This window comes from Sebastes umbrosus, chromosome 5, assembly GCF_015220745.1.
Source record: "Sebastes umbrosus isolate fSebUmb1 chromosome 5, fSebUmb1.pri, whole genome shotgun sequence".
Classification (NCBI taxonomy): Eukaryota; Metazoa; Chordata; class Actinopteri; order Perciformes; family Sebastidae; genus Sebastes; species Sebastes umbrosus.
The window spans coordinates 12,145,349-12,289,527 of record NC_051273.1 but is presented as its reverse complement, the minus strand read 5'-3'; the positions used below and the strand labels follow the sequence as shown (position 1 = coordinate 12,289,527).

General features: G+C 39.7%; 1 protein-coding gene across 1 annotated transcript; it reads right to left on the bottom strand.

Moving 5' to 3' along the window:
- Window positions 1–68,726: 68,726 nt before the first annotated feature.
- Window positions 68,727–129,822, bottom strand: LOC119488851 (BMP/retinoic acid-inducible neural-specific protein 3-like). The gene is made up of 9 exons (XM_037770806.1): window positions 129,105–129,822; window positions 110,147–110,510; window positions 93,374–93,564; window positions 90,540–90,730; window positions 81,972–82,077; window positions 81,504–81,740; window positions 77,628–77,850; window positions 71,364–71,706; window positions 68,727–70,033 (listed from the first exon to the last, which is right to left on the bottom strand). Exons 2-9 carry the CDS (start codon window positions 110,362–110,364, stop codon window positions 69,263–69,265), a joined length of 2,280 nt encoding a protein of 759 aa, XP_037626734.1. The 5' UTR covers window positions 110,365–110,510; window positions 129,105–129,822; the 3' UTR covers window positions 68,727–69,262.
- Between the last annotated feature and the right edge of the window lie 14,357 nt (window positions 129,823–144,179).

Here is a 144,179-nt window from a genome sequence, read left to right as displayed (position 1 = left end):
ATTTATTTATGCACAAATGTCCACTGTATATTCACTAGATATTCTCAGATCTACTAACTCTTCTGCAGTGTGTAGTGTGCGCATATGCTTGGAAAGTGGATCAAAAGAGCGAGAACGAGCGCGGTGTGTGAGTGAAGACAAGCAGGCAGAGGAACAGTCTGAACAGCGTAGCCACACGCAAGCGCGCATGGGATCCCGACCCGGTAGATTTATACAAATAAAAGTTACAAACAGTCCCTTTAACTTTACTAGGAGGAACTTCCATTTTGTGTTGATTTTGGCGGCCTCTGTGGACAAAAGCAGCAGTGTTTCCGAGAACCAGAGTCCCTTTAGAAAACCTCTCATTGTAATGCAGCAGGGTTTGAGAGTCTTCCCCAAGCGGTCCTGGTCCTGTTTCTGGTTCTTACGTTCCTCCCTTCCCTCCAGCGGGTCAGCAATATGGCCTGGCTCTCCAGCAGCGTGGTGTTGGTGTTGGCTCCCAGCGGGAATCTCGGAGCTCTCCACCTCCTGGGTCTGTCCACGGTGAGCTGGTCGCTGCCGGAGGCCCTGCTGGAGTCGGAGCTGATGGGGTTTCTGGTGAACCTGAATGATTCTGTCAGAATCGGACCCGGTGGCACAGATGACAGGCATTAATAATAACTAAATAGCCAGTTTCCTTGCTGATGGTCTTGTTTACTTATGTAGATCATACAGAGGCATCAGTATTAAATTGAGGCTGTTTCATAACCACTTAAAAGCTCCTTCTAGTATCTTTAAACAGTACATTTAGCTTCAAAATTGGCATTATTTGCCCTTGGAAGCCTATTTGGGGTACTGTATATTACCATTTTGAGGGGCTGCATATTTGTGCCTCCCAGAAACTGTTTCTCCTCAGCAGCGGCCTCTCCCCCCACGGCTCATTAGCAACTGTCTGCCGCTTTTAAAGGGGATGAGAGGAGCTGCTGTGATTGCTCATTAGTGATCGTGGGGAATTGTGCCGTGCTGTACATTGCTAAGTCAAACACTCAACCTTGCAGAAATCACTTTTCTACGGTGGGTTGGATTTTTTTTTCATGTGAAAATGTATCCTAAATTTTTTTTGCATACACCTACAGAGTTTCGGCTCAGTCTGCGCTTGTGGCTTCCAAATCGCTAAAACCAAATGACACTAAGAACACACACCATGTTTTGACACCATTTCACTTGGATTATGTCAAAAGCAGCACGATTTTGAGAGCAAAAATGTGCACACAACCCTGCATGTAGGTTAGGTAGATTAGGGACTGTGCAATGCATGCAGGTGAGAATATTTGTCACTGAAGTTTAGGAGTATTAGCCTCGTTGGTGACCTGTAAGGATCACACTGTGTTATGCTGAAGATGATAGAGTATTTGTCAAGTTAAATTACCTTTATAAATGAGGAATAATGTGTTTATGGTTAACAGATGAAAGTGAGCTTGCAGGCCACATTGACTATTCGCGTTTACTTTTCAATTTTCTATCAGTGTGGAACAGCTAAACAGACATATTTTATTGTGCTTAATCAAACATGTAAGAATATGTGGAACATTTATTGATTTCCCCAAATGTTGTCAGTACTGTAAATTGTTGAGTGGAATTTTATTTATTTTTTTCAATAACATTTTGATGATATACTTTGTCTGATATTTCGGTTTCATGAATAAATAAATATTGTCATGAATGTTTCCATGACTGATGTGACTCATCTTAAATAGCCTCTCTGCCTATCAGAAAATGAAATCCTGTCTTTTCCTCAAAGCACTTCAGGCATTTTTTGACTGTGCAAGCAAAGAGCCCAGACAATCTGACTCACAATTACAGCTATAGTAGGCCCCTACTATAAAATATGTACAGCGATGTATTATGCAAAAGAAGGAAACAGTCAGTAAATATTACTTGGTGTGTTACATACTGGTATGAAGCTTGATCTACGCATATAGCTTGTCCAATGTGGACAATGCAGCTTGAATACAATTTTGCTAGTTGTCATGCATCAGCTGGGTATAGACACCTGTTTTCGTTTGACCTCATGTCAGCCATTTCCACGCTGATTTTATGTCGTGACAGTTTCACTTTTGAGCCATTGTAACAGCAATATGCTTAGGCTATTATGTATGTGTTTTCTGTCTGATTAGACCTCCTGCACCATAGAGTGGTGCAGGAATGAGTCCTAAAACCCAGAAAGGAGTTCGCATTTTAGCACTTCTGGTTCCCTTGTTTCAAAGTCAATGGGTTTCTTGGATGGGTTTTTAATTAGATGCCTGAAATAAGGTCTGTGGTTAACAAAAGCTTATCCCATTTGTGAATTTTGGGGCTTAAAAAAAGCGGTTGCTTACAAGTGGCTAAATGAGACTACTAAATGTCATCACGCCGACTAGTCCGTCTTTACAGCCACTTGGTGGCAACCGCTTTTTTCAAGACACATAAAAGCCTCAAAATTCTTGGTTGTGAATTGTCACCATATCCTACACACTGTACATTTAAGACCTGGATGTTACCTGTTTTTTAATGTAATATTTACCATGATATTACTCCATTATTGCCATTGTATTGCACCGCCATGTTTCTACAATAGCACAGAATGGACAAACCAAAGAGGGCCTTTTGAGTTTTTACGTTACCTGAAGGCCACCGTAGTTCACCAACATTCTTGTGAAACTGCGGTAACGTGAGCCACAGAGTGCAAAACCGTGCTACTGCCAACTGCCGTCTGACTTTTGTTGCTCGTAAATTAGTGTTATTATGGTAAGGATGGCCTCTGAGCGAGGTGAACGGTGTTACCACGGTTTTGCACTCTGCGACTCACGTATCCGCAGTCTTGGAAAGGGAGGAGTGAGCGGGAGCGCACTGAGTTGGGTGCAATCTGCAACCACACCAATAGATGTCGCCAAATCCTACAGACTGTACCTTTAAGACCCAGATATTATCTGATTTTTTTAATGTAATTTGTGCCATGATATCAATCCATTATTGCCCCGTTATTACCAAATTGGAATGTAAACCAGTACTAAATTTTTTTTTTTAGAAACTGCTAGGGTTATTCAGAGGTCTTCATTACTCAATGATCAGCCATACATCCAGAATTTATAGCCAAGATTTATTAGAACTTCTGCATCTATTAACACTCATTTTTGCTCCACTGCTCTGAAGCAGAAATTAAACATCACAGTCTGGTGCAAAACTGGCAGGACTTTAAATACAGCTTGCTACATCGGTTTCTGCGGTTCCGAGAACAAACATACATCAGCAACATTACTCTGGTGATTGCATCTGTAGAGGACCTCATGATATAAAAAGACTGAGAGAAGTTATTGTTTTTATTTGATAAACCATATTGAGCTGTTTATCCATGCGCCATAGTCTTTGAGGAGTAAAAACACATTTCTATCATAAATTACGGGAAGTCATATCGTGCTTCACCATGCACTGTGACAAAGTATACAGCAAGTATTATTTAAGCTCAGCATTTAAATAACACATGGTCGATAAAACAGCCAAATATACTGGGAAATAATCAAAATTGCATTGGTGGATTTTATAATTGCTTTTGAGAGGCGAGTTGGAGCCTACAGTGCCCATAGGCAGCAGCTCTGTTGCAGTTGTGTATCTCCACAATGCTCAAATGACCTTGGGATGCAATTCAATCTGCAATTCAATCTCTTCCTCTCGCTTTTGAGCTTCAATTAGACTTAAGGCACAAAGGCACAAAGTAAATGTGACTGGCTGGAGAAGAAAAAGAAGAATCCAATCTAACATGCAGGTCCCAGTGCTTCATGCACATCTGGCGTGGTTTTCTCTCTTGTCTTGGCTTTGCGCTCCGTCACTCACACCGAACTCAACCAGTTAATCAATGATATCTTATGATGCGATATGTTTCCCAGCGCGTAAATGATATGTGAGAACTTGCATTTTGAGGGACAGTTACTTCGATTCGCAGCACATCTTTGCTCTTGTGATGTAGTGTTTGCAGTAAAATAAGGAGTGATCTGGGTAGTGTTTGCTCTAACACCAAAGAAGATTATTTCTCTGAGTACCATGCCAGGTAACTTAATGAGATGCTCAGACCACAGAGAAGACCTCAGCATATGCCTGCGTGTCACTTCTGTTTAGGAAGGCAATATTTTCTGAATAGGGGGAAGGTTTCAACTTGAGTTCAATGCATCCTCAGTGCACACAGACATCTTTGCATAGAGTAAGAGCATTTCTGTATTGGGTTATATACATTATACCAGAGTGCACCATCCATGGCAGCCTGGTCTACTAACAATTACGTTCCCATACAATGCAACTGCATTGTCAGTAACCTTTCATAATATTTCCCAGATTGCGTTTGTTTTTGACGTATCAAAAATATGTTTCTAGTCATAGTCCAAAGAACAACTAATCACAATCCGCCGCTTTGTTACACCCCTTGGCATCACTTTATTTTTTGGCATCAAAACCACTATAGTTACCCTTGGCGTCACTTTAGGATTATGCAACAAAACCACTCTACTTCTATTACTGTAGGAATACATGTTTTGGCTTAAAACTACTACATTAGTGCAATGAAAATGACACTGAACATTGTGAACATGGGACATGTTGACAACAAACAGCTGATTGTAACGTGATGCACGGGTCACAAACTTCTGATGAAAACGTTTTTGTTTGTTGGACCCATCCACCTCCCTTCCTGCCCACCCGGTGTGTCTCTTTTCGCTCTTTAAACTACGTCACAACACTCCCGGCGCACTTTCTCCGAGCGTTTGCGGTCTTTGCGGATGGGTTTACATTATAGTTAATGGAACGCCCGGTGAGATTCATACTGGCACTCAAGGTTGTCTTGTGCGGCGGTACCGACGGCCGTGACAAAGCCACAGTATTTAACGCCCTGGGAAAGAGAACGGGCTGGATGTCCACATAAGGAAGAGGTTGAGGTGAATGGGTGAGTCAAACAAATAAGCCAAACCATGATGTTTTACTAAACATCACCAAGATCACTGAAAACGCAGTTGTATGAGGATATAATTGTGTAGGACACAGGGTTGCCCAAAGAAAATCTGCATAATAGCAAATGGCCTCACTAAGAGCAAGAACACTTAAACTGGATTTCCAAACACTTTCTAGTGAACTATCAAATGGTATTATAATCAAAATCATAATTATAGCAAACACCGCCACACACTACAATTTGATATAATTGTCCTCCAATAAATACTACCCTTATGAAACTTTTAATGTCCACTTTTACGCTGGTAATGGAAGGTGTCCCTGTTATTTTTGTCCTCCAGAACAAGGCCTGATGAGAAAAAAAGAATCATGGCCTCAGATTACCGTTGACTATAATCACTACCTCTCCCACACAGTCTCAAATCAAACAGGTTACAACAGAAGCAGTATTGTACTGTAGGATTGCTGCTATTGTACCGGGTTGCATCATATTGTATTGATATTGCTTTTGAAATCCTCACACCTCTCTACTTTAGTATGTCAAGAAAGGGATCTTCCAGTTTGTTGGTTCATCATCATCCTCATCATCTTAGAATACATATCTTGCACCACTTATATTGAATGTATGTGCAAATGTCAGTTTACAGCTGTTTGTCTGAGCCAAATAAAAACAAACCTTGGGAAGGCAGAGGTGTATGACGTGAATTTATGTTTGCTATTAATTTTGTCTCATAAGACAATAAAAAAAAACAATAAAAAGACACAGACATCCTAGTGTCCAATAAGATGTGTGCTGGATCAAATAAATCTCCAGCAGAGAGGGCACATTACACAGCATCCAAATCCTTCTAAAGGGAGCTAGTTGGTGTGCAGATATGTTTGTTTCATCTTATTCTAGACATTGCTGGGCTTTTTTTTCATAAAATATGTTTGACCAACATAGAGACATATATCTACAAGGATATGGGTTAGTCTGACCTCAGCATATTCAACTGAAAATTGCTATTCATGAGATAATAATGGAGCATTTCTCCTTTAATATTTATTTTCTGTTGTTTTTATTGTGAAGGATGTCCAGTTTTCTAAAGGATTTCAAAACCAATAATAGAGAATTGATCCTTAATTATCTCTTCATAAAAGTGAATATTGAACATATTCACTTGCAAAGGATTTTCAATATTTCAGTTGAAAAGAAAACTTGCTGCAATTACTGAAAGAAACATGACCTAACAGTACAGTGTCTGCTGGCTCCACTGAAACCCACAGAGAAAAACACATGATGCTTTAGGAAAACAACATGGAGCCTGTACAACTGCATTATATTGACTCAGCATAGGGATAATTCCTTTGACTGTAAATGCCCTCAAAAAGATAGATTTTTTTATTCTTTTTCAAAAAGATATTTCTCATATCAATATTGGGTTTGCAATCAGAAGGAGACAACTTTGCTTCAAATGAATTATTAAACAGAAAATACTGGGGCCAACATGGGAGGAAATTCAGCAAAGTTTCACTTCATGTAGTTTATTATTCTTAAAAAGGTGCAACATCATATATTATAAACACTGATTTATAAATCAATGTAATTGAGTCTATTTCATCTGAGTCTTTGTTACTGAGCTGCTGTTTCACATCAATGCCAATGTGCAGCAAAAAACAACAACATTGGACTACATTTCCCTTGAACAAGGTGTATTCTGGGACATATTCGCATCGTCTCCAGGGCACATGGTGTGAGGACAGTATTAGTGTGAACGTGCTGCACAGTGTGCATCTGTGCCCAGTCAGGAGTCCTTTTAACTACCCCCTACATGATGAAGATTAAGATGAGCGGGAAATGAACCTCATCTCTCTGTGTGATTAATGTCCACCAAGTGTAATTAAAGACTTTTAGTTAATTCCCCTGTCTCTGCTCCCAGGTAACCATTTTTAATCATTTCCTCCGGTTGGCACCCCTGTAATTGAATGTCTTCATTATATGGACTGCGGCAGCTGGAATTATATTTATAGTTGTGTGGAAGATGTTTTATTTAAATCTGCTTGCATTTGTGTTTTGAAATTCAACTGGAGTCTGGGTACACAATATAATTCAAGTGGTCCAGAGTTGTGAGGATACAACCCCCATTCCTTAATTTTTCGGCATCAAAGCCACTATAGATACTCTTGGCGTCACTTTAGGATTAAGCAAGCCACTATTGTTAGGTTTAGGAAAAAAATATATGTTTTAAACTACTACATTTGCACAGTGAATATGACACTGAACGTTGTGAACACAGGATACAAACAAACAGCTAATTGTAACTAGACGCACAGGACATGAACAGCGGTCTCCTGGATGAAAGCCCTGTGTTTGTTGGACCCATCCACCTCCCCTCGTGCCCACCCTGTGTCTCTTTCACTCTTTAAACTACGTCACCACACTCCCGGCACAAATGTTTACTGTCACCGCGGATGGGTTTAGATTATAGTTTATGGAATGGCATTTCATAGCGCCGGCTAAGGAGTAACGAACGAAAATGGCTGTGACAAAGCCTTGGTATTTATCGTCCTGGGAATGAGAATGGGCTGTGCGATTCCAGATATGAAGTTGTGAATATCACAACGGGTTGGCTAAATGGACTTTTCATGTACACCTGGTAACTTAGCAACCAAGGAAGGTTGACCAACCCCACCTATTCAGTGGAAAAAGGGGACTTCAAGGATGCAACTCTCTATTCTCTCAAAATAACGTTGTAGATGTACTACTTTATATCAACAAAAGAACAATATCATGTAACCCGTTTTCAATAGATGGCCGAGACCTATAGGTTCAGTCCCAGTGCCTGTATGTTTCAAAGAAACCTATTTAATTACAACGGATGTTTAGATGTTTACTCTCCACCAAGACTACCAATACACTGTGTAATCAGTGTACATTGTAGGGGAAGTGAAGTAGAGCAGGAGCAATCTATTAATTTTCATTGAGGACATGTAAACTCATATTGATGACTGTCGTCTCATGTCCACTTTTGGACATGTCAACACCCAGTAGTGGAAGAACTATATTGCTGCTGTAGTCTTATACCCATTACTGTAACAGTATAGTCTGTAGTTCAAATTTGCCACTGGAGAGTTCATTTGAAGCAGGTGCCAGCTGTTTGAATTCAGACTAAAAACGTATAATCCACTTAAGCTGCCAAAGTGTTGACATCCTAGCATGGTTGTGCCCTGCGTGTAAGGTCCACTTAGTATCAACAGAACAAAGACTGAAACATATTTCCTTTAAATCTTTGTCATTCCTTTGTCTTATTTCCCCAAGAGGCTCTCCTTTGTAGAGCTACATGTGTCATGTTTTATTATCAACACCTTTACTGTGCTATGTATAGAAAATAATCCTGTTGCGGCACCTTGCGCGTCAACACAGTTTACAACTTCCAAGTCGGATATGGATTGTTTTACTGCGCGACAAAAGGAACAGTAAACTTTACCAGTATTGACAGCATTTTCCAGTTCGACTTTTCTAACTGTATATTTTCGGGCCAGCGTTGTCTGAATGCATTTTCTCTGCAGACAGCTGTTATCAAGGGTTGTTATCGCCTCTTATTCTTCTTGCTGTTCAAAACAAACATGTTCGAGGGGAATAGGAGACAACATCATATTTGTGATAGGAAGCGTTGGGGTTGGAATTATCTCCCTAATTTTGACAAACAAAGCATTACCTGCCACTTAAAGAACCATAATACAAACCTTTTTATTATCCACAATTGCAGTTTGAAGACATTTCTTTATGCAACTGAATGTTTTTGTTGTAATACTTTGTCATTGATTACTTTCACTTTCACTGCATACAAAGTATCCTATGCATTTCCAGTTGGGCTCACTGGCTTGTTCTATACTGGACAATACCTTGCTCAGGCTTAGCCTCATCTCCTCCAATTGTTAATATGAATTTAATATTTCATGATTGAAACTTTATGGCCCTGCAGCGCTCTCATTAGGAGTAGTGTTCCCGAGCCCTGGTGAGAAGCAGAACGACCAATCGGCATTGGCTACTTTTTTTCTCCAACTGGGCAAATTACCACATGAAAAGTATTAGGTCCGACTTAATTACATTCAGCTCACAGCTGTAAGGCTGTTGCCGAGACATTTATGAAAGTAATGGCCGGGAGGTCTTTTTCTCTCAGACTTCAACCGCAATATTGTACAGGATATTTGCCATCGACTGTTTTCTATTGAACCATTTGATTGAAAGCTGCCTGCAGTTTCTCTGTGACAAATTTTCACTTTCTCTACATATCAAGCAGTTTTATTTATTTAAATTTCTCCAATTTATTTTCATTTTCTCTCAGAAAATCAATGCAATCACGCCATCATTTCCCCCCCCAGTTCAATATCACGGAATTCTGCTGTAATGACAAACACGTCTGCATCAAATCTCACCAGAAACGTGTTTATTATCACAGGCACAAACCATCTCATCTCTCAGCCTCGGAGTGATTTCTCCAGGATGACTAATTCCCTAGTTTATTTCACCTGTCAAACCACTGGCATTGCCATTATGTTGGATTAGTTTCACTCAACTTTCTGTTGTCGTCTGACAAAAAAGTAAATCTTCTGTAAGCTGTGCACGCAGGTCTCGGAGACAGTTGGCTAATTAAAGTGAAATGGGGCAGATAATAGCTTTTAAAAACATTTCAGCCATTTAATGAGCTTATTATTTACTATGAAAAGGAACGTGTCACCGCCGCCACCCCACCTCCACCGCCGGCGAGGGCTGCCACCCACTCTAATTCCTTCCCGCTGTGTTGAGACTTGGCATCCATAAATTTCAATGACTAAAAGAAATATTATCACAACTAATGAAATGATGCTTAGCCCACTCTAACACTCTGAGGTCCCCTCCGGGCAAATTGTCTCAAGTCGTTCTAGGAAGATGGTAATTAAAAGACAAACTACAGCTCGAGCGAAACGATCATTTGCAGAGCCGAGGTCCTTCGCTGAATGCAAATTTAATTTAAAACAAGTAAGTTATTACAGTTTTATGATGGTGTCAGGGTTTTGGTATGGCATTGATGTTTTGTTTTTTTTTCCATTAGGAGTTGGAAATGATGCTCCAGTGTCGGAGTTAAAAATGGGGTCACTCATGCATTGGCTTATTGGTTCTAAAGGCTCTCTGTGGCCGTTCTTTGCCGAAACACTCTTCATTTACATTCACGGGCTGAGAGCATGTCAATGATGTTGATTTAATGAATTATCACCATGCACTGCATTAGTCGAACAGTAAATTAACCCCTTTATTTTCTTCTCTTCTTAGGCTTGTTTTTTATTGATGCACATCAGGTAATCTCATCTATTTTCTGTTAGTGATCCTACCTGATCTGTGATGGGGACAGACAATCAACAATTTCCCACTGCAGCTCTGATGACCCAGACCCTTAAGCTTCCTTTTCCAATGACTAAAGTCAAACAGTTTACTGAGCACAGATAACGGGAGGAGAATACCGTATGTCCTCCCTAATGAGAAGGTTCAGGTCACTGTGAATGCAGCTAGCGAAACCTCAGAGAACAGGGCTGCTTGGAATTTTTTTTTTTTTTGGGTGATTTATGAACTGAAAAGTGCCAATTAGCACAGGACAAACCGGCAACATTATAGACGGCGGGAGCAGGGGTTGCAACAGTGAACTTGACCGTTGATGGCTCCATCGATCAAGAAAGGATTTTAGTCTTACAATGAATTATGCCGTCACCGCGTTTGCCACCAGAGCGTAGGAGAACTGGGTCAACCAGATGACGGAGTGTGCGTGTGTGTGTGTGTAGCACTGGGCCTCTTCAGAGACGGCTTTTGAAGCTTTTTGATAGGTCGACGCAGATCACTGTCATTGTTGTGTACCGTCGCCGTTTTGATCTCTGACTTCAAAATGACAAGAGAGCCGGAGAATCAAACATAATGCGCAATCAATCCGTCCCTGCCGTGACAGCTGGAAGAAAGCTGTATTTGAACAGAAACAAAGGGCTGTACACGGGATTTATATAAGCTGCTTCATCTGCACAGCGTTGCCTGAGAAAAAGAAGAAAATATAACGGAGGAATATATGTCTTCAGGAGCGCCAGGCAACAGATCCTGACCTTGTCACTTTGAGAGCAAGCAAGCAACCAAGCCTGGAGGTGTCACCCACTGACAGCCTTACAAAAGATTAAGATTCTTGCACTTTTTTTTTTTTTTTTTCTCTTCTAACACCCACCCTCCACCGGGCGACTTTCAGCTCCCTCCCAACCCCAAAACACCCACTCCTCCTCATTTGTATTTATCATCCGGTACTTATTTCATATTTTCACTGACAGATACAAAAAAATAATGTCTGCTTTGGAGCAATTAATGCTGGCATGTTGTTCCTCTTCTTTGCTATGCACGTTGTGTATGAATACCCAAAGGTCAGTGGAGGCATTTACGGGCCCGGTCCTCCATTACTCATTCTAAGTGTGTAGTTTGACACTTGTGTCCCTCGTGGGCCCCCCTGGGACTCATTTTTCTCTCCAAAGAGATGCATGGATGCAAACCCGCAGCGGGGCAGGACTTTTACAGCAACCCAAGTGCTTCCATTACAAGACGTCGGCGGTGTTTGCTTGTATGTGTATTGATGCAATTCGTCATGAAGAGTTGCTTCTTGTGAGGGCAGATGGCAGGCGGTGTTGATCAAGTTGGCGGCTAAGATGGGGGTGTGTGCCTCTCTCTATCTGGTTCACGAGCAGGTGGCCGCTGACACTTACATTTTGCGACAGATACAGAGCGCGCACTCGAACAAGGAAAATGCAAGCGGCAGTTAATTCAAAGATAAGGTTGGCAAACGTCTATATTTCTTTGTACTGTCAACACATGCTGTGAAAAGACCAAAGCCAACAATGTGTTAGTAGGTCTCTGAATACTTTCCGGCTTCCCTACCCTGTCTGTTGCTCTCAGCCCCAAAAGCAAATTGTGTTCCTACTGAAGACATTAATCTTTAAAAAACAGGTCATAAATAGTTTCATTTTTTAAAACAAGCTAATTAATTCTTAAAAGAGTTGGAGCTGCATGTGTAGCATATGTTAGTCAAACTTGCATCAATAGTACAATAAATATTTCATCCCAACTCATCATATTTTGCCGTTTTTGTGTAATATCTTGACGTAGAAGGTTCTGCGTGTGGTTAACTTTGTAAAACAGTGGCAGTTAGAAATAAAACATGACTTAAAATAAGTACACCTATAACGTAAGCTACAGACATAACGACATGTGACTCAGTGGCATATTATCATCTCAGTAAAAAATAACTCAACTTTTGGTTTCACACAGGACACGAACACTGGTCCCCTGAGTAAAAGTCATTTGTTTGTTTGTCCCATCCACGAACCGTCCTCAGCGGACTTCCCTGCTCCTAATACTTTATCCGTTGTGCTGCGTCTTATAATCGTGCAGATGGGTTTACATCAGAATTAGCTGACAGCCCGGTGCGTCTCTTAGGCTGCATTCACACGAGATTAGGCGATGCAGCCAAAGTTTTTCCATTCATTTTGAATGGGGCCAGTGCGTTTGGGCAGCGGCTCCCGTGGAAAAGTAGAAACATAATCAACTTTTGGAGAAACGCAACCCGACGTCACGCTGTGGTGGCCAATCAGCCATAAGGGAACAAAAGACATTAATTATCGCAGTTAATCCTCTGGACCTTCTCTCAATCCCCACAACGCCTGATATGGTGTGAATGCAGCCTTACAGATGCTAAAGGGTGCCCTGTGCGTTGGTATCAAGACGCCACGGCCACCAGAATTACACTTAAATTGCAATTCAGATACGTCAGATATGTTAGTGTCAAGCTTTTGGGACTTATTTTACCACTTTATGCGATTTGTACCAATTCCATCCTGTTTTAAGTGATTTTTATTTTATAATTTCCCTTCTCATTTTTGAACTAGTTCACATTTTTCCTGCTATGTTTTACGTTAAGATTACTGTCCCATGACTGTTGTGTGTATTCATAGAGTCCTGGAAGACAATCATTAGAAGGAGCTAATTGGTATCTTCCGAAAAGACAACATAAAAAAATAACAAAAAAAACAATTGTGAAAAAGAAAAATTAATAGTGAATCTTAAATTTTCATAGAAGCTTAATGCATGATAACACATGGTAATACATTAATTTTATCTGTGACATCTTCCCAAAGAATATCCTCATCCAACATGTTTCTATTTTAGAAGTAATTAATTTTATCCCAGAGAACACCCAAACTGAATAGAAAATCAAACATTTGGATGCAAACTTACATTAAAAATTAAACAAGGAAATAAGTCCCACATAGTAGATAATATATGTTGCGATTGGCTGCTTGGTATTCGTCAAAACGTGGGGTTGCTGTGAGCGCAACATGTTCTTTTCAGTGTTGGGTGTTAGAATCATGGCATGGTAATTCCTCTTCATTTGCACTGCATAAATTACATTTCCACTGTGACAGCAGAGCTTGCCGCACACAGCAGCCCATAGCCAGTCTTGCAATTAATTTAATATCTGAGAACGCAGTCCATTTGTTTGGCTGTGAGGGAATTGAAATCCTAATGAAAGGGCTCCTCTCGAAAATAAGTCTCTGATTTACGCCACAGTGTGTTTGTGTGTTCACGCTGGGTTTTCCAGTTGTAATGGGCTCACCTGACGGACCAGGTGATGGTAATTTGGGCGGAAGAAGTACAGCTCTAACAACACAACCGAAGAGATGTCTCTTTATCGCAATTAGGCGACAATGATGATAAACAACAGACATTCATCCACGGAGCTGTAATGATTAATGTTGCCAGGCGGAACAGCAACTATGCAAATAAGCTATTGTAAAGGGATTACATGAATCCATCATTCTATATGCCAGAAATCCTTACACTGCCAAAACAATGGATAACAAATCCATGAAGAGGCAGTAAAAGGACCAGAGGTAAAGATTGGCTTGTTTGTGACACTGCAGAAGTGGGATCAGGGATGTCATCCACACAGTAAAGCTGCTGAAATCAGAGCCGGAGGTGACAGATGAAAGGCAGTCCAAGTCAGTTCCATCGAAAAACAACTACCTCCCTGGATGCATTGCCTTGATTTAACACAATAACAATCTTTTTTTGTGTATGTGTTAGGGATCTACTTTAGTTAAAATCACCCAATTTAGACAGATGTATAAGGAGCTGTCAAGAGTAATCACCTGAAGCTGCATGTGAAACAGGTCCTTGTGGATGACACATTCAGTACGTAAATTGGAAGTGCCTTCCAAAAAGACTACTGATGAGCAATTGCACAAGCTTAATGGAAAGACTTGGATTTGTCTATACAAAACAATGTATTGTATGTACTGTATATCTGTCTGGAGGAGGGATCCATCTTGCTCATCCAAATCCAGTGTCTCAGGATCAGAGGGTGTATGCCATAATAAATCCTGAGGCAAATTTGTGATTCGTAATTTGGGGCTATTAAACTGAAATTGCCATTGACGTGGGTGCTAATAGAAACAGATTCACTCTATGTGGCGCAAATTGAGGCACTGAAGTGTCCGTGTTATTCACCTTGACCGAAAAAGGGTCAAGCTATCCCAAAGCTCTAGGACTTCATGAACGCACAGGAGAAAACTGGAGAAATATCATAGAGAATTGGAATTTTTTCTTTTTTTTTTCATCATGAGTGTAAGGTTTCATACACAGGCTAACTGTACACACAGGGTTGGTATGCGTGTTGCTGCCAGTTAATGTCTGCTTTGGCACTTACAAACATTAACCTTGCACAGCAGCTAGATTCTTGCGATATCACAAGATCAAAGGATCAAATGTCACACGAAATTCCATCTCGTCAGGCCTCAAGTAATGCGTTTGTTTCTGATTTACCAGACAACGGACCAATCGGCGTCCTGTGAGGAGCTCCTGGCAGCTACGGGTGTCGCTTAGGTGTGTGAGACCCCGTGAGACCATTGTATGAGACGACATGTAGAGGCTGTTCGTGGTAGTGTTTAGAAGGTTACCCACAAGTTGGGAAACTCTCGCGATATGGTTAAGGTTGGGCAGTCAGTGTGTGCCAGATTTCGCAATTTGCTGGTTACCTTTTAGACACAACCAATGTTCGTTCTAAACAACAATGGCGGCTTCCGAAGAAGTTAGCGTAGATGCTGCAATAGCATCAGATGTATCAGAACTGGAGAGTATCTGTTCATTGAAAGAGGAGCAAATTACGGCAACGAAGGCGACGTTTTCATCTGACCGGGTCAGGTTACTTGAACATAGCCTATTCTTTTCTAATAACTACATATTTAGCAGGGTCATTTGCATTGTATCACCTGGCCAACAGTGTATTATGTTGTCAGTTATCTGTGTTGTGTCATTGCTATCTGAGCATGGCCCCTACACTTTACTGTGGTGTTACTCAAGAGTCTCCGTTGGACCAAATGAAGTTGAGTCTCAGTTAGTTTAGTTTTGTTTACACGCTTTTCCTCTCTCCAGCTCTTGCTCTAAATCCCATCTCCAGCTTCAACTACCAAATAGTGTGAGTTATTGTGTCTGTCAGGTGGAACAGAAAGAGACAAAGCTCATCCTTGAACCAAAATTACTTTTTAAGTATTTTGCGCTGGCAAACACGGTGCATATTGTAATGTGCTACCCTGTGTCCTTCACTCATTGTCAGTGTGTTCAAACGATTTGGAAAATGGAACAAAAAACATGTAAAGAGAGTCTTGACTCATATACGTCAAGTCTCGCAATAATACATCAAGAGAAAATTCACTGCAAATTAATAATAACTTAAAACATCAGTTGTGTTGCATGAAGATGAATTAGTTCCTCGTTGTGGTGCAGCAGAAGTGTTTCGAGCACTTGATGTGGGCCGTTTGTCGCCTTTTGTTGTTTAAATAATCACTACATTAAGCTTCTGATTAAGATAAAAACAGTCAAACAAATGCTAGTGGGCCATCTGGGGTTCCTGTTGATTCCTGCCGGAGCCATTAGCCTCCCAGTCAGATCCATCTTCGGCCATCAAGGGACCAGCAGACACTTGCTGTCAGAGGCCACAGCAAAATGGATCCATTGTAATTGCATCCTGTGTGAAGTTAATGACTTTTTATGGCAAAGTGGCCATCATTGTTTCGTATTCTGACAGAGATATGTTAATGACCTTGACACGCACATATGCAAATTGGCGGGTGAGACAGCTGTCTTTATGGATGAGCTCGCCTTCCTTAAACGTCTGTGAAATTAGGGTGCGGTCTGAGTTTGTAGAGGTGAATTGCACCGTGCGGCTACTATGAACAATTCCATTATGTAATGTCAGTTCTGTGTTAGAGGGTGTAGTCCCATGCACTGTGATTAAATTCCACTTATTCCTCATGTTTGAGCACATCCATATCCATTTTATGTATTTGTGTTGACTGCCATCTGTTAATATCCAAATAAAAGTGGTGGATATGATACATTTGCTATCATTGGTCACCAATAAGACATAAAGTTCAGGATTCAGAGTATCATAATGATTTGTAAACTGCAAATTGCATCCCTTACAAGCACTAAATGTGCTATATGTATGTCCACATCAGTTATGTTGGATACATAGAAATAAGCTGTTCTGCATGGCAGCATTTCATAGCGATCAACATAGGAACGGGAAATTCATTAATTTCCTATAACCTAAAGTCACTAGGGAAACACGGCTGTTTTTCACAATCAAAGGCTGCCAATGCAATATGTGCTTCTATATTTCCCTATTAATGTATCTTTCATGAATTGTAAGTGTAGCTGGCGTGAGAGAAAAAGAGCTTAAATACAGCCTGTAGAACATTCTGCTTCTTTACAACACTTAACTAAAAGTTGTCAAAGCGATTATCATCAAAAGGTTTATTTAAAAAACTGCCGTTGCTTTAACAAGAGTTCATAAACTCTGGATTAATATTAATGAATTAAGTTATATTTTGGAGCAATGCTATATACATTTTACAAAGTAGTAAAAATAATTTGACATAATGCTTGTTGAAGTTTGTGGCATATAATCTCAAGCAGATCATATGACAGACTTTAAAAGGTCAAGGAGCAATGATGGTAGTGACATGATGTCAGAATACATCCTGAAAAGTATTCTGGTAATGGTTTCAAACCATAAACACCCTACTAAGTAGATTGCTAGATATATTGCCCAAACAAAATGTTTGTAGCAAGTAAGACAAAAAAAAGTAACCTTGTTTTAACCAGTGGGAGACCCCCATTTCTCAATAGTGAAGCCAATGCAGAATTGCTTTAAACTTGCCTTCTCCAAACTCTGATTTTATAAAAGTCTATGAAAAAATGACCCTATTTCTCACTTGATTTATTACCTCAGTAAACTTTGTAAACATGAGTTTATGGTCTCAATTGCTAGTTTCAAGTCTTCTTCAATACAACATGGTGTTTCTTTCAGTAAATTATGGTCCCATTTAGAGTCAAATAGACCATAAAGCAGGGTATGCTTTAGGGCGTGGCTACCTCGTGATTGACAGGTCGCCACAACGGTGTTGTCTGTTCTGAGAGTTGTTCGCATTTTCGTCTTACAGCTTCAACCCTTTCACAGTGTGTTTTCAGTTATGAAAGTTAATTGTATATTGATGTGTAGATGTGTTAAATCTGTATATATGGAAATATATACACGGCAACATACTTCAGAAAGTGAGGATGGCGGACCTACAGTTCTCCAGATGACTGAGTTATGACCCACAAGTACTGTGGCATGCATATGCATCTTTTGGTGCATATGCATACATGCTATACATGCATATAAAAACTGGAAAAGGGTGTTAGGTACACATATCTGTAAAGTTGTATATGATATTGCCTCCGGCCCCCCGCTCCCCAAAAGAAAAAGAAAAAAAGCTCCAGCCTCTCGTGTCACTTCTGGTTGCAGAAAGCCAAGATGGCAACAACCAAAAACCAAGATGGCGATGGCCTTAATGCTAAAATCAAGGCTTCAAAATGACAGTCCACAAACCAATGGTTGACGTCACAGTGATTACGTCTACTTCTACAGTCAATGATTTTAACTTAGTATAAATGCACCTGGTAGATCTTTCTGATCATCTCATCAAATCTGTTGTTATCATTAGACAAATACAATTAATATTCTAGCTTCTTTATGAAAATCTACAAGACAGTCTGTTATGTTTTGTGTTATTTTTCATGTGTTATCATCTGCAGTTTCGTTAATGTATTACAAATTTACAAAATATCCCTTCAGCGTAGCTACCGATCTTCTGTAATATGAACCCTGTCATGCCCATTTGACCACATGAGAGTTTTAAATTTGAAGTCATGATCAAACAAATTAGTAGATGTTAATTATTTTGTGGACGACTTAAAGCGATAATAATGACTTTTCTGACTTGCAACATGCAGACACATGCTAATGTTACAGAGAGGGTGAATATGTGATTTTGCCCATGACGAGGCGAGATTTTAGCATTTAAGTGGCGTTCCAGATTAGCTAGAGGTCGTCTTTGGAGGTGTCTGAGAAAATGTCATCAGTCATTAGGACACAGTCCATGAAACACAATGCTCCATTTCAGCTGGAGTGTTTCCTTCGGGGAATTACAGGGATCGTTCAAGTTGACTGGATCCAGCCGACAACAGTAAATTGTTCGCTCTGAGAAATGAATCGGCAGGGCCGGGGATGTTCTTTAGGCTTCAGACTGTGAGAGAAATGTCACAGTAACTCTGCATCCTCTGTTTTGGAGGGTGGAATTGGACAGCTTCACAGACATGAGACTCCGCTGAAGGCTTCGAGTTTCCAAACTCACAGTTAGTAGGTCGAAGTCATGGACTGTTTGCTAACAAAGAATTATGCAGCGAATGGAAGGCCAGATGCAAGCCTCGGAGACATTCAAGTTAAAACTGATCGTCTTTGAAGAAAAAATAGCCTGATGTTTAAGTCTTTAAAATAATCTCATTTTCATAGTCACCCTGGCCTTGACTCCCTGCTTGGCACAAATACATTTACTTCAGGAGCCCTCTGGACATTGAAAAGTTATGAAACCACATTTGGGAAGTTCTTTGAGAAGGACACAGGGTCCTTAATCTGAACACTACAGTACACTGAAGGCTATTATAATTTAAATTATAATACATTGTGGACTCCATCAAAGCAATATTTTGTAAATCTACAGTAGTCTAACCCCTTTTTTTCTTCTGTTTAATTAAATACACACTGACTTGGAAGACGTGTTTTCAATATGTCCTATTTCCCATCACTGCTTTTATTAAAGGGCATTTGGTTTTAGTTTTTGTAGTTGCACCTGATTGTTGGAACACTATTTTTCCTCCTGGTTAAAATGCATGCTTGCCCATTTTACCGATCTCCCGGGTCTGAGTGTTATATTAGTGCCATCTCTGCGCTTCCAGGTCCGGACCCTGCCAAGGTCACTTGGCCTGAGCTGCAGTTGACGGCTCCCAGTCAGCCAGGCCAGATGGTCCCCTCTGCACACATTACCTTCTGCCGATACCACTCTGAAGGTGAGGACATCACAAGTGACATTCAGAAAGCCAAGAATCCAGAATATCAGCTGTCAGCGGTAGCACACTGAACCAACTGTGACCAATAGAAAATGAAAAGGAAAGCTGCTATCCCTGGCTGCTAAGCTCCTAAAATGTCCATTGATGTCTGATTGATGCTTCCCTGAATGAGCATGTAGAGACATAATTATCACTTATGCCTGCTGTAAGTTAAAGGCTAATTGTGCTAATTTATGTTTTGCTGCTATAACAATAGATTTTAGTGGTCCAGCAAGTCATTTTCGGTCTGACGGTGCAAAGTTGTCTTCAATGAATTTAATCTTCATACTGTATTACATCTATGTTATATGTTCACCTTGTCTATGTTTTTAAGTCTTTACATTTTTGTCTGTGCTCTTCAATCGGAAATACCAAATATGCACATGATGGAACATTTTAGTGGAGCAGCTGTTTGTATTAAAAGGTTAACGTCAGTATTTTTCAACCTGAACCCTATTTTCCCCATGTTTTTTTGTGTCTATGTGACTAATGGGGACAACCATTTTTGAAATTGGTCCAGTATTGAGCGAAACCGTTGCAGCCAGCAGCCACGGAACGGGCTGCAATGTAATCGCTCAGGCCAATTCCTCACAGTCTTGTACGTTCACTAAAAATGCTTGTTTTTGCCACTGACAGGCTCAGTGTCTGACAACATTATGGAAAGGTTTTACTTCGCCTTTAGTTTCACCAAGGTCTGTTTGTTATTGCGTCTAACCATGTATCGCTCAAGGAGAAGTCACGTTCTGAAATCTTGTGATTTACTGGACGTACGTTGACGGTGCAGAATTGCCCAGAAGGATTACATTGCAGAAAAAAAATGTTGTCTCCATTAGTCACTCAGACACTTACCCTTTAAGTGTAACTTCCTACAGCTGGCATTAATGCATCACAGATATTGACATTTGGCTGAGTCACAAGCTCCTACCCGTGTGTTCAGCTAAGTCTTTGACAGAGATGCTAACATCCCTGCATCTGGGCTGCTATATATGATGCTATTCCAGCTTCAGATTTACAGTAACTGTAGCTGTGCACACTGACAGGTTAGGACTGAAATCATTATTCACTAAAGCCGTGTTTCCACTGCATGGTACGGCTTTGTTCGACTCGATTCACTTTTGGTACCTGGTCATTTTCTCTATGCCTCGTTTCCACTGCAGATAGTACCCCCTCAGTGTAGCTGGGATTTTCAACTGATCGCCGTATCGACGACGCGTGAAACTGCCATGACATCATCCTCAACAGGACAACCACACAGAGGAACATCTGCAATACGTCAATTGTACAGCGTAGGGTACGTAGTGTGTCCGGCGTAGTGTATGGTAGTGGTGGTGGAGTTATGCGAGCTGCCTTTTTTTTTTTTTTTTAAATCTGGGTTGAGTGAATTAAAAATGTTGGTCGCTATTGCTGGTTGTTAAATGGAAACACACAAATAACGATTCTAATTTGTAATGAACTGAAGTTGACTGCTTGGTGGAAACGTGCCATTAGAATTACTAAACAGGCTTTTTTTCATATAAAACATATTGGGAAATGTCATAGGAAATCTACTTTTGAGGACGTTTCACCAATCATTCAACTGTTCAAGTATCATATAACCAAAAAAAAAAAAAAAAGTCAAGCTGTCTATTTTTCTCAGGAGTTGGTGGAAACCAAAAACAGAGCTAAAAAGAGAGTGGATATTGGATTTACATGCATACATCAGAACGCCAGAAACATGGCTCCAAATGAATGCGAACACTTAGCTCTGTGTTAGCTGGATGTGACTGGATGTCAATTTGCAGCTGTTTGCTCACAAGTTTGCCATAACTTAAAAGGTTCTACTGTATGTCTTGCTTACAGCTTGTTGCTGTTGCCCCAAGTGGCCAAATCAGTTATTGCAGGTTTCAGACTTTTTCTATGTCAGCATTGTGATTCAATGTCACATTTTCCTAAATGTATGAAACCAAATTACCACACAGTAAATCTTGAGCAAGCTATATTGTTTGCATTGAAACACAACCCTGGTGTGCTGTAGCATGTTAATACAGCCAAGGTGAGCTTCATCGTTTACTGCGATTACAGCTGATTTTTAAAGCACTTTTTCTCTCATTTCTATTTTCATTTATATATTCTGCCTCGCACTTGTGATTCCCTGTTATGTTCACCACTCATCACGCTTTCACATTTGCAACATCGAGTAGGAGACATTAAACTCTACTGAGCAAAAATGTGCAGCAAATGCAGCAGCCTTAATTGAATCTGTGAAAAACAAGGACATGGTAATGGGGTGTATTAAAGAAATGCATCTAGAGGTGTCCTCTTTGGTCTCAGCTCATTATGTCTTGATCTCTGAAAGCTATATGCTGTCGCAGCCACCAGCTAACCCCGCAGTGCACCCCATTTAAATGACCACTCTCTATGTCTACTCTCGGTCTTTCTCTGCCGCTTTGGTCAAGAAAAGAAGAGATGGGATGTGCTTTTGAACGTCATATAATTACCACGGGATAATCAGCCCATTTAACATCCGTCTTTCCTTTTGTCCAGCCTGTACAAAGGCTTAAGGATGGCTAATTGGGTAAGGGGGCTTACCCAAATGGTGCAGACTTAAGAAGAAAAGTGGCTTTCAACATAGGGAGATATGAAAGGCTTACGTCCTATACTGAATAATTTTCTGATAACATTGAGACCACTCTTTTAGTTTTTGGAGAAAGGCTCCAGAAAGGAAAACCTGGCTGAGAGCAGCTTGCAGTCTCTGTGCCGCTTTGTGAGGAAAGACTGCCTGCAGCCCAAGATAAAATGACGGGAGGTGACAAATTCATAACGGCTTTGTGTTCCTACAATTCAGAGGGATTCTGGGGTTGGCCGGGAATAAGGTGACTCGGCTGACGGGGATTTCATCTGGCTGAACTTGCCACACACACTGCAGCGAGGAGACAATCCTCGACAAGATGCGTCTTTGAAAGTCAAACAGTGGTATTTATTTATTTTTTTTCCTTTTTTTTGCCCACTGACTCAACCAAAGATAAATCGTACAGCGTGGTGGATACATTTAAATATTAAAAAAACAAGAGGAGCATATAAAACACGACAAGCTCAAAATGTCAGTAGTAAGACCACTTAAAACACTTGTGGTTTCGAAGAAGACAAAAAAAAATAATGGAAAATTTTTTTGTCCACAGAAGTCAAACATTTTTTAATGATGCCAAGCCTACATATCGTCTTAGAACAGTTTGTATGATATTTTACAAAAAATGATCCCTAATTTTTCTACAAATGTCCAGCAACATGTGACGCATCTGTCAATTTCTGCTCGTTACATGCATACAGTCTTTTCAAAATAAACTTCCGTCTACACAGGAAACCACTCAGTTAGGTTTGGAGAAAGATCATGGTTTGGGTTAGAATAACTATGGAAGTGACATTGTTTAAGTACGGATGTTACGTGACAAATAAATCAGCATTGACTTTTGGTTTCCCCTCAGGGTATAAACACCAGCCTCCTGTGCAAAAGTCTGGTCATTTTTGACCAACCCATCCACCCTGACCTCGTCTCTAAGCAGCGTTTGTCGCTTTTTGTACTTCCTTGTTCATGATTACGTGAATAACATACAAGTTGATTTTGTGGATATTATACGATTTAGAGTGCATTAACTTTTAGTAGGAATAGCTAAGTATGAGGACAGCCTGGAAAAGCATGTAAATTTAACTCATCTGTCATGTTTTTGTTTTTTTCCACACAATTTGTAGGTTTAGATCAGGGGAGGAAATGGCTTTTGTTTACCATAGTTTACAGACATTTAAGATCTATACTATGCTTGGCCAACAACCCAAAATATATGAAATGACTGACCATGAATGTGAGCATGATAAACAAATCATTAGGGAATAAACCTAATAAACAAAAATGCCAGGCATAAACAAAAACACAATCTAAGAGGTCAAGTTTTAAGGGCTCTCTCAGCCTAGTGTCAAAACTCTTCCAATGTCTAAAGGCTGAACTTAAATACTACTTGGACTGAACCATTAGCATCAGCTACATGGGAGATTAAAGTTACAAAAGGCAAATGAAATTGGTCTTTCTACAGCAGCTTCATTTTATTACATCCATCACAGAGTTTACTAGCTAACTCTGCTAGTAATGCAGTCTAACCCATAATAAAAAAAAAATAAATAAAAAAACATTCATAAAAGCAATCAAAATTTTGCAAGTTACTTAGTAGAAATATGAGCATTTTTCAGTAGAGTGTTACTTAAATTAAAATAGGAAGATCAAATCAAACACTGATCAAAAAACTATAATATAATATGGTGTCCAAATGTAGTTGTAGTGCCGATTCTTCTCCACCACACAAAATAAACCCACATGAAATGAGGATGCATGCTTTTTGTCAAAAAAAAAAAAAGGAAAATTAAAATTAAAAATGTGTTTTTAACCACCTTTTAACACCGCTAGAATTACTTTGTAGAGGAATGGCAGCTCACCAGCTTGTGTTAAACTACAGTTTAGTCTACTTAATGAATTTAGAGTAGAGGAAGTGGCAACCTTCACTGTGGAAATGAGCTGCCCTCTCAACAAAGAACCTTTCACATTATTGATTTTTCTTTCCTTGTATGCGATATTGTAAGGCTTCATCCTTGACTACGTGAGGATCATGGACGCAGCCAGAAACTGCTTAGATGCTGAAATTGCCACGTTCACTTCTCAAACTCGCCAACATGCTTTCATATATACTGGCTGAATGGGAGCCTTATTAGTGTGTCCTCAGTTTCTTTAAAGCTCCTCTCCCATCAGTCACTGTACCTGCCAGCATCACTTTTGATGATACCAACAAAAAGAAACATTTCCATCTGCCAGCCAATTGTGCAGCTTCAAGGAATATGTGCTTTGAAGATTAAAAAAGGAGTAAGAGACAGAGAGAGAGAGAGAGAGAGAGAGAGTGAAAACACATTCTCCTACTCTCAGCCTGTGACGCCCCCCATCTCCCAACTCCTAGAACTCCCTTGCCCGGGCCACTCACACCCACATGCACATCAGACCGGTTTGTGCGGAAGCTAGGATAAGACCTGAGCATTTCTAAATGCACTTCATCATCAGTTATCATGTATAAGTGGGAGATGCTGTTGTGTACAGGTGCGAGTAAAAGCATTTCTACAGCCTGCACCTGTCCAGTGTGACGACAGGCAGAACCGGCCCGATGCATACGTGAACTAAGCGGCTGCTTAGGGCTTAGGTTAAAACAGCCTCTCTAATTCGACTGAAGGTATATATACAAATTCAGAGGTCTAATTAAATAGCATAAAAAAAGAAAACAGTATTGATTTATTGATTTATATTATTAGGAGCCCAAATCATATGGCCATTCAAGCAAACAAGTATGCCATGTCGTTGCCGATCAACTGTCACTTTTTCTGTTAACATACTGTTCTTGCTGTTTTTCTAGTCTGCCAAATATGACTTTTCTGTAAACTAATGACATCGTCAGTGGTGGAATGTAACTGAGTAGGCTACTCAAGTAGGCCTACTTTACTTAAGTACAATTTTGAGGTACTTGTACTTTACTTGATTGTTTACATTTTACGCTACTTTATACTTTGACTCTGCTACATTTAAGAGGGAAATATTGAATTGTTTTACTCCACTACTTAAACTGATGTCAAGTTGATGTGTGATCAGTGCATCTCTCTTTCTGGTCTATCTGTCTTGCAGCTGGACAGTGCATCCCTTGGTCTGTCTGTGTCTTCCAGTGCTATGTTCTGTGACTTTGTGCCCAACGAACATGAGAGTAAAATACAACTATTTATTACATTTGATAAACGCGAACAGGCAACGGTGTTTATAAACGGCAGCTTAAAAAAGATGACCGTTTTGCGGTTTATATGCACACGCACAAAATGAAACTCCAGCAGCAGCCTTTTGGGGGAGCCAGTTTGATAAAATGAATACTAGTATTGTATCGTATTATCTATACTTTACAGGTTTGTCAGAAGATGCTTGATCATCAACGAGTACAAGCACATACTTTGCACAATATTATTTATTTGTAATACATGTATGATCTTCACCATATGGTTGCCTTGTGCATCATATATTTTTGGTTGTGTCATATACTTTCTACATTTGGACATCTTACACGTGAAGAAGGCGAGATTCAGCCCTGCTCATTTCCAATGAGAACATAGCACTAAAATATGCATCACAAGTTAAATCAAACAAAAGGCCCTGAGAAGGACCATTCATAGGGTTAGGGGGTAATAAACAAATACTGTGGTCTATAGATAGTGTTGCTGCTAATAGGTCTCACTTTAGTCTTTACACTCTTGAACTAATATTTAAAATACAAAAGTTGGTTCGTTGCCATGTGAAGTGGCAACATATCACAATGAGGGGTGCCCCCAAACCAAATCCTGCTTAGAGCCGTCAAAAGGCTAAGAGTGGCCCTGAGGACAGGAGAAACTCTCCATGAAATTCCTCTTGGGACTGAAAGCACAGCAAGTACAGTACAATATGACTATAAATAGACTTCAGACAAGGGCTTCATCTGGGGTATGTGCCTGTGGTGAAAGTTGTACAAATAAATAGGTTTATGAAAAGAAAGTAAAATGTAATCTAATGTTATTGGTTTGAATTTACATACATTGGCTGATAAAACAAGTCCTATAATTAGACATTGCAATATGCTGACAAAATACAGTTTATTATTTTGATTAGAATCTATTATGCCTCGTTAATCATTGCCAAATGGGATTTAATTCAAATGTTTGTCTGTGAAACATGTTTTCATGGATTAACCTTTAATTGCTTCCATCTCGGAAGGGCTGCTCGCGATACTGTATGTGAGTTCATGTATGATTGCTAAATAATTATAATTCTTTAGATTTAGAATCAAGTCACTTTATCATATTGTTGGAAACAGACACATTAATTTTACCGGCAGCAGTTGAATCCCTGCAGGACTGAATTAGACTCGAAATTGGAGTTGATTTCATTATTTACAAATTACTCAAGAGTAACAGCGTGTTGTTTTGTTCTACTTGTCAGCCTATCAATTTCTCTTTTCTTATTTTGAGCTTGTACACATTGATTCATTCTTTCAACAGCAGTGGAGTGTCACGCTCAAAGACTAACTATGTGACTTCATTAGTTTCATTAAGTCATTAGGCCAATAATTTTTATCACTTAGGGTTTTTCTGACTGCTTGTTCGCACCGGTGACAGCTGTGGCCGAGGCATTATGTTTTCGGGTCGTCCATCCATCTGTACCATTCTCTAGTACGCACCTGGAGGGAATTTCTTCAAATTTGGTACAAACATCCTGAATTCAAGAATGAACTGATTATAATTTGGTGGTTAAAGGTCACTTTGACCTCACAAAATAGTTATTTTGCCATATGTCAATAATCCATATGTTGATTATGACAATTGCACACAAATGTCTAACAGGATAAAATGATGAAGTGATGACATTTTGGACAGACATGTATGTAAACTGCAACTTGACTGGTTAGCGGAACTATACAACCACGAGGCGGTAATTCTTTTATTCCCTTTTTCTTTCCCATCACTTCATCTGGAGGACAGATCTTTTATTTTCCCCCATTGTCACCGTGAGGTGTCCTTATGAAATCACAGGTCCATGCGGGGGTTCACACCAGACAGGTCACCTGTCTCCTCGGCCACCTGGAGGGAGGTGAGAAAACACAGCAGGCTGTCAATCAAACCTGTGAGCAGAGTGGAGGAGGGAGGAACCGGAGAGAAAAAAATAATTGAGTGTTTATGGGGGAGGGGTGCACCGTGACATTTCTGTGGGTATTGGTAAAAAAACAAAAAAAATGGCAGAAAGATTTGTGTTGATGCAGCGGTGGTCCTTAATCCTAGCTACCCACACATAAACACACTGTTAGTACATGTGTGGTTTACTTTAAATTCATATCCATGCATCAACCTTTTATAATAAACGTTCTGTAGAGGTTTTGTAGACATAACACACCCTGAGACAGCTGTATTGTTGATGCAGTCCTCACTATTAAAAAATAAATTACAGTATTGGTTGTTTGTTGAAATGCAAACATGACTTGGTAGTACTAAGTTATCTTTTTCAGAGGTGCAAGAAAGGTTTTTTACCTGGACTCTAGGGTATTGGGCTGGTGTGGTGCAGACACCCCATATATAGGGCGATAGATGTCTATAAGAGACGATGGGCAATGCAACAACTGTATAGAGTGGTGTAGGAATGAGTCTTAAAACCCGTAAATGAGTTTGCATTTTAGCACGTTTCCCTCGTCTGGAAGTCAATTGTTAATAGATTTTAATGTTTTGTTCTACAATATAAAATATGTAAGTGTCTTAAAAAGGCGATTGCTAACATTAGGTTAAATGAGACTACTAGACGTCATTACGCCGACTCATCCACCTTTACAGCATTGTTGTGTATACTCACACTCTATACTGCTTTTTTCTGGCAGTTGCATTCACACTTCAAAAATCATTAAAAGTGGTGTTCTTTGCGGAGATTATTTAACGGAACAAAGCTAAAAGTATCATTTGTCACAGAGTTTATTTTCTACAATAATACAAAACGAAATTGAAAAAATCCCATTGGCTTTTTGTCGAGGGAACCCGTGCGATTCTAACTTCCGGGTCTGCCTACAAAAATACGTCATCCCTTCAGCAATCTATAGGCAGGAAACCATGTTCTGGCAGGAGAAGTTTTGCATGTTGGGGTTGGTTACATTTGCTACGCACAAGAACATTTTTGTCCAATATGCACCTGGTAAGTAATCTCATCAGAATAACAATAGCACACAAGAGCTGAGTCTCTCTCAAGCTGAGTCTCTCTCAATTCCAAATTCCAGTCCACAAAACACAAAATGCCTTTTGGCAGCGGGGTGCTGGCAAGCAAGTAGAGTCCTGGACCCCGTTGAAAAGAACAGAGGCGGTACTACTGTCCAATGTGGTTCTCTCTGAGGCCTCGGGACAATCTGCTCTCAGAGGTGAAAGCAGTTCGACTCGTGCAATGATTGATGCCAGCCCCTGCCTACTATTCATCATTTTTTTTCCTCCTCCCAACTCAATCCCATTTACCACTCTGCCACAGGTGTGCCACAGGTGTGCGTCTGGTGTGAGCATGTTGAAAAAGGTCTTTGTGAACCAATCCATGCACCTGCTGCCTGATTCAAATGATATGTAGCCTAAAGAAGGTGACCAAAAAATGTGTCCTCACATCTTGAATATCACCAGGTGTCAGAGACATGGTCTGAAATATTTGCCAATCAGATGAGTGTTATCGCATTGGATTTAGTCATTCGAATTTGTGTTTCAATTGACTTAAGGCTGAAAAGTCCTTGTCTGAAGTAGATGTGAAAGGTGACATTGTGTTTTCATACCGACTGGTCTGCAAAAGAGTGCAGGACATTGTAGTGTTTTGTACAGACATTGCAAGCAACTCTTCATCTGTCTTAAGTTTGACCTCTCTAGGGATGTCACGAAAACTGATACTGCGGTACCAAGTCAATGCCAAAATTATGAAAATGTGACTACTTGTTTTTATACAGTACTGCAGGTACCATTGGTTTGAGACTAATGTTGTCGTCATAGAAAAAACATGTTTGTTTGTTTTTGGTGAGAAACTTGAATAAATACAGTTGTTTGAAGGACATGTTTTCACAGCAAAATGAAATAGATAATAGAGGGAATTCTAACACAAACAGTATACAAAAGGTAATAAATGAACGTATGTTGAAGTACATAGGATTTATTGTTTTACTTTTCTTTTTTATTGTAGTATGGTATTGGTATCGAGAGTTGTGGAATTTCACTGGTATTGATATCAACTACTACATTTCTGGTATCATGTCATCCCTAGTCCGCACCAGATAAACCATTCGGTCTGTGTTCACTTTAAGACTTCAAATGACCCGTGCTTACACTTTCCCAACCAGCCATTTGCCATTAGGTGTGAGGACTTGTTTGCTTGAAAATACCCTTTATTTGTCACCCTAACTAGCCTGAGATTTGTTCATACTTAATTGTGGCAGCTCAAGATTATAAGCTTAGTGGACTATTCATGTTTGCTCTGCTCCAACCACATACAGTATAGAAGCAAACTGAACTGCCATACCCACGTAACTAAAAAAAACAAACAAACATATATTTCAGTTTTCTAACAGCATTACCACACCCAGATATTTAACTGTAATCACGATGAGAACATGATGTGCATGCAAACATCTGCCTCTACACAAACTGCTCCCCTTTCTGTTGTGACTCTATGGAATACCAATACAAGTGATTTGTTGCTGGTGCTGTCAACCCTCTGCAATGTATTGATGTCAGAGCCAGCACACTGCATGTCAACACATTAACAGATTTTTTTTTTTTTGCACTCAACATGTGGGTCTGAGATGGGGAAAAAAGGAGAAATAAACACAAGGAAATGGAGCTTAATTAGAGCTTTCTCTGATAAGGGCTCGATATATATTGAGTATGCCGAGGTCTTCCAATAAATTCTGGGGTGTTCCAAATGGGAGAGCAGGAAACAGGAGCGCATCTGATAAAGTCAATCAAGTGCAATTAATCTCAGTTGTGGGTGAAGGTATGGGTTGGTTGTAAAGTGCCTCACACCCCTGGCATCATTACACACTTGGATGCCCGCTGCCTTTTAAGAGGTGTGCCGCGGTGGTCTATTTGTGCATCAGACCGTGCGGTGTACAAGCAAGGCCAGGGACATTACCCTCGCTGTGTGTCGCGACACTGTAGCCTCATCAAGGTAACCTGCAGAGAGGCAATCTGTGAATGGAGTTTATCAATGCTCTAATCCAAATGTCACTTCCTTTACATTACAGTCCTTTGGCTAAAGCTTTCATCCGAAACAACTCGCATGTTTACATATATATATATATATATATATAAGGAGCAAGCTGATGGAGCGAGACACTGAGCCTACACCACCAACCTTACAATTAAAGGAGACATATAATGCTAATTGCCAGGTTCATACTTTTATTTTAGGTTTCTACTAGAACATGTTAACATGCTTGAATGTTCAAAAAACACTATTTTTTTTTTTCTCATACTGTCTGTCTGAATATACCTGTATTCAACCTCTCTCTGTCTGAAATGCTCCATTTTAGTGCCTGTCTCTTTAAGGCCCCTCTCGAAAAAGCCCAGTCTGCTCTGATTGGTCAGCGTTTTTTGTCTTCCATCAAGTTCGCCACTGCCGACACCACCAAGTTCGCTGAATTCAACTGAATATTTATTATTTTGAATAAACGTACCACACAAAATCTAATTAGATTGGCCCTTTTTTGGTGTATGTGGTCTGTGAGTATTATTTGCATATTTCAAATGTACCATGTATCATATGAATGTACCATGTCCCCATTATGGGACAGCTTTATAAAGCTTCCTTTGCCTGGAATATGCTCCCTACCACCATTATGTAAAACATATCAAAATCACTGAAACAAAGACTGCTGAATCTCACATGTATGTTTTGTCTCTGTGTGTGTGTGTGTGTGTGTGTGTTTGGGACTTTTTCTTATTTTTTTCTAATTTCCATTTATTGATGTTTTCTTGTTGTTTTTGTTTTCTTCATAAAATCATAATAGTTAACCATTTATTTGTGGAATTAATTATCATATTTTCTGTTCTTATTTCCTATTCTGATGTTTGGTTTGTTCTGTCTTTTGTTTTTCATTAATACTTGGTGATTTAAAATTGCTGTCAACGCAGGAAGACTGGCAACCACTTTGTGAAAGCTAATGGGGCTCTGAATAGAGAATGAAGACTAAGGTGAAAAAGTGAAAATAGCCTACTCATTATGCAGATTTGCCCTTTTGCCCTTGTTATATTATGATGGATTATGATGCAGTAACATGTAAGCAGCCTTTTAAGATTGTAGTGGTTAAGATGGAATCATTTAAATGCTGTTTGGTATCTTAATATATGACTTTTTATACTTTTTTTTTTAACAGAATGTTTATTCACCGTTAAACATCTGGAATATACTCTCTCACTTTTTCAGGAAATGAAAAAAAAAAGGGAAACAAAGGAACTATTCACAGTTTGCCAAACAGACATTATAATACAAATATTAAATCATGGCATCATGTGCATCCATAGAGAGGAGTCTCAAAAAAGGGAGGGAGGCAAGAAATAACTTAAATAAATGAAACTATACCTTAGAATAGATGGAAGTCACTTTTGGCCCAATTCACAATTAAATCGGTACTGCTCCTTATCAATTTGGTAATCAAAAATAAGTAACTACAGGAGCCCATCTCTTTGAAAATATGTCTCTCTTAACATGGAGTTTTGCTGTATTTTTCCATTGTGTAAACTTTCATTAACTTGTCCAGCCATTGATGTATTATGGGTGGCAGTGGTTTGAGCCAGGTTTAAGCTACCTTTTTTTTTGCCACCATAGTAAAGGATATGCAGCAAATAGGCCTTTCTTTTTTCCATAGCGCCAACAAGGATCTAATATGATATATGCAAAACATCAATCTGAAAAGTACTGTATCCAGTATCTGTAGACCTTTTCAAACCTGGCAACTAAAACATTCTAAATGGCCCCCTTTGTATTTCCTTTTGCAATGTTTGTTAATGCAGTAGCTGACAGGAAGTAGTCTTGGACCAAAGCTGTTGAATGGCAATGAAAAGGTCTATAATGATAGTATCTATTGTACGGCAACATTCTGTTTCTAAAGTAAGTAAAGTAAGTTACATCCAAGAAAATGTTTTTTCCCACCCTCTAAATTTTCTTATAGCTATTTAATTTATTTATTTATTTTGAATAATTTACCATTATGTATTTTAATCTTTTTACTTTTACTCTTGCAAACTACATGTTTATGTTTACTGAACAAATGTTGTAATACTTTGTACAGGAACATGTTGATATGTGGATTGAAAAATACAATATTTCCCTCTGAAATGTAAATGAAATGTAATATTGTAAATGTTCAAGAAAAGTCATGTACAATACTTTTTTTTACCATTGTTCTGTTGTCATATCTTTGAAATTTCAGAACCTTTTGGCTTCCTAAGAGAGGTGGATTAAGTCTGACAAATTAGATTTGTGGGTTATTGTGCTCTGATCAATGGCTTTTACACATGAATTCCCTCCATTCTATTGTATTGTACAGTTTAATACACATGTGAGTTGGAGTCCTATTTTGTTCAGGATTATGTCAAGCATTCACGTGACACAACCAAACAATTTGTATATTTTCCTCTTAATGAATTCCCCAATGTTATTAGACGGCCCAGTGCTTTCGGCTTAGCAAACATCCAAAAAGTCATCATGGTACATTTATAGTTATTAGATTTTTGCATGGACGAGAGGAAAATCCTTCCCCTTTTCCGTAATGTAATGTATATTAATCTACTCATCCATAAAATCAGATCAAGGATTATGAGAAACGCTGAATCCAATGCTTTTCATGATACATTAACCTCGTGTGTACTTATCGCAAATGGTGTTTGTATCATCAGCACATGAAAACAAACAGAACCGCAGGGGATACAAAGAGTGGCAGAGATTAGACTTTCCTCTTTCTGTAATTTCAAGCCCCTCTTCTTCCTCCTCACTGTTTTAGACTTTATTTTGTAGTCACACAATGATTACACCAGAACATAACAACAGCAGGGACAACAATGGCCTATTACCGCTGATGGAAAAAGCCACTTTGACTTTCAGGATTTCACAATTGTCAAATCAGTCACCGGCAATGTTTTATTCCTTTTGAGGATATGCAATTACTCCGAAGGGCATCAGACTTGTATTCTTGTCAAATGGGACGCAACAGACAATATGAGCCCGTCCACGGGAGCAGCAGATAGGTTCAGGCCTCATGTTAACCGTCTGACACCTTTACAATTCTCTCGCCACTCTCATCGCTGACACTTCTTGCTCCTTGATCGTTTCTTGAGGGCGCCGTGTAGCTGCCATACGGGCGCTATCACCGATGACATGCGCCATATTTTTCCATGTCTTTACTAAGAAGCCCCGGGATTGCTCAGCGGACGGTCATCTTCACGACGCAATTTCACATTTTAAAACGCCCCACCCACCCTGCTCTGTTCCTCTGAGGGCCGAAATAGATCCACGGCCAGGAGGACAAGTGATATCAACTGTGACTTGCTACAAGGTGGACCGAACTAGATGGGGAATGAGCAAATGTTTGGGCAGGTCTCGGGGGGACTGCAGAGGTCCAGGAAGAAGAATGGATGGAGGGAGGGTTGAGGTGGGAAGGGAGGGTTGAGGTGGGAAGGAGGGTGATGGAGAACAAGAGGCCGGGAGCCCAGGGAGATGGAAGGGTGTGTGTAGTGGGTAGAGGGTTCACAATTCAGAGGAGGAATGTGAGAAGTGTGTGTGTGTGTTAGAGTGTGTTTGGGGCGGTCACCCTCAGCTTCCCTTCAGTTGTGGGAGGATGCGGGAGTGAGATGTGAATGTGGGAGATCACTGAAGACTTCTATTTTTTTTAAGAGAGCTGCGAAAAAGAAACTTGTTTGCCATTTATGTGTTAGCATAATGCAGGGGTCTGTAACCTTTACTATCAAAAGAGACATTTTAGGCAAAGAAAACCCCCAAAAATCTGTCTTGAAAAACATTTGAGCATTGTGATGAAGGTAACACAGTTTATAGTCTAAGTATATAGTATATAAGTCTAATGCAGTGAGGGCCAGAGAGCAAATGTACTACGGAGTATTAGGGCCACATTGAGGGAAAAGAAATCGGAGATTTCCAGAATAAAGTCATAACTTTATAAGAAAAAAAGAAAATAACACATAAAATGACTACTTTATAATATTCTGACTTTATTATCATAATATTACAACTTTTTTTCTCGTAAACTTCTGACTTTATTTTCATAATATTACGACTTTTTTCTCGAAATCTCAGATTTATTTATTTTTCCTCAATGTGGCCCTAATACTCCATCGTACCGTCGTACCATAGACCTATAACAATGATAAATAAAAATGAAAATGTAAACAAAAAACATTTATTCATTTCCATTTTTAAAAATCCACAGGGAGCCACTGGAGAGGAGCTAAAGAGCCGCATGTGGCTCCGGAGCCGCAGGTTGCAGACCCTGGCATAATGTATAGCATCTTAAAATCATGACAACCCTGCTGCACTGTAATACATTTTGCTAATAAAGGTTGTACCATTTTTAAACTCCCTCTTTTTTTGACATAATAATATTTATGACGGGAGCATCCAACCAAAACCACAATACTTTTCTTAGTAAATAGTGTCACTAAATTACTTTTGCATTGGACAAATCTGCAGTGTACAAGTGCAGTGCCAAGCGTCAGCGCCGATACAAGAAGTAGTGTATGGAGGACGGAACCTGCCAAAATAATAACAAAAAAATTAAATAATAAATGAATCAATACATAAAAAAGTAAATATGCCATTAAATAATAATGATATTAAAAATAAATATATGCATTAATTAATTGATAAAATAATGGATAAAATATTATGTATGTTTATTTATTTATATTGTATTATATATATTTATTTATATATATATATATATATTTGTATATTATTACTTCTTTATTCAGCTTTGTATTAATTCGCCTATCTATCTACTTGTCAGGTTCCGTCCTCCATAATCGTCTGCCCTCAATGTAACCCTCCATGTAAAACAAGGCTGCTCATGTTATGACTGCAAACATATTTGATAACCTTTTTATTCTATGATTTTGATGGGTGTGCCTGTTCTTACTTAATACCAGTTCAGCTCAGGGGGCCAAGTTCTCTAGGTCAAAATGATGTTGTTAGAAAGAGATTTCTCTCTTTAATTCAATTGTTTTTTTTGTGTTACTTTGTAATTACATTTTGTTTAATTTGGCCAAACAACTCTAATTGTAGTTTAAACCAATACTTGTTTGAGAGGAAAAGCAGAACTCCTATAAAAGCCTAAAAAAGCTCTTAGGTAAACTGGGGTATTCACATGAAAATAGAGCAAAGGTTTAGAAAATTATATTCATATTTGCTTTTTGTCTGACCTTCACTGGCACAAAGGACCACACTTTTATCCATCACAAAAAAAAATTGTGACATGCTTGCCTGAGGTCCATCCCATTTCAAAAGTGGATTTTGTATGTAGACAACAACCTAGTAATTTCCCTCGGCGCAGCAGCTGAGCACACTCGTCTGTGCGATGACAAACGGAAAGGGTTATCCGGTCCCCTCAGAATACCTCACAAACATCGCTCAGATAAACCTAATTTTGCCCAAGGCTCTCTTCACCTGCTTGAAAACTAGAGCAATAAATTTGCAAATATCTTCAAGAATTCCCACTCCTCATAACCTGCGGAAACTATACCTCCACAGGGGCATATCACTTCCCCTTGAGGACTTTGGGAAATATCGTTGAGGCCTTCAATTTTTTCGTCTGACTGTTAACAATTACAAATGTCACGGAAGAAAAATCACAAGCTCCATCGGGGGCCCTATAGCACTTTTTAGGGGGTGACATTGCCAAATTTGTTGGCTGTATATTTATTAATTTTCTCTTTTTTGCATAACATTATTCATGAATATTAATGTTGCCTCATGTGGGAACTGTTCGCAGTACTCATTGGGCTGGAAGAGGCCATGAAACAAAGCTGCGGAGAAAATCATAATCGCTAATGTGAAGTGGGCTTTCGGTGCAGTGGACCAGCCACCAAAATAACCACTCACTAACAAATGTAATATATTTTTATATATAACTAAGTGGGCTCAGAAAAAATAAATAAAAAAATCATCCAGCCAATTTCCAGTCAAATATTTGACATTATTTATCTCTGACTTTCCAAAGAGCTGTCCAAAAAAAGCGTCACACCGATTTCCAAGAATAAGTCATATGGGAGCTATGGGCTGACCTATAGTGGGTCTTTACCCTGAGATGCTTTTAGAACAGACAGCCAAACTTCAGGTCAGCAGGGATTAATTAGCTTTTTGAAACCCACCCAGCAGATGTCAAGGTAATCTGGGGATGCGGGCTGCAGAGGTCAATGCAATATCTCAGAGCAGAGGGAGCGAGAGCTGATCTCACCAGTGTCCAGCGCTCTGCCATGCCAGGCATTAGTCCCAAATAGGCTGAGACTGCTCTGTGCAAACCGCCAGCCCTCATTCAGGCCTCATTAATGGCAGAGCGTATACTGTATAATTGGGTCACACTTTCCATGCCTGCAGACATCAACATAACTTTTTACCGTGTTTCATTTCAGACCACCCATGAGTAACTGCGGAGTGTGAATGTGTGAATTGCTGGGCAAAACTTAAGAGACTTTTTGATCTCTTTGGATAAATCAAGTTTTCACACATTCCCAATGAGGAGAGATTGTCAGTTTCCCCTTGTTCCCTTTTATCTGGGTGAACAACAGATTGCCAGATTAACCTCCACTATTCCGGAGCTCTGTGCCAGCACAGGAGGAAGATCCGGCCAAACCCATTACCATTATGTGAAAGGTGAGAAAACACTCGAGAGGAGTTGAGATCAGAATTGTCAAGGGGCCGGCCTAAACTGTGCTGGTGCTCTTACAAAAAAATATGCCAAGGGGAAAATATTTGGGCAACCGTACTGACACTTTTGTCACGACTGGTGTGTGCGTGGCAACAGGGGAAGGACCCAGAATGCAGATAGTAAAGATTGTCTGTGATTTATTTAAGAAATCAGCTTACAAGCAGGTAAACGGACAAGCAGGAGCAGATGCAGGTACTGGCCACAAAACAGAGACATGAAACAAGAATGTAGCAAACAACTTGGACGAACTGGCAGAGAATGAATGGAACTGGGTCGGTGTATGAACCCGAGCGGCTAATGAGGGAGTGAGATGCAGGTGAGGGGGTGGTGAAAGCATGGCAACTGCAGAGCACATGGGAAGTGGGAACAGATGTGTAGATGGGTGGAGCAGTCATGTGACGGGGAAAGGAGGGAAAGTCCGAGGGCATCTGGTGGATGGATGGAAAGTGGCACTGTGACAACTTTTAGAGCATTTTTAGGTTCTATTTGTGTGTGTGTGTTTCTTCATGAGCTCACTGCAGATGGCGCTGGAGATTGTCATAACCACTTTGCAAACATGAATTCATCCCTTTAAGTATACAACTGTTTAAACTGTAATATCTAGCAAATAATACACAGAACGAACCAATCAGGCCCACTATTGCACAAATCTGTACGGATTTCCCCAGATGTTCTCACCGTCATAAGCATGCAGCACGTTAGGTTAAGCAAATGTCATTATTGTTGCTATGGACAGAAAAAAAACTGTCGATACAGTATCCTAACATTCGTGTTAACTGGTCAACAAAACTAAATTAGTGAATGCAACATGCAAAAGAGTATTTTTTTAGATTGAAAGAGACTACAGCCAAACTAGCGGCTCTGTGAGGGTCATGTCTATAGAAGGTAACCTGAAATTGCGAAATCTGGCTAAAACCTGCGAAAGGTCAATGCCTAACCTTAAGTATTTGAGATCAATGCCGAACCTTAACTATTTGAGTTTCCCAACTGGTGGATTATCTTCTAGACACGACCCACTGTGAGGCTGTATGTTAGGTGCTAACGTCATGATGATGTTTAGTGGGTATAATGGTTACCATGTTCACCATCTTAGTTTAGCATGCTAGCCTGATACCATATGCTATTTAGCATGAAACACAAAGTACAGCTGAGGCTGATAGCAATGCCATTAGCTTTGCAGCTATTTAGTCATAAAATAATATATAAGCTGATGGCGCTAGATACACTTAAAAATTAATCCTGTGGGGAACATGAATGACTATACCAAATGTTATGGCAGTTGATCCAATTGTTGTGGAGGCATTTCATTCAAAACCACAAATGTCAACCTCATGGTAGACTAGAGGAAAAGACAGGGATCACGAAAGTCTTTCATCCTCTGAGAACAACAAATGTCTCTGCAAAATTTCCAGTAGATTCAATAGTTGGATCTTTCATTCGGACCCAGGCGGACTGACCGATCGACATTGCCATCCCTAGGAGCCTGCTGCTAATGTGGCTAAATCCACAGAAGGATCCAACCAGGCCTACACTTGCCCAATCCAAGCCTCCATCATTAGCATGTAGAGTTTTAGCTTGAGCATATGTCATTATTTCTACTTATGACAGGAGAGAGATCTCTGTCAGTGATTAGGGAAAACAATGTTGGCAGGCGGGCATTAACTGCACTAAGCCAATGTTATTGCACAACAAATTGCACATATATAATTAAACACTTGCCACAAGCAGTCAACAAACGTGAGGGCCTTTCTCTTCTACATGAAAAATAAAATAAGATTGCTTTTAAATATTTTTACATCATTAGAATGTTGATCATTACATTGGTCCTCACAGTTGATGCCCATAGTAATGGGGATTTAGACGTGTTGATACAGGTGAGAGTACACAATAATATAACTAGTATGTAGTGTACCAGTGTGAGGTTTATTGCAGGTGTCCATATCTGATGATTTGGAATATAATGGCAGCTTTCCTGCATGAGGGGTTGATGATAAAGAGGTGAAAGGAAGAAAACATAAAGCTTACAGTATGTTCATGCCAGTGCTCAGTTCCCTTTGTTCCTAGTTGACCCCACTGTTGAAAATTGGCAACCCATTCGGTAGTGGCACAGCGTTAATGACTCAGAAAATGCAGCCAGGCAGGATGTGCACTGTTTTAATAAGCAGGTGCAGAGCGTGAATGTAGGTCTCATCAAATCCAGCAATTAATATGTTTCGAGGAACTTTGATGATGAGCATTTATTTCAGTAACAGCCCAATAAAGAGCACATAGTTCAAAGTGGAAAATATAAATAATGCTCGCTCTATATCTCTTTATTTTTTTTGCAGGTGTGCCTAGTTATGATTCATACTGTATAATGGAATGCTATTTTCAAGGTACCAGGGTATCTGAGAAACACCAGCTATATTTCTTCAGAGTTAGTGCTGAACACAGCAAAGCTTTCTGGGAGAACCAGCAGCCTGAAGGCTCTTGTTTTCCCACAAGGCACAGCTGAACTCATGTCTGGTACAATAATAACAGACTCCCATTCTGATCAATGACGCTAACATTTTTATTACATATTCAGAAATAAGATGCATGAGTGACTTTTAATGTGAAACTGTGATTTATAATAAATAAATCATATTGAAATAATTTTGTTTTGCTTCATATTTAATGCCTTTTGCTAATGTAATGGGGAAAACTGGGTAAACATAAAGTTAACATGATAATATATGTTCAATGTCCTGTACGCATTTTGTACGAATCAGTGTTCTTTGGGCTCAGTTTGACCTCAGGCGGTTTTAGGGTTGGGTACTATAAGGTAACCTGCAAATTGCAAAAAATTGCAAAAACTCTTGTCAGACTCGCTGCCCAACAACCTAACCTTAATCATTCAGGGTCAATACCAAACCTCAACCATCAGAGGTCAATGCCTAACTTTATCCATTCAAGGTCAATGCCTCACCTCAGCTATACGAGGTCAATAACTAATCTTAACTATTAAAGAGCAATGCTTAACATTAACCATTTGAGGTCAATGCCTAACCTCAACTATACGAGGTCAATGCCTAACCTTAACTATTCAATATCAATATGTAACATTAACCATTTGAGGTCAATGCCTAACCTTAACCATTCAAGGTCAATGCCCAACTTCAACCATTTGAGGTCAATGCCTAACCTTAACCATTCAAGGTCAATGCCTAACCTCAACCATTCAAGGTCAATGCCTAACGTCAGCCATTCACGGTCAATGCCTAACCTCAACCATTCAAGGTCAATGCCTAACCTTAACTATTCAAGGTCAATGCCTAACTTTCTTGCAAGAGTTTCACAAATTGTGGGTTACCTTTTAAACATGACCCTGTTTTAGCTGTATGAAAAATAGAAGAAATATGGGGGATTGTATTTTATCTAAAGGGGTATTTATGTAGTCAACAAACATACATTAAGTACCTATGTAGTAAACAGAGAGACATTAAGTACCTACCACATAAATTTGGCTAATAATTTTATCTACAATCGTTTTCTGGAAGTTTAAAATTGCTGTGGTGACGCCGAGGATAAAAGATGTTTGTAAAGTTGAGGGTAACAGGAGGGTTAAGTAAACAGGTATCACTGAATTATCTACACAGTTTGACTGGCAAATGACAAGCAAACGTATTACAGAGGCACTAAAGACATTGACAGGAGCAACAACAACTTGTTACTTTTGTTCCTCCTGGCTTCTCCTGCTACAATAACTTGTTAGGTTTACTACTCATTTGAGAGAACAAATTAATTAATTTGTTTGTACAAATTGCATATTAGAGGGTATGTATCACTAATTTGTGTCGCCCAAATTGGTTACTCATGCGTACAAATTAATAACTCTTACACACAAATGAGTAGTTCGAGGTTAGCATTTACTAATGATGAAAAATTCCTGCTGGGCTCTATACAAAAGGAACAATGTGAATGTTTTGCTTATCTGGTGACCCCGTTAGTAGGAAAAAGACACACCAGCAGTACAGTACATTAATCAAATCAAGGCAACTAAATCCTGGTCATGCTTAAGGTTAAGTGGTGAGAAAATGGCGAGACTGATGAGATGGAACATAAACGTATGTATGGTTGTGTTATGTGTCTATAGCTGAACCAACTGCTGTATTGTATATAAATATTAATAAAGTGAAGGAAAAAGATGCCACATAATTGTACACAATGACTGACCTAATCGAAGGTTCAGAAACACCTCAGCAAGGAGGACTTGAGGCTGAAAGGCAGTGCAACTACAGGAGCAGTTCTCAGAATAGCTGTAGTGCTCCCAGTCGATTGTAATATTGATGTGGAGTTGCACAGCATACACAATTATTACATGATTATTCCAGTTAGAAAGATCCACAAGTGGTGCAAATGATCACGATATTCAACAAAAACACACAAGAGGTCACTTTGTGAGTTTTCCTACGAATGTCCAGTGTCAACTTCCACTCCAGTCTTTTCAAAATAGACATCTGTCTTCACAGGAAACAACTTGGTTAGGTTTAGGCAACAAAACTACTTATGATTAGGCAACAAAACTACTTATTTATGTAGAGGAAAAGATTGTGGTTAAGTTGCACTGCGCCGGAAGTGGTTATGCCACAGTGGCAATTGGTATAATTTAAGTTCAAGTTCCGTGACAAAAAGAAACTTGGTTAGGTTTCGGAAAAGATTGTGGTTTGGGTTCCGGAAGCGGTTTAAGTTAAGTATGACTTAGTGTGACAAATAAATCAATGTTGACTTATGGTTCCACAAGGGGTACAAACACTAGTTTCCTGGGCAAATGTCTGGTGTTTTTTTGACCTACCCATCCACCCCAACCTCGTCCCCATGCGGTGTTCTCTGCTCTTTGCGCTTCCTGGTTCACAATTACGTGAATAACATAGCCTACAAATTAATTTTTTTAGGATAAATACTTTTACAGTGCATTTACTTTTTCGTAGGTATAGCTACGAACGGTGTATGAGAACAGCCCGTGTCGTGACGGGAAGGAGCCTGGATTCCATGTGGACTTGAGGGTTTTGATCTAAGATCTAAAAAATGTGTCTGCGAAAGGCAAATTACAGCAAAAGTCAATGCAGTCGGTGCCAAGCTTAAATGTACTGGCAGAGAAAAATCACACGTTCGAGATTACAAACTGTTTTTTTTTTTCACTATTTTAATTTGTGTACACCATCCTCAGCATCTGTGTGTTTCACTTTGCATCAATGAGCAATTAATGCTGCCCTTCATTAGCACTGTGTCGGAGGTTCCTCATTAAATCCAAGTACATCTTAGGCATTAGAGATTATATATTAAACATTGTTTTGCAGGTCATTCTGTGTGGGTTTGTGATGTCGTGCCATACATGGTTTTGCAATGCAATGCAGCTTAATAAACAGCGTTCCACAGATAATTTAATACCTTCTTGTAGATGTAGACAGACACCTAATGCCCAGACAGTTGAATGCATTTGAAGTGTTTTATCTAAGGCTAAAAAACATTTTTTCCTCATGTCATTTTTCCTCCTTGAATTTGTCATTTATGCGCCAAAACCCCTCTTCCTATATGTTGTTGATTCAAGCTTTAAGAAGAAAGTAATATTCCAATATGGCAGAATATGAATGAATGGAGAGAATGCATGAGGTGAGATGGATAGAGAGTTACTCCTTGCAGGGAAAATTTCCTTTTTCTTGTCCCCTTCCACATGACAGAGGTCGAGGTAGGTCAACAACAGAGAAGTCACACAGGAGCTGGTGTAGAGCTCCACTGTCTTTTTTTGAGGACACTTCAAGGTCCTGTATAGTTGAAAGAGAGCTTCTCTGCTCACTAGGAGACCCTGATGCCCCACAGTTGTGACGAACACACTAAAAAAGGTCAGAGAGAGAAAAACTCAATGACTTTGTGCCATTAATATTCAAAGTGCAAGGACACTGTTTGGTGAGACTGAATTACTGAAGAGTTCATCTTGAGCAGCCTTTTCTCTCCCATATTTAATTAAATAATGTAGCACTCATCCGACTGAGGGGCGAATTCACAAACGGATTGGGCGGCTTTTGTGGCCTCTAAACCTGCACAAATGAGAGGAAAATAAACTGTGTGATTCTCAAAGCATCCCCAAAGGGTGAAATGCACCCCTACTGTGCTGCCAAGCAAATAGCGTCTCAGTGTTTAAATTAGGTACTTGTGCAGTGCTTGTTCCAAATTTTCCTGTTTGGTGAGAGAGGAGTGGTGGATGGGTCAAACAAACACAGAACTTGCAGCCACTGTTCTTGGCTTAAAAAGTAACTTTGACTTATTTTGTCCCGTCAGTAATTAGTCACGTGATTTGTGAGTATCGTCAGTCCTGCGAGTCACATGAGTCACGTGAGTCGCTAGTCAGTGAAGTTAACGTCAACCACGAGCGTTTTCTAACCCTTACTTACGTAGTTGTGTTGCCTAAACTGAACTTCCTGTGTAAATGGAAGTTTATTTTGAAAGGACACTATGCATGTAACAAGCGTATACTGACACGCCGTCCCTGACATGTCCAAATGTAGCGCAAGTGGGGTACCCCCGTGCGTCGGTCTCCGATGCTGAGGGGCACTTCCCGAGCTTTGTTATTTTACAAGTTGGGAGTGAGAATGTGTATAACACACCCGCCATGACATATTTGGATCCCCTTGCAATGTTAGAGTACACACGTCATTTGAGTGCAGAAGCTCACACGAACATTAACGTGGAGCAAGCTGTACCCATCATTCTGTCCAACGGTTTAATAGTTCATATTGTAACGAGCGACAGAGAGCGAGCTGTACCCAGCATGCCGTTCGGCGGTGTAGCAGTTAATATGGGTCCCCTCTCAGTACTCTACACAGTGTGTATATAACACACTAAGGATAAATATGTCCGGCAGATCTCAAGAGCTTGCACTCGAAACTGCACTTCCTTCAGGCGATCAGATGAATGGTTGACAAGATAATCGAAGGACAGACAGATAGACAGAGACTCTTTCCATTTTAGTGAGATACATACATTTGTTGCAAAATTTGAATTGCAAATGAGCGTCATTGCAAAAACAAGGCAATTCATAAAGATCAGCGCTACATAACCACACGCAGTCAGTGAAATTATTACCGTCTACAGAGAGTTGGCGGTAACTTAAGCACATTTATACTGACAGACTGGGTTATAAATATCCCAAATACAGTTTCTCTCTGTCATTAAAATAAAACAAAAATATATTTATATTTCTTGCCTGAAGTTTTGAGGAATGCCTCGGCACCTTGTCGGTCTGGAATTGTAATTTTCAGTCTGAAAATGTAACTTTTCTTTTTCTCTCTGCCATCGTTCTGCCTACTGTGTTCTTGGCGCAAAGGCAACATTTATACTTTGCCACGTGGACAATTGCAGTCCAACGTATCCTAATACAACAGTCCACACGGTATCTTACAAAAAACTTTTCTTATTTTTTCATGCGTTTTTCTACAACATGAGCGATCAGTGCGCCTGCACAAGCCCCTGCTTTGTTAAGGCAGCATAACCACTTGGTTAGACTAAGTAAATATCGTGGATTGGTTTAAAATAATTACGGAAGTGCTGTTACTTAAGTATGTGAGTTCTGTTACAAATAAGTCAACGCTGACTTCTGGATTCACACAGAATACGGACAGGTAAAAAGGGTGAAAGTCCTGTGTTTAACCCATCCATCCACCCTGACCTCCTCCCTATGCAGATTTTATCCCACCTTATACTGCGTCACCTGTTCTGACTCACGATTATGTGGATTACATACAAATTGATTACGTGGGTTGTATACAAATAATTGTGCATTATTTTTTGTAGGTATATCTATAACAGTGTATGAGAACAGCCTGCAATCAGATGTAAAATAGGGCAAATAGCCTTTGCAAGTGACGGACAATTAATGGTGCTATCAGCGGCTATCAATCCAATCTTTGTGAATTTGCCCGTGAGAGTGATAGAGTTCAGGTGCAGCGGAATCACTTCATTTCACTCAGTTGACATTGATGCAATTTGCATTTGTTAGGTCAAGCTTTCCGTCTGCAAGACCTTAACCAGAACATCAGATTGCTTCAAAATGTTAATTGTGTTAATTCAAGTGTGTTTGACTTTGAAAAGAGGAGACATGAGCTAATAATAATAATAATAACCTTGAATTCATTATTCCATCCTTATTCATGTTCATATTTCTTGTGACAACTACTTTTCAGACAGAGGGTGAGACGTAGTACTCACCGTACAGGTATATTCAGACAGATAGTATGAGAAAAATAATGTGTTCTAAATATTAAAGCATGTAAACATATTCTAGTAGAAACCCAATATATAAGTTTGAACCTGGAAATGAGCATGATATGTCCTCTTTAAAATGTAAAGTGGTTCTTTGTTCATATACTTTATGTCACTTCTCTTCCTACCAACCGCATTCTGACTATACTTATAATTAGTCCTAATTATGCCACCTCCTGTGGCTGACACACATGCCAAGCAATGCTTTTGTTTCATCCTCTTAATTGGTAATTGTGAGCATTTCCTTTTGTGCTGGTGCAACACTAAAGCTAAGTGTGCAGTCAGGTCTGACCATGCAAGAACAGACCTGACATGACTATTGTTCAGCCTATAAAGTGTGTCAGAAAATGTATAATTCAAAGTCATATTACCTCAAGCTGCTCATAGTGCAGCGTCACATTCGGTTTGAGACCCTCTTTGAGAACTTGAACTTGACTTGAAATTAAACATTCAGATATAAATACGGTTTAATAAGGTAAATAATCTTTAAAGTTTGATATTTTCACCCGATTCGACTGTTATCACAACAACAAAAAAGAGGGCAACATTTTCCTCGGCCTCAGTTTCACACTGTAAATTTTCTGCTTCTGCTCCTGTCATAATTACTACAGTCGCTAGAGGTCGTTATCGTGTTCTTTTATACATTCTTTTGTTGATCTACCATGTGAATAGATGATAAAACCTACTAGTGGGTGCAGTAGGTCCCTATTGATCCACATCTATGGGGCTTATAGTGACTGAAAATGCGTATTTAATAGCTTGACAACAGTCTAATTGGCTGATATTTTCTACCTAAGAATCCACTTTCCTTGTTGCTGCTATACTACTGAAACCATCAGTCAGCCCCTGATCAACACATTAAAGTCACGCAGTGAAAAATTTGTATTTGTATTTATAGGGACAATGAAGGATATGAGGGAAGAATAATTAAAACAATCTCTGAGGAGCACACTCTTCTTCATTATCTTTTAATGCCCGGAAAGGCGTCACTGTAGCTGGGTTTTGTTCCCCTTGAGGAACTATTTACCTCCGACTGCATTTATTTGTTTCTCCTAATTCTTTGCAAGTTAGAGAATGTGTTGTCTTTGTTGTTTCGAACACCACATCAGAGGGAGGTGTTTCATTTACAAAATGTAACAGTATTCGCCTCCGAGAAAACACAATTAGAAAAACAACACAATGAATTGATGAAATAAAATAATTTGAAATGCTAATTCCCCTGGCACGGTCTCACCTACTTCTTTATTGTCTTTTGACTGTTTATGTGCAAATATTTGACATTTTCTTTGATGAGGTCACTGCCATCACATACACTGATCTCAGCTGTGTTTCATGTGCTATCAGCCCGTTATTACAGATTGTGCAAACTGTTCTCTACAAGAAAAAAATATCCTACATAGTGGGGTTTAATTGAGTGGATATTATTGTAAGAGGCATAACACTGTGGTGAGGATGTTCACATGATTTCAGAGCTGAGAATAGAGGACGCAGTCTCTGAATATTTAATGACCATCACATTACCCTAGCCTAATCAAATGATCAGATTTGCACTTGTTTTTATGCACACAGTTTATACATAATGCACTTCCTCTTACACAAGTGAGGGGATCTGCATTTGCATGAATCCTCAGAGCTGAGCTGAGAATGTTTTGAAATGGAATTGGATCCTTGTGTGTGAGACATGCGGGTGAAAACAAGAATAAAAAATACAGACTCCGACCTGTGCTGTGTATTTTTTAGGTCATTACTTTTAAACATTAAATAATCTCCCCTTTCAAAAAAAAAAACTCTGTAGTGCTTCCAGGCTCAAGGAGAGATTATGTGGGTTTTCAGCAGTTTATCACCGGCTCCCAGTGAGTAGCTCTCAAGAATATAGTGATCAAAACATGATGGATAGCTTTCACATTAGCCTTCGTCTGCAATCCCTCTTGGCAGCACCCACAGAGGTATTCATTCACACTCGGCTATGTGGGCGTAAATGTGAATGTACGCAACCATGCAATCTGTCATGCTTGGTCATGGCGCGCTGGGGAGCAATTAGCTTTAATCGGGTTTCAGCGGGGTCAGTAATTCCAAAAGCAATCACAATACTCCAGACATTTTGACGTTAAATGCGGGCTTGGCACCGAGCTCATTTCCTCGAGAACTGAGCCACGTTTGTTTTCCATAATAATCGTCAGTAGAAGTTAATGTCCAGTCAGTCTTCATTTGACTTTTACAGAGTTAAATAATAGTTCAAGACGGAGAGAACAATCTCTGAAATTATTAGTCGATTAATTGATTAATTGATTGATCATTTTGTACGCCACGCAAGCGTCCGGAATTAGGTTTAGGCAAGAACACCACTAACTTAAGTTAAGGCAAGAAAACCACCTAGTTAGGATGAGGGAAAACGTCATGGTTGGGCTTAAACTAAGTAAGTAAACACATACAGAAACAACGTAACACAACTACAGAAAACACGTCACAAACAAAAAGACGTGACAAACATCATTAAGGTGATTAACAAAACAAAACATCGGTCAACAATGGTCTTGAACACGGCTCTCCTGGTTAAAAGTCCGGTATTGTTGGACCCACCCACCTCCTCACCTGTCCACTCTAAGTGGTCTTTCTTCACTTTTTATACTACATAACCAACTCTTACCGCAGCATTTTTACGGGGATGCGTTTACATTGCAGTCAGTACAGACTACATGGTGTGCAAATGACAGATATCAAGGAAGGCTTACTTATTGCACGCTAAACGCCTTGCGCATTATCATGGCATTTATACACCTTTTGGTGGTCAAAATCTGAAGAGTCCATGACTCTGCTTTATTCTGCAGCTAATGTCCAACGTCAATGTTCAGTACAAATTCAAAAAAGAGGAGGAAAGTGCTGTGGAGGTCACGAGAGGCATTTGTCTCCTGATGACTCAAGGCCAGTAGAAGCCCTTTTTAACTGTATTTTAGATACTGTATGAGGTTTTGGATGGCAGAGCATTTTCTATAGCTCAACCAGGAAAAAAAATAAAGTCTTGGTTATTGGTACTGAATCTCAGAGAGACAAACTCAACGTGAAACTTCAAGCAGTGGCATTAAACTGTCTTTGGTGTACCATTGAAATGTTTTGTTTTCAATGCATATGTATTCATATATAGCTTCCTCAGGGGATGTGTAATACTTGACTTGTTTTTCCACTGTGTCTCGGTGTACTACTGTGATGTCTCGTTGCCTATGTGTTGTTTTAAGCTGATTGCAGCTGTGTGCAACATGGCACAATTTCCCCTTGGGACAATAAAGTGTGTATCTTATCATATCTTAAACCCCTGTCGACAAGTAAATAACATAGGATGTATCTTTGATTCAGATCTTAGTTTAGAACCTCACATTAGAAATATAACAAAGAAACAATTTGACCATGTTCAGAACATTGCCAGCGTGGTACCGTTTCTCTCAGAGACATTAATGCACTCCTTTATTACATGCAGGATTGTTATGCTTTACTTTCTGGTGTCCTTGAAAAGAATATAGCTCAATTGCAATTACTGCAAAACCCAGCTGCATGTGTGGTGACTAGGACCAGAAAGAGAGCACTCATCACTGGCTACCTGTTTGCTTCAAAATTGAGGATTCCGAAATTTGGTCCTTATATTGGTTTATAAAGCTCTTAATGGTCTTGGTCCTGTCTATTTATCAGACTTGCTTTTATCCTATAACCCTCAGGTCTTCTGGTAGTCGCCTTTTAATTATCGCGAAAGTCAGAACAAAAACCCACAGTGAGCCTTCCTTTTATTGCTTTGGTCCACACCTCTGGAGCAGCCTTCCTGAGGGCAGCAGAGAATGTTGATAATTCAAAAGCAAACTCAAGACCTACCTTTTTATTCTGGCTTTCAATTATTGAGCTTTAATAATTTATCCGTCTAATTATTTATTGTATTTTATCGTTTTCAGTCTGGCTTTTCATTGAGCTTTATTAATTTATCAGTACAATTATTTATTGTATTTTACTATTTTATTGATCTTTATTTATTCAACTCGCTATTTATAAGTATTTTAGTCCGTTTTGCTTCTTGTTATAAGTGCAAATTAGCGTATGTATCTATTTCTAATCCTGCCTCGGATGTTTCCTCACTGTAAATACTTGAGATTTATGATACGGTTTCCTCAGTTCCTGTTTTTTTTATTGTTGATTGCTGTTAATGAGTGTTTTATTAATTACAAAGTAATTTATCATGTTGTATGTGTGAGTGTGTGTTTTGGGGGGTTTGTATTGTGTGAAGCACTGTGTGATGCATTTTAGTTGTATTTAAAGCGCTACACAAATAGTCTGATTGATTGATTGACTGGCAGTCAATCCAATAATTTGCTAAACCATCCTGTTGATGTCTTTGTCCCTAGTATGGATCAAGCTCCAAAGTCCCTGATTCCTGTCACAATTTAGGAAATTCAGGATTGGACCCAGATGCAGACAAAGCAGGCAGACAGGATTATCACAGTGATTTAATGCCAACGTGAAGGTATATATATTATATACTGTATATATAGGCTTACAGGCAAACAGGCTGGTACAGGTTAAGGTTCAGGTAAGCTTGAAAGCAAAAACACAAGGCAAGAACGCATCAAGGAACTTTGAAAAACAGGCAAGAAGTGAGTGGAAAAGACCGTCATGACTGATGCGGAAAGCAGGAACAGGTGAGCAGGTGGGCGGGGAAGGTCAGGTGACTCGAGGGAAAGGGGTTAGGCTATCGCGAGGCAGGTGGGAGTGTCTGGATGTGGGAGTGAGGTGACTGGGACAGGAGGGCATCAGGTAGAGAACGGCAATGAATGGGCTTGAGGAAGTGGGAATGTGGCTGGAGGGAGGGACAGATAGGCAGAATATGACAGTTTCCCACCCCAACCTTGCAATGGGCACAGCTCCTGCTACTGATCATGTGTAGAGAACGTTAACACCTCCATGCCGTCAGTTCATAACTCAGGCTTTCCGTTAAAAATTGGTAGTCTCCCTTCAAAGCAACAAACAACATTATACTACTCTGTCCGCGAGCTGCCCAGGACATTGATCTTGGAGAATGGTGGAGTTCACCTTTAAGCCAAAATGACAACATTTGCAGCTTCAGCTTCTCAATTGTGAGGGTTTGGACTGTTGATCTGACAAAAATAAATTTAATGAAGATATCACTTTTACTTTTATTTTCTGTTTACATTTTATAGATCAAACCATTAAAATGAATCAAACCAAAAAATAAGATGAAAATAATCATTAGTTGCAGCCCTATAATTCTGTATACATGAACATCTGCAGGGCTGTTATTTCCCTTCTTTTCTTTGCAGATTTGAGCTGTGTGTGTCTGTGTGTGTGTGCGCGTGCGTGTGTGTGTGTGTGTGTGTGTGTGTGTGTGTGTGAAGTCCTTGTTTTTCTGTTCCAGCGCGCCGGGTTCATTGTGAGTGAGCATTTATTCGATAAAGGCTTAGAGCTTAGAGGGATTTGAGATGAATCTTGTTTCTCTGTCGTTTTTCTGCTCCCTGTTTGATTTTGGTATGAAGGCTGAAGATGAAGATTAGAAAGAGCTGTGCAACCTTAAAAAGGATGTGTTGGGAGCCGCGCGCCTTTCATTTGACCTCTCCGCTGATTTATTTATGACTCAATCAGTAACTATTCAGATTCGAAGGTGATGTATATATAATCAACCCAAATTAACTTAGCAAAGTCCTATCCAAGGTCTGATCCCGATGACCTTTGACACGTTCTGATGGCTCTTTATTCAACATGATCCGACCGGCATCCTTTACAAAGCCGTGACCTTGAAATTAAAGCTCCACATTAAGAAATCCTGAACAAATTCCAAATTTGCTGACGGCTCTGATCTCACACATTCAAAACAACCTTGCTCTTTTCAGAAGACCAGACTCCATTATATAAAGACTCAAAGCTGGACAAGATCCAGTGATTCACCCTGTTAAAATAAAGAAAAGGATCGGTCTGTGAATGGATATTTGAAGCAAAAGTTCGCATCTCGACTCGCATCCCTCGCTGTCTGACACCTGACTGTGAATACTGTGCCCACACAGGTACCGGGGAAATCATGAAAGTTGCATTGTGAGGCCTGCAATAACTTTGTGTGGAAATTACAGGGCTTGAAAGCGTTACAATGCTCGTGAAAATTACTCCCTGTAGAGCAAATGTTCTGCAATTTCGCTGGATTTGTCATGTGTGTCAAAATGCCGTACCTGTTTGCGTCAGATTGATAGTTATGACATAACGTTGCGTGATAACCTGCTGCTCGTGCTTATCCGATGGAGCTGCGAGCCTGACACATTACAGAGAACACTGGCGTCCTTATCAGTATTCACTCCGCGTCCTGGATCTCTACCAAACAGATGGCTTTGCTGCTCTTTTTACATAAACCCACAAGAAATTGTGACAACTCTTGCATACAAAACACAACGTAGGCTCGCATAATGGGGTGTCACTCTGCATAATGTCCACATTTCTGATGGATTTGGGCTCATAATGGATTCTTAATTAATGCTTGTACGTTTTTGAAAGGCGTTGGAGCCTGAGCGAGCGATAAGGCTTTCTAACCACCCCACGCTGGCTTTGTGGAATCAGCGGACGAGAACGTGATGATGGCGATGATGATGGCGATGATGATGGCGATGATGATAACAGCTCTATTTAGATCCCTGTGTGTCTGTGCAGGCACTGGTCCGCCGTACATCCATCTGTGGCGTTGTAATATTCTGGAGTGTGGGGCTGAAAGCGTCATTTGTCTTTAAGTGTCAAAGGAGCTTGACATTAGGGGCCCTCTGGCTCGCATCTCAAAGAGAGGTTGACAGGGATCTGCCAGGCGATTCAGAGCAGTCTGAGACAGGGCTGATCCGTCAGACGTCTCTTCTTCATGCACTTTAAAAGTTAACCCCTAAGATGACTTTTGGGAAACTTCAGATCAAACCTCATCTGTGCAGAGGAAGCCAGTTCTTAGGCTGCAGAACGCTGGAATGAGGAGATGAGCCGATTAGTACTGCAGCATGATGGGCTTTGGCCAATTTAGCAATTCATCCAAAGCCAGTTAAGTGGTGGGATGGACGATTGCAGGAGGCAGAGAGGCACTTGAATTGATTCTGTGTAAAACTCTCTTTCGTATGCGATTTATAGATTTAAAATGTATGGAAGCCCTAAATGGACATGATTCAAACTTTTTTTTTTTTTTTTTTTTTTTTTTATAAATGTGCACCTTCTGAAATATGTGTCTGTGATAACATTTAGCTGCTGAGTCCAGGGCAAAGCTGATAAATTAGCATTTGGAACTCCGGCTGCTGTCCATGATGCTGATCTATAAGGCTGGTTTGCAGGATTGGAGTTGCATGGTGAGCCTCTCTATGGTGGCAGAGCAACTGTCAGCTTTGCAATCGTCTGGAGTGGTTGTGTTAGTACGTGCATGTGTGCGCATTAGCGTGTGCTTGTGTTTGGGGCGAGGGCCCAAGAAAAAAGTTTGCACCGGGGCCAATCAAAAATATGTTACACTGCAGGTACAGAGATGTCTACACCTCAAATGTATCAGTCATTGTCAGGAATTACTCATAAAACAAAAATTGCAACCCAAAAATCAAAGATTAAAGACATGACGCTCACAATTTCGTAGTATTTTCTTTTTAAATTATAAGGGACACAGGAAGGGTATATACTGTTTAAAATTAAATGGATTATTTTCAGATGAAAAATGTGTTGCCTAACACCTTATTTTGAAAACTGGACGTAGTCACACCGATTATCATTCCGCTAACTTTGCCATCTCCATCACTGTCAGCTTGATCAGGGCCGTTTGAATGCATTTACTGTCGGTTTATGTAACCCAAACATTAACGACCTTTTGTTTCCTCGTGATAACGACTTAATTATCTCATTATCTCGACATACCAAAGCTTGTTTTCTTGAGTTAACAACATAATTATCTCATGATCTTGAGATAACGGTATTGAAAAAATTAATAAATGTTGAATCATATCAGTTTAGGGCTTCTGTAAACATGATCTAACACTGCGTATTTTCTGCACCATATAATTTCTAGATTTGTACATGTCAGAATAGATTTTAAGAAAATAGAAATTGGTGCAAATTGCATTGAAGTATGGCCTTTTTCCACTCACTGCCCTCCTGGTCAAACCAATCGGGGAGAGCAACTTGCAGCACTGCTGCTACGTCTGATAAATGTCTCGGCAATGATTTATTTCCGCCAGATACCCATAACGTCACCGCTCTGTCAAATTCATTCACTCTGATCAAGGAGCAATTTCAGCAGATACACTAGAAGGGCTTTTTTTTTATTTAGTTTTTGACATTTTTGCCAATATGTCTGACATGCAATATATGCAAATTGAACCTCTCTAATAGGCCTCTTCTTTGGTTCAATTGGTTCAGACTTTTTTTTCTCTCTCTCATCTGACAAGTCCGCGCATCTAATTTTGCTCGTGAAAATAGCCTTATTATTTTCCTGATAAGGGCATGCCTATTGAGATGTCACTATTCTGCTCTCGCGGCGCAATCAGCCCATCCATTCAATTTGGAATCAAAATATCACTTGCACTTCTCGGGGGAGATTGTTACCTCTCTGCGGCATGTATGCATGCACAGATGCACGCATATACACACACATATTGGAGCACCTCATCATTGTCATTTCGAATAAGACTCCAGTGATGGATGGTTTTGCGATGCATTCAAGGCCGAATAGGAACACTGAGTTCTCTCACCCAGCTCTTCCAATTTCTTGCTCTCTGCTCTGCCAGGAGGAGCAAAATGTGGTGTCTTTAGAGTACTCCAGGGATGACGTATTTTTGTAGGCCAACCAGGAAGTTAACATCGCCCTGGGTTCCCTTGATAAAAAAACAAATGTGATTTTTCCATTGGATTTTGGATTATTGCAGAAAATAAGCTCTGTGGCAAACAAATGTTTTTGATACTTACAAGGTTTGTTCAGCAAGATAATCTTCACAAATGAACACCACTTTAATGATTTTTAAGGGTAATTGCAATTGGCAGAAGTAAAAAGCTAACGTTGGGCTATAAACGAACTACAACCAGAGTCCCATGAGCTCAAGTAGACACAACGAGGCTGTAAAGGCAGATGAGTCAGTGTGATGACGTTCAGTAGTCTCACCTAGTCACTTGTTAGCAAATGCCTTTTTTAAGAAACATAAAAGCTTCAAAATTCACGAGTGGGATTTTTATTGTCGTATTTTATATCGTGGGCAAAAAGTTAAAATATCTTGAAGCTGTAGTGGGTAGAAATGGAGCAAATACGATTAAAAAAGGTTATTTTCAGTAGTGCATGAGACAGGTAATCTGAAAAAAAAAAAAAATCATGTGCCTCCGTGTCGTCCTCCGGTGTCCTGCGGTGCTCCTAATGGCATCTGCAAGATTTCACAGACCGGAGGAAAACAACCAGTCAGAGCTGATCTTGAGTCTGCTGTCCAGCTTCTGTCTATGAGCCGCCTGTCAATCACTAGCAAAGTCTGATAAAACGGTCAAGTTATGCAGTGCTGATCAAATATGAATCAGTATTCTGTTACTGTTATGCCTATTTCTCGCCTCAAATGTTTTCAGAAATATCTTGAATTGTACTGTTTAGCTGTAAAATGAGAAAGTTTGTGACCAGGTAGCCGTGTTGAGGACAGACGAGTTAATACCAAGCACCGCCCACCAGCCGGAGCACAACCAATAGGAACGCTCAATAGGAACGCTCTCTCTGAAATGACCTGTGATTGGCCAAAGTCTTCCGTCATTGGCTAGATTATTTTAAAGCCTGAAAACAGAGCCATGAGGAGGTGCAGGAGTCTAGTTTTCTCTCAGAACACTTGAATTACAATATGCTGAAATACTATAATGGAATTTTTGCCCAATGATGCCAAAAACGTGTTACCTACTGAAGCTTTAAGCTTGTGTTAACCACAGACGTAATTTCAAGCATCTAAATTAAAATCTAAACTAAAAACCCATTGACTTCCAGACGAAGGAACTGGAAGGAGCTGGAAGTGCTAAAATACTAACTCATATCTAGGTTTTAGGACTCATTCCTGTAGCACTCTATACGTGTTGTTGATATTTCCCTCATCTGAAGATAAAACAACGGGTGGTTTGAGTTAGAGGTCAATGGGACTCGCATTAACTACCTGTGGAGGAGCAGGATCAAAGACCTATACGCCTTCTGCCCCCGGGAGGTGCTTCGGCTGATTCCCCCCTGCACAGTCTCTGCACTCCCTCTACGGGTGTGTTCTCCCCGAGAGCTTGAAAAATGAACGGCGCCAAAGCAGATCTGAGGAACTGTTACCGAGCAGCTGCACTGTGAAATTGATATTAATTGAAATTGATTATTCAATCTGGGACACATGGGTCATTAATTTCTTATCTCTCCCTTCAATCAATAATATATCCCTCTCTCTCCAAAGCGCCTTTTTACAGCTTTTAACTCTTGTTTATGAAAAGAAATGATTACAATGATAGCATTCCTTAATTAAAGCCGAGGCTTCCCTGCCTCATCATTATTTTACAGAATTTCATGCCTCTGCAAGAGAAGAAGAAAAAGTCATTAAAGCCGTAAGAAAAGAAAGATTAGGAGCAGGAGGAAAACTCTTTACTTGAACTCGCTCTTTTGCATCCGAATGTTTGCACTTTCTTAAATTCTGCTTCACCAGTTGTATTCATTTTGATGTCAGAGACAAATGTGTTGTCTAATCTACTGTATGGGTCTGTATTTTTCATCATAGCATTACTGGCTTTTTTTCCCCATCAGTGCAGGGTTGGGAGAGGACAACACAGTGCATGAGATGATATATAGAAGGCTGTCAGGTAATTTAACACACCCTTTGGCAACCGTGTGGAGGTTTGGGCAGCAAGGCTTCATCAGATTTTCTGACCTACAGACTCACTCACAATATGGTTCAGGTTAGCTCTGCTTTTAGTCCTTTTTTTGTTATTTTTAGAAACTATACTATATAATCCATTTCTTCTTTGGACCTCCATGGTGACACCAGACACAGTGTGTCCCAATTCGATCCTACTACCAGTAGTATAGGGCATGAGCTGTATACGTATTGTCATTGTAGCGGTGTCTCAATTCCATACTATATAAAATGTGCATACATTATGCACTGTACTACTAATTTTCATAGCAGACTGTTTTTGCAAATAGTATACAATAAATAAGTGTACTTCACCATGTATACATAGAGGAAATTACCCAAAACACGTACACCGATGGATGTAAAGCAAACTGTAACTTCAGAGTGACAAAATATTTTTTCTCAAGGCTTATTACTTTGGTTGTTGTTGTTGTTTTCCACAATCTTTATTGAGCTGTCTCACCACAATCTGCAATTTACCACAATTACTTTTTTATTTTTTTCTATTTTACATGTACTAGTAACTCCTCATTGTCTTTTGCACATTGTATTTTGAAACAATAGTGTCAGTCAACAGCACAATCAAAAATTAAGCAGATTGTGTGTATTGATTGTGAGAATACACCACATACCCAAAACATTTTTATTCCAGTAAAAGACAAGCCATTGTACAATTTTGTACAAATTGGGAAGCATTCAGTTGGTGCATAGTTTGTTTAAAAGAGTGATTACACCCAATAATCTTCAGCGAGAGAGAAACCTTAACCTAATGGTAAATGGGTTTGCATTTATAAAGCGCTTTGTTAGTCTTCCGACACTTAAAGCGGTTTACAATACTTCAACATTCACCCATTCACACATACATTCATACACTGATGATGGAGGCTGCCATGCAACGTGCCAACTTGCCCTCAGGATCTACTCTAAATACTCACTCACACATCAATGGCACAGCCTTCGGGAGCAATTTGGGGTTAAGTGTCTTGCTCAAGGACACTTCGACAAGTGACCGTAGGAGCCGGGGATCGAACCGCCCCTAAACAAATACATTTAAGCTCAAACAGAGTGTTTCAGACAGAGCGTGAAAAGAGGTGCTGCAGCACAGCTGGCATGAGAAAAGTATAGTGTTTTTTGAAAATTAAAGCATGCAAACATGTTGTAGTAGTATCCCAATATACAAGTATGAACCTGAAAATAAACATAAAAGGTCCTCTTTAACTCAAGATACACTTATTTAACACCGATCATGTGAAAAAGTCACTTATTAATTAATGTTCACTTTTTTCAATCATGATGTTTTTTTACTTATCGTGACCAAGTAGTTTGTTGCCTAAACCCAACTAAGTAGGAGATTGCAGGTGGGATAACAGCTCCTCCATTTGATTAGTGTACTGCAGTGCATTCGTCATAATGTTGACTTTTTGGTTGTACTTATTTTTGTCATATATGCCTATATGGTTTGGACAACGCTGTTGTCAGTTTACGAAAAAAACACTAAATAGTTCATGTATGAGGTTTCTTTATTGCAAAATACTAATTTGAATGCAGGCAACGTATGTTCTCACCACCAACCACTTGGATGCAGAAAATTAACACAGACTTCTTCAGGCAGAGTTGTTTGCCACAATACAGCCTGATTGGTGTGTTGATTATGTTTGTTGGTTCAACCTTAATTATCCCGACTGTTTGGTACGCATATTCTCTCTCTGATTGCTGACGCATATCACCACGAGGTTGCGAGGAGCAGCATCCTGCGCGCGTCAACTGCGACACTTCAAGTGCCGCTGAGGCTCCTAATGATCATTTCCCTGCACTCCGGGCTGCTCAGGATTTGATTTGGAGTGTGTGTTATTGGACGGGGAGCTTTTTCAAACAAACACACATAAGTATCGCTTTTTTATGAACTTGCCTATTCTTGAATCATCATTCTTAAGGATGTTAAGACCTGTTTGCCTCTGAAGTGATTGGATTAGCACTTTTCTATCTTTTATTTACATAGAGAAGTATCTCTGCTCATTCAAAACCATACACAAATGCTGTAAATGGAGATTTGTTGCATTTCAACCTCTGTTTTAGTTAATCATGTGATTTGTTGCAATTATGGCATTGCACCTCTTTCCCCCTCTCCAACCTATCTCCCTCTGCAGTAACATTACATTTTGTGCGATTACTACACGACAGCTTTGCATGACTGAGGGGAATAAATAGTGACTTATCATTACATGAAGTTTAGATTTGTGATAATCGACCCGGAAAAGCCAATACAATCACATAATCATCTCAGTGGATCTGAGAATAATGTTATTGATTTTTGAACGCAGTTTAATAAAAAAAATATATATATATATATATATATATATTTTTTTTTTTTTTAATCAAACTGTGTCCAAAAAGGAGCAGAGGAGCCACGGAGGAGATAAAAACTGCTATCTTGTAATATCACAAAGATACAATCAACAAGTGACATTAAACATGATAGGTCATAAACAAATATAGCATCTCCATATGAATCATATTACAGATACAGCTACTATACTGTAGCTTTCAATACTTAAGATTTGAACACAGGAAGGCTTTAGCTCATATTTGAAGGGAAGGGAAAGGAAATAACTCTGGATTTGACTATTAGTGCATTTTACAACTTTTAGGACCTAGTGATTTAAATAAGGGCTATTCAAGTGTTTGTACTGGGAAGTTGATTTACCTGAAAAAACAATATTCGTTCAGTTAGAGAAGTCTCTTTCCCAAAGTAAGTCTATTGGAAAAAGTATTTTTGGGCCCAATGGCATCACGTGACGGACACAGAAGTTGTAGTACCATTGTTTAGCCACTACACAAATTTGCATCAAATTCGGCGCACTTCCTTTGGGGCTTGGTCCGACTGGCTAGCTAATGACCGTGTGGAGGCAACCACCAATTATAGATATGCTCTAAATTCCGTATCGTTAAAAGATGTGAATACTTCTCCCACCACTGTCAGAAATGGCTGTGACATCAGCAATGGTATAATTACTGTAAGATGCATACCTACCAATAGTTTGAAAAATGAATAGGCATTTAATTTTCATCAAACTCTTTTCACAGCTGATTTCCCCTTTTATACAAGACGTGTGGGTGGTATTCCTACCTTCATTACCTTCATGAAATATTGCATGATGAGCCCCATTCAAACTCCTGCATTTGGACAGAATTTGCATTATTTAGTCTGATGTTTGATGAGCATAAGTAGATAAGCAGCACTGCATGGCCTCAGTTATCCAGAGAAGAAAAGTGCTGATTTCACACTCCACTCCCTTAAACACATAGACAGACTCAGACATTGACTGTGGAGCAGCATATTTATAAAAAAATGTGACACAATTCCAAATAATTCATAAATGACCTTGTCTAGCGCCGGTGCCTCAGTCCTCTGATGAGTACATGTCACTGCAAAGGATTGTCTAATAAGTGATGCATTGAAAGCCTGGCCAGAGGATCCCTAAAGCAATTCTTTTGTAATTGATGTTGCAGCATAAAATGGCTCTCAGTGGGCCGGACTGATTAGGTTGGTTTTTTTGTTGCCGTCTAGCCGCTCGCCTCACAAACAGTCACTCACCAGGTGGAATGACAGTTTCACATCCAATTATCCCATTAAGCCCGGCCGCATTGTTGTGTGCCTTGTCGTGTGTCTTTCATCTTCGTCTCTAAATGCGTGTTTGCAGACCAGAAGGGTCTGCGTATTAATATTAAAGTCTGATTATTGACGATCACTTGCATTGATGCACGGCGGTGAAAACAAACACAGACAAGCTGCTGGAGTTTATTCCGGAGTATTGAATGCAATCTATAATTTATCGGGATGAAAATGCCGGAAAAACTCCTCTCTTTTCTCTCCCTCACCCCCTCCTTGTTGTATTTTCTGTATTCACTGCCACGTGGACTCTGGGGACTCAATGCAAATGTCCTGGTGTTCCACTTACTCCTCGATCCAACAGGGTTCATCAAATCTAATCAGATGTGAGCTCTGTTGATTCCCCGTCCTCGTCACAGACACAGAGAAAAGACCAGAAAAATATCTCTTTACGTATATGCAACCTTCTAATTTCTCTCCACTGCATGAGCTTTATATGCATTACATAATATAAGAGTGAAATATTACACATTAGGATAAAGCCTGTATGGTACATTGTGATTACAACATTGTGTTAGATTGCCATGCAGCTTCCCCAGCAGTACTAAACCCAGTGGCCCTTGCACGCAGCACTGTATGTAGCATATGCTGCAGTAATCATTAATGATAATGCTCGAAAATGAGCACACAATGTGCTTTTGATGACTTGTGAGCGTCACTTCAAGTCAGGCGCTGTGTGTTCTGTTGGGCTGTCTGAACAGTGTTCGTTACGATGTTGTGGGTGACGTCTGAAAGAATATTTCCATAATGAATGAAAGCAGAAGCAGTGTCCAAGCCAGTCTCTCATCCTCCATGCTGATTAATCCTTTCCTCCACTCTGTATGCTTTGACTTACAAGGACAAATGGTGTTTTCTAAAAACACATATTGTGTTTACATGAAATAAATAAATGAATACATATTATTATTGTTATTATCCCATTTTAATAATAATAATAATAATACATTTTATTGTATTTCCCTTTTACTGTGATACCTTATTATCTTATATGTTGTATATATGTAATATATTATTATATTTCATGCTCTTATTTGATATGTTTATGTCATATATGATGTTTGCCTTTTTTGGGGTTTTTAATCTGAGGCACAATGAGGCTATGCCAGTCATATGAAATGTGCTAAATAAATAAAAGTGATTAATTTATTAAAAAATAACTGAGCAGAATGAAAACTACAGGTGCACTAGAGTCTTAACTTCTGAAATGACTGTACATGTTCGATTTTAAATAAATACTTGAATAGTCATAAATAGGTTATTTGAAAGCCAGTCTTGCTATGCATAAGCAGTTTATCTAATAGTTCATAATAAATTAAATTAGCTCTACCACGACCAGCTACAGCACTGAAATGCTGCTTACTTGTTAATGCATCAGAGATCCAATAATACAGTGGGTCACTGCCCAAAATGAGTACTAATCTGATACTAGTAAATTTTTTTGTAATAATACTTATGCACTTTTAGTAACATTTTGAATCCTGTTTTTTAAATTGTCTTACTCGAATCTCGAATGTTCAAATGAAGATTTTTTTTGGGTGATTTTCCTCCTAGAAATGATAGTTATACCATAATTCATATATCTAGTAATGTATTCTATGTTTAATTTATTATTATGTTTTTCAGTATTAATTATAAGTTCACCCCCAACAACCAAACTTTTTTTTCTTTCAAACCATCTTTCTCTCTCTAATTCTCTGCACATCCACAGTCGATGCAGCCTTACTTCCTAATGAATGGCATTCATCTGGCACCCTCAGTAATGTCATTTTACAATGCATCATAGTGGCTAATACACTCCGGATTGATTTGTGCTTATACAAAAACACATCAGGCGGAAACTATCACATCAGTAATAAATTGATGCTGATCTGGTCGTGGGGATGGAGCAGCCAAATGCCAGGAGAATTTTATTTATTTATTTTTCTTATCGGAGGCTCCTCGGCGGTGCGATCGATCTCAGTGCAGAGCCTTTTGTTCTCTGAAGTAATAAAGCAGCATATTGATTTATTGGCAGGCGACAGTTACCTTTTGCCTCCTCCTCCTGTTCTCTGTTTCGTTCCACTGTCTTGTCCCCAGGGAGGAAAAGTTTGGTCTGTATGGAAGCTGGAGCCATACACTTTGCTACAGTACAATGTACATCCATATTGTCATTGACATTCAAGCTCCTTGCGAAAATACAATACAAGAGGTATAGATTTGGACAAGCATAATTTTTTTTTTTTTTTCTGGAATGGGTGTAGTCAGGACTTGGGTATCATCATGTACTGATATGTTTGTTGATTTTCTGAGTCCGTCAACTGACAAAACAGGCCTAGGACTAAGCTCCACTAAGGGATTAATGATCTCTTTGAGTTGTCATAATAAGTGTAAGCATCCATAATTGTACAAATGTGAGCGTGAATTAATGCAGAAAACAAATTGACAGATGTGAAAGCAGACGCAACCTGACTGAGCTAGATATAAATTGCACCAAAAGGACAGAATACCACAGTCCAACCCTTTGTTTTTACATAAAATGTAATTATAAAGGGGTAGTTCAACGTTAATACTAGGGCTATCAATCGATTAAAATATTGCATTGCGATTAATCGCAGGATTGTTCATGATTCATCACAATTAATTGCAAATTAATCACACATTTTTGTATCTATTCCAAATGTAATTTAAAGGGAGAATAATGTAATACTCTTATCAACATGGGAGTGGACAAATAGTTTTGCTCTATGCAAATGTGTGTATATATTTATTGTTATAAATAAATTAACAACACAAAACAATGACAAATATTGTTCAGAAACCCTTGAAGGTAATATGCTCAAGTCATAACATGGCAAACTCAAGCCCAATATTCAGTCAACAGCTGTCAGTGTGTCAGTGTGCCGACTTGACTATGACTTGCCCCAAACTGCATGTGGTTATCATAAAGTGGGGATGTCTGTAAAGGGGAGACTCGTGGGTACACATAGAACCCATTTTCATGCACGTATCATGAGGTCAGCGGTTAAGGGACCCCTTTGAAAATGGCCATGACAGTTTTTCCTCGCCAAAATTAAGCGCACGTTTGGATAATTTTTAAGGTCCTTCGCGACATATGATACCAGTATATTAATTCAAGTTTTAAAACTTAGCCCGCTACAACCTCCGAAAGAACAATCGTGTTAATGCATTAAAGAAATCAGTGGTGTTAAAACTAATTTGCGTTAACGTGTTATTATCGCGTTAACATTGACAGTCTTAGTTGACAGCTCCTGCTCGCTGTTTTAAGATGACATTTTAAACGAACCTTCAAATTTCCATAAGTGTATCACCAAATTAGTTCATTTTCACTCCTTCAATCTTCAAACACACTGTGAAAAAGTACTGTGTGGTTCAATAAAGCTCTGGAGTTTCAATGAAAGCACATTGGCCAAATCAGTGTTAGAATCTGCCAAATGTTGACAGCGGTTCCAAGGACCCCTGGAAATGTATTGAACAACTCAATGAATTGATGTACCAAAATGCCTTAAGGCAAGTCTCTCTTTCATCATTCCTGATGTCTTTACCTAACCTATACTAATTTCTATGAGTGCCTGAACATAACCATGAAAAAGTGTCATGCCATATGTGCTAGAAGTGGATATTGTAGTAATATAGCAATATGTCATCAGCAAACATTTTACAGATATATTCAGCATCAACATTCTGTGGCTTGACTGCAACAAATATTTCTTCATTACGTTGATAAAAAATATATAATTAGGTTCCTCTCACAACACATTTGCTGCATATTGCAAATTAATAGTACAGTATATAAATGTTGTTTGTAAGGGTTGCCTATATGAATCTTGAAAATAAAGTTATTGCACACAATAAAGGCTTACTGACAGATGCGTTAAGTCAACCACAAAATCCAACCAAAAACGAAAGTTAGTGCTCATCTTTGCTCTCTGTTAAAATGCAAAGTGAAACTCAAATCATACATCTTGGTGTTGTCATGGATTCAGATCTAAATTTGAACCTACAATGAAATCAAAACAATAACAAAGTCAACCTATCATTTACTTAATATATACAAAGTTTCACACAAATTCATGTCCAAACGAGTTTTTGAAAAACTAATCCGCGCCTTTATCGCTCTACAAGGATGGATTAACATGATACTTTCTTATATCTGCTCTGGATTCCAGTGTGTCAAAGCATATATTTTAAAATGTGGCTACTCATTTTTAAATAACTAAACTACATACAGATCTTCTGCAGGGATATAGACTCACCAGACCTCTGAGGTCAGAGGCCATTGGTCTCTTTGTTGTTCACACAATTCAATACAAATATGGTAAATATGCTTTTAGCTACAATGCTAAACAGATCTAGAACAAACTTCCAAGTGGTCTGAGTTTGTTTCGGTATGTTTGAAATTGGTTTTAATTCAAGCAAAGCCTATGCTATCTTATTTCCTTCACTTTTCCTGAGGTTACGTGAAATGTTCTGCAGTGTTCTCCAAATTAACTTGCCTGGCTTTGTTTGGTTTCCATCTTTGAATGAGAGTTTTTCATTTCCATAAATGTTGATTCAACCTGTCCAAGGTCATCATTGGTATAAATAATCTGCCTTTGGGTAACATTCCCTTCAGGCTCACTCAATGGAATGGAAAAAAAAACAAAAAACAAACAAAAACAGCAAATCACAACCAGAGAATTGAATCAAACAGGACTACAGTGAATCGGATGAGTTTTTCTTGCCTCTGATACCTTTGATTGACAGACTATTAAAGGTCAGAGCTTCTGTAATCAGTGCTGGCCTCTTGCCACCCACTCGCATAGTCATAAGGGAGGCTGCATTGAGACACTGGTGGAATAAAACATTTAGCTATTTACAAGCTCACAGTAATGTATTATGGCTAGCTGCGTCTGCAGGACGGGGTTTTAAAAACCGAGTCTGGTAATTGCACAATGAGCAGAGTGCTGTTAAACATCATAATTACGGGTATGCTACCTTGGAATCTTTTTTATTTTGCTGGAGGAGGAACACGTACTGTAGAGAGGGCAGAATTATTTTTCAGTCCCCCATTTCCATTTTTCTTTGAAAAACACCATCCATATCCCTAATTACTCAGACTGTGCGGATGTCTAATTAATTTTTCGGTGAAGATGAGTAAAGCGTTTTACTCCTGCAGTTTCCTGTGTTGTGATCCATTCGCCTCCTGTGCACAGAGTTATAAAAGTGTTTGCTAACCAGCCGTGAGACACCATTTTTGGATTTTTAATGACCTCAAAGTTGAAACAAAGTCACCACAGACTCACAAACACAACCTGTCGCTCATTCTTTCTGACCTGCTCTTTTCATGCTTTGGAGCAGCACTCATTCCCCCCTCGTAATTGACACGGCTGTATCCAGGAAAAGACGAGCTGACATTTGGAAATACATTCCAGCGCTCACACATCTCATCAAACACTACTCATCCATGTACAGCCCATCGTCCAACGTAGCTTTTGACATGGGTTGGAGTTGATGGGAGGAACAGACAAATTGAGGTGATGGCTGTTAACCTTCAGAGGTGCTTGACATCCCTTTGGTCTGTAGTGTCACTAAGGCACGTGCATGTTAAGAGATTAGAGGTTTTACCTGACATTAATAATGCAGACAGAATCGTTGACCTAAAGTACAGAGGCACAACAGTGTTTGATCAGTGACTGAACCCAAAAAATCCATGTGTGTGTATCTCTTTGCCATGAATAAACCATTATTAATCTGGACGTATTAATATAATTAATGTTAAGAAAGCTGGAGCTTGCCTATGACTGAAACAGAACCCACACAGCTGAGCCTGGCTGTTACAACTGCACCCTTACTCAATTAGTACAGTTCTCAGTAACAGTATGCTTCAATGACTTGCAAAACATTCATGCAAAATTCTGGACAAGTGATATTTTTTTTTAAGTTCATATATCAATTGCAGGGGTTCATAAAGTTATTTTGACTTCATTGTGTTCACTTTCAATCCTCCAAGCCTGTCCCAGAGTATCGAGGGTGAAGCTTCCAACTGCACCATTTACAGGCATCATAAGCCATAAAGGCACACTGGAAGACAGTCTGGCTTGAGCATTGAACTAGTTAGTTAGCTTACTTGCTAGTGGAATTGCACACATTTAACCTCTGAAAAGCTTTCTTTTCAACATATTCAACCAACTCGTCACAAACGGCCGCTTTGTCAAGCCCCTTGACGTCACTTTATTTCTGGCATCAAAGCCATTATAAATTGGTTACCCTTGGCTCACTTTAGGTTTAGGCAACAAAACCACTTAGTTAGGTTTAGAAATACACAAAATGGTCGGGCTTAAAACTGGTAAATCGAAAATGAAACTGAATGTTGTGAACACAGGACACGAACGAACAGCTGATCGTGACGTGAAAGTGAAACTTAACACGCAAGACTTGAACTGCGGCCTCCTGGATGAAAGCCTTGTGTTTGTTGGACCCATCCATCTCCCCTTCTTCCTGCCCTTAATGTGTCGTTTCACTCTTTAAACTTAATGGAATGCCTGGTCCGTCTCATACTAGTGTTAAAGAGTGGCTTGTGCGGCGGTATCACACACCAACGGTCATGACAAAACCTTGGTATTGGATGCCCTGGGAATGAGAACAGGCCGCTCTTTTGGTACCAATAGTGGTGGCCTTTGACCTCTTTTATTTCACAGCTGTTCAGGCCGGAGCGTTCCAAGTGCAGCATTGTGTCTCATCACCAAACACTGGTAGCCTACTGTATACCAACATTCTCTTTGAATTGACGAGAGTGGGTGATAAAGCCAAAGATAATGTAAAACTATCTTAATGCACCTCAGCCATTGGTTATCCCTAAAATATTGGTGTATGGCAACTACAGTGCGGTAAAGTTATGGTTAAATTTACACATTTGTGCAAAAATTGTGGATCTGGCAAATAAAATGGTATTCTGGTAGATCTGGTAGTTATGGTTACCTATAGTCAGTGTGTTATTGAGGTCAGGCAACGAACAAATTGGTAAGGGTTAGGACAAGATTGTGGTCATGCTTAAACATTAGGAAAAAAAATATACTAAAAGTAGCTCTCGTTTGCTTCCTCTTCTTCACAGAGTGCCTCCCCCACACTGACACAACCACACACATTGTCTTGCTGGCACAATTTAACAATAGTTTGTTGAGCTGCTGTGCAGTTGGGCTGGACAGAAAGTGCTGTGTGCTGCCTGAGCCTAATTGGTATTTGGTCCCATCACCTTGTCTAAACTGGCCGTGCAACCGAAGCAGCTCGTCAGCAGCACAATAGCAGCAGCTGCTGTCCTCTGTCAGTGTCTGCACTGGATCTTTTCAGCCCAAGTACTGCTGTGCACTCAAGATGTGTTTGACAGAGCTCACAGCCCAATACACAGACATATCTGTTTATGTAACTCGTAACAAAAAATAATGTTGAAAGTGTTGAAAAAAGCTCGAAGTCACAGTTACATAGCGAGAGTGAGGCACGAGCCACAACACAGCTGGTGTACACAGCTGCACTGGTTAAAATGCAATGCATCTGTTCCATCACATGGAACACGATGTTACTTGCAAAATACTCTGAAACCTGGTCTCAAATCATTTGCTGTAGCCCTTTTCTCGCTTCCATACTGCATTTTGTGTCGTGCACCACTTCTCAAAAAGAAAATAAATTGCTTGATGGCTTTAAAGAGTTAGAGAGTAAAATTCTAAGTAAACTGTGAATTATACACAGATTATTTTTACTATTCAAACTGCATAGTTTCTATATTACACTAATTTGTCACAATATAGATCACATACAGTTTTTAAACTTAAACAAGGACTTTCTTTTCTCTCTGTTTGTTCTTAAAGAGAGGGCGAACAAATATGCCGTGTTCCCACTGCATGTTACGGATCTGCTTGACTCGACTTGACTCACTTTTGCTGCCAGGTCCTTTTCTCTATGCCATGTTTCCACTGCGGATAGTACCTCCTCAATGTAGGCGAGATTCTCAGCTGATCACTGTAGCGATGGCGCTTGAAACTGCCATGACATCATCTTCAACGGAACAGGGCAACCAAACTGAGGAAGGTCTGTACTTCGTCAATTGTATGGCATAGTGTATCTGGCGTGGATTACGGCGTAGTTTTGTGAGCTGCTGTTTTTTTTTTTTTTTATCTAGGTCAAGTAAGTTAAAAATCGTGGTGTCTATTTATGGCAGCTTGGCTAATTAAAAATGCCACGTTTGTGCAGGATGTCCCGTGTTGCGCTTGTGATGATTCTCGCTGATCAAACAGTGGTCTGCAGTGTTTCAACTCCACCTTTTAGTATTGGCTCAGCTCGCTTGGAACCTTGATCGAGGTGGTACCGAGAAAAAAGTGGTTCTATTGGTATCATTCAAACCTTTTGCAAAAGGAAACGCAAAAATAAACTGTTCTAATGTGTAACGAACTGAACTGAATTGGACTGCTTGGTGGAAATACGGTTATAGGTTCCTTTGCAATAGAACCTAATGTTGTCCATCGGAAATGTCAAATCACTTTCAGATTAATACCAATACAGTCAAATGAAGGCCATTCACTGTATCCACCATGGTCTCATTTTTACAGTAACCCTACCAAGATGACTGGCAGTTTATAGATTGATGCTTGAAAAGCACATTTTACCTTGTTTGTTTGACCTGCTAGTTTGAATGTTTTAATCAATCCTCAACTCTTTACATTTTTGGGTGTTTGTGCTTTGAACATATTTCCCTTGGTGGATTTCTGGTAAGTGAGGTGAGCAGAAAATGTTGTGACATATGAAAGTAAATGCAGAAAAAAAACAAAAAAAAACGACTGCGGAGTCGTTACAATCAATTCATCCAATTCATTCATGCCGACTCTAATTTGTCGAAAGTGCATTTTAGAATAAGAAGAAAGTTAGTATCAAGAAAAATATTCCAACAGCTGGAATCTGTTATAACATAATCTTTTAATATCAATTTATCTACAAAATCTTGACTGACACCACTGTATTCTGGTCTTCATGGAAAGTGCACTGTCACTGAAGCAAAGGAACATATAAAAGTTACAAACAAACAGACTTTACCATTTTTACCATAAAATGTCCATTCATTTGGCATTGGTACTTACAGTATAAATGAACAGAGTCATATTGAAACAGGATGGTTCAAGTTTTATGTAGCGGTATTAGAGTTTGTACTGTAGAATACTTTTTGTTGAGTTTGTTCTTGTGAAACGGTTGTGCGTTTTCTCGCTGGTCCACCTCATTCTTTATGATAGAGCACTGAAAGTAGTTGCCACAAAACAGAAACCAAAACAACCAGATGAGTACATTCTTCAGCTGTCCACAGCTGACTCTCTCCTGATTTACCACATTTGGGTAATCCATAGAGACAGAGCACAACTGTACCACAATGGGCACCATTCTGATGTCAAGGAGTTCTCCTTGAGTCTGTGTACAGTCCAGATCTCCCTTCAAGCAGCTGTTAACTGCACAACTTGGTGGTCTCGTAATCCATTGAATTGGGCAGACGTGAGCTGAAGGCCTGTAAGGAGGCGTGGATGCGAACCACCTCGCTGGCAGTCAGTTTGAGCCGGTGCCGCAGGAGACAAGCAAACAGGTCCAACCTCTGTTGACCGGGAGGGGACAACCGGTTCACCCGGTCTCGTATTTCCAAGAGCTGAAGCATTGCAGTGTCCTGGGACCCTTGGGTGTACGGGTAGTCCAGCTGCAGAATCAAGTCACGGATTGCCTCCGGGTCAAAGTGCATGCTGTAGCCAAAGACCTGGATGCTGTTGATCTTCATGTAGCCCAGGTTCCGAGCAGGATCTGTAATTTCTAAAGGCTCGTAATACATGCTGTCATTCACTCCATCTTGAGTCTTTATCCTGCTCCGAAGGTAGATGTGAATGGTTTCAAAGAACGTCTTCCACTTGTTGCCAAGCGTCAGAGTCCAGTTGTAACACTCGAAGGGCAGGTCCAGCTTTTTGGCCTGCCAGTCTGGATAACTGTTCTCATTGACAGGGATGTACCAGCTCTCCGAGTGGCTCCCTCCGAAGGGGTTGATATAGAGAGTGAGGACAGGCTCCAGGGTGCTGTTCTTTGTAAGGCAGATCTGGAGGGATACTCCCAGTAGCATGTGGACCATGTTGGACTTGTACTTGTTGCTCTTCAGTGTCAGCAGCATCCTCTTTCTCCATGACGGGTCGAACCAGCTGTTGAGTCGCATGTCATTGCTGATGAAGATTGCGTGGACCTGTCAGACACACAGACATGAAGGACGTTGCCACACTCATGAACACAGTGAGTACATACAGAGAGAAAACTTGTAATTGTACCAACATAAAAGCGAGATTGAAATTGATTGTTTGAGCTTCAATAAATTGGCTGTGGAATACTCGATACATTTTGCGAGGTGTTTCTTATCGCAGAAGGGGGATAACATGGTATTACAGTGCCTGGCTCAAGCATAAACTTTATATAAAAATGGACGACATGACAGCTCCCCAAAAGTGAAGCCAAAACATCTTGATCGCCCCCTGGTGGCTGGCTGCAGTATAGGTCATAAATCCCGCCCCCTCCATGTTAGGGGATGGGACATGGGTCAAACTCTAAAGTCACAGTACAGGTCAAATAATATTTTTCCCAAAGATGGCTTCTGTCATTTTTGATAGTTCTTATCACGCTGATTTATGTTGAAGTGTTCATTGTGTTCTGATAAGTATGGTTTTAATTAGTTATTTGATGCTATAAAAAGGGGGTGAGACATCATGATTGACAGCTGCGAGTCTCTCTCGCAGATAAGCTGCAGCCGTGCTCGGCTTGAGATTGGTTTGGGCGAGTGACCTTGATACCGCGGCTCCACCCCCTGATCACTACTGCGCAGACTCTGTCTCCAAATTATTCACTTCTGTACAGTGGGAGGAGAAGTAGAGACGCGTCATCCATCTTTATATACAGTTTATGGGCTCAAGTCGAAACAGGCACATTGTGGTTATGAGGTACAGTATGCAGTATATCTTAGACATAATTGTAGTTGCGGGCCATGTTAAAAAATTAAGTCTTTCTGGGCACCACAAACATTCTAACATCATTGTTTAGAGCAACTCCATCCACTAAGGAAGGCAGAAGATGTATTGAGTTTCCAAAGTCAAGAATGCCCCTTCAAGCTCACCTATTTGTATTTATATAAAGTAGTATTATGTTGAGGCAAAAAAAAAAATAGGTTCCATGTGATTGTATAGTATGCAACTCTGCTAAAACCAGGTTTTGTCAAACAATGTTTTGTCAAAAAATGCCTATAGCTACAAATCACTACAAAATCTGAATTGGTTTTGTATTTTAGTCTCTATTTTAATTAAGGAACCCACAAGCTGCCTACAGAACATCTAAAATGTGTTTCAATAAATGCAAGGATAAAACATGGGTAAGCTATGAAGTTTCTCAGTAGCCAGAAGGGCAAGACTTTGTAATGCTGAGTGGCTCCCATGAAAGAGTATATCTTCCCCAGGATACTGCTGTGAAAGACAGCTCAGCTTCGTGGTTAGGCTGACCTGATTAAACAAAAGGCTAAAAAGAAAAACTACCTCTAGCCTGCGGTCAGCTCTCTGCAGTAGGTAGCCCAGCTCCAAATCCTGGAGGTCTGTCTCGAATCCTAGGTAGTTCTCCGTCGAGTCCGCCACCATGGACCTGCAGGCCCCCTGTGTCAGGGCGAAGCCTGGGTTGCAGCTCCCGCAGCGGGTGTGGTTGTCTGGTGCGCACGTCGCGCAGAGCGAGCCCTCCCCGACAGAACAGGGTGGCGGCAGCTGACAGGGGCTGTGTTCGTATCGGCAGCTGCAGCTGTGGAGCTCCTCGGAGAATGCACCGAGCTGGTTGTTCTCTGAGCAATACAGGAGGGACTGCAGATGATTCAGCCAGTAGGACTGAGGCCTGCACCAGGGAAGGCAGAAAAACAGACGGAGGAGAGAGAGAGAGAGAGAGAGAGAGGCAGTGGTTATTGAACATAGCTTATAGGATGAGCTGGTTTAATAGGTAGCTGCTTTATTAGGTCTGGGACACCTGTCTGGATATGCAGACAGCTTGCTCATTAAAAAATTAGAAAGCATAATCAGCATAATGCAGAGAGGCCCGAGAGGATTCAAGTAAGGATGGTTTAGGTGAGGTCAAAAGACCTCTTTGAGAGAGTTTTTATGTATAAATATATCTTTCTAAGTTACATAACCATTACTTCAACAGCATTTCGGTCATTATATTTCAATGCATTTTTGGACTACACAATAGTATACTGTTTATAACACAGACATCCACAACAAGTTTCAACCAAATTACTTAGGTCACTCCTCCAATCACTCTAGGATTTATCGGCATTAAAAGGTTTCAAGTTGTATTCCAATGCAACCAGGTCTCACAGGAAGGCGTATACTGTAAATAGCACAACATTACATGGACATTCTGTCATGAAGACAAATTTTAGGATTTTTACGTGTCATTTGTACGCCATGCAACAAAAGTACAGTAATGTCCACAGTTAGGTTGATGCCACAAAACCACTCACTTAGGGTTAAGCAACAAAACCACTTAGTTAGGTTTAGGAAAAACATTTAGGAAAGTCCTGTTCGTTGGACCCATCCACCTCTACTACCGCCCGCTATAAGCGGTTGCTTTTTATTGTACGTCACTAGCTCTGAGCGTGGCATATTTCCACAGATCGTTTACATTGCAGTCAGTACAAACTACATTGCGTACAAATTACACACCAAACTCAAGAAAGACATTCTTATTGTAGGCTAAATGCCTTGCACATTATCGTGACATTCCTACGCCTTTTCGTGCGAACAGGCTGTTCAATGTCACGGCCAACTCTTGCTTACCAAGTCAATCCCCAGTCTACCCTTTTTCAGTTGGATATTTTCAGCAGGACAACGGTCTCAAGATTGTATAAATATTGCAGAAATCTCCCCATGCTATTGAGTCAGGCTGGCCTGACATCCCTGTGGAGTATATACCAGTTTTTTTGTAGTTATAAAGTGCCTGATGAGTGGAGGTTACACGTGTGAAGAATATGAGCACAAACATCGGTGTTTGAAAAGGAAGAGAAAGCGAGAGACAGTTGAGAGAGAGATAAAGTTATCTTTGATCAGTTTGTGACATAAATATTAGAAGTGCGCTGCAGCCGTAGGGTAACTGACTCTCAGACATACATATAATTCCCCCATGTGGGCCGGAGTTTGATTCCCGTCTGTAGCACTTTCTTGACTGTGATCCTTTTATGCCTCTTATCCTCTTTGCTTGCTGAAGAGAAGGAATGCACAGTGCATACCGCTGGCTTTCCTTTCAGAAAAAAAAAGCTTTTTCTTTGATGAGGGTGTATTGTGGTAAACTTTATGCTAATCTGAAAATGTTTGCTGGATTACATTTGGGGCATCCTTCCTCTGTATCCCAATCGTATTGTGTGCTTGGCAGTTGGAAGCAAGTCGGAGTTCAGAAAATCACTGATTTGAATATCAAAACCCCCCTAAAGGAAAAAGCGGTCATGGGAAATGATCCGAAAGGGCTTTTCCTTTCCATCACGCGCTACCTGTGGGCAAGGCATTTCACCTCCGACAGCTTCGGCAGAGCTAAGCAGTCACCAAGACAAGACTGCAGCTGTACTGTTAGTTCCCTGGTGTGATTATGTGCAGCCTTTTCAGCTCCCTGCAACTTTTCCTCCAAACCACTGCTGTAAATCACAGTGTCTTCCAACTTCTGTGCCGCTTTAAAAAGGAGCAGGCAACACTGAAAATGTAAATCAGCCAAAAATATAGTTGCTGCTTTAAAAACTATAAAAACAACTCTCAGCCAGTGATTCAAAGGACACTCAAACTCTGTTTCTGCCGAAAATATTTTTTTTTAATAAAGGGAAAACTCAGTGACTTAAAAACGATGAAGGGACTTCCTGGAGATTGGTGGACTTTCAAATTAAAAATATTCGATTCCATGTCCCAAGACCATGTGTACTTAACTATAGAGCTTTGCTTCAAGTAATGGACAATAATTGGCCAAAAGTATGTCGACACCCAGATGAGATATTTCAACATGTCATTCTCAATCCAGTGGCATTAATCTGCTGCTATCACAGCCTGCACTCTTCTGGTTTCAGGCTTTCTTTAAGATTTTGGAACCTGGTCTGCAGTGTTTTGCTCCCAAGAGCATTAGTGAAGTCTAATACTGATGTTGTGGCGATAATGCCTGGCTCACAGTCTGTATTCCTGTTCATGCCAAAAGGTGTTGGATAGGTTTGAGGTCAGGGATCTGTGCAGGCCAGTGAAGTTGGTCCACTCCAAACTGGGAAAATAACTATTTAATGGACCCGTCTTTGTGCATTGCCCAGACAGTTTCCACAAAGTTGGAAGCACACTTTTGTCTAAAATACTATTATATGCTATAGCATTAAGATTCAACCTTAATTGGAATTGAGGGGGAAAATGTGAAAACCAAACAAATAGTGTAGATTAGTATGTGGACAGGGGCATCAGCATATTTGGCCACAGCCTATAAGTTATGAACAAGCCGAGGTACACCTTAACTTACTGCTGTAATCATTATATTGTAATTTTCCTTTATTTCTTTTTATATCCTTTATAAAATGTTCAGACATTTTTTTTGCTTTTATCTTGCAATCTTTATTCCATTGTCATCTGTTTTGTGCAAGTGATGGTGAAAAATGAGAATGAATAAACTGTTATAAAAATGAATCACTACTCCAATCAACATCTTCATCATGCAATGTCTTATACTGTTTTTACCTTCTTGTAATTGTATAGTCAGATCTGCAGTAGTAGCTCCCCCAAAAAGCATAATTGTACCTATAGAACCTTTCCTATTATGTTTTGTAAGAGGAACTGTATGTATGCTATTAACAGAAAGTTGCAAAACCAGTCAATTAGTTGATCAAAACTAATAAATATGAACAATGTAAAGGAAGAAAAGACCAGTGTTCATCACATGCAATAATCATGCCTTCTGGACATTTTTCCGCTGTACGAACTCATGTAATTGAAACAGTGTGAGGCTGCAAAGATGAAATTGGTCTGATCTGCTGAATCCTTTGACAAGTTAATTAAAAAGCTATTCAACATTTTTAGAGTCACGTCTTAATTGCACTCTCTTAGTAGTCAAACAAAGATGAGAGGACTCCTCCAGTGAAGCATTCAAGAACGTACCGTACATGAAAAGAGCCCGCCACCTTTTTTTGGGGGAGAAGCCTACACACAAGAAAGGCATTTTCTTAGCAGATTAAAGCAGAAGTACTGAAAGCATCACTTGAATGACAATGTGCATCATTATGCCTAATAGCAAAAAGTTTGAGCATAAAGTCTGCAGCGTAGTCTTATCATTACCCTGCTAATAAAAAGCCAAGCTGACTGCAGCTCTGACTGGCTTATTCACTCATAATTGTCAGCGCGGAGGAAAAAGTAGCCCCCAGGAAGCGAAATCAATCATATATCTCTCATCTATCTCAAGTGCCTCAAACAGGATGTTAAAGGGAGAGTGAGGGGTTTTTCGAGAGCTTCCGTTTCTCTCCCAGGCAAAACTGACAAACATCCCATTCTCAATCTCTCTCCACTGAGTATGGAGATCTCTGAGGACAGAAAAGAAAGGGAAAGCTTCATAGTTGACGCAGCGGTAATAACATAGATAAACACTGCCTGGATGAGGGCGATGACGTTCCCACTCTTCTTCCTGAAGAGTGGGCGAGAATATCAGCTGCATAGATCAGTGATTAATGTGTCTTTTGGCAATGTTGTTGAGAGGGCGACGCAGATTAGGGCTGAGACAGAGAGAAGAAAGAAGAAGAAAAGAAATCGAGAGAGAGAGAGAGAGAGAGAGAGAGAGAGAGAGAGAGAGAGAGAGAGAGAGTGGACATTGAACAGAGTGCACTGTATAGATTAATCTGCCGGTTGATTTATGTGTTGTGCTCTCTAGCATCGCCGCCATTACTGTGGAAGCTCAGTCGATCCGAGCGCTGTGTGACTGACAGTAATGGCCGGATTCATCACCTTCGGCAATCAGCTCCTCTGACGGAGAAAGGTAGCCTGAGTGAATATGAATTTTATTCAGTCTTAAAACAGTAGTCTAAAAATTTGGAAGCTGTCCTCACCAGCATTGGTCAAACACTTAAAATGACCTATGTCAACTATATATTTTTTCTGACAAGTGACCTCTTCCTGGCACGTGAATAACCAGAATTACTGCCTCGCAATTCTAAGTCTCCACCAACCAATCAATTTGCAGTTTACATCCATGTCTGTCCAAAATATGTTTTATGTGAAATTGTCATAATTAGCATTTGCATTCTTGAGTTATGGACAACACATGTTGGTGAGGTCACAGTATCCTTGACCTTTGACAACCAAATTATAATAAGTTAATCATTGCGTCCAAGTGGAGGTTGTGCCAAATTTGAATAAATCCCACAAGGTGTTCCTGAGATATTCTGTGCATTCCAATACCCATACTAGCATACTAGTATGCCAGAAAAATATTTAGTATGTCCCAATACGTAGTATGTCAAACGAAGTATGCCAAATATACCAGGATGTCCTGCTACATCTGGTCTCATTTTGCAGTATGCAAGCCAGCATGCTTTTCTGGCTATTCTGACCCACAATCCTCTGCATAGCAGATATATGAGCAAAAGGGTAAAAAGTTCAAGGGGAAATGTCATGGCAAAGTAGTATGTCCCAATTGTAAACATACTGCATGCAACAGTACATACTTTATAAGGGCAGCTGCAGTATGTACTAAAAATAAAAAGTATGCGATTTGGAATGTAGCCATTGTGTTCATGAGAATGGGACGGATGTCAGGTCGCAGGGACTTTTGACCATCAAAATCTAATCAGTTCATCCTTGAGTCCAAGTGAACACTTGTGCCAAATTTGAAGACATTTCCTCAAGGTGATCCTGTAATATCACGTTCACAAGAATGGTACAAACTGGCAGACGAACAACCCGAAAATGTCTGTCCACAGCTGTCGCCGGCATTGATGCATAATGACTGTCATCTCTCAGCAGCAAAGGCTGAAGAAAGCTATAAAAATTGTAGCAAAACTGGATTGAATTGTAAAAGTGAGATTTTCTTCTTTGCAGCCTTGGAACCAATGAGAATCTGGTCCAATGAAGTCCAATGAAAAAAAAATGAAGATTTCATGATTACATGAACATTTCATGAAGCCCAATAAAGATTTCATGGAGCACAGACTTGGCGATTTCTGAAGTTGAAGTTTACGGTTGGAGCAGCTGATAAAAGTAAAGTAAGCAAGGTAAGGTCACTTGTGTTGATCTGTGAGATGAAAAGATGTGCATCTCGAAAAACTGGGATGATTATGGTTGAAAAGGTATAAAGCTCTTTGATAATACAAATATATGGCTTGTTTAATGGCATTTCGCTGCATTTCAACGTGTAGGATGCACATTTTTATTGGCGAAAGCTGTACAAAAGAGATACAAATTAAATCCTTTGCATACATACAAGTGCAATACCATCACAGCAATGGCAGCTTGTTTACTCCCACCTACTGTAAGTCGCTGGGTTAGTCTATAGAAAGAACTGCAGCCTGTGTCTTGATCTACAGCTTTGGGCAAAAAATGGCAGAACCTCCTGGGGGTATACATCACACAGAAAGGGAAGGATGTACAAAAAGAGAACTACATTACAAAAAGACACTGCCTTTTTTTTAAAAATGTTGGCTGCAGTAGGTTTACTCAGAATCAAAGTTACCCTTAAAGCTTTTGTCAAATTGTACAAAAAGTATCAGACATACATAGTTAACACACACACAAGATGTGTGTTTCAGCGGCTGTGCTCACCGTTTTCTTGGTAGGCGGACTTGGGGCTGTCGGTGACATCTTTTACTCAGACTGAAGAGCTTGAAGATGACTCTCTGGGCTCTACTGGAGAGGACCCGCATGCTGTTCTCCAGCTGCTCATATCGCCACTGAAACAAGTTGTCCATTGACCACAAGTGTTGGATGCTTGACACGTTCAGGAAATAGGTCTGGGGCAGCCTCGAATAGAAGGCCTTGAATTCATCTGTAAACACAGAAAAGACGCATACAAAGGGGACATCTTATAATTTTATCATCAATACAGCATTGCCATGCTTATTTCCAAGGGGACTATGAGCATCCATAATCCTCTATACTGCATGCAACATTAAGTATTACCGTGACAAATGTTGATCTATTGCAGCCCGGTTGAACAAAAATGACATGATAATTTGCAAGGCCTTTGGTGTGCAATAAGAATGCCATTCTTGCTTTTAGCATGTCATTTGTACACCATTTAGTCTGTATTGAGTGTAATGTAAGCGCGTCCGTGTAAATATGCTACGCTCAGAGCTAGTAACGTAGACTAAAAGGTAAGAAAGACTGCTTATGTTGGGTGGGACAGGAGACTTTCAACCAGGAGACCGGTGTTTGAGACCGGTGGTTTAAGTTACATTAGTGGGGTTGGTGACGTTTTTTTTTTGTATTTGTGTTACGTAGCTTCTATACATATTTCACCTAGTTTACGTACTAATTTTAAGCCAAACCATGAAGTTTTTCATAAACCTAACTAAGTGGTTTTGTTGCCAAAACCTAACTGTGGATGTTACTGAAGTTTTGTTGTACGTGGCATACAAATGACACACGAAAAGCCTGAAATGCATCCTTGTGACTCGTCAAATACCTCCGCTTGGTCAATGTCCCTCGGCATTGGAGACCAAAACACGGGATACCCCTCTTACTTTTGGATGGACCAGTGACAGCGTGTCAATATATGCTTGTTACATGCATAGTGTCTTTTAAAAATAAACTTTCATTTTCACAGGAAGTAAGGCTTAGGCAACACAACCACTTAGTTAGGGTTTGGAAGCGGTTGTGGTTGATGTCACAGACCAGCGACTCATGTGACTCACATGGCTGACGATACTAAACGACTTACGTGACTAAAGACTGACGTAACAAAATAAGTCAACGTTACTTTCAGTTTCACACGGGACACGAAGAGTGGTCTCCTGCTTGAAAGGTTGTACGTTTGACCCATCCACCACACCTCCCGCCAGGCCTTAGATTCTCATGCTATTAATACTACTTGCTCCAACCGTCAAATAACGCCACGGGTGGGTTTACATTGGAGTTAGTTGAAAGCCTGGTTTGTCACATACTGTTGCTAAAGGGTGCCTCAATGCCTCGTCTTCCGATGCTGTGGGGCACTTACCTAACTGACTGCGGTAATTGGGAGTGAGAACGGGTTGACGTGGAATGTCCTTGTAATGTTGTGCTATTTTTATGCCTTCCCATGAGATGGGTTATCTATTGATACCAAATTATACAGTATGAGCTTTAACATTTTACTTCAACATATGGACAACTGGCAACTGGTGTACTATGTTAACAGTAAATATTGCCATATGGCCTTACTTTTTTTTCTGTCCTGTGTCCATTTATTTGTGTCCAACATGCCTTGGCTGTTAACAAGAACACATTTTAAGTGTATGCTTGGCCTCCATTAGTAACTCCCTGCTTTCATATTTACTAGTCAATGACAGCTACCTGAAATACCTTGTAAATACAATGTGGTCACGTGATATTTCTTGACTTTACAACTTGGCAAGGATCACCTCAACGCTCCATTAAACAATTGACAAGTGCACATTGGATTGTGTGATGCTATAAAATGCAGAGGATGCACCGGTTGTGTCCTCCAGTTAGAGGCAAAAGATGTCTGTATTTTCCAGTTGCTTTTGAAGGAGCCTTTTGAATTGGACAGACCTTGGCAGCCTGTTCTATTTGGGATAGGAATGTGGAGTACCTTGAATTTGGACAGAGCATCTGGCAGGTGGCGCTTTGAAAAAGTCAACTCAAACATAACATTTTGATCAAGCAAAATAGGAAACCAAAAGCATTCAGTATGACACGATAATAAAAGACACAAGAGGGACCACTTTGAGGCAGAAAACAAAATGTTTTATAGGAACTTTGGTGTTATGATACAGAGTAAGCTTTGCAAACGTATCAATTATTTTGAATGTGATGTATTATTGTTAAAAAATGCTAAATATAGCCTTGCTGATACAGAAGTACTACTGCAACAAACTGTACTAGGAGTGAAAATACCATGGCCATCATTTATCTTCTTAAATGTGAACCTCCATTATGCACTTTTTTCTCCTTTTACATTGTACCATTTTATTTTATAAAACCTGATCGCATGGGTAGGCGTATAAATAGCATGATATTTTAAAGACATCCCACGTGTTATGATAATGCATTTTAGGCTTGTTGTGTGTCATGTATACCTTTACCAGGGAATGGTTGTGGTTATGTTTAGGCCACAAAACTATGGCAGCATTAGCAGTTAGGTTTAGGAAACAAAACCACTTAGGTTTTAGGAAAAATGTCATGGTTGGGCTTAAAATAAGTCTGTAACTAAGTAAAATATGTAAATATGTAAAGAGTACAGAAAACTCGTCACAAATGTCACTAACGTAACTTGAAAATAACTCATCACTTTGGGACACGAACGCCGGTCTCCTGGTTGAATGCCCTGTGTTTGTTGGACCCATCCACCTCCTGCCGACCATAAGCAGTCTCTCTCACTTTATATTCTCGGCTCCAAGTGTATCATATTCACGCTTATCCGTGTCATACGCCATTGGTGAGACCGGGCTGGTTCTATATGTGTTATATATTTCTATTTCAGAAAAAATAAAGTTTCAGTTTAAAGAAACATTTCATTTGAAAAATATGACGACTTTTGTCAAATTCATCATCTTCACTTCATCATCGTCCCCTAAATTGCACATGAAATAAGTGAATTATGTTAAGTGTGAAGCAACAGCCACACATTATAACAATCAGCTACATAAAGTCCTGCCTAAACCAACAGGTGACCGTTTGGGTTTCTGATGCTGTTACATCCTGCTTTGTCACCATTTGATTCAAGGTTAACAATAGCATTGGGACTAGGGAGGAGTCACTATTTGATCTTTTTCAGACCACTTCCTGGCATCTTCCTCTGCTGATAAAGCAGCCAGCTAGAAATCTGTGATATCCCTCGCTGAAGGACACATTTATGACTCCTGCAGGTGTCTGCATTCTGGGCACGCTCCTGCCCTCACTTCACACCCAGCTATTAAAACATAAACTTTAAAAGTAATTGCACTTAGGATATTTCAGCCAAATCTGAGGAGCGGAAAAAAAAGGGACAGCCATTTTGATTTCATCTGAGTAATAATCACCAAGACAGGGTGACCAAGCAGAGCAATAATAACCAAACATTATGCTAAGAGCTTCTGCTCAAACTCTGTTTCCCCGGTGATTTGAAAAGCTGGACTGGCAATGAATGGCTTTTACGGCTGATTAATCTGCTCTAGACATATTGTAAACTACCGAAAGCTGTTGATTTTTTTTTAATCCGGTCCTGTTGCACTGTTAATTTCCTTTATGCAGATAGTGTTCCAGGACCCAGGATTCACAGCCAGCTATTATAGTTCACCTATAAATCATAGAACAGGGAGGGACCTGCATATAGGAACCTCAGTCAGATTTAACGGTGCAGATAAAACACTTGATTTCATCTTCACTCCCTCTCATATGAATGATTTATACTCTAAAAGTTTGATTCCCCTTCATGTAGGATGAAGCATGCAACATGAAAAGGGAGCAGAAATCCATTATTTTAGTAGAGGGCTTTCTTACCTGATTCCTCAAACTCTTTATAGAGAATCCCCCATGTTTCTGTGATCCTCTCCAGGCTGTCCTCCATGGCTTGGATGTCCATATAGGGACAGTTGCACTCTGGGAATTTGTGGTCACAATGGCACCAGCAGTCGTTATCCTTGCAGACAAATTCACCCTCTCCATTACAAGCTATGTAGCTGAGAGCAGCCTGCACGAAGCTTTCTCTCAAGTAGTCTGGAAGGATCACCTGCAAGCCTGTAAATAGCAAGCTGGATTTAGTACCGTCATCGAACTGAGCACTTGGGGAGTGACCGTGAAAGTGTAGTGGTAATACAGAGCTGACTGAGCTTGTAACTTACTCAATAAATTCAAAAAATCTGTATATTTGTCTGCCAAACTTGTACTGATATTTATCCCATGTGCATGCTTCAGTTTGATCTTTAAAAACATATCACATTACATCAATCACAAAAAAATCATACAAACCTTGCAGCTGGACTTTATTCTCAGGGCTCTGAACCAGCACAGAGCTAACAGAGTCGAGGTTGTCATAGTTACTGCATCCAAGAGGACCTGTGCGGGTCTCTGTCACCTGGGCAACAACAAACAAGAAGCTAATTTATAAATTCTTGATACACAAGATTCTCAGATAAAAAATTGGTTTGAGGGGAGCCAAAGAAAATGTGCCTCGCGTAACATAAATGGCCTTCTCTGTTCCGTTTGAATTAAGTACTTTCTACATAATCGATTGGACTTGTGAATGTGAAAGAAAACTGGGCTAAGCTCATTTAGATTCCTCTAAATTGCAGTTCGAGTGCTTCTCTGCACTCATTTATCTGCGAGAACGCTACACGATTCTTTTTTTGTCTCGCCGCTGATTGAAGACATTTCGATTGACCTTTGCCACAAAGCCGCTCTAGCAAAGTATCCCCTTTTCAGTTCATTTGCAAGGAGAGATCTTATTTCAACACTCTCCTTTCTCTTGCAGTGACACGTCGGAGAGCATCTAACTGATTCTCATTTTTCTCTCTTTGTGGTTCTGGGACAACCATATTTTGTTCGGCGATTTGTCCTGGTCAGGCCTGTCGGAGGACAGTTGGTGTAAAGTGACAGATGGATGAGGCGAGACAATGAGGGTCAGTCGATCAGTAACACAATCATAGAGGGCTGAAGGGCTTGGGAACTCATATGAGGCCGTTGCTGCAGGGAAGTGAAAACTCAGTATGGGGCTCTTTAATCAAAAGCCTAATCCAGAAGAAAGGGGTTTGTGAGAGGAAGAATAAATATCCTCTGTGAATGCGAAAAGGGAAATGAAGATCATTTGAGTGCAATTCTTCGACAATAATATTCATATCACATTATAAATCCCTTGTTTCCCTCGTGAGGGATTTTAATGCTGATATGAATGTGAGGAAATGATACACAACCCTGGTTTTCAGACCACATGAATATTGAATCCTTATAAGGGTTTATTTGATATGCCATATGATATGCCATACGGCAAAACATTGACTGATGAGCAGAGCATTCAATTTCCGCTTTGCATAGCAGCTGCTATTCACTGTAGATACATTCTGGTATATTAAAAATACTTAATAGGACATTATTGGCCACCTGTATCTTAGCACATGCCTGTTTAAGGGAATGGAGCAAAAGCTGGAGCTTTGTGCTAGGGTCTGTTCTTTGGTATATTTTCCTTTTTATTTCATATTGTGAGCTTTTAGTCCCGGTGCTACAGTGCTAAAAGTATTTCACAGAGTCATTCAAACAGCAGAGTGGGAGCAAGAGAAGCACAGGAAGGAGAACATTTTGATCATCGACACATACTGCGGATGACTCATTCTAAAGGCTGAAATATTCTGGAATTACACCAAACCTTTAGCACATACTGAAGGAGAAAAAAACATTTTTACTATTTATGTACCTGGTTCTTGAAAGAGCCTACCAGAGGAGTTGAAATGTGATCCAACTTAATGGAGCACGTTACATAATTTAGTGCCACTAGAGGGCAGTAAACACACTGCCGTGCTATAAATTTATTATTTATAATATATTTATATAAGTTATTTTGCAATTTGTTTACTGCATTGACAATGTTTGGTGTCATTCGGAGCACTTCGGAGACTGCGTGGGCATGAGACTCTCTCAGTGAATCATTGGTACAAAACTTGAAGAACTGCTTTAGAAAATATATTTTTATTTAATAAAAAGTTCAAAGCTATAAGCGTGTGTACATGCAATAAAAGGTAGAAGTTTACCAACACTCCCAAAGTGTATTGTGGTAAGAAACATCCAATCACTAAGCTGAAAATGATGTTATATGGTCGGCTAGCAAGCGGCAACCTCCAATTCTGAAGTGGAGCCAAAGAGGAAGTGCCTTTAACTTGCATTCTTTCTAACAGCCAGCAGGCGGCGACTCCTCTGGTTGCAAAATAAGTCAGATTGTATAGAAGTCTATGAGAAAATGACCCTACTTCTCACTTGATTTATTACCTCAGTAAACATTGTAAACATGAGTTTATGGTCTAAATCGTTAGTTTCAAGTCTTCTTCAATACAGCATTCAGTAAATTACGGACCCATTTAAACTAAAATAGACGATAAAGCAGGGTATGCTTTAGGGCGTATAGGGCCCCGTTCTGTGACCAACATATAACATTAGCAAGTGCATATCAGATCTTGCAGTTCTTCAACGTATCCCAGCTGCTGGACGATCTCAAGCCATATATTGTCCTTTATTTGGTTGTTGAGTTATTAGTGTTTGTGGTACATTAATGGGTGATGAGAGGGGGATGGCCCATTGTTATTCCGAAACACCAATAGTCCAAACATTTTTCCATTGGACCAAAAAACCCATTTGTTTGACAGTCCGTAAACCCGAAAACAAACATTGTTCCAAAAATACACACTCACAAGCACATGTATATCATGTATTTATAACCCCAAACATGTATTTCCGCAGGCGGAAATACGTTGAAATTGAGTTTGTCCGGATATGATTTTCCTCGCACAAATGTTCTGCAGGGGTGTGCAAGCATTCATAAGAACTGAAAAAAATAGTTTTCATTGCAACAGAGGATGAGGTTATGAGACTGATGACGGAGAATGTGAATCCATTGGAAGTCTGTGTCGGTAGGAGGTTGGGGACTAGAAATCACCATTCACCTATTTTAATTTATCTCCGTGGCTTAATGAAATAACAAACATAGTAATTTTAAGTCAAACCATGCTGTTTTTTTTACTACAGCTAACCAAGTAGTTTTGTTGCATTTTTTTTTTGTTTAGTTTCAATGTCATTGTCATTTTAAGCCAAACCATGATGTTTTTCTTCCTAAAATTAGTAAGGCAAGGCAATGCGAGGCAAGTTCATTTATATAGCACATTTCAGCAACAAGGCAATTTAAAGCACTTTACATAAAACATCAAAAGCATGTAAAAAAAAAAGTAGTTTTGTTGAGTTTTTTTGTTTTGTTTTGTTTTCTATGTACAATGTTTACCACGTGTTTTCAAATGTTTAAAACCGCAACCATATTCCAGGAGAAAATATGGTTCCTTTGAAACCTCCACCAAGGCCGAATGCCTAGTAAGGAGGTTACGTTTTCACTGGCGTTGGTTTGTTGGTTTGTTGGTTTGTTTGTCTGTTAGCAGGATTACTCCAAAAGTCTGCGATCGATTTGAATGAATATATATATGTATACCACTGAGGTGAAAACAACAATCTGGCCAGTGTTTGAAGAGCCGAGGTAGATTTACTACATGTTGGTGAGCTGATGAGAAGCAGGTGAGCTTGATGAGCTGATTCAATTAAATTAAATTCAATTTATTTTTATATAGCTTCAAATCATAACAGAGGTTATCTCGAGACGCCGAGACTGATTGCAGACAGGTGAGTGTGATGAGCAGAGCAAGGAGCCAGGAGATGGGAAGGTACGCCCACAACGGCACACACTGACAAAACATAACCATAGGCTGTATTCGAAACCGACTACTACATACGACTGATGAAAGTAGTATACAGTACATACTGCATTCCTCAGTAGTACACAGTGTGAAACAGTTAGAGCAATTTATTTTGCAGTATGCTAGACCAGCCTTTAGCTGTTAAACAAGCTCGACAAAAAAAAATAACTTGTACCATTATTGCAATATCATCGAAAAATACAACTTATACTACTAAATACTGCATGGCTTAGCTCCACCACCCCTTAAACAATTTATTCTAACTCATGGTGAAGTAAGACAAATAGGATCATCAACGAGGGAAGACTTTAAATATAAAACATTGCTTGCATCTAATATTGTAGAACTGCCAGTATTCAAAAGTTACACAGTAGATTTCTCGCCTCAAACATTTTCAGAAGTTAATTTAGTGATGAAATAGATATGAAAAATGTAAAAAATAACAAGCCGTTTTTAGTTGCTGTTTTAAACGTAGCATGTACTGTTCTAGCGCTTTGCATTGTGGGATACTGTAGGCAAGGGAGACTGGTCTGATGCGTATTGAAGATTTTATTCAAATCAGTACTACATCTGGGTATTTTTGGCATACTAGTGATTTTGCTTTAGTTTGCATACTACATGCTACATTTTGGCCAAACCAGTACATACTACTAGTATAGTATGCATTTTTTAATACAGCCACAGAGATAGAGAGACAGGGGAACACAGGAAACATTAGGGAATAGTACAAAAAGCTGCAGAGAGTCGGTGATAATGACTATAGCAACCCCCTCATTCATTTGATTCAATGTTTAATGCAGCTTTAAGTCTTGAATTTATTTCATTTATGAGTGTGTCAGTATGTGGAGGATTGATTTGGTAAGTGTTTTTCTGTCCGAAATATATTGCTGTGGCAGTTTTACGCTACCTTTTTTATTTTCTATTTGTTGTCCCTATGCCAGTAATATGCTGTAAAATTAAAGTTTGGTCTGAGTGTGATCATAGATGATCAAATTCGCCGTCTATCCACTCTGCGATAGTCCCAGACAGCGATCGATCGAGTCAGACGGGGGACACAAAAATGTATTTCTCTACCATAATGAGAACACAATACGATTGAGAGGCTGCCCTCGAGATGGAAACACGAAACCGGAGACTCCTGCTGTTTCCTTGTTCAAGTTGTTTGTTCATCACTGTGTACAGACAGGCAAATATGGCCTGAGTTAGACGGGGACGTCGCCATCGATTCAGCCTATGAAATTCTCAAATCGCAACAAAAATGATCCCCGGTGCTTTCAAAACGACCGGAGTCATTACTCATTGTACAAACAAGCCGACCTGATCACAGCCTCTGCTCTGGGCCGTGACTTCTTTAAGAGAGCCCAAATTTCCGCAGCCAATCCCCGGCACACCACAACAGTAACAGGCTTTTCCTCCAAAATGAGCTTCAATTTCCCCTGTGCACGGTAGACAGCAGGGGGGTCTTTGCCTCGCCAGCCCTCTCTCATTCTTTCCTCAACTTGTTTGATTTCAAATTCATGCAGAGGAGTGCTTAGCTGTATCTGTTCCGCCGCTGTGTGGGTCAACGCCCTGTGGAAATGGCGCGCAAGTGTGGAGGAATGTATCGCTACCTGGACTCCCTTTTCTGCCGGTGATGGAGGTGAATCTCTCCTCTTTCCACTTCCTACCTGTCAGTCACGCCAGATGACTGCCTTTGGAGCATGAAAGCACACTCTCTCTTCTTCTCTTCCCCTCTGTAGCTACAGAAAAAAAACCTAATTCCCAAGAAATGAAACAGACAAAAGTATCTGCCTCTGCACCTCTGATGCGCCCACCTTAGCTGCAAAAGAAATACCCAACCCTCCCTGAACACAATGTAGCGAGAGGACAGAGCTTTGATATAAGTACAGGGAGTCTGATTCATGTTCTGCTACAGCAGAGCAAGCCACACTTCACAGGCCCGACTACCGCTGTGTTCCGAGGAATGAAAAAAAAAGGCTGAAAGGAGGGTCATCCTCAGCTCCGTAGCCCTATTAACCCCATGCTGCCTGAAGGTGACAACCGGAGGCACCTGTCACAAGCTGTTTTTTTTCACAAGATTCATTTATCTCCCCCTCACCATATATGCTCATCACGAAGCTTCCTCCAGAGTTGATGTGCTCACGGTGGCTGGAGATCATATGTCAGCACAAGCAGGCTGGTAATAGCTATCATCTTCCACTGTATTATCATCGCCGTTATCATTGTATTAAAACAAGGAAATCATTAACATGTATGACTTTGAGAGGGGCAGTAAACAAACATAGTTCAGCTTGAAATTGAAGTTTGAATCTGTGATTGTTTCAAATGAAAAGTGCAATGTATTCTTATAACAGTTTGTATGGTATCTTTTGAAAAGTTATTCCTCATATTTTGTGCGTTTCCCTATGAATGTCCAGCAACACGTGTCAATTTCAACTTGTTCTTCTGTCTTCCATCTTCACAGGAATCAACATGGTTAAGTTTAGGCAACAAAACTACTTAATTAGGTTTAGGGAATTTTTTTTGATTTGGGTTAGAATAACTATGGAAGTGGCGTTACTTAAAGGATCAGCGTGTAGGATCTGGCAGTACATAGCGCTGAGGTTGCAGATTACAACTTCTCATGTGTGGACGTGTGAATTGAGTGGTGAAGCAAGAGAGAGAGAGAGAGAGTGGCGGCGACGGGACCGAGTAACGTTATCGACTCTGGCCCAGGTAGGAAAAGCAAACAGTGTTGTCCGTTCCGGGCTACTGTTGTGCAAAATGGCGGACTCCGTCGAGAGTGTAACCGCACCCTATGTAGATATAAACAGCTCATTCTAAGGTAACGGAAACACAACAATTCCTTTTTTCAGGGGATTATACACTAAAGAAAACATAGTTACCTCTGCCAAGGCCGAAGGCTTAGGTAGGAGGTTATGTTTTCACCGCCGTTGGTTTGTTTGTTTGTCTGTTAGCAGGATTACTCCGCATGACCCCGCCTCTTTCCTTCAGAGAAAGAACGGGGGGGGGGGCGCACAACTATATATTTGCCATTTTTTCACATTAAACTCGATGAAATTACAGTTCAGTTCATCCAAAGCACACTTGGTGTAGGAAAGAGTAACGACGACAGTTTAGGTGAGTTTTATTTTGTGTCTGTCCAGTTTGAATGAAGTGTTTTACGATGCGGGCGGAAATCTGCGCTCTCCGAGTGCCATTCTAGTTAATATTATATTCCATTGCTGCCAATAGATCCCCCTAAATGTTACACACTGGTCCTTTAAGTACCTAAGTTATATGACAAATAAATCAACTTCGCCTTCTGGTTTCACATGGGACATGAACACTGGTCTCCTGGGCAAAAGTCTGTTCTTTTGACCCACTCGTCCCACCCAAACCACTTTCCTACGTGACGATTGTCGCTTTTTATACTTCCTGGTTCATCATTACAAGGATTACATACAAATTGATTTCTTGGGATATATAAATTACAGTGCATTACTTTTTGTAGGTATAGCTACGAATTTGAACTTTTGTATTTAATGTCTGTATTAGTATCCACTAGGAATTGCATTGCAATTTTGTTATCAGACACAAAACCAAACTGTCTCTTGACTCTTTCAATATTGTCATAATGTCCATATAATTTCCGGTGGACTGCAGTGAAACATTAAATCTGGTGCATTTACTGTACCATGGTTGTTCTCCACACTCTGCTATTTACAAATTTGACAGTGACAAAGGCATCATATATTTGAATGTTTCTGTTATAGTTCTCATATAGTTAGTGTGCAACCAGTGCCTGAATTGGACGAAAGGTGTCAGTACCCTAATTCAGATGTTGCATTACATGATCATCACATATGTCCTGAATATTTTTATATTTATAAGTATAACACATTTTACTTCAAATTATTTTTTTGCATGCATTTCATTACATATTAGGCCTACACACAACATACATTTCCACAGTTTGTACATACATGTATATTTGGTTAATTAACATTTTTTATTATAGAAATCAAATTGTACACAAATATAAATATTGCATGTATGATACAGTAAAACCAACTCAAAACATGATATCTGTTGGCCTATATTGGATAAAGAGGAGGAATACCAAAGGCACTGTCAGCCCTGTTTTCTCAGCATTAAGACACCGTTACGCATGCGTTCAGGGGTGCACACCTAGACTCACCAGGATGTGGTGGTAAGCAATAAGAAGTAAAGGTAGACATGTGGACACAAATCTGAATTGCTGGTACTCAGTACTGGTGAGAACCGAGCCAATTCAGGCACTGTATGGGACATAATCTCATATCGCATCACTTCCAGCTTTGTGCTTTGCTTTCATTCAAAGAGGGGTTTCATAAGAGGCTTCTGGGCAGATTCCCACGTTAGCAGCTCCAGTTGGCAGTAAGAGGTAAATCTTAAATCCTTAAACCCAGAAATCATGTAGCGTGATTTTGTGCATGTTTACAATCAAAGCCTTCCTGTCGCTTTATAACAAAAGACAACAACAGAGACAGGAGCACAAGGTCTTATGTTGATTCCTGGATTGTTAGAATAAAGCACTTGCTCTCTGCTGTTGGAGAAAATACGTGTTTTTTTCTTGTTTGTGAAGATCATATATGTTGCTTTTTTTTTGTTTTGTTTTATATATATATATATATATGGTAATATCAACTCAAGTGTAATTTGATCAACTATACTCTGCTTTATTACATCCCAATTTTGCTTTAATTTAGCTACTTTGCTTATTTAAAGTCTATGTGAAGGCTACTTTGAAAGTGAGTGGGCCATATGTCTCCAGTGGTCACTGTAGATATAGGATGTTTTAATACCAGAATGTCCAAAAAGTAATTTGCTAAATTAGTATGCAAACATAGGAAAACAGTTTAAGGCATTTTGTGCAACAAAAAGGTTGCCAAAGAAGAGAGTAATCCGCCAAGACAACCAGCCTTCTAGCTTTTTACCATCTCAGCTTATTGTCATACATAATGACTTTATTTTGGGCTGATGGAAGATTAAAGGAGATTGAATCTTTGATAATCAATGCATTAGCCCACGAGCGTGCCCCAAGAACTCAACAATAGAGATAGTAAGGCATTACCTTGATGGCAGTGGAGGCGATCTGGATGTGGTGCAGCTTGCGCAGAGTGCTCTCCCTGTCGATGAAGTAGGACGCAGCCAGCTGGTGCAGAGCTTCCAGAGTCACAGTGGAGGAGTTCCCCGAGTAATCGCTCACCTCTGCTTTCTTACTCAGTTTCCTCTTGTCCACAAATATCGTTAAGGCCTCTTCTCCTGCACAGAAACATGACATTTAAAAAAGAGGGATAGGGTGTGCACATTATCTATTGCTATTAAGGGCTTTTCTGAAGGCTGAGGTGCTTCTGTGACAGAAAATCAAAGAGTTAATATCTAAAGTGTTTAAGTGACTTTAGGTGTTTGTCTCTATCGTTGGTGCTAAGCACTCATTGCTGAGGTGTTTATGTGCTGCATTTCCCACAAATCACTTGTCAATCAAACAGCTTGCCAACTATGTCAGACCTTTTTCACTTGGATTTTCTGTAAATGAGGTTTGAATGTCTGCATTTGCAACCCTGTCTCCTACAAAATTACGTTCCCATACAACTAAACTGCATTCACAAAAAAAAACATAATATTTTCTCACAGATTACAGTTGTGTGGTTAATGAAAGTGAATTGAAACATAACATAAAAAAACAACAAAACAACTTAGTTAGGTTAGGTTTGGTAAAAACAAAAACATCATGTTTAAAGGTTCTTTTGATTACATTCATTTTTTCCACACTGACGACCCAGATGTACCACGTTATACCAATGTAGTTTTATTATTGGCTGGTTAGAAGTGTGTACCAAACATCAGATATAATCAACAGAGATAAAAAAAACATCAATTTTGGACCCACCGAATTTTTTAAATGATTAATTCACAATCATAATAATTTCATGAAAATAATATCTGTATATATATATATATATATATATATATATATATATATTAATACATCCACAGATATGAATATATCCACAATCATATATATATATATATATATATTATATAATAAAATACACATTTGTCTACATCAACTTTTTATTCATAACATATTTAAAATAAGTGAACATTGACTTTTAGTTTCACACTGGACACAAATGCCAGTCTTCTGGGCGAAAGTCCAGTGTTTGTTGACCCATCCACATCACCGTGATATGTCAAAAACAAACGTAATCAGTGACAAAATACACTTCCCTTGAAACGTAATTAACAATGCAGTTCTGTTGTATGGGAACATAATTTAATTAATCCCAATTAATCTACAATTTAACACTTTGCCATAATTTTAAAACCTGCCACCTGCTCTGCCCCAGGAGAGACACCTCCACTATAGTCCAGGTGGTTAAAAGCGTAAGAGCAGCCATACAGGATCCTCTGAAGTACAACGACACTTGACCACAATTAGGAGAAGCCATGTCACCCTGTGTCAGTAGCCACGGATCATAGCAATCAACACTTCATAAGTCAAGGGGCCCACTCTTTGCTTGAGAGTCTCCAAGACAACTGCACATCATATTCCTCATCATAATGCAGTGTTAATGTCTCAGGGCCATTTTTCCTGCCCACTGCCTTTCTTGCTCAGCTGCTGAAGGGCACCCTCTTGATATCACAATCTATTTATTAATTTCATTAAGTCCATATGTTTCCGAACACAGAGGCAATCCATTCAGAACCACAGAGGCATATCTCTGGCAACAATCCAAGGCAAACTCTCCTCATTCTCCTCTCTTCATACCACTAAGTGCTGGCTGGGAGCCAGCGAGAGCGGCTGCATCAGCTCGAGCAGCTGGTGGGGTTTGCATTATATGCAGCCACTCACAACAGTGACCTTTTCTGAGCCAGAAGTCAGGTCTAAAATAATTCACACGTGTTGCTCTGTAAAAGCAAATCGGCTTTGCAAGACTTGCTTGGGACCTCTCTGGCATCTTAAATTAGTTTTTTTTCCCTTTCTTTTTCTTCACTCGGAGGACCATTAATGCTTGTCCATTCATCACACCGCAGAAAACCAAAAATGGGGGGTGACTGTGACTGGCAGTGGCGGGTTTACAGTACACAGGCTTTTACATGTATTCATACCGTATATATCTCTGAAGAGCGATATCTGTGCCGCCAGTGGCATATTATTTTGCTGTGATGTGTTATTCAGTTACTTACTGTGACTGAATTATTGTGCCATGTCCATCTGTTTGCCATATGCAACGCCTAGGGGAGCAAACTCTAAAAGCTTTTATCAACACAAATACTTGACTAAAGCCTATATCATCTGGGAGAGATGTCCAAAAAGCACATTTCCTCACATACTGCTACACTGCAATACTTGGGCTAATATGCTCTATACTGGGATACAACAAGAATACTTCTCCTTAATTTCATCAGCTGATCATATAAACACTAACTTCAACCTTTTTTGCATACTTTCAGTATTGAGTTAACATGATCATCATCTACGTAGCCATTGTTGCAGGGTTCTCATTTTTCAATCAATCCAGCTGAATTTTACAAAATCCACCGAAGACAGTTTTCATCTTCTCGTAGTTATCTAACTGGCTACAGATGAGAAAATCTGCCAGCAACGGTAACTATTTAATCTTGTGAAATTGACAGATGCTCGCTTACAATGAGAAAACTGCTTTTTTCTAAGTCTGTCTGAAATCAAGGACCCATTGTTACAAAGTTATTGGAAATTGCATACATGTTGAGCTAGAATGCAAGGCTTGATATGGAAAACAAGGGGGCACATGGGTTAGTGAATAAACAAAATACTGGTGGAGTCAGCAATTTATTCCAAGTGTTCAATTAACTACCATTATAAAGACATCTAAAACCATGTGATGTAATCATTCACTAAAACAGCTGTTTTCCGTTTACCTCCCAGTGTAGCTGACAACAGGAAGTGGGTCCCATACTTCCTGATCAGATTGTCAGTGATCAGCTGGGTGTTGGGCCTGCGGCCCAGGAGTCGAATGTTCCTGACGAACTCAGGAGTCAGAGGTAACGAAGACTCTAAGAAATCTCTCCTTTCCACTGCCAAGTTGTTCACCTTCCATCTCCCAAACTCCCTGGAAAAAAAACAAATTACTATAAGTACAGTATATACTGCATTAATATTGGAGTTCGGTTAAGAGTGCAGACAAACCGAAATAACAAGTCCAGTCTATTAACAGAAAAGTAATAAAACATTTTAACAGTTACTCTGCCTCACATTCACTGGTTTCAGCTTCTTTAACGTGAATATTTGCTGCTTTCTCCCTTTTTATATCATTATAAAATTAATATCTTTGGTTTTGGACTGTTGGTTAAACTAAACAAGCAATTTTAAAGCATCATTCTTGAGCTCTTCACATTTTCTATTTGATTTTCCCAGAATTTGGACATTGCATTAACTAAATGATGAAGCAATCAACAGATTAATTCAGTATGAAAATAATCATTATGTCAACCATAGTGCTAAGAGTAGCCTGCAGAGGGCAAATTCACCTTCTCTGCTTCTAATATAGCGACATCATACTGGTACATCATTTGCCTAAAGCTGAGTACGTAAGCAGAATAAATGGCTACAAGAGAGACAGAGAAAAGAGAGAGAGAGAGACTTTAATTCATTATGTCACTCTGCGCTTTTGCAATGTAAGGAATCCCTCGACCATGCCGACACAGCCTGAACTAAAGTGAAAGTGAATTGATGGAGAAAGACCGAGAGAATGAGAAGAAGAGAAAAAAAGGTAGTGAGACGATGGAGAAAAAAAGAAAAAAAAACACCCAGAAAAAAAACTGGCATCATTTTGAAACCATGATTGTCACCTGGGACGGAAACGTGCTTCTACTACACAGCTGACAGATGTTTTCCGTAATAGCCCATCATGACAGAGATATACATCGAAATGAATAAAGTAGAAGGTAGTACGAGACATAGTCCCATTGCTCAAATAGAGAATGTCTTCTGTAATGAGAGAAACAAAGTGGGAGCAAAAAATGTCATACAAATGAAAGCAGTGTGAACAAAAGACTCAGCCTTTGTTGCTTTTCATGTCCTTACAAATAGTATGTCGAACCACAACCATAAGTGGAGCGTATATGCTGTGTTTATATGAATGCTTTGAGATGATAACGCAACACAGTCTCACTTCCAACTTGTCAAATACAGACGTTTGGTCAGTGGCCCTAAGCTTTAAACTAGTACACTCTAGGTACCCCACTAGCATCATTTATGAACGTTTCAGGGACGATGAGTATGTTTCTGCTTCTTCTATGTTTCTTTCAAAATAAACTTCTTTGTTCTAAGTACAGTTTCTGCTCATTACATGCATACAGTTTATTTTCAAAATAAACTTACAACGTAGTATTACTTAGTTTTTAGGTTTACTTATATAACAAAAGTACTTGGTTATGTTTAGGCAACACAAATACTTGGTTATGTTTAGGCAACGAAAGTACTTGGTTAGGTTTTTAGGCAACAAAGGTACTTAGGTTTTTAAGCAACAGAAGTACTTGACTAGGTTTTTAAGCAACAAAAGGACTTGGTTAGGTTTAGGCAACAAAAGTAATTGGTTAGGTTTAAGCAACAGATGTACTTGGTTTGATTTAGACAACAAAAGTACTTGGTTATGTTTTTAGGCAACAAAAGTACTTGGTTAGGTTTTTAGGCAACAGAAGTACTTGGTTAGGTTTAGGCAACAAAGGTACTTGGTTAGGTTTAGGCAACAAAAATACTTGGTTAGGTTTTTAGGCAACAAAAGTACTTGGTTAGGTTTTTAGGCAACAGAAGTACTTGGTTAGGTTTAGGCAACAAAGGTACTTTGTTAGGTTTAGGCAACAAAAATACTTGGTTAGGTTTTTAGGCAACAAATTACCTGGTTAGGATTAGGAAAATATTGTGGTTTGGGTTAAAATAAGTTTGTTACGTAAAATAAGTCGGTTTATTACATAACCATTCGTTTAGTAAGTAAGTTATGTAACAAAAACTATGGCAACATAAGTCAACATTGACTTGTTGTCACATGGGACACAAACAGCAGTCTCATAGGTGAAAGTCCTGTGTTTGTTTGACCGCCACCCCCATCCGCCATACACACACTTTCTCGCTCTCTATACTACATCAGTTGTTTTCACCGTCTAATAATGACGAGGACGGGTTAAAATTGGAGTTAGTTGAAAGCCTTCTGACCTACAGACACTAAAGGGGGCCTCAGTGCGTCAGTATCAGACGCCGAGAGACACTGACCAAGCGTCTGTTTTTGACGGGATAACACGATGAAAGTCCTGGCAGCAGGGAGGGAGCTGAATTTTAATAAAGCTTTGTAAACTTTCTTCCTGCCTATCTCCCTCTCACAGCTTTTAGGCTACTGTGACTTTCTACTTTCATGTAAAAACACATACATTATGAGAAAGGAAAAAAAAAATGAATATGTCAAAGGCAGCATGGCAAGCTGAACCCGAGCAACACTCGAGGAATCAAAGGATACGGATGTTCAATCAGTAAAGACCAACCTTCCACCCTGCATGCATTCTCTTTAGTAGTTTTTGTCGAACATTTCCTCAAGGGAAAGCTCTTTGAACTGATGCTACAATTGGCAGACTCGACTCATACACAAAGTTATTCCACTTCCAAAAAGTTCAAGGTGTTTAGTGGAAGATTTCCATGTGAAGTGTCCTTTTGTGTGCTGCTTGACTTGCAGTTCCACACTGAGCTTAACAGCGAGAGCATGCTATGAATTGAAAATTAGACTTACATGTGTTTTGTTTGCCTGACATGTGGCAAAACAGTACATATTTTAGGCTGAGGATATTGTGTTGTTGAGAAGAGAGATGTGGATGGCATCCTTCATCTGAATAGCTCTGCAAAGTCGAATAAGTCATTTGAAAGAAGTAAGCTGAATTACTGTTTTAGAATCTCAATATATTGCAGTTTAGTTTGCTGAAATACAATAAAAAAAATCCTCCTCATTTGTTGTCTTGATTCAGAACAAGATTAATCGTAGACACTTAAATGGCAAACCACTATTTATTACTCTCTGGCCAACATAATGTTGCTTTTATGGCAGCTAGAATTGGAAGACAAAGTACATCGGCACCCTCTCGGTAACGTTGATAGCAGAAAGTAACTCATTTTATCATTTCAGTTTTGATCCAAGACACTAATGACTGCAAAGCTTTGAAGAAGCCTCATGAGTATGACGTTAATCACCAAAGGAGCAAAAGGAAAGATAAAACTAAATCAGAAACTTTCTCTTGGGAGGCTGAGCTGTGAGCTCTGACATACAATGTTAAGAGTTGAGATACTACACAAGTCTACAGCCATCCTAGGAGCTATATGAGGCTGTATTTAGGCCTTGGGAGAAATGACAATGCTAGCAATGTCATTGCCATCATGCTGACGTTTACCAGGTATAATGTTTGCCAGGGTTACCATCTTAGTTTAGTTATGTTATGTTATCATGCTAACATTTTCTAACTTAACACAAAGTACAGCTGACGTTGACAGGATGGTCATTCGTTTTGCAAATATTTGGTCATTAGCCAAAATATCCACAAATTGAAATTTTGACCTGATGACAGCACTAGTGGAAAAGTTGAGGTATGACCAAAGCAATTAAAATCCGTCCTTCACGGCAATCCGTCCCACAGTCGTGGAGACATTTCACTCAAAACAGCAAATGTCAAACTCATGGTGGGGCTGGAGGAAAACAAATAAAATCATGGAAAAATGTCTTAGGATAAAGTAAAACTTTGACCTGCTGGTGGCACTACAGTGAAAGTCAAGGGATCTCTAAAGTCAGTGCGATTCATTCTCTTGAGATAGATCACTCTTGACCAAAGTAGTGGACTGAGAGACTGAAAGATCCTTAGTGCCAGGCCACTAGCGTGGCTAAACAAGCAATATTACCAGTGAATGTGGTAAACTTGCCTTACCTACAACAGGCTGATAGAGATATAATGGGAACCATGGAAACTGTTAACATTACTTTTGGAGTGATAGTCATTCACCTTGCTCACAGGTATCCTTAACCACACACACAGTTGCCAGTAGTTGCCTGCACGTGTACCCAGTAAGCTACAATGCCAGGTCATTTAGCTCAGTACCTCTGAATGAAAAGTTCAATGAACTAATTTCGATGAAAGACAGTGCTTCCACTTGCCCTGAGCAGGCAAGACTACGAGTTGTACTCTGACCACTGACCACCTGCTGTCATAAGAAATTGGATAAAATAACCAACAGCCGAACTCTTTATGACTAAGCACAAGATCAAGAATGCAAGGTCAAACCGGCTTGCTTTACAGAAAACATGCTCTCGGTAGTGATCATTCAGCTCAGGACTTCCAAATATGTACCACTGCTTTGAGGTGAAAGGCCCTGAATATGTCACATGAAACGTGATGCTATGTATTTCCACCTACTTAGATTTTAACAATATAGGCTATACTGTCGATCAGAATAGATTTTTAAGCATTTTTTCACCTTGAGGTGAGATTGTTTTGTCAACTACAGTTTCAACTTTTAAGCAAAACATGAACGAGAGGATCTTAAGGTGTTCAGAAAAATTAAAATTTGAATGTCTACAATTACTTGATAACCTGGCACACTCCATCTGCTGAAGGTCGTGGGATACAATCTAAAGCTCCAGAATTGCAACTAAATACACCTTGCGGAGGGATAGTTTTTTCAATTACTGTTTCTAAGGTTATTTTCAATCTAATTTGTTAGGTTTTTTGTTTGCGTATTAAGGGAAACACCGACGTCAAATCGGACAATGACAACCACACAGTCATTTTTAAAGTCATTCATTTACAATGGTAAAAATATATATGTATATAATGTGCTTTCCTATAGTACAAATATGTATTGTGAAAAATATTTAAAATCGCATGATTGTCCATGATTAATCAAATTAATTGCACTTTTTCAAAATGTACCTTAAAGGGACATTTGTCAAGTATTTGATACACTTATCAATATGGGAATGGACAAATATGCTTGCTTTATGCAAATATATGTATATATATATATATATATATGTATATGTTTTATTGGAAATCAATTAGCAATACAAAATAATGACAAATATTGTCCCTCACAGGTACTGCATTTAGCATAAAAAAAACAATATGGTTAAATCATAACATGGCAAGCTCAAGCTCAACAGAAAACAACAGTGTGGCAGTGTGCTGACTTGACTGATTGGCCCCAAATTTCATGTGATTATCATAAAGTGGGCATGTCAGTAAAGGGGAGACTCGTGGGTACCCATAGAACCCATTTTCATTCACGTATCTTGAGGTTAGAGGTCAAGGGACCCCTTTGAAAATGGCCACAACAGTTTTTCTTCGCCAAAATTTAGCTCATGTTTGGAGCGTTTTTTAACCTCCTTTCGCGACAAACTAGTATGACCTGGTTGATATCAACGGATTCCTTAGGTTTTTTAGTTTCATATGATACCAGTCTTCACTCTAGTTTTAATTTTTGATTGCGTTAATGCGTTAAAGAAATTAGTTGCGTTAAAACTAATTTGCGTTTACGCCTTATTATCGCGTTAACTTTGACAGCCCTATTAATAATACACAAACATAATTTTGGTGCTGTACCTTTGTAGTATACCTACTGTTAGAGACATTACATACAAAGTTTCAGCACATAATATGGACATTCGTATGTGTCTTTTCAGAATTCAGTGTGGCCAACAGACAGAAGAGAAAGGCCATGACCTCGAAGAAATGGAGAAGAGACGCCATTAAAAGAGACTCCATAGCAATACCAATGTTCACGATTCAATACAGCTTTTGCTCACAGTATGGCATCTGTGTCTTGTCCTTTATCTTTTACTTTCTGGTTTTCAGAAACAATATTATTGAAATCAACTTCTTTAGGCCAGTAAATGGCTTAAATTTACTACGAAAGGGGACCAGTACAGTTTCTTATTCCAACATAGTGTTCATAGAGTTCTTTGTGTTTGAAGTGTAAAAAGACTTTGACATTTCATTTCAGAAGCATAAAGGACATACAAACCCAAGGGATGTTTTCCTATAACAAGTTTATTTGACTCCCAAGAAGCAGTTTACTTTTCTATATGTCTGGAAACTAATACGTTCCTAAAGTGATGCCTCATATACCTCAAGTACCTAATTAGAAGAGCAGCAGGGCTGCTAACTGTTTCGCCTACAGTTAGATAATGTAAAGGCAGTTTATTTATGTGTGGGTTGATATTAATGTGAAATCATGATGCGGAGGGAAAATTAGCTAAACATATAAGATATCCCACCTACAGAGAAATAACCCCTTTCAGCATCTGTAACTAATTAAATATGTACTTGCAAAAAGGAGGACGCCGTTTGAAGACCATAACTATCTTTGATGTTTAAAAAAACTCTAATATTAGGCCATTGGCGAGATTGTATTTATTTTTGCAAGCACTTTCCCTCTGTCACAAATCTGCATGGCAATGAATGCATAGAGAGACAGTCATGAAGTCGCAGACAGATATCACAGCATTAATTATAACAGATCGGTTGTGATTACTTTGAAATTTCTCGGGGAGGCTACAGGAGCGAGGTGCCAATTTTTACTATCCGCCTGGCACTGCCCCGGAAATTACTCACATAATCACGCTTATAGGAGAAGAAAGGAATGGGTAAAAATGTTCCTCAAAGAGCCGTCTGCCTTTTTAAAGAGCACTCTGTTTAAAAGTTTTTTTCAAGGGCTTCATCCTGATGCTTTTTAGAAAGTAACCAGAAGGACCGTCTCTACGTACGTTTACCTCCAAACCACTAAGGAGCCACGTAGACGTGAACATGATTTATTGTCTTGACTGGGGGATTCTTTTTGTCAGATTACATTGTGTGAGGAGAAAATAAACAGTCAGTGAATTTATGTAGCGGCATTATCAGTCAAACATTGCACCTTTCTCTCTCTCCAAAATAAAAGCTTGACTGCCGTAATCAGAACGGGTTGAACAACCTTGGCTGCTGATGATGGATGGAGGGAGTGTGGCCTTTCGAAAGGGTATATATCACATTAAACCAGGAGTAATGAGGACAGCTCAAACACCCAGATGTTTGAATGATACAAAGAGTAAATCCCAGAGAATTCAAACTGCTGCACACAAGTTAGAATAAGCTGTTGGCAAAGAATCGCAACACATCAATTTAAATTTATTTTCACAAGTTGCATAATCACAAACCAAGAGACTGATTTACCCAATATTAAACAGAAAGTGTAGGCAGAGTGTGGGAAGTAAACATAATGATATTAAATGGATATGTGGTATCCGCTGACCTTTTTGCTGACACTGTAGTATTCAGACAAAGCCTTTGACTAATCTCTTGCTCAGATACATCTAGTGTAGCTATTAATCTTCACCTCGTTTCATGCCATACAAATAAATGACCTCTTCAAATGGGACACTGTGTCTCTTGAGTTGTGCTTTGCAGCTTGAAAGCACTAGTTCAAAGCCGCAGCACGTTCAGTGGAAAAAGAGGAATACACAAGAATGGAGTTGCAAAAGAGAGAGGGAGAGAGAGAGAGAGAGAGAGAGAGAGAAAGCGGGGAGAGAACAGGTACAGAAAGAGTATTCGCAAATCCCCGCTGTCGTTCGTTTCTTCAGTTATCGTTGACTGTGATAAGCTAGCCCCGTCTTATCTTAAACCCCCGATAGGCCAAATGGTTGGTCCTGCAGGGAGAGGAGGAAATTAAATGGGTTTCACCACAGAGTTAACTTTAGGGGCTCCAATCCTCCCCACAACCAGCCAAGTCATTATTATTATCAATTCCGTTGCTCTTTTTCGTCAAGGTACATCAGTTTCATCAGTTTAACACGTCGGACGCTATCATTGCCAAGTTGTTTGAGTTGTTGCATTTTCTCCGAATTCAAAGAGGCCCCTTTTTTTCTTGGCAGGTTCATCATGTCTGCATCTGCAGTGGTGGAAAGTAACTCAAGTACTGTACTGTAAGTAGAAGTTAAGTACCAGAGCCGCAAAATTGTACTTGAGTATTTCTATTCGGGCTGTCAAAGTTAAGGCGTTAATAACGTGTTAATGCAAATAAGTTTTAACAATACTAATTTCTTTAATGTATTAATCCAACATGCGATTTTTAGGTAGTTGCAACCTCAGTTTAGAGTTACGATACTTGCATCATATGAAACTACAAAACCTAAGGAATCCATATCAACCATGTCGTACTAGCTTGTCGGGAAGGAAGCTAAATAACGCTCCAAACGTACGCTAAATTTTGGTGAGGAAAAACTGTCATGGCCATTTTCAAAGGGGTCCCTTGACCTCTGACCTCCAGATAAGTGAATGAAAATGGGTTATATGGGTATCTATAAGTGACATGCCCACTTTATGCTAATCACATGCAGTTTGGGACAAGTTATAGTTAAGTCAGCACACTGACACACTGACAGCTGTTGTTGCCTGTTGGGCATGAGTTTTTGTTTCGTAGCTAGGCTGGCCGCGCAAGCATTTAAGTACATGTGAGTCTGTTGTGAGTTTGTGTCTAAAAGATAACCCCCAAGTTGCGAAACTCTTGCAAGGTGGTTGCCTTTAGGCTTTAACCTCAATTGGTTAAGGTTAGACATTGACCTTTAATGGTTAAGTTTAGCATAGGTCGTCGGGCAGCAAATCTTGCGAGAGTTTTTGCACTTTTTTTGAATGCAGAACTTTAACTTGTATTTTTTTTTTTTTAGATGTGTATTTTACTTAAGGATTTAAATAATGTGCTTATTTTACTTGTTGTATACACATTTATTTACTGGCATGTAGCCTAATCGTTAAGCAGTTTAATAATGTTTAATGAACATAGTTAATTTGCAGTCAAATGATGTTTATAATGAATTCTTATCCCATATAAAACATAATCACATGCATTATCCATTGCAATATGTTCAGCGCGCGGCCAAATGCATGTCAACACTGCTGCCTTCACCCTGGTGAATATGGCTGCTTTCCATTGGCAGTGTTTCCTGTGGACAGGTGGCTAAGGCGGAAGGCCCACATTGTGTTTGCACTGGAAGCAGTGGGTATGCTCAACAGTGTATCGCCAAAACACACACAGACACAAACCCCCTTTCATTTCCTTCAGACGACTTGCTAAAAAATCTTTCAAATTCAATCAGTAAGAAAGGAGGGAAATTAAGTAGAGGGCTAACGTGGTGTGAATTCATTACTCCATCATTGCTGAGGTAGCTCAAACACTGTAACCCGAAGCATCGATTCTAGTGATCCATCTTCTCCTGTCATTGAGCATTTATTAGGATTTCACAAAAATCTGGACTATACACAAGAGGAAGACTAGACCAGAAAATAACATTGTCACTTTCAATCACCTCTGCCCTCTTTTTCTGCACAAAGGGATGCGCCTCTCAACCAAAAATGGACAGTCAAAAATGATCATTTACAACAAACACAAGCTTAAGATTTATCTGTCCATGTTTCTATTGTTGGACCTGAGCGATGGCCACTGCGCTTATTGATGTAAGTTCCTCTCATTATAAGAAACACAACATTTAGTATTCAGCACAGAAACTGCTGAGACAATGATGTTAGCAGGTGTACCTTTTGTTTGTCTTTATACCTTTTTTTGGCTCCATAACTAGCGAACATAATGTGGCTCTTGTTAAAGCAGATTTTTTTTTTAATCTAAATATGCTGTCACACTACCATTCATGCACTAGTATCCCGTAAATCTCATAAACTTTATCAACTGGAGAGCATCTTGCAATAGAAAATTAATGTTTTTTTTGGTTAGATGCCTGAAATAAGGTCTGTGGTTAACACAAGCTTTAACATTTTGTATATAAAATATATCAATAAATAACCCTCTTGTGAATTTTGAAGCCTTAATGTGACTTAAAAAAAAGCGGTTGCAAACAAGTGGTTAATTGAGTCTACTAAACGTCAACACGCCGACTCGCCCGCCTTTACAGCCTCGTTGTGTATACTCATGCTCATGCCACCATGGTGTAGTTCGTCTATAGCAGGGGTGCACACACTTTTTCAGCATGCGAGCTACTTATAAAATGATCAAGTCAAAATGATCTACCTACTATAAAAATGCAAAACATATATTTATTTATAAATATATTGAGTATTCTTTATATGTACAATATATGTTGGTGTACCTTGCATAACTGCATGAACCCATATTGTACAATATAACTCTGTACATTTTTTGTCATTACCTTACTCTGATGACTTGCACTGAATGGAATCAGCCAGGGATGCATAGTCCGGACAGTAGCTGCTGATAGCCAGCCTCAAGCACACTTCCAAATGATCATCAGTCAAGGTGGAACGGTATTTGGACTTAATAATCTTCATGTGGGAAAAGGCTGGCTCGCATAAATAAGTGGAGCCGAATAATGCAGTCAAGGAGGTAGCACATTTCCTCATGTTGAGGTACTTTTCCTCTGTGAGTAAGTTCCAGAACTGTCCATGAGCCCTGGACTTAAGCTGAATGTCAGCTTGTAGTGTCAAAATCTCATCCTCCACTCCAGATGAGTTCAGGTGAAACAGTGTTGCAATTTTTGATGCGAGTGAATCAGCCTCAGCATCTTCCCGAAAAGGGTAGCACATGAATGTAGCGACTGGCTCCAGTAAAACAAAGTCTTGAAAGCGTCTGTCAAACTCTGACAGACAGTTCTCAATCTGCTCTGATAAGCTGACGTCTATATTTTAATTTTTTTTAATTTTCTTTTTTTTTTTTTTTAATGCCATGCGATCTACCCACACTACCTTTGCGATCGACCGGTAGATCACGATCGACGTATTGGACACCCCTGGTCTATAGCGTAACGTTAGCCTTTTACTTCTGGCGATTGCATTCACACTTCAAAAATCATAAAAGTGGTGTTCATTTGTGAAGATTATCTTGCTGAACAAAAAGTGTAAGTATCATAAACGTTTGTTTGCCATAGAGCTTATTTTCTGCAATTACCCAAAACCCAATGGAACCCAAGGTGATGCTAACTCCCTAGTTAGCCTACCCAAAACCCAATGGAACCCAAGGCAATGCTATCTCCCTAGTTAGCCTACAAAAATATGTCATCTCTGAAGCACTCTATGGGATCTGAACAGCCAGGATGCCAAATCGGGCCAAGGGCGTTAAGTGGGGGGGCAATGGGCCCTTCCTGACTTCCACACCCACCTTCTTCCGGTGCCCTTGGCTTGGACCACACCTATCTTTGAACTTGGTCTTCATTTGAATATCAACTACACCTGTAAGTTTCATGACTGTATCTTACACATTTGCGGTGACAAAATCTGTCCACAGACAGACTGACAGACAGACAGACACTTATAAACATCTGTACAAAATGTCATGGCAATATATTTGATAATTGATGAGATATTTCAGTCTCGACCAAAGTGGTAGACCAACCAACAGACTGACATTGCTATTCAAAACCTGAGGTCAGGATAAAAAGGGAAACCATAATGAGGCTTCCCACTATTTACAGTGGAACCATCACCTCTTTTTTACACTTCAATCCTCTATATTGAATCAAACCTTAGCGAGAGCTTAACTACAGAGAAATTGCCTTCAGTTGCCTGCCGCGTTAACAAATTGAATAAAAGTGAGAACGTGAGAAGTAAAAACTCAGCAATTAATGGGGCTGATTCGAGGGAAAATGTCTAATGTGTCTCTTATGAATTGTGCAGAGACCGATACTTTTTGGAATATTTTAAACAGAGGCCGAGTGAAAGTGTCTTAAGGTTGAAAAACTACAATTTATCACTGTTCCCTCACCAGCCTATTTACCACTAGAAGCAACTTGCCAAAAGCTCTGAGGGAATTTCAGGAGAGGAGACGAGACAAAGAACATCAGCGAGGATGTAACAGTGGGATGTTGAGAAGCAGCGCTGGGGGAGTCTGCACTAAAACACTCACCTCAACCCTCTTCAGAGCACCTGCAGACTCCCCTGTGGTTTAGGAAATCGTCTGTTGTTCATTGTGCTTGAAGTGGCTCTTATATCAAACAGGAAAGCTGCTTTCTTTTGATCAAGTTAAACTCAACGGGTGGGGTGTCCCACATGCTCCGGTTTGCAGGATAAAGTATTTGCAAATAATTATTAGAGTCCCATTGTTTAAATTCATTATGTGTTAATGCACCGTGATGCTTATTGACATGCTGACACTATCTGCACTGTAATTTACTCATTTCTAAACCCCCCATGGCGATTTTATGCAGTCTTTTTAATTGAGTGTTCTTCATTTTAAGTATAAAGCAATTACTTGTGTTGATAGCAGCTTCAACAACTCTTACCCCCTTTACACCTTGTATTAAAATGTGTTTTGGTTGATCGGATTGCTATCGGATAGTGCTTGACCACATGAAAGGTGTACAGGTTTAAATGCAACCATTGAGAACCGATCGGCCAAACCATCTCCGGAGGTGGTTAGGGACGCATTGTGACCACATTGAACACAAGTGTAAATGCATTTGTATTTTCATTCCGCATACAACAATTACGTTGGCGGAAATATATAAGCTCAAGCCACTGTTCCAAACCAGCGATGAACGAGAGGACATTGTGACGTTCGGAAGCTGGACAGAGTGATCGGATCTCAATAGGATCTCAATGTGGACACTGGAGACACATATTAATACCAGGTGTAAATGTAATCAGGTTAAATCATATCTCGATACAATCAAGAAACGCATTTCAGTGCAAGGTGTAAAGGCAGTCTATGCTGTAAAGATTTTAACGGGAATGATTGTCTGAATGTAGTTCAACGTGTATCTAGTTCCAGCCCTTTCTCTTTCCCAGGGCGTCAAATACCGAGGCTTTGTCACGACCGTCACCATATCAAAAGGCACCCTTTAGCACCAGTATGAAACTCACGGGGCGTTCAATTAACAACAATGTAAATCCAATTACTTGTTTTTCTATTTTATTACTTGTCATCGTCATTGTGTTTAATTGCATCACTTTGCTTATTTCATCCCATCTATGTGTCCACTTTCTGTACAGCACTTTGTAAACTTTTGTTTTTGAGAAATATCATTACATCTGATCATCTCTGTGCCTCAGTTGATTAATTTAACGAATTTACATTTGTTCTGTTATCAATTATTTTATTTTTAAGTAGACATTGATATTTGATGTGTGTGTGTGTGTGTGTGCAACATCAAGTATTGAAAACTGTCAAGCATTGAAGGTCAGCATTGAGTGCTTGGTTATTTTCTTAGTCATGTTTAGTTATTCTTTAATCAGATGTGTCTCATCTAAATTTGTAATAAGTAGAAAGTATTGTTCTGCTGTTATTCAAATGAAACAGTCTGAGTGGTGAGTAGTCATTTCTTTGCCTTTTACAAGACTGAAAGGTTGGGAATCGCTGCCACAGAGAATCGCTTCCTCTTTGTTTGTACACGAGGGTTAGAGCTTGATTTGGAAAATTAAGTACCTCTGTTACACAGCAGGAGCATAGCTGTGAAGTTGGGCCCCCTTGGGAGAACATTGCAGTGGGCCCACTTTCCTTAATAAAACAGCCCTACTGAATTTTTTATGAGTGCAGCTCCAGGTGTGAGCTCCCAAAACCGTCACCACATTTCACCCCACCAACACAGGCAGTGAAACGCAGCTATTATTTGCCGAAACAGAAAAGCAGAAGCTTACCCACAGCTGCATCCCTCCTGTCTCCGTCAGATTTCTTTCTGAAATCGAATGGGACCGAATCCAAGTGAATTCAATTTAGAAAGATTTACTGGCTATTTACTTTTTAGGTTAGTTTTTCCTTTTAATATCATCACTATTAATCAATGCCGCATTGTGGTAATCTAGAGAGCCTCAAACACAACCTTGCAGCTGACAGAAGCCTCTCAAGGGATTCTGCGATAATGCAGAGTAATAAGTACTAAGAGCTCACTAATCACTTGGCCACATGATAAGACTATTAATCTTGCCGCCCATGCAGCTCGGCTCCGACGGATTGCTGCCTTTTGCCAGAGAAGGAAATATTAAAACGCTCTAACGCGGCAACCGATCACCGGAGCCATAAAGCATCCTTGCACTGATCCATAGATGTCAGGAACCCTGTTCGTCTATTTCCAGAAGCCCGGACAACATCCTCCTAAATGACGACGGATATGATTCATGACACAATCTCCGCTAATTCGATCGCATGCCGATACCTCAGACTGTGTCGCTGTCGTGACAAATCTTCATTTTTTTCCCGGTGCTAATCAGCATATTTCAGTTGACCACCTGATCAGGTGACTCCCTGGGGGTTTGGAAGGCAGCGGGATGTGATGTACAGCCGGCAGATAGCAACGTGTCAGTATTAAATACATCATGGTGATTCTGTCGAGGCATGTGCCAGATATCTTGAGAACATCGGCTGTGAGAACCGTTTTCTGCATGACAACACTGGCCAAACAATGCAGTCTGCTATACTAAATAATCATAAATGGGGTTTTCATAAAGCATACTGTCCACTGTATGCACCACAATCAGAAATGCAGTTGTATTGAATTTCTCCCTTACATCTCTCTGAAGTTACAATGAAAATAAATAAATAAAAAGTTAACAAGAAAAAGCAAAATGTACCGCTAATAAAAAAAGCCTCTGCAGCTGTGAACACTACTGTTACACTATAGTAATGTTCAGATAACCTTATCAAACATATTGTTAGGATAAAATGCCCTTGGAATGACCGATTACAACAGATGTACATTTGCAAGTTAATTCAACCAAGGCAGACGGAAGTTCACACCCTTCCTTCCTTGTCTCTACTATTTAATTCAACTTCACTTGATTTAATTGCCGTGTATTTCATTGCAAGCAATATCTTTTCCACTAGAGTGCTTTAATAAGGGTCAGGTAAGGACATACAGTATTTTGGGTGGTAATGACGTCGCTGAAATTCCTGGTTCACATTAATTATAAATCTATATTTTCTTTTACTTCACATCTGAAAATATGCAACAGCTGACTGTTAATAGGTTTGTGGTCCTTGCAGGAAATATTCAGTATTAATTCAAATTAATGAAAACATGCAGCTCTCCCTTCCAACATCCAAGAACGATGTTGAATCGTTTGTATCGCCACCAGTGTTTAATTAATAAGCTGAATGCCTCGCTGTGTGGAAGTGACTGGGATCATTATTTTATGTGTAAGGCAACATCAGGCTTGACTTAAATATTGTTTTCCTAACTTTTGTAAAACAATATGTGACCAATAAATACACAGATAATTAATTGTTTTTAATTCATTATTTTAATAATAAATTGTGGACTAGCAACTTGACGAGTGTAAACCTTTTTTAACGCAGGAGTTAAAATTCCATATATAAAATGTAGATAATATAAAAATAGAATTTAATTAAATAGATCGGCCCTATTCTCACCCATACCTGATCCAGCTATTTGAGTCAGTATCGGCCCGATATCGGTATCGGTGCATCAGTTTCATTTGCTTTGGATCGAGAAAGGTCAGGCTAGTTTTCCGGTTTCCAGTCTTTATGCTAGGCTAAGTGGCTGGCGGCAGTCGCTTCACATTTGCCGTATGGACACAAGATCGGTATTGATCTTCTCATCTCACTCTTGGCAAGAAAGCAAATGAGCTTAGAGTAAAAAAATGCTCAAAGACATCGCTCATTTATTTGCTGTTTAACCTGCAGATATATAATTTAACTAGAATGGCACTCGGAGAGCTCAGACCTCCGCCAAGGTGTGTGACTTTAAAAACAGATCACAGCTGGCGGTACTGTGAGGTGGTCGGCTTATTATTAACACAGTGTGTTTCCGTGTACCGTATCGGTGGATGCCTCTCTCACTCAGCAGCCTTGTTATGTCTGTATAACGTTACACTACTCTCATCCCGTCATCTACCGCTTTCTTCTTTGTCACCGCGGATGGCCAGCAGCTCCCGCACCCCGATGTCTCGCCACACATCCACACGCGTATCTGGGTCATTTGTCATTAACGCGTCATCACTTACGCTGCGCATGTCTTATACCTTGTGGTCTTAATGCTCAGCCTGAAAAATCCTGAATCCGGATCATGATCCGGATCGCCACCAAAATCGAATGGATTGTTCATTGTGCTACACCCCACCCCTCCAAAACATTCCATTCAAATACATCGCAAACTTTTGGAGTAATCCTGCTAACAGACAAACCTACGCCGGTGAAAACAAAAAAACTACTGGTACATCTGATCATTTTGTGATTGCGATGTCAGCGTGCTGGCAAAACCCAGTATGTAGTCAGCTAGTTTTACTGCCTTCTTCTAAACACGCTTGAGTAGCATGATAGCACACCTAGAGTGACGAATCCGACTCCAGCAGTGGCTGCTGGCATCTTCACATCACCACTGAAGTTTAATGCTTAAAATCAACAACAAACTGTTTGTTCATGTTAAACGAGCTGAATGTCACTCTACAGCTCTACTGTAAGTGCTTTTGAGTACAGGCTGCGACTCAGGACAGAATACTGTGACTTTGTGAGTTACACTAATCTAAATAAACACGTCAACATAATCGTATTATGTCGGCTATGTGGCCTTTATTTACACACGGTCAATCTTTTTAAAGGACAACCGTGGAGACTGTTTGATATGCGGCTGCTAGGAGATTTGTCATGCATAGTAGTTTTATAGCAGGGAGTAAACACAGTGTAAAGCGCCTCCTCATCCTGCTGCCATGACTCACCTGTATATCTTGTATCTGGTGGAGAAGCCTTGCCGGTTCTTCTCCACAAAGTCGATGTACTCTGGGGAGTGGTGGAAAGGCCCTTTATCAGACAGGAGCCAGTCCAGGGGTCCCCCGGGCTTGTCATTGGGGAGGCTGGCCGTTGCCGCTGCCGTTACCGCGGACCGTAAACACACCCAGCAGTGAAGGCTGAGGCTGACGACGCCCCATAGAGCCATCAGAGATGGAGGGAGCGAGGGAGGGATGAAGGTGGTGATGGTGGGGAGGGGAGGGAGACGTTCAGCAGCCAAAGCCACTCGTCATTAGCTGGCTCCTCCACTGGGATGACCGGGGGACCTGCATCACCTCAACGCCCCCCGAGCACCTACCGAAAAACACAAACACACCGATAAGGATTCATACAAACACCCACATCCAGCGTAAAAAGGCAGACACAGAAAAACAGAAACCTTTCAGAATATTTATTTAACTTTACAACAACAACTTTAATAACTCCATGTGTCAGAAAGATGCATTATGACGAGGTTTCATTACACAGACGTGTGACACGATCAGTTAATTCGCAATGGTGTTGATAATGAATTGATCATTTGAGTCATTTATCAAGGAAAATGGCAAACCTTCCCTTGCTTTAGCTTCTTAAATGAGAGGATTTGCTGCTTTTCTCTCTTTTCTTCATATTTTTTTTCACCTAACACTGAAAAAATAACCTTGGCACAACTTAACCCATTTGTGCCTGAAGACCATATTTAGTATGATAAGGACACATGCCACAACATTTGATCTGATTGGTCTAAAGTCTTGACATTTAGTACGGACATACTCTGGGTAACTTTCTAAAAGTACAACTTTGAAATTATTAATTAAAAAAAATTACACATTTATTAATAGTCATAGTCAGGATTTCTGAAAAATTAAGAAAATTGTTGTTTATTAAATGTTTTCCATATGAAATATTTATTTTACGCTGCATATGTGAGCATATCTTTGACATTCAACTTGTTATGAATTCATAGATACCAAAATCTTGATTGTGCTTTTCTGAGATACAGACATTTTCCTCTCTTTGTTTTGTTCCTAAAATATAATTGAGTCTATCGCAAAAACAGTAGTCCCATGTGCCCAAATACTAGATAAAGTATGAAAAGAAAAAAATACTTTTCAGCCAAAAGCTTTGACCGATTTTGAAAATGTCTTCATAATCGTGCTTTAGGCAAAACAAGACGACGCTTCCACAAATTAAACAAAAAATGCAGTTGTGGGCACACTGAAGTAACGATTCACAGTTTCTGAGATATGTCATCTTTTTAGTTTTTTGGTTGTGACCATGTAAAATATGACATTGCTGTACTTTGATATGACCATGCCATGCAAACACTGGTCTACTAATCGAGAGCAAATTGAGGTTTAGTGTCTTGATGAAACACACTTCATTATGTGGACTTGTCACATGAGCAAATGCAGGTGAGTGAGGCAATATTCAAGCTGAATGTGACGTCAACCACATACACTTCTTTGCTATTGGTTGAGGCTGCGACTTCGCCTGTCAAATTTCACCAAAATTGAACCCCCGTGATGTGAAGATGCAAATTTTACGGATGCATAAACTGTGCCCTTAAGTGCTCAACTTAGGCAGGATGTCACCGATTGTGCACACAATGTCACTCACAATCTAACCACATTCACGGGTAATAACTAATTATGGCAAAAGTGAATGTGTGGAAATAGTAGAACTATTGATGCAAGCAATATATAGCAATGCAAGAAATCAGACTCCATGTCATGACAATTCATATTTTTTTCTCTGGTGCCAGTTGACATATCTCAGTTGACCACCTGATCAGATGACTCCCGGGGGGTTTGGAAGGCAGCAGGAAATGATTGCTCAGACAGCAGACAGCAATGTGCCTGCATTAAAGACATCATGATGAATATGTCTAGGCATGTGCCAGATATCTTACAAATATCGACTGTGAGAACCCTTTTCTGCAAGGCAACAAAGGCCAAACAATGCAGTCTGCCTACTAAATAACCATGAATAGGTTTTCAGCTGTGAGTAATATCAGAAATGCATTTGTGTTGAAATTCTCCCTCGCATCATTTTGATGTTACATAAAAAAAGTTAACAAGGAAAAGTACTGCTAATAAGAAGCACCTTCATCTGTGAACACTACTGCCACACTACAGTAGTGTTCAGATACGCCCTTAGAATGACTTTGTCCTCAACTTTAATCTGCTCCTAAACTAAGTTATTACAACAGATGTACATTTGCAAGTTAATTCAACCGAGGCAGATGGAAGTTCACACCCTTCCTTCCTCGTCTCTATATCATTTAATTCAACTCCACCTGATTTAACTGCAGTGCATTTCATTGCGGGCAATATAATTTCCACTAGAGTGCTTTAATAAGGATCAGGGCGGGACATGTACACATTTTGGGCGGACTATGAGGTTGCTGAAATTCATAATACCCATGAATTATGAATCTAAACAGTGGAAGTACTGTACTGTAGAACACGATGTAGAACAGAATAACACCAGTAACAACGCAAGAAATCAATGAGTTTTCATGTAGGCACCGCTAGCTGCAGGCTCAGCTGTCGCCATCTTGAGAGCCGTAGGGAGGCAACAGATAGAACAGAATCTTTAAAACTAAAATTGGTTTTCTCAGGGGCTGGATGGGAAATACTGCAAGTCATCAAATAAAAGAAAATCACAGCACTTTAAAGTTAAATGCGCTGTGATGTACTATAAAAGAGAACAATTTAGCTCGTTTTTTTAGAACAAAGTATTTCACTTTAGATATGAGTCATCGCTTCCTGTGAGTTGGGACTTTCCTATGCGGGACACGGACTTGGGTTAAAAGGAAAGAGTTTTGCAGACTTGAATAGGGATGAAAGACATTTCCGTTGCAGCCTCGCTATGTGATTCACATAGATATTCTCATATAAAAGTATAGCCCAACAACTGTTCCTAAACTGGTAGAAGTTATGATTCTAAGTGTGAATAGAGTGTGTAATCGCTGCCCCACTGTTTTCAAAAATGTACTCATCATACTTCAGCACTCACTTTACTGCAACACAGCAAATATTAAGAGTTGTGCTCGCATGCAAATCGAGGAAGAAATTAACACGCACACACACTTTTGTTGCTACAAAACAACACGGCTGCTGTGTTTTATAAGACTACATGCTGTTCAGAGTGTTGTCCAGGGCTCGCATTAGTCTCCATCACCATCTCGAGACCCGTCAATCATCGCCCCCACAGTGACACACTGCTTTGCTGTGTGTGTGTGTGTGTGTGTGTGTGTGTGTTGAGGTGTAGGGGGGGGGGTTTGAGTCCCATTACAGTATTCTGATGACAATCTGTCAAGTTAACTCAGCCATATGACCGTGTGCGTGGGCGTGTGCACATGTGCGTGGGTTTCAAAAAATCATTACTCTCAGACGACGCAGCAGACAGCACGGTGAGGAGCGCACAGCAGGTGGAGGTGGATAGAAAGAGCAGAAATGGATTTAAAATGGAATATTAAATACTATCATACGTTCCGTTCCCCCCTGCATGCTTAAACTTTCAATAATTAACCTTCATCACTGTGTCTTTCTCTGGATGATTTTGATTTAGTGGATTTAATAAGACTAGATGAGCCAGCAATTTGGAAATTGATTTCAGTCCGACATCGCTGTCATCGCTCCCCAGACTCGGCCTGCCTGACCCGAGTGTGTGTGTGTGTGTGGGAGAGTGTGTGCGCATTTGTATGTGTTTATGTTTTAGTGTGCTATTATAATTGGATTTCAGTGCCAATATGTGTAGTTTTTACTGTTTACTGTTTTTGGCTGGACCGCAGAGGGCCAACCCTACAAACGCAAAAGTCTGTCACTGACGGAGTGACTGAGTGATGAAGTTACACGATTGGTCTGCTGAGAGTTGGAGTTTCCTCGTTGGCCGTTGCTCTTTCAAAATGAAAAGGCGGGGAACAGTCCTTTATGCAAATGAGCCTGTCCAGCGCGACGCGTCGGGCTAACCAAACTTAGACCAAGTTGTCAAACTAGGCGATCTAGTACTAAAATAAAATAAGATTCAGCAGTGGCATCGCCTATTTCTCGCTTAAAATATTTTCAGAAGTTGACTTTGGTGGATTGTTTAGACTGAATAACAGAAAGTTTACGAGCAGGCCGCCATGTTGTTTCTTGTTTGAAACAGCAATACCAGGGACCAATCACGTGCATTCAACGATAGGGTACGTCACCATTTGAACGGCCAGTTGAGTGGAACAGCACGTCCACTAGTGTCCTCGCCGGACCTGGTGGACATGTAAGGCTGGATTTAACATGATAGACATGACCACTGACTATTTGTATAACAATTTAGCCACAACTCAACACAAACCATAGATTGGCCATATACGATCCAGCCATACTCGGTTTCGACTGAGTTGTTTTGTTTTGTGAAAATTTGCATATTCACCAGAGCTGTTTTATTTTGTCTAGTTTAGTCTTAGTTTAGTTTTAACATTGTCAGACTAAAAAAAGCTAATTAGAAATTCATGCAGAAGAACCATATCGTATTTTTTTATTCCACTCTTTCTTCTCAAAACCTGGCACTTACATTACCCACAATGTAACTTGACCGCAACATTTTAGTTGGAGATTCAGGTGTGTTAGTAGCAGCTCATGTAGCCTCAAACCTCTAGCCTCGAGCAGACATGAGGAGCGGGCTACAGACTTCTAAAAATTATAAACTGCCTCAAGTGATGAGATTGCAGCTCCCTCACATATGCAGCAGATCTCCGCAGAAGACCTGTAAACAGACCGGGGGGAGTTCCCCTTAGCGAATCGCAAGTCACGATCCAAGGTTTTCAGGTCTGACATAGCAATATGCACAAAGCTCTTTAGTGCTTTTACATGGTGAAAACTGGAGACTTGAGTCTGGCTGAATTGTGATATTGAGATTGAGATATTTTGGCTATCAAGTTAAGTCTAATGGGTGTAACGTGTCAGAACAGTGAAGTCCAAATCAGGCTTCAAATTCTCATTTGGTGTAACTTCAGTCTGCAGAGACCTTAAATTTACAGAATCCAACAAAGACCACACACCTCATACCAGCAGCGCTGAAATGAGTTTATAAAGTTTCATTATGAAACTGTAGCGGGCTGGATGTCAGGTCACTTTGATTTAATTTCAATGAGGCTACACAATGGTTGATTATGATTGGATAAAGATCCACAGCAAACTCTGCTCGGTCGGTTGCAAAATGTTTTTTTTATTTTTTTTTTTGGGTATGAATCTCACGTTTACGCACGTATTGTCAAAAGTGGGACAGGGCCGTAAAGTGGGGGGCCAATGGTCCCCTCTTCCGGCGCCCATTCCTCACACATAAGAACTTTTTTTCCACCAACATACACAGATTGCTTTTATTTCTTGACAGGCAGAAAGGAGGACAACACACAGGACAACAGGTATTCAATGATTGGAGTTACAGTAGGGTGCTGTGATACCCCCACATCTCACAAAACCTCCCTTGTTCCTGTACCAAAACAGAAATGGACGTGCTTCAAAAAGTCTTTGTGTATGTGTCTTTTCAGTGCAGCATGAATTAACTCACATAATAATTATCACTTATTGCACCCCAGTACTTCACCATTTGCTTGGCCTGATTTGTTATACCCTTCCCTTGGTCCTGATTCCAGTTGTAAAAATCGCACGTTTTTAGATAATGTTATTGGGAAGAATGGGCAGAGACTTGACCAGAAGGCCAATGATTATAATAAAAAATAAAAATCAAACACCATATCATTTTACATCCCAACTGTCAACACCAACGGGTCCAGACTGTTGATAGCTCCAATATGGTCATGCTGCCAAATCATCATCGACACAACAGTCTTGCACAGCCTGACCTGACCTGATCTCCACAGCGCTGTATCAGCGCTGAAGAAAGATCTGGCACACATTATCATTCATATTCTATTTGTATTTCTTTAAACCCAATCACAATTGTCTTGGTTGGCGCTAAGCCCAGCGAAGGTGCCCTTGCAAAATAGATAGCGCAGTGTAAAATATGCGGCCAATGGCAGGCTTATGCCCACAGTCTACATCTAGTGAGTCAGACTATCTGCACAATAATCACAATGTGTGTCCCTGCCTCAAGTCTGACTCAGATCAAAGTCTCCAGTTTCAAGTGTGCAGTTCTTACACTTTATCTCATGTCACTGCTACTAACAGTAAAATAGAGGCAAGGATCCCATCACTGAAGCGGAAAAAAATCTCCCCAATTTTTTCTTAAAGTCCGGATAGAGTTAAATCATAGATTTATTTCTAAACACACTATAAATGTTAGAAAATAATTGCTAAACAGACTGGAAATTACATTAGTGAATTGTAGATTACAACCGTTTAACTGTTTTTGTCAATTTTGGATTTTTTGGGCGGCCTGAAATCCTGGCTTGATGAAGCACTTCCAGTGGGCCGTCAAAAAAGCCCTAAAGTTTTAGTTTAAAGTGAAGGACTAGGCTCACTGGCCAATCACAACCACGTTACTTAAGTTGTGCTTACATCATATGCTCTGCTGTAGCCTACTGTTGCTATTGTTGCAGCTGTAAAATGGTGGATAAATTGTTTTGAGCATCACGATCCCTGCAAAATAGGTCGTTTCACCATCAGAATTTGATAATTTGATAATTGGAAAGTTTAAAAGAGCCTCACAATTTAATTATTTTATCTCTATTCAAGTTAGCATAGGGCTAAACCGGAATTCAGCTGGCTTTGTTGGCGGAAGTCTCTGATGTGCATGCTCTACCCATAGAGTAACACATTAACATTAAGTACCGCGCAGCAGTAAGATGACCAACAAGAAGTGTTGTATACTGTAATTGTATGTATGCAATCAACCCTCACCTGCGCCAGCACCTTCAATGGACACGTCCCCAGCATTTCAGAGCAGAAAATACTGCTTATTCAACATGTTCTCATCCCAATTCGTCACCTACCAACGCTTTGTCACGCCCACTTTGGCGTCACTTTATTTTCGGCACCACTATAGTTAGCCTTGGCATCACTTTAGGATTAGACAACAAAACCACTATAGGTAGGTTTAGGAAAAAACTACATGATTGGGCTTAAAACTACTAAACTTATACAGTGAAAATGACACTGAATTACTGGGAAAATGTCACTGAACACGGGACACGAACGAACGGCTGATTGAAACGGGACGCACGGGACACGAACAGCAGTCTCCTGGGTGAAAGCCCTGTGTTGGACCCATCCACATTCCCCTCCCGCCCGGTTTGTGTCTCTTTTGCTCTTTCTACTACGTCAACACACTCCCGGCGCACTCGGAGCGCAGTGTTTCAGCAAATGGGTTTACATCGTAGTTAATGGAAATGCCCGGTGCATTCAATACCGGCACTAAAGGGTGACTTGTGTGGCAGTACCAAACGCCTTTAACGCCCTGGAATTGAAAACAAGTTGGCTTATTTTTCACGATTCGGAACCTAATTTTATTGACAAGGTGTGACAAACTCAGAACACATTTATTTTTTTTGCTTTAGCCAGACTTTAACTTCTTAAAGTTAAATGAGTCCTTTAGCAGTTACTGATCTCATTTCAACAGTGTTGAATAGAAGCACGGAGACAAGAGCTGTATTTCCGGCTTTACTCTCATCTTCTTCCATCTTTTTTATCTTTTTATTCCTTCAGCAGCAAGGGGGCCACACAGCGAGCAGAGTCGCCCTTTGTGTGTGGTTTGACAAAATCTGACACTAGGCTAGTGGCTTGTTATCTTAAAGCATCAGGGTTGGGAATACATTGCTGTTTGATAATGTATGACGACGTGTCTACGCTGCAGTAAAATTGGCCTCAAAACAGCTATAAGTGCATATTTTGTAATCTGTAAAACTACCCTCCTCTTCCACTTTGACTGGATGTTATAGGTGAAACACTGCCTTGCTTTACATGATGCGTGTTGTGTATGGAGTGACCTCTCTCAGAGGGGAGTGTGCGGTGTGTTAATAGCAAAATAGAGCACAGAGGTCATATTAAAAGACTCTTTAATCCTATCATCCTACAGGCAGCTGTCCAAAAAGCTGATGCAGTAGAACACTCTCTGTTCCCTGTTGCTCACTCGCTCTCTTTTCCTTCCTCTCACACTCCTTTGTTTTTTTTTGCTTTTGTCTCTCCTTCCTCAAACAACCCACTCTCTTCCTCCTCTGCATTCTCAAATACCACTTTTGACTCACATCGGTGTTTTTTTTCTACAAACTTGCTATGACAAGTCCTGTCTGTAAGCATTCATTGTTTTCCGACAGGTCTGCGCCAGCCTTATAATCACATTATCGCCCAAACAAAGCCATCCACTAAGCCTTTTGTTATCAGCTGCCTGGAAGATATCCGATACATGGCATTTTCACTTACAAGGGCATTATGTCACATTTCCAACCTCATGCAAACATTGCTTTTCATCAAACGATGTTAGAAAATGCTTCCTCCTCGAGGCAGGAAGCCCTCACATAATCTAGTAACAACAAATCAAATGTTGGGTGATACAACAAGAAGGAATTTTCACTCCGAGCGGGAGGCAAGCGCCCAGGCTGCAGTGGATCCACTCAAATATGATTTTGCACAACGTGTGCCACCAATAACCCGGGGCTGTTTGGAAACCTCTGTATGAAATGAAAGCTCTGTTTGTTCCTGTGAGGTCCTCTCAATGGAATTGTGAGCAGAGTGCAAATGATGGGGGAATAGATTTTCCCACACACGAATGTAGTGAGGACTTCCGTTCCCTGGAAACAGGAAAAATGCAACGAATAACATCGGTGAAAGGCACCACATGGTATCAAAACGGCCCTTAACAATTATTGATGAACCATGTCGATTTATACCATAATTGACTGCTTTGTTTTCTAATGTTTACATAATTTCCTTCCTGATTACGAAAACATTGCCAGACTCTCAGAGCACCAAGGTAATCATAATTTTAAGTCAAATTTAAAAAGAAATGGTATGAGCTGTCATCTTTTCCTGCTTTTGAAAACATCCGTTATGGGGCCCTCAAGGTTTAGAAATGGCTCTCTGGGCGAAATAAACAGTCAGCATGTGTCCCCGCATGCACAATCACCTCAGCCTTGTCATATGATGGACAATTTTTTCTTTCACATGTTCAACAAAATGCCCCAACAAATTTGCGCAGGAAACAAAGTACAACATTTCTTTGAGTAGAGAGAAAGCACAGGTATTGCTATTTATCATTTAGACGACACCTACAAGGTCGTGTTTATTTCTGCGGGGATGGAATATCCCTTTGGAAGTCGTTTTTTATGTCCTGCCAGTTCGATAGAGAAAGGAGGGTGTCAAACAAATGGCCATTTGAGTGAGGCAAAGCCAACAGTGGATCAAACTCTACACCATTTTTACGCCCACTGCCCGTCATAATGGCAGGCTATATTCAGTAAGCACCGCTGAATATCATATACTTCAGCTGCAAAAAATGCTTAACAAGTCGGCTGTGATGACTCCTGTCATCTGTAAAGGTTTAATGTCTGGTCATTACTTGACCAAAAGGTGCAGCAGTTCAATGGCAGAGCAACGAGTGCTGTGTTACCCTGCTGTTTTCTCCTCATGCCATTTAGTTTTTAACTAGAACACAGCAGTTTTATACACTCAAATCATTTTAAAGGGGCAGGCTATTCTCATACACCTTTCGTAGCTATACCTACGAAAAGTAATGCACTGCAATTTCTGTATATCCCACGAAATCTATTTGGTTGTTATTCACGTAATCATGAACCAAGAAATATAAAGAGCGGCAAACGCCGCAAAGGCAGGAGGTCGGGGTGGACAAGTGGGTTAAGAAATACCGGACTTTCACCCAAGAGATCAGCGTTCGTGTACAATGTGAAACCAGGCAGCCCGTTCGCACGAAAAAGCTTATAAATGCCACAATAATGCAAAAGGCGTTTGGCGTGCAATAAGAACACCTTTCTTGATTTCCGCGTCTTTTGTACGCCATGTATCATGTACTGACTGCAATGTAAACACATCCACGAATAAATGCTATGGTAAGAATTAATGCCGTAATATAAAAAGCAAGAAACACCTCTTATGATGGGCGGGTGGAGAGGTGGTTGTGTCCAACAAATGCCAGACTTTTAACAAGGAGACCCCTAGTTTGAGAACCGTGTTTTGTTTTGTAAGTTACATTAGTGACATTTGTCATGTGATAATTGTCATGTGTTTTTGTTGACGTTTGTGACGTGTTTTCTGTAGTTGTTTCCGTACATGTTTTACTTAGTTTAATTATTTATTTTAAGCCCAACCATGACTTTTTTTTACTGGTTTTCTTACCTAAACGTAACTGTGGACCTTTGCAAGACGCACAAATGACACTCGAAAATGCTAAAATGAGTATTCATGACATGCGGAATGTCCGTGTATTGTTGTGGTATGTATACGCCTTGCTGTGAGATCAGGTTGAACCAGAAGACCAACGTTGATGTATTTGTCACGTAACTTATGTACTTACAGTAAGTAACGCCACTTCCGGAATTATTTTAAGCCAAACCACAATATTTTCCTTAACCCAACTAAAAAGTGTGTTGCCTAAACATAACCAAGTTTATCTTTTCCCAAGCCTAACTATAGTTTTGTTGCCTAAACCTAAGGAAAATGTTTCATGTGAAGACAGAAGTTTATTTTGAAAAGACTGTATGTAATCAGTGGAAATTGACCTTTTTGCTCGACATTTGCAGGAAAATGAATGAAAAAAAGAGGAATACCTTTTTTGTCATGCAAACTGTTGTATGAGAACATGTTAAAAGGGGACATATCATATAGTGCTTGTGCATACATTTGTGTATCTGGAGTGCCTACCAACCCACAAACTGTGAAATAAGACATCCCAGTCAGTTTTTTTGTGGGCTGCCTATATCAGAAAATGTGATTAAACAAGCCATTCAGATTTTTGCTACCTAAGGTGTACCATATTTTTCTCACAAGCCAATCAAAGAAAACTAGGCTCTGGAGCGTTTCAGACAGAGGGTGAATGCAGGTATATTCAGAGAGACAGTATAAGAAAAACAATCTGTTTTTTGAACATTACAGCAAGTAAATATGTTCTAGTAGAAACCCCAAATACAATTGTGAACCTGAAAATAAGCATTATATGTCCCCTTTAAAATAAAGGTCTCTGAGAGAGATTTAAGACATTCTCTGTTAACCAAAGATAAGCGATTTTCTACTTGACCCAGTATGACTCGGTAATATCTATGAGATTCGGACAACTTAACAAAATACATTTATTCAAGGAACCAAACCAACTTGAGATTGAAAAACAGGAGTCCGTGTTGGAAGACCACCAGTCAAGCAAAAAAGGAATATGCTCATAACTTAGTCATATCTTGAAATGTGCTTCCCTGAGGCATGATGAGACAGTGAATCAAAGGCGTGTTTTTCATTACGAGCGCTACTGGTGGTTACATTAAGGTATGACGTCCACAGTGTGGGCCTGGCATGTCCTGCGGCTGTTTGGAAGCTCTGCGTGAAATGACAACTCTTTGTTTTTCCACTTTTTTCTCTGAACGATCAAGAAGGATGTTTTTTTAATGTTGGGTCCTCAACTGATACTGGAGTTGAAATCTTATGAATCGGCAGCCTCTGGAGTTAAATACAATGTTTGCAAATGTGTCATTCATTCAGTGAATGAGATAATTTCATAGACGCCATGATTGCCGATATTCTTGACATTATTCAAGAAACGATGTGATTGATTCACAGACTTCTTGAGCTAAATTAACCAAATTGCCACTTTGAGTTAATATCGCCATTGATTTTGTTAAAGAGAAACATCAGAAACAAGCTCATTTTATTGGCCTTCTCTGCTAATCTGTGGCATTGGAGATGAAAAGATTTAACCGTCTTCACAAAAATTTCAGAACACATCTCAAAGGCCGTTCTGCAGCACTTCCTGTTAACTTGGTGCGGCTGCCAGAATCACACGTTCCCTCCGGAGTTATACTGGCTACTGACTGCAGTGTTGGATCCTGACTCTCACCCTGTCTTTTGGAGGATATACAGTAAGCTTGATGAGATGTGGGAACCCCCAAGCCTAATCTTTCTTGAAGGATTTCAGCAGCCGTTTTCATTGGAGACCGGGACAAAATGGAGCATTCAGACCCTAAACATCTGCTCGCTTATTGTGGGATGCCAGAGCTGTAACGGTCACCTACCTCATTCTCGTGTATGTGTGTGTGTGTGTGTGTGTAGATGGATGCATGTGTGATTGGTTTCTTGCAGTGCATATCTGTGATTGGAACACTCACCGCAGTAGATCCTTTTTGTTGGCAATGTGAGAATGCAAATTGAAATGAGTCTCTTTTTGTGATATCTTTGAACACGTTTGGAGGAAAATGATGGTAGAGATGGAGGTAAGGTGCACACTTTGCAGAGGTGGGGGGGGGGGGAGGGAGGGGATTAAAACACTACATTGGAATTAAGATCCACTTTGTAACTTGTCTGCGAGCCAACCCCAAAACCATCCTCAAAGTAGGGAAACAGGAACTGATAAACTTTACATCTTCCCCTCCGTGCTGACTAATGAGGTTTTTGGCCCTAATTAACCCAGTTATCTTCCCTCCTACAACTGTCAACAATACCTCTCATACCAGCGCCACGGGTAAAACACCGCCTTTGTGAAAATTATAATATGACTGCCAGTTGCACTCATCCGGCTGTCTTACAAACAAATACAAAGGATGAGCTCCCGCGGTGTCCTCGGAAGAAGACATCAAAGACAGAAAAATGTCTTTTTGTAAGCGCTTACACGCACAATCACGAACGCACACATGTACCGATGTACAAACATGCATATATAAGCGTCACACATGAAGAAGCAATAGTACATGAACGACAGCGTTAGGTTGCTGCTGGGAAGGTCAAATGAAAGTGTGTATACAGTGTTGGTGTGTGTGGGTGTTGTTTTGTGGACTGCTGGATTTACTTTTGAGCATCTCGGAGATGTTGTAGATCTAATCTCCAAAAAAAATTAAAATACTATGGTCTTCAAGTCTAAATTGAGCTTTAGTAAGTGGACACCAGGAACCATAATTTCAAGCATATTAACTTTTTTTTTTTTTTTTTTAATACTTCTTGCTTTAATCACTGTAAAGTCTGACTTAAACTAGGATGATTTGCATTTTGGCTGCAATATTTTTTTTATCTCTCATAATCCTCTTTGTATGTAAATAAGTTTTATTGAAGCCACACAACAAAGAAAACATATTTACAATTATTATTTACATTGGCTGCTGCTATAATGCTGTAGACTACCGTATATGGAAATACTGTATGTTTAGACATATTTTCAATAGGAAGACAATACAAACTGTAGCTTTCTTAATTAAAAAGCTTGCCAAATTATCTAACTTTTCACCTTATGTTTTTTTTCTTTTCTTCTGACCTTATTAAAACTCAACATGTAACAATTTATTTAAGTGGTTTCTGTTCTCTTTGCCACAAACTGGGCTTGCACATTCGCAGAGAGACGAGACAATCAAGAAGTGTCAGCAAGTGCCCTGAAACGACATGTGTTTATGTTCAAGTAATCTGAGGGCAACAGAACAAGATTTTGGTAATGGAAGTGTTGTTGGTTGTATTGACCAATCACGTTCGAGCGAACTTTGGCTGTATGCAGGTAAACAGTCAATGTGGACAGCAAAAAAGAGGTGGAATGCATTGGCCTTTTTATTACCTTAAAATTTGCATGTAAACTGGCTACTTGTGAAAAAATCTGGTCCTAGACGTCGTCGCTCAACTCCAACTACATTCTCGCATCTCAAGTTGCTAATCAGACTGTAAACAATTGATCTACGCACAGAGGAGGAACTTTTGTCCGAGATATCCACTATACCGGAACCCCCAAAATGTTGGCCTTTGCTCCCAGAAGCTAAAACGTCATCAGACCGATAGCCAATGGGTTCCGAGATTGACGTTCAAGTGACTAAAACTCTCTGGTAGCTGTATGTCGGAAACAAAGGAGGAAGTTAGGTGACAATGTTAGTTTAACCTAAACCACAATATTTTCATAAACCTAACCAAGTTGTTTTTGTGTCTAACCAGTCCCTAATCATAATGTTGTCATATCATAAAACAGAATACTTTTTCAACAGTGATTTGTAATGGTTTCGGAATGCACAGATAAAGCTCATAGAAGCATAGAAGAAATGACCCTACTTGTATTACAGTGAATACGATAATAATTCATGTGTCTTGTGTTGCATGGGCTATCCCTCAGCAGTTTTATATTAATTTTGCTTGCCAAATATAATTGACAGATAAAGAAATGTACGGTATGCTATCCTAAATACTGACATGTCTGATCTTTTAGGCCGGCAGAGAGTTCTAACTCCATGTTAGAACTCTTACGAATAAATACTTAAAAGAAACTCAGATAACAGAAATGAAAATTGCTATTACAATTGAAATTGATGTGTGAAAAAAAGTACTGCCAACATCAATCATGGTTATAGAGCATATGAAAATCCATTTATATCTATCCTTGTTTTCCAGCTGGAGTCTCTGTGGCCCCAAACAGAAGTAATTTTATGTAGCTGGTTTCTGGAACATGTCATCTGTCATCCAAATCATGTTAATAAGCAATTCTCATAAAATTAGTGAAAGTCATAAAATATCAAGCTGATAAAACAATGTCAAATATAAGAAGACTTCTAGGTTATGTGCTTGAAGATCTGTTTGCTCCTATTTTGGTTGCTACTGTTAGAAAGACGTCCAAAACAGTCCAAACTGTCTGTTTTCTTGACAGCAACAAGGGGCGACCTCCAGGTCTGAAAAGTGAAGCTGCTGCGTAAATGCCTTAAACCTGTATTCTTTCTAATATCCAGCAGGGGGTGACTCCTCTGGTTGCAAAAATAAGTCTGATTGTATAGAAGTCTATGAGAAAATTACTTCTCACTTGATATATTACCTCAGTAAATATTGTAAATATGAGTTTATGGTCTCAATCGCTAGTTTCAAGTCTTCTTCAATGCAGCATGATGTTCATTTAGGAAAGTATGGTCCAATTTGGAGTCAAATAGACCATAAAGCAGGGTATGCTTTAGGGCGTGGCTACCTTGGGATTGAAAGGTCGCTACCACGGCGTTGTCCGGTCTGGGAGTTGTCTTTTAAACCTTTCACAGTGTGTTTTCAGTTCATGAATGTCAATTGTAACATTTTGGTCCCCTAAAAATGTCTTATTCAGCGTTCGCTTGTACTTATATCCACCCTTTCATGTCACTTCTGGTTGCAAAAAAACAAGGCGATGGCCAAAAACCAAGATGACGATGGATAGAATGCCGAACTCGTGGCTTCAAAACCATAGTCCACAAACCAATGGGTGACGTCACAATGACTACTCCCACTTCTTATATACAGTCTATGCATAGCAGCTGATCAACATGGCGGCCAGAATGCAGATAAACTGGCCAGTGTTTGTACCACTGTGAATTCCCACGTTGCATCAGTGGCACTGTTTGTTATAGAGTGTGCAGTTCTATTTAAGGAACATAATCGTACTGTACGTCACATCAGAAACTGTGTCTTTGTAAAAATCCAATTTAATCTTTCTACTGCTATTATTTGCAAAATAAGTCAGTAGCTTATTAAGGCGGAGAAACTCTCCAACAGACATCTTCTAGGCCAGCATGGAAACAGATCGGGCCAACAAATCATTCCTCTCACAAAAGCAAGATAGAAATTTGGCCGGGGCGGGAGCAATAAACTGACAAACACAGGAGCAAACCCTCCTTTTTTTTTATAAAGTGACAATTCATTATAGAAGATGGATAGCAATGAGCCCAGCAGTCACCCCCATCAAAAGAAAATGCATCATTATGAAAATATCCAAAAAAGTAACATTTTTTAAACTGCAAAGGTGTTACAGCAAATCATTATAAGCTATTATACATAAAAAGCTCAAGTCGAAAAGCAAAGCAGGGGAAAAGTCACCTTAATAATCGCCACCTAGACTGTAAACTTCTCACTTGCAGGCTTTTATATGGCTGCATATCACAGAGCGGCCAAGTACATACAGTGAATGAGGCTTCTATAAATCACAGTAAAACACAAATAGACCTCTTCTGCTGGTGGCCTTGTGCAAACAGGGACAAAGGTGGCACTTAAATTCCACACTCTTCTAACCGGCTTTTTCTTTCTTCATCTTTGCTTGTGACTTCAACTGCTACTCTGGCCTCTCGAATACGAACAAATGGAGCAAATTATACATATTTCTATGCCATCCTTACTTCTTACCTTTCACTAGAGAAGAAGAGGTGATCTAGGAGATGAAATGATTCATTCATCTTGTTTTGAGCTCAACCTTTTGCACTTTTCATGGCGTATAATACAATAAGGAACACAACGTTATTAACCATTTTCTGAAAGGGACTGTTCGAGTGTCCTCACGACTTAAACCCACTGATCCCAGGCTTTTCGCGTCGAAAATACAAGCTCAAAAGTCCCTTTTGAATGCAGATTTAACTGTGATTTGTTGTGACAATGCTTTGCTTAATATAAGGGATGAGTTATGTGAAGTTAATTTAAATGGGGTGGCATTTTTGTCATGTCTAGTGTATGGTTTTGCTTCGTTAAATGCCCGACGCATGTTTTTGTGATTAGTCTGCACTTGATTTGTACAATATGGTATTCAATTGAGTGTTAATTTTGAGTATTTTTTTGACTGACTACACATTTGCTGTAGTGTGTGTGTGCTTTTACAGAATATGTTCAGACTCGACATTCAATTACCAGCTGCCTCAGAGAGAGATTTCAGTTTAACGTAACAGTCGCACTTAATCTGAGAGATTCTATTTTGACGCCCTTGTCAGTCTCAAATCCCTCAATGAGACATTTTTTCCCACGATTTTCTACTCTTTTTGCTTTACTCTCACCGTCTCATCTTTCCTACTGTTTTTCACTCTCTCCCTCCAAAAACGCTCTCTTCTCTCCATCAGTTTAGATTGAAGTCAAACTCGTCGGTTTGCTCATTATCATAAAATAATGGGCTGTGGATATTGAGTGGATCCTGGCAAAACTTGACCCCGAAATACCACCAAAATCTGCATAGTTAAACATTTTCGGCTTTTCATCCTCATTTCTTTCTTCCTTCTTTTCTTTCAACCCCTTATCTCCTTATTCCAGACTTCATTTTTACCTGTCTCTTCCAACTCCCGCTTCCCAGCGGAAAAAAATATGTTATGATCAAATATACTGCAGTGGTGTTTCATACAGCGAGAGCCCTCATTCATTAAGTCCAACACTTGTTAGCTTATTCCACCTACCCAAAGCTTAGCAATGGAAAAAACATTTTGCATCAAACTGAAGCTGCATTTACTCCGGAGTCTTTTTATTCCCTTGTGGTGTGTTTACAGTGACGAGGGGGGGGGGGGGGGTTGGTGGCAGATTTCCTTTCGTTTCCCTCCCTCCCTCTCCCATTCTCTTCCTCAGCCGTCACACCTACGGATGATGCCTCATCCGGTCCTATCAGGCAACCAACACTAAACTGTAAGAACAAGGAGCCCTCTCTGGCATGTAATTCCTCCTGTTGGCATTAGTCTAGAAGCCTGTAGATGTCTCTCTGCTCAGTCACAGTTGCCGTGTGAAAGTGCTTTTTCAAGCTCAATTTGTCTCCTCTCAAGTATATGCCCATCATCACAGGCAGCTGTTTTTTTTTCATCAACACCTTGACAAACAAAACACAAAAGTAGACATCTAGCCTGGCTGGACATCCTAACAATGAGAAAATGTTGCATTTGTCGAGGTTGGTGTTTCTTTTTTTGTGGGGGGCAGGTGAGCGACACAAGGAGAGAAATCGCTCTTTTCATGGGAGGAGACAGTGTGCCTTTCAGGCCTGGACACGGTCGGGTTCACCAGTCTCCCAGGATAGATGAGGACACCGCTGAACAGTGGCCCTGTTGTGGCCCTATAAAAAGTCCCAGAGCTTTGGCACTTCTGCCTAACACTGGCAAGTGGCAATGAGAATTACAGCAGTGATTCACTGGCTTTTCCTTCCACCATAAAGCTCAACTACAAAACTGCCTTCCAAGCTGCCACTGCAGAGATGCTCTAAGATAATAATATTAAGTTAAATACTAAAAAAATAACACCTATGCCAGCCTGCCCTTGGACTGGTATGATTGCATTTAAAAACGGTTGTGTGTTTTCTTCGAGGGCATTTGGCTCATTATCAGAGCCTCCGCCGACGATCCCACAAGGCTGCCTGCCCTGACTCATGTGCCTTCTTTTGAGGGTGACGCTTGAGGGTGAAATGTGTAATTATGAAATCAGTGGGACTTTTTTTCTTCCATGCTCCAGAGCGAGAGCTGTGCTTTTCTTGCCTCCGCCGGTGTATTTGGCGAACCCCCTGCTTCCGTGCACACATCGGTGTTAGAGATCTGATCCTCTACAGGGCGAGAATGCCAATACACCCTAAGGAATATAGATTAGAGATGTTTGCTGGAAAGGCAGATAAAGGGTGGCAGTGTGGGTGAAGGGGGAGGGAGATGGGATGTGGGAGAGAGGAGGCGGGGAGTGAGGAAGGAAGGGAGGAGATGAATCTGCTTGTGCTCATGTATATACACTGATAGAGCATGGAAAGCAATACTGTGTAAAGTGGTAGTTTGTGTGTGTGTGTGTGTGTGTTTGCATGCAGGAGGGAGTCATATGTTGCATGATGAGTTTGTGCTTTTGCATTGTGGTCAGGCCTCAGATCAGAAAGCATTTCACACAGTCACAGCACAGCATATTTTAAGAATGCTATATCCAGGTCAGAAACACACTGCTGGTGTATGTTGTTATTTCCCAGAAAAGAAAAAATAATAATCATAAGAAAAAACATCTACAGGTATAGGTTAGTATTCTACCTTATATCCACACTACATAATAAATGTGTAATTGTCAAGGAACTCACCGTGGTTTGGAACAGCAGATAAAGTTTAACTCAGTATTTCCCATTCTCTCTTGCTGAATCTCGGTGGCTCTCTCTCAACTGCTGATACTCATTTCATTTCACAGTTTTGTCAGGGTTCAATAGCAACTCCACGGAGAAGAGGAAAAAAAAAAAAAACAGCACTCCAAAAAAGAAAAATACACACTCAGGAGATCCGAAAAGAAGTGAAAGTGAGAGGAAGGAAGGCTGGCTGCCTCCGGACCAATCCGTCGCACACCAGTGAGAAACTTTGACTTATTCAGTTCCCTAGAAGAAGAAGCAGAGGCTTTGACCTTTTCTGGGGATAATGACTTTACAAAATGAAATCATCCAGCAGGAGATGTAGTCAAGAGGAGAGGAGAAGGAGGAGGAGGAGGAGGAGGAGGAGAGACTCAAGGAGCGCAAAGGGGGCTGTCGATTAGAAGATTACAAAAAAAAAAGACGCGTTTGCGCATTTTGTTTCCAGCGGTTCCAGATGCGATGGAATGCGGACAGCGGAGATGGTTAAAATATCCCGTTATGAATTCCACCCGGGCGCTGTGTTTTAACCCCCCTTCTTCTTCTTGACCCGCCTACTCTGCATCGCTGTGTGTGGATGGAGCGCACAGATCCTGCATGGAGAGAAACTGTAGGTAGAGAGGCGCCCCAGCAGCAAATAACAGGCAGCTATGGGCTGCCAGAGCTCTCCTCCGGTTCTCCCCTCTCTCTCTCTCACTGAGTCACATGTTTAAGACACAAGTAACCCTCTGTAATAACTGCCAAAGGAGCGTGGACTAAGATAGGCGACGTGGGGAGAATGATAACAAGCGTTTTTTTTGGGTAATAGTCTCTCTCCTTTTCTCACTTTAAAGGTCCCATATTATGCTCATTTTCAGGTCCATACTTGTATTTTGTGGTTCCCCTAGAACATCTTTACATGCTTTAATGTTAAAAAAAAACTTTATTTTCCTAATATGGTTGGCCTGAAGATACCTGGATTTACTCTCTGTCTGAAAACGCTCCATTTTAGCGTATTTCGACGGAATTGCGACGCAATTGCAACAGAATTGCGTTGCTATAGGCAACAGCTTGGGTCCATGTGTACTTCCTGTCAGCTGATGACATTCACATACACTGCAAACAGGAATAAACTGGGTAAAAGGTTTAAATATTGTATATTTGTGACATCACAAATGGACAGAAATCCTGACAGCTTGTTTCAAATGCAGAGTTTCTGAATACGGCCTGTGTATTTCCCTGTGGATTGAGCATTTCGGTACTTTCACAGTATTTATATATAGGACTTAAACATGCTTTATAATAAAAAGAACATGGAAATTTCACTTTTTTATAATATGGGACCTTTAAATGGAAAACTCTGGTACAGAATGACACATTAACCTTACGCCCTGATATAGTTCTTTTAACCCTTTCATGCATGAATTATGATAACCTCAGTCAGGATTTTTTTTTACCAGGTGTTTTTTGTTCATCTTTAGGCATGGAAAAAAAATATTGACTTTCATTTTTTTTAAACACACATTTGTCAAGGAGTTTTTCAGATGTCCGCTTTGTTGGACAGCATGCCGTTGAGTTTTCAACTGAAGAACTATGTTATTTCCAAAACAATGAATAAAAATGATAAATTGTGTAAAAACTATAAAATCATATTTATTTTGAATGCTGCTAAAACTAATGTATTCACATATTTTAACATATTATAACACTGCTCAATGCAATGCAAAAAAGGTAGAACCTCACTCCTAATTCCTCAGCCTCTCACTTCTCTATTTCTGCTCTCTTGTCCTGTCTCCTCCCTCCCTCATTCAGCTTCTCACTCTTGACTCCTCAGCCCTTCCCCATCTGCCCCATGCTGAACTTTTTTTTCAATTAACATTCTCTCCAAAAATAACAACAATATTGTCCATGGCTCTCCAAATACTCTCTTCAGGACTTACTGCTGAGTGGAAGGTTTTCTCGAGTGCATCTAACACTGGTCTAATTTTGAACAGCTTATCAGCATTTTCTGGCTCCTGTGAGTAATTATCAACAAAATGAATTTATCTCAGAATCTGCTCAACTGTGTTATCGCAGTTATGTATAAAAGGATGCAATGGGAGTAATTGAATATACCCCCCATAACATAACTGCTTGGAAAGGTCCAGTCCAAAAAAAAAAAGAAAAGAAGTGCCTCCAGAGAGGACGTCAACATTTAAGTCCTTATCTGTCTGAGCTGTCACATTAGTAAGAGGAGAGGTGTTGAGCATAATCCTCTTTGGGTTTTTGTCTTGTGGAGCATGCCTATGCATGAACCATGAGTCATTAAGTGGCACACTGCAAAGGCAGCTCTGCTGAAATCACCATGCAGGAGAGACTGTATAGCCACTGAGTGAATGAATAGATGCTGGCATTTTCATAATGACTATGACAGCACACATTATAGTAACAGGGATCAGCGCTGTTAAACTGTACAGCTAAAGGTACCTGATTTCATTTCAGATTGCATGGATCAAAACCAGCGGCGCCAGAGCGCGTGGGATTCTTTTGTCTTTTTGTCTGAATTATACAATATAAATTCCCCAGTGATGTGGGCACCCTCCTGGGTGAGTAGGTTTCTTTAAGCCCATGGTAGCTAAAAGTGAACATTAAATATCAAATGCAAAATGCTAAACTTGTTGCAATTAGTATTTTCATGTGACAGAAGCATGTTTTGAATACTGATAAACACTGAGGCCTGAAACTTATGTGAAGGGTTAGGGTGCTGCATCATATACCTACTAGAAATTAAATATTTAATCGCATTATTGTCCATGATTTCTGCCGATTAACTGCACATTAATCACACATTTTATCTGTTCAAAATGTACCTTAAAAGGGAGATTTGTCAAGTATTTAATACTCATATCAACATGGGAAAGGGCAAGTAATCTTGCTTTATGCAAATGTATGTGTATATTTATTATTGGAAATCAATTAACAATACAAACAATGAAAAATATTGTCCAGAACCTTCACAGGTACTGCTTTTAGCATAACAAATATGCTCAAATCATAACAAACTCAAGCCCAACAGGCAACATACAGCTTGTCAGTGTGCTGACTTGACAATGACTTACCCAAAACTCCATGTGATTATCATAAATCCGGCATGTATGTAAGGCGGAGACTCGAACCCATTTTCATTCACATATCTTGACGTCAGAGGTCAAGGGACCCCTTTGAAAATGGCCAAACCAGTTTGTCCTCGCCAAAATTTAGCCTGAGTTTTTTAGCGTTATTTAGCCTCCTTCGCAACAAGCTAGTATGACATGGATGCTACCAATGGATCCTTTAGGTTTTCTAGTTTTACATTATACCATCTTCAGTCTAACTTTAAAACTATGCCAGATTCAACCTAATAACCACAAGTTGCGTTCATACGTTAAAGAAATCAGTGGCGTTAACACAAATTTGTGTTAACGCATTATTATCGTGTCCACCCCATCCACCATGACCTCCCTATACACAGTGTTTGTCGCTCTTTATAGTTCCTGGTTCACGGTTAGGTATATATATGAATTACCGTGCATTACTTGACACAGAATCCGAGAAGTGTTGCTAGATAAATCGTCCTAAAGTGTTGCAGACAACCAATTGAAAAATCGTTTTTGTGGGTATAGCCTTAATGAGCTTTGTATGAGAGCAGCCTGCATATACAGTACAATGTGGATGGTGTCCATGGGCCGTTTGTTAACTCCTGATTCTGCTGGGGCAACAGAAAAGAAACCACCCAGAAACAGCGTTAAATTAAAATCTGTGAAAGCAATCAGGTCTTGGAATTCTACAGGCACAGCAGCCTCAGTGTGGTGCTAATTAACCTAGTTCCTGGTGTATCTCAGTGTCCATTTAGTATGCTGTGATGTGCTGTAGCTGTCCGCGGTTCTGAAGTTGATTTATGTCGCGTCCCAGCAGAGATTTGTGCCAGAATCGGTGTGTCACATACTCCGTTCTATATTCCTCGACTGTCAATTCTGATCAGGATGTTGCCACAAAAAAGTGACAACTTGTTAGAAAAATGTCATTAATTTAACCATTTCCTTAAGTGTATTCATCCATCTGTGTGCTACATTAGCAAAATGACAGCGTTGTTTCCTTTCCAATCCATTTATCATTCATACCTTTCCAACTCCGTGGGTTGTTGTTAGAGACGATATGCTTGTGGATGGGGTGCTGTCCATGGTGCTGAGTAACCAGCCTGTTTGGAGCCCCCGGGAGCATAAAAGTTTCACTTTTAGATTAAAAACTACTTAAATATGTGATTGGATAAGTGATTCACATTATTTATAAACCTTTCCAAGAGTGCTTTCCTTACATAACATCAGGCAAAACATAATAATTACAAACCACTTTATGTGATTGTGTTTTGTTTGACAAAAACACTTCACCAGAACCAACATTTCACCGGAACTTTATTTTTTTTTCCTCAAAATATGCTCTACGTCTGAAACAGTGTCCCTTTCTTCTTGGTCGCGACCCGCTAAGTACTGTAATTCCATTAATTTCGCTATCAACCATTAATGACCGCCATTAGCATATTAATGAGTGATGTTCATGAAACGGATCTCCATCATGTCTGGTGGAACTGGAGCAGCCCAGTGGATTTGCCGCTCCGGTGTCTGTGATGAGCGAGGCTGTGTAACTAATTTACACCTTAAGCACAGTCTCATTAGACGACCTGAGAGTGTCTGGAGAGCATCGCATTCATTTTAGCTCTGAGACTGTCTGTCTGGACGGGTGCAGGAAATGTTCCCTCTGATAGGGAGAAGGGGTGTCTCGTGCAAGGTTTGGCCTTTTTCACTGTCATTCTTTATTTTCTAATGCCGGCGCTCTGTTCAAAAGGGAGTTCACGTCATGTCCATGTCAGATAGGAGTCATACCTGATACATATAACCTTTATGATTTTATATATTTTTTTTATGGAAGATACTTTAACACACAACCCGCCAATTAGATTGTTACAGGGGAGAAACTTTCCCAAGACTCCCTCATAATAATTGTAAAACAAATTGTGCTTACTACCATGTGTACTCTTAGATGTCACTGGAACTCTGTGTATTCTAAAACTTTTCAAACTAAATACTTTTCACCAGTTTCAATAAGCAGACAAACATTTCAATTTAAATCATGTTAAGTTATGATAGAATTAGATAATCTTGTATTAGTCCCACAGTGGGGAGATTTGCAATGTTATTGGAAATTAATACCACTTATATAACTTTAAACAGAGGGGGGGTATTTTATTCAAATTGCATTTGGAGTCAACTTGACAGCATTTATAAAAGCTTTCACAAAATGAATTGTATAATAAGACTGGCATAGTCTTAATAAATCCAGATATTTAAATGAACCAGTCTAAAGCTGACTTTCTGTAATGGCTTCAACTTAAAAGTAATGAACTTACTGCTCTGTGTCTCAATCATATCAGAGTTTCTATTGGCCAAAAGCTAACGTGGGTGAGAGTAATGGAAACAATATGCTTGTTTTATGGCGCAAATGGTCCCCATCTGTAGGTATGCACTTTTTGATGATACAGCACAGTTTTATAATTTATAGTGAATTATTTTGCAGACCCCCTGACAGAGTGCCTAGGACCCCACTTTGAGCGTCTTTTAAGAAATTGTAGTTTTTATTGCCTAAACATAAAGAAGCCTTTTTGTTTGTGCTGAAATGCAACATTTCATTCACTTTTACAACGTGAACATGTTGCTTTTAAGTTTCACTTTCAATGTAGTACGCATTGTAGGCCCCTATTGACCCGCATCTATGGTGCTTATAGCGACCGATAACGTTTATGGCCTGATAACAGTCGAATCGGGTACACATCAACAGGATTTGCGATTTCTCCCCCATTCCGTGCCCCATCTCGGTAGATCTGTAGCAGAATGCCTGACAGTCAGGCTCCTGCGAACTCTTAAGTCAATTCCACTACAGTCACACACAAGTCGAACCACCCCCCCAACCCGCACCCCCCCTATAATTTGACCTTAGCCGTCTCCAATATCCCTCAGGCAGCCATGGAGGACAGTTGATTCAGATAACTCCATTGCACTGGGCCTGTGAAATGAATTTAGGCCTGTTCAACTAAGGGCCCCATTCATTTCACCTCCATTTCGCCGTCTATCATTTCCCCCAGAATACCATCAGACCAGCAGTTATCTATTCTATATTTAAAACAGCTAGGATTATTTGGTGCAGGGGGATGAATATACCTCATACTTCACACAGATTACCTCAAGCTATCTTGTGTTACCTTCTATCTATTGCTGCACTACAGATTCAGTATTTGAATATAAGCCAGCGCCAGCAGTATCATACCCAGTTTATTATGGTGTGTGCTTATCACTGCATACCCAGGACAAAAGGTTCATGAACAGAAGGAACTTTCTTAAACTGCTCAGAGGGAATATCCAACTTTTTTTTGTCTCATCACAAAGCAGAAAATTCTGCTCCTTCGCCTCTTGAGCTTTTAAGAAGTCGGAGTAGCAATCATCATTATTTACCCTTTGTTGAACACAGCAAAAATCTCAAGAACAAGCCATCGAAAAAGACTTAATGGTACTCAGGGTTAATGTTTTAATCTACCGGAACTCCGCCTAATATCATAACTAGTTCCCAAATGTGCCCTACTGTTGTACTTATTATACCATAAACAACACTTTGCGTAATGGCCAATATGAGGCTTAATGATGACCCTGATGAGGAGAGGAATTAAGTTGATACCAGAGGCGGTGTTATAAAAAAGGTGAGATAACCTTGTTTCGGCTGAAAGCAACAACAGCAAACGCCGCGATAGTAATCAGCGTTTTCATTCACGATATTTATCATGGTATGACAGCCTTCAGTGCTTAACAGTGTGGCTGCTAAGTCAGTAGGATTGCAGGATTGCAGGATTGATAAAACAACAGTGGAGGGGGGGATGAGAAAGGTAAGCTGCTTTTTCTACCCCTTGAGTAAACACAGATCACATTCGCAATCTCGTACGGATAATGTGCTATTCTTCCCCTCCATATGATGCCATAAGAACTGCAGGCTTAAGAGTGCTTTAGTTAAGATTTGAGTCATAACAGCAAATGCAAATTGTGTTTTCTTATTGCAGATAGAAAAAAAAGAAGAAAAAAAAGTTATTGGCACAAATCCCTGGACAGGCAAAAAATCAACTACAGTCAAAGTGCCCTTAGGTTACACACTGAACTTACAACTACCCCTGTGAAGTTGTTCACTGGCCAACAAAACAGAGCTGTAATACACATTTGACAAAGAATTCCCACTGCAACCACTCCCTTGTTGTTGCTAATGTATTCTTTTTTTTTCCAACTAGTACAAATGTTTAAAACATTCAAATAATAATAAAAAAATAATTACGATCGGCAGCACAGCGGGTATCTGTCTTTGTAGTTACACATTTCAGAAGTGCAGACATTATTAGTCAGTGCTCTGACTGATAAAAAAAATGGGAAATTGAGAGGCCAGATATGGATAAACCAGTGTGTCTTTCTACCTAGAGTATGCTGCCATGGATGGCGGAAACCTATCATTGAAACCCAATGAACAGATAGCGTGCAGATTTATCAGAAATGATATAGTGCTGTGAATGAGAAGGCTATGGCTTCTCCATTACCCATCCATCACCGGTGATGTATTGCAGATAAACTACTAGGCAGCAACAAGCTCTTGCTGAGAGGCTGACCTCGTTGATGAAAGCGAAAACTCCCCCATGGCCATCGCAGCATACACAGCCTCCTCTTTTCAATACAACAGTCAGAGCTTGTCTCTGTACAAGGGGAACTCATATCAACACTATTAGTTGTCGGGGCTTGGTGTGTGTGCGCACTGACAGAAAAGAACAAACACACAATTTGTCTCCAGACATGGGATGGAAAGTCCGCCCCCCCCCCTGCTACTCGACATCGGGGCTTGGAGGTGAAGTCCGGAGGCGCCGAGCAGCTGTTGTGCGTCTTCACTAGCCTGTGCCTCACCTGTTCCCTTATTATTATTTATTCTACATTGACAGTAATATATACAGCTGAGCTTGCATTTTATGTTTTGATTGGGGCTGTCAATCGATTAAAATATGCAATCTTGATTAATCGCATGATTGTCCATAGTTAATTGTGATTAATCAGAAATGAATTGCACATTTTCTATCTGTTCAAAATGTACCTTAAAGGGAGATTTGTCAAGTATTTAATACTCTAATCGACATAAATATGCTTCTTTTATGCAAATGTATGTATATATTTATTATTGGAAATCAATTAACAACACAAAACAATAACACATGTTGTCCATAAACCCTCACAGGTACTGCATTTAACATAAAAAAAATATGCTCAAATCATTACATGGCAAACTGCAGCCCAACAGGCAACAACAGCTGTCAGTGTGTCAGTGTGCTGACTTGACTATGACTTGCCCCAAACTGCATGTGATTATCATAAAGTGGGCATGTCTGTAAAGGGGAGACTCGTGGGCACCCATAGAACCCATTTTCATTCACATATCTTGAGGTCAGAGGTCAAGGCACCCCCTTGAAAATGGCCATGCCAGTTTTTCCTCGCCAAATTTTAGCGGAAGTTTGGAGCACGATTTAGCCTCCTGTGCGACAAGCTAGTATCACATGGTTGGCTACTTTTGAATTCCTTTGTTTTTTTAGTTTCATGTGATGCCAGTATCTTCACGATAGCTTTATAACTGAGCCCGCTACAACCTAAAAATCATGAGTTGTATTAATATGTTATTATCGCGTTAACTTTGACAGCCCTCGTTTTAATGTAAATGCTTGATGATCAATGAGTCTGAGAAAATCTGTCCCAAGCAGTGTTTAGGTTTACACTTTATGGGCCCAAACAGCAGCAAAGGACTTTAGGCTTTTCTTTATTTTGAGTACAAACAGGTCCGCAGAATCAATGCCATCAGTAAACTGACATATAATCAACCTACGTCAGTTTATAAACACAGTTTATCAAAGAGATGACTCGTCTTTCAAAGAGCTCTAAGAAAACATGACCCTCAGCAATAACATTTCATAATATCCTGGCAATAACAGTCCCCTTTTAAGAAGCAATGTCCCAATTAAGTTTCTCTTGCCCACAGTCCTGGTTCCAGTTCTTTAAATATTGGGTTGACCTCTACCAGCAGACACTCAATATCACATTTTATCACAGCTTCACAATACATGCATTGCATCATGTCTGCAGTAAAGTTAATGAGCCAATTTATATATATTTAAATATTTTGTTAATGTCCATACATTAAATAAATATAGCCTTGGCAAAGGTTCCAATGAAGGGTTTCCAATAAAATGTAATAAAGTATCCTATCGCATTTTTTATCACATAAGAGAAAGTGTCATTATGTATGTATTGTTGCAGGTTTAGACAGGATTCAGACAGCCTTCTTGTTTCTCACTATGAACAAAATATTGAAGTTCAAAGACAAATTTCAGCCAACAGCACTTTATATCACCTCTCAGAAGGATTAAATTAAAAATTGATTCATCTTCTTCTTATTATCATTTCTGCTATTCTTCTTCTTATCATTCTTATTATCATTAGTACTAGTATTATTGCTGCTATTATTCATCTTATTGTTAACATCTTTATTAATATTAATAGTATTTTTATTATTATTATTATTGATGGGCTTTTGTACCGACCCTGTCTCCTAGAAACTAGTTTGCATCAGCAAATATATTTTCTTGGAAACAGCACTGAATAAATGTGTTAAATGTTCACTGACAGTGTATTTAATTTGCAATTTACAATATCTGCTCCCAGCAACTAAAGCATTACTTAACATTTATAATTAATTTTTAATGAGAACCACCATTAGCAATGCAGAAATAAATTATGTCACTCCGGATTGAACCATCCTTTGTGCAATTAAATGCCCTGTCCAATCATTAAAAGTTACTTTTACAGCAAAAAGAACAAAATATCCCTCACTGGCTTCCCACCCTTAGAAGAGCTGATTGTTTTTGTTGGAGCCCATGACCAAACTTCATGTATTGGATCTGTTTGCAATGCTTTTACTTGCCAAGACATACTTAGCATTTGCATTGTTTTAATACACGTCATCAGGTCAATGTATTTTGAATGAGATGTGTGTTGGGATATAGTTCTGCAAAAGCCTTAGGCCAGCCTTTGAAATGATAGAAGAATGAGATCTAATTTTCTTTACGCTGTCAGTTTCTGAGGGAAGAAAGTTTGCTCCCTGTGACCATAACTTACGTTTGACTTTTATTTTGCAAGTAGAATACATCTATACCATGTAATCACAGCACCACTTTGTGATTTAGATTTTTACATGAAAAAGCTTTCTTACTACTACTGAGGAGTGTTGGGAAATTGAATGGTTTTCTTGTCTTTTTTTTCCCCCTGTGTATTCCTCTTATCCGACCTCCCGCTTCAGCTATGGAGAGAGTAAACAAATGACACAAAGCTGAGTGGAAGTCGTACAGATAAATTCTCAACCTGTGGTTTCGCTGAGGATTGAGCGTTAGAAGAAGGGACAAGTTAAGGCATGTGAAGTGACCCGGTCCACATTACCCCTGTCACTATCTGTATTTCCCAGCTTGGCCTGATAGATCCATGGGCCCGCTGCTGACAGAGATAATACAAGGCCGAGAGAAAGACTGGTTTGTGACAGCGTGGGGGAAAAAAAAAAGAAAAAAGGCAGAGAGGAGTCGGGGAAAAGCAGAGAAGGGGGGGGAAAGTGCATGACTCAGCGAAAGGTGTCGCACCATTAAAATTAAATTTACAGCTGGTTTCAGACAAATCTGTGAGCTCCTGTGGCTGTAGGCAGAGGTGGTTGGGCATTTGGAGGACATTACAAATTGACACCCTACTTCTCGGGACTACTGAATCATTTATTACACCTACCTCTACTTAAGCTGTCGAAGCAGTGATGGGTTTGGCACTGTGTTGTCCACAGTTAATTTATCAGGGATGAGCTGGCTGGTGCACTGTCTGCCCGGTCGGCTGGTGAATCTTCCCTCTGTCATTAAAGACGTCAAAATCTACAGCTTTCATTTCATCAACGAAGCTAAAGGAGAAGATGCCATGAAGGCGCTTGCTAAAGCATGTTTTAGGAGACGTTTATATGGGTGCTGATTTGAATAATCAATATCATAATGTGCTGCTGCTGCTTAGATACTTATTGTTTCTGTGTAAAGTCGTAACGACGTCAACAGTTATGGTTGAGGCGGGGTTTTAATTTGTCAAAACACTAGGGGTAGTTACCACGTCACTCCCTGTGCAGATGATTTGTCTCTGGAAAAGCCTGAGCGAGACATTAGGTGTGAGTATGAGTTGAATTCCACCGTTTTGCAATGAAGAGCATTTATTAAAAAAAAAAAGGGATTTTTTTAAGTATCCAAAAGCAGCAGGCAAACCTAAATGTGTGCACGAACCCATGGATAGAGCTGATGATTTTTTTTTTCTGCGGACCCTGATTAAACACACAAATTAAAAAGCATATCTAAAACCTGGCTTTCCCCATTGAAGTATTACTAAAACCGGCGCTTCCAACATTATGCAGAGAAATTGATTTCTTTTTTTAGACATTACCATAATACCCTTATATCTGTCTGCCCAAATTAATTACTTCAATTACTGTGGAGCTTAGCGAAATGGATTTGCATTTTTTGGCCGCAGAGCAAAAGCCAGTCACTCCTATTTTGCCTGTCATTCAGTCACGGGTACCAGATGAAAGAAACACCATTAGGATTTACTGTGCTTTAAAGCTTATTTTTAGCCTTTTTTTATCTCATTTAATGTCTTTACAGATATGTACCTTGTAATTTAGTAAATGCATTTTTGCATTCAAAATACAAGCCACTGATGTATGTTAATTACATACCATAACACTTCTCCAAACATCTCTTGCTGCACTGTTCTCTGTACATGTGAATATCCTCTGTCCAATATTTACCTGATCATTGCCTTGGAAGTACGTTTACTGTAGCATTTATGGTACGGGAAATTGAGGTAAATCTGCCACAAATTGCAGTGTAAATGTGCTGAACACCTTTAAAGATTATATGTTGCTGTCAAAAGTATTTTTACATTATTCAAAAAGTCTGAACAAAGGGTTTTTGTAAATACATCCTTTAGCCTGCAATCCTCTGAGTGGGCTGGTGAGCATGTTTTACATATTTTTCTTCTATCTGACTTTAGAGGTACTTTCCTTTTCATTAAAATGCATAATTAGTCTTGAGTAAATATTAATGAACTTTATTTCTCACTTTTCATATGCCTGACAACACTCCATTAACGCACGCCATTTAGTCTCTCAAGTGTTGTTGTTGCAAGTTAAGTTGATGATAGTCACAATGAATGTTAATCAAAGGTAATTAAGTGAAATTAAGTGATATAGCAACTGAATAGACAGGTCAAACTAGGTGTTCGGTACTCTCCATGCATTTACAACTGTCACTGTGTATATATATATATATATATATATATATAGTTATAGTTTATAGGTTCGTTAAGCAACCCCTTTCACATTGTCATTTGAGACATTAATTATAGCCAAGGGACCTCAGCACAATCCATATAATGACGACATACATCTCAATAAATCAAGTAATTAATTTTCAGGAAGCAAAATCTATAGTCACTGAAAATATTACAATTGTGCACACGACCTTTACTTGAAAGAAACACTATTTCAGCAGCTGAATGATTGGGTAACCTTCACATTAAAAAAGTTTAGTTAACTGACTGTCAATTAAATCCTCAGAGTACATAGAACCTAAAATAGAATAGTTCAAAAATACATGGTCATAAACCTGAAAACAAGAAAAGGTCATTGCTTGGAGCATTTTTTTTTTTTTTGCACCAGTGAACTGTTAAGTCCAAACTCAAAGTCAGTTTCATAATATAACTGCCTGAATGGGATGTTAGTATTCCATACATACTTTTATAAGATATGTGCTTTTATCGGGACACTAAACATGGAGATTTTTCCTGCTTTCAAGACAAACTTTAGGCCGTCAACATTCATTTAGTATCTGAATGTTGGACATTCGTTTGTTCAGGGTTTTTGGAGAACATCTACGGAGAAACAGAGCTGATGCCAATCCCTGGCGTTGTTGTTTTATCCCCAATACAGACAAGGGATTTAGGGCCCCTTTTGAAACAGTGATTGACATCCATGTTAAATTACAGGGAGCTTCCAGAAGAGGCTTCTTCCCTCGTGGTTTGACTCACTGTAATTTTCCCTGAATCTGGTGCAAGCATTCCCCTGTTCCCGAGCCCTAATTTAACAGCCCTAAAACACCCTGGTGCACTCGGTGCTGAACAAAAACCAAACGCTGACTGCCAAGTTAATTAATAGAACCCCAGCTGCTTGGGCCTCATAATGACATACAATGCCAAGGAGGAAATATTCTGCAGTGTAAATGTCTATTGTGACAATAATGCTTCGGTGGCGGTGGGACATGCCCTTATTGGCCCTCTCGTCTGCTTTGTTAATTTTGTTTACGGAGCCGCTGCTTTCCAAAAAAATGCTGTGATTAATTTCGGTATCAAGACTCTTGGGGCTTCCATGTGCTGACAGATCTGAAAAGAAGTTAGCGCTCCCACACAAGTGGATGGTTTTCACACAACACACTGATTGAATTTTATCTGATGAAATCCAATTAGTTATTCTTTTGACAGGAAATTACAGTTTTTGTATTTGTCATCTGCTGTTTATCACATAATATCCTTTTTTTCTGAGAATAATCTAATGATCTGATCCAATCTATAATAGTTGTGCAGTTATATTGATCATTTACAACTGCCTTAAACAGCACACACTGCCACTATTTTAAATCCTCAATTTTAAACATCGACAACCTTTACATTTTAAAGTAACTTGGATCAACTTTTTGAGAAAAAACAACAACAAAAAACATATTTCTTGATCATTTATCATCGTTTCTGTATAAGGCCTTCATCAGAGCGTACATTAGAGAGTTCTCATGTTAGCCACATTAGCTAGGCCTAGTTTTGTTTTTGTAATTTCTGTTTGTTTGGCATAACCATCTTGTTCTATCCTCCCCCACATTTTTGAGAACCTTTGTGATTATTTGAAGTATAGTGTTGAGCAGAAAATAAACCACCCTTTTCCTCTCCACTTCAACTTTGACTCCCTTCACCTTCTTTGATTGTCGTGTTGTCTCTTTCCCTGTGTTCAGACAAAAGGGGACGTAACACACTTGATTTATACCTCAGCAAACATTTTAAACATGAGTTAATGGTCTCAATTGTTAGTTTCAAGTCTTCTTCAATACAGCATGATGTTTATTTAGTAAATTTTGGTCCCATTTAGAGTCAAATACACCATAAAGTAGGGTATGCTTCAGGACGTGACTACCTTGTGATTTCATTTTAACCCTTTCACAGTGTTTTCAGTTCATGAAAGTTAATTACAGTATAACATTTTGGTCACCTAAAAATGTCTTATTCAGCATTGTCTCATGTCACTTCTGGATGAAAAAAAAACAAGATGGTGAAGGCCAAAATGCAGAACTCGATGCTTCAAAACCATAGTCGACAAACCAATGTCCACTTTTTATATACAGTCCATGGTGCCATCATCTGTTCCAAATTTCAGTTGTCCAATATTTTTTTTGGACTGAATATTTGCAAAACTAACAACCTTCTCATCAGCCTCAGCTGTACTCTGTTTAGTACTACTTAGCAAATGATAGCATGCACACACACTTAATTTAAAGATGGTGACCATTAGTAAGCATCACACCAGCTGAATATCAAAATGTTAAAATTGTCATTGTGAGCATGTTAGCATGCTGACTCTAGAGACAGGAAACCAGTAAAACTTGTGAAAAAAGGAGAATATCAACTCGACAACAACACAACGTGACACAGAAGATAAAAAGACAAATACAATACCTAAAAAAAAAGAAAATGAAGAAAAGAAAAACGTTAGAAAATAAACATGTATGACTTTACATGAGTATCAATATCCAGAGAGTGAATGAGACAGACATGAAAGGACACATTACAAAAGAAAAACAAAATGGATACAGCA

Coding starts and splice junctions, on each gene's coding strand:
- LOC119488851 (XM_037770806.1), bottom strand. CDS start 110,364: ATGGCTCTATGGGGCGTCGTCAGCCTCAGCCTTCACTGCTGGGTGTGT. Junction 93,565..110,146: donor ACCAGATACAAGATATACAG/GTGAGTCATGGC, acceptor TTTTTTTTCCAG/GGAGTTTGGGAGATGGAAGG. Junction 71,707..77,627: donor GTCCGCCTACCAAGAAAACG/GTGAGCACAGCC, acceptor TCCCTGGTGCAG/GCCTCAGTCCTACTGGCTGA.